The sequence below is a fragment of the Gigantopelta aegis genome, chromosome 10, assembly GCF_016097555.1.
Source record: "Gigantopelta aegis isolate Gae_Host chromosome 10, Gae_host_genome, whole genome shotgun sequence".
In the NCBI taxonomy this organism is placed as follows: Eukaryota; Metazoa; Mollusca; class Gastropoda; order Neomphalida; family Peltospiridae; genus Gigantopelta; species Gigantopelta aegis.
Genome location: NC_054708.1, coordinates 72,008,745 through 72,152,923, shown reverse-complemented (window position 1 = coordinate 72,152,923; position 144,179 = coordinate 72,008,745). Strand labels below are relative to the sequence as shown.

The 144,179-nt window shown below is 38.2% G+C and overlaps 1 protein-coding gene and 1 long non-coding RNA gene across 4 annotated transcripts; one reads left to right on the top strand and one right to left on the bottom strand.

The window, feature by feature from the left end:
• The first annotated feature begins 24,006 nt into the window (after positions 1 to 24,006).
• Positions 24,007 to 114,387, top strand: LOC121384337 (5-hydroxytryptamine receptor 4-like). 3 transcript variants are annotated; one of them, XM_041514686.1, is made up of 3 exons: positions 24,007 to 24,121; positions 28,320 to 28,460; positions 112,065 to 114,387. In XM_041514686.1, the coding sequence occupies exon 3, from the start codon at positions 112,825 to 112,827 to the stop codon at positions 113,869 to 113,871; it is 1,047 nt and encodes a 348-aa protein (XP_041370620.1). In that variant the 5' UTR covers positions 24,007 to 24,121; positions 28,320 to 28,460; positions 112,065 to 112,824; the 3' UTR covers positions 113,872 to 114,387. The 3 variants fall into 3 exon arrangements, with proteins under 3 accessions (XP_041370620.1, XP_041370619.1, XP_041370621.1); XM_041514685.1 differs by having other exon boundaries at positions 24,069 to 24,225; XM_041514687.1 differs by lacking the exons at positions 24,007 to 24,121; positions 28,320 to 28,460 and adding an exon at positions 101,470 to 101,639.
• On the bottom strand, positions 59,754 to 61,158 carry LOC121384339. Its single transcript, XR_005959377.1, has 3 exons — positions 60,806 to 61,158; positions 60,381 to 60,442; positions 59,754 to 59,798 (listed from the first exon to the last, which is right to left on the bottom strand). It is a non-coding gene; the product is annotated as an uncharacterized LOC121384339 (long non-coding RNA).
• Positions 114,388 to 144,179: the final 29,792 nt, after the last annotated feature.

The following is a 144,179-nucleotide window of genomic DNA, read 5'->3' as shown; positions in this document are numbered from 1 at the left end:
TCACTGGCATCCACAGCCAGCTTGAAAGGCATTCGGTAGTCTGGTGCTGTCATCACGGGAGACGAGGAGAGCATCTGCTTAGGACGGTTGAATGACTTCTCGCATTCATCTGACCACTGGGACTTCGTTTCCTTCTTTTTCAGTGTCGCACGTTTTCCAGGTTTTCTCCGATAGGCATGCTGTCGAATCGATGTAGCGTTGGGTTCCAAGCGCACATCCTGGATTAAGGTGTTGGTAACCGTTGGAAGGTCCTGACAAATGGAAACATTGTCTTGTATCAATGTAGTCAACTTTGCTCGCTGGGGGCTCAAGTCTGCTAGAATCTGGCTGTTGGTTAATTTGATCTCTGCAGTCTTGACGTCATCACAGGAAATTGAGTGACTCTCAATTTGGACCGGTAACATTGGAACTATCGGCAGTCTGTCAAAATAACCTTTTAGCAAATTGATGTGACAATACCTACTTTTCCTAACCCTATCAGGAGTGTTTATCACATACCCTGTCTCATTAACCCGTTTGTGCACAACATAGGGCCCGAAATACCTGTTCTGTAATGAACCCCGTTTAATGGGAAGGTACAGCAGCACTTCATCCCCTAGTTTAAATTCCCGACTCCTAGCCTTCCTATCAAACACACCGGCCTCGGTGGCGTCGTGGCAGGCCATCGGTCTACAGGCGGGTAGGTACTGGGTTCGGATCCCAGTCGAGGCATGCGATTTTTAATCCAGATACCGACTCCAAACCCTGAGTGAGTGCTCCGCAAGGCTCAATGGGTAGGTGTAAACCACTTGCACCGACTAGTGATCCATAACTGGTTCAACAAAGGCCATGGTTTGTGCTATCCTGCCTGTGGGAAGCGCAAATAAAAGATCCCTTGCTGCCTGTCGTAAAAAAGAGTAGCCTATGTGGCGACAGCGGGTTTCCTCTAAAAACAGTGTCAGAATGACCATATGTTTGACGTCCAATAGCCGATGATAAGATTAAAAATCAATGTGCTCTAGTGGCGTCGTTAAATAAAACAAACTTTACTTTTCCTATCAAACATTGATTTTCTCATCACTCCCCCGATACCAGTTCAATGAGATAATGTTTAGAATTTTGATGGTATCGGTGTAGTAATATCTTAAATGAGTCCCCATAATCTAAGTTAGAAGAGCAATTAATTAGTCACCTCAATTTGTTTTTCACGGCGACGTCTGGGTACGTATCTTGGGAGCTACATCAGTGACTTTAAATAGAGATTACGTTATTCTATAACAATATAGGAAACAATCGTGTACAATTCATGAAATGTAACCGTCTCTACAAATGATGGAATTAAAGACGCACTGTTTATAAGATGTCACTTTACATTATAGAAAGTTCCAGGCACATTTGTTTTATTAATTCAAATTCAAATTTTTTATTCGCTCAGACCATACACATGGTACATGAGGTAAAACTATAATACAATTATACATTGTGAGCAAGTAAAGCTGGATTAATGTATTATATACCTTTCAAAAAAAGTAGGGGAACTCTAATAAGAATTTACAATTGCCAAAATTGTAAGGTATATTAGCTGTGGGGAATGGTTATATGATAATGGTGAATTATTTGGGCAAACATTACAACTGGTAGTTCAGTATTACAGTAGGTTTTATGACCACCAAAGATCTTGAAGGACGATTCGGGTCATAATTGAAATTTGAAAGTTGACGGGTTTTTTAAATAGTAAATCGCAAATTCAAACAATAAAAATGACTAAAAACAAAACAATAACATCTGTATGATCAACAGAATGAAAAGATTGAAGAAATAATGTTCCACAGTGATTAATGGACCTTCCTGGAAATGATCAAAATCGAGAATGACACCCCACGCACGTGTACGGGGCAACTGCGTGATGCATGTGCAAACTATGCAATGTGTGTCGGTGTGTTGATAAACAGACCTGAACGTTCTTTACTAGGATGTCTGTGGTCAAAATGTATGTTCGGTCTAATAGTTGATATTAATATGAATATTTCAGGTTCCCCTACTTTTTAAAGAGTATATTATGTATATACATGTAAATTCATACACGTTTACGCATTTTTTTCTTCAAACTTTGTCTTATATTCACAAAGTTTTATCAATAAATCTTTATTGTTAAACAATACATTGATTTTTTATTACGGTAGGATTTCTCCAATAGTAGCTAAGTAAATATCGTTTTCTAAGATAATTTAGTGTGTTACATTAAAAAAATGGAATTCGTCGCCAATACAACTTTGGTTGCATAAAATGCATACTTTTTCATATCTTGATATATTTGGCCATCTTCCTGTTCCAATTAGTAGTATGTGATTACATAGTCTAAATATAGTACATATAATTCCGTGTTTCCAAGAAAGAATGTCAAAATATGTCTCATACACATATTCAGTTTTAAATAATCTATAAATAATTGCTTTTGGCGACGTTTCAAGAGAACTGTACCACTCTTGATAACGCATATCACAAAAACATCGTTCAATATTTCTTAATAGCTAATTTCTATTTCTATTACTTTCAAACTGCTGTAATCAAATATTGCTGCAGCTAAGTCTAACAAGTTCTTTACAATACAAATCCATCTAGATGTAAACGTATCATTTTTATACAGGCTAAATACAAACTAAACTGATATATTTTCTTCTTTACTATCAATATTCATTTTCCAATAACTAATAATTCTACTACATGTATATATTTTGTATTTTACTGGAAACCTCCACCAAGTTCACCATATATTGTTTTTATTGACGAGCCGTCATTTTGTCTTGTTGAGATATTCGACCAGAAGTGGACGATTCACCAATCGATGAGTTTGTCTCACATTCTTCTTTTCTATCGCCGTTTAAAAGACCCCCACTTGACAGAAAGCTCGTTTGAGGTCAGACACCTTGATTGGTTTGGCATGTCCTCAGATTGATTAATTTCTTTGTAATTGCCCGATAAGTGGGTACATAACCAATCTCACTGAATGTGATAGCTTTGTAGCCATGGCTCAAACATGGAGCCCGCAAAACCGTTGGAAAAGTTACCAGAAAGTCGGACAAGTGTTACGATTTTAAATGTTAACAGCGTAATCTTTGTCATGTCCACAATTCCGTGCGTTTAAAATAACATATAGCCACATTGACTATAAACAAGACATGACAATTTGTTATGGAATATTTAGAAAATACAGAATCAATGACAAACCGGATTTGGAAAGAACATATTGGATTTACACGTTTGTTGGAATCATTATTTGAAAAAAGTAGTTCACTTGTGTGTGTGTGTGTGTGTATGTGTGTGTGTGTGTGTATGTGTATGTGTGTTGTGTGTATGTGTTGTGTGTATGTGTTGTGTGTGTTTGTGTGTGTGTTTGCGTGTGTGTGTTGTGTGTGTATTTGTGTGTGTGTTGTGTGTTGTGTGTGTGTGTGTTTGTGTGTGTATGTTGTGTGCGAATTGTGCGTGTGTGTGTGTGTGTTGTGTCTGTATTTATGTCGCATGTGTTCATGAGTGTACGTGTCGTATGTGTGTTCGTGTGAATTGTGTGACGGTTTTTGTGTATGTTGCGTGTGCTGTGTGTGATTTCTGTGTAGCATATGTTTTAGTGAGTGTGGCGCGCGTGTGATGTGTGTTTGGCGTTTGCTGTGTGTTTGGCGTGTGTTTGAACTCTCGATTCGGTCTTCTTCTTCACTTTTTAAGTACCTTGTTTTGTTTCCTTTTATAGGACCATAATTGGTGTGACTAAGTTGTGGTGCTTTCCCATTACTTATTGACGGACACATGGCACCTCCCACACTTCCACAACCGCCATCATATCATATCATATCATATCATATATCACATCACATCATATCAGCGTAGTCTGAACGAGACTCCATTGGCACAGCAGACGTCATGTACCAGTCTACTTACACTGTGGGACAACTCGCATTTCTTATAGCTCGACAACACAAACAAGTCCACATAGCGTTGCATGCACTGGACAACTATTGTTACTCTAGCGAAAATAGGATTCACATTAGGCCTAAAACCAAATAATTTTGAGATTGCTAAATTGCGTGCTGCATTATAAGTATAGCTGTGGCAATTTACCTTACAATTAAGACGTCCCTACCCATCACTGCTTTGGGCTAAGACATCTATTAAAATGATTTGCAATAGCAATTTGGTTTACGATAAACCTTAACCCATTTGATAATTACCCATTCGATTTCTGTGATCCTGCTAGTGCCGTCATACCATGCAAACAGAGTATTGTAATAAGAAATCAAGCAAATACCTGACTGAATCGATAGCACTAAGGTTAATAACTGCGTTCATCCTTGTGCACCCTGCATTGTCTATGCTAGTCGATTTTGATAAGACATCTTTTTCACCTTTCGATCGTTAGTGGGAGTTTGCAGCCACTGTCAAATGTTTCAGGATAAGACAAGACACCGCCATTTGGCGTGTCGTTACTTGTTGTAGCAGCTTAATATAGTCCGGTTTAGGTTTATAGTCCAGTTTAAAAATATACTTATCTTGATAAAATAATAATCTGTGGCGTATGGTGCTAAAAATTGTGTGTGGGAGGGGTGGGGTGGGTGGGTAGGGGTGGGGTGTAGGGTCATCTATTAATTCATCTTTAAATGTAATTGTAGTTATCAAAAAATGATCTGTTTTAAACATGTTACAATGGCAGAAATCTCCCTTGGCAGAGATACGATGGGTAACAGGATCGATCGTGTACGGTAAACTCGGATACCTGTACTGGCCGCGTAACTGTGCCAGTGTAAGGTACCTGTGCTGGCCGCGTAATTGTGCCAGTGTAACGTAACTGTGCTGGCCACGTAACTGTGTCAGTGTAAGATACCTGTACTGGCTGTGTAACTGTGTCAGTGGAAGATACCTGTACTGGCCACGTAACTGTGTCAGTGGAAGATACCTGTACTGGCCACGTAACTGTGTCAGTGGAAGATACCTGTACTGGCCACGTAACTGTGCCAGTGTAAGGTACCTGTACTGGCCACGTAACTGTGTCAGTGTAAGATACCTGTTCTGGCCACGTAACTGTGTCAGTGTAAGATACCTGTACTGGCCACGTAACTGTGTCAATATAAGATAGTTGTACTGGCCACGTAACTGTGCCAGTGTAAGATAGTTGTACTGGCCACGTAAATGTGTCAGTGTAAGATACCTGTACTGGCCACGTAACTGTGCCAGTGTAAGATACCTGTACTGGCCACGTAACTCTGTCAGTGTAAGATACCTGTACTGGCCACGTAACTGTGTCAGTGTAATGCCAGGCGCAGACGAGCACTTTTTAACGCATGTGTCTGCGTTAAAAAACGCAGACTCAACGCAGACGGATGCGTCTCGTGTGCGCCTATCTGCGATGGGTTCCTGCGATCCACTGACTATTTCTTTTATTAATTAATTTATTTATACTTTACTCTAGGAAAAATAACAAAGATTAAATGTAATTTATTAATACATTTAAAAACATAATAAACTTTATTTAAAACATTATGTATAATATACTATTACGATATAAATCTTTCTTATTTCACAACTGTTTGTTTTAATTATTATTATTGTTAGGCATAGTACAATGAATGCAATAATTTATATTTTTTAATTTAATCTATTTAGAAATGTAATTAATTACACATGCCTAGTCTTTGTTTCAAAGATGAGCAGTTGGAAATTATTTGTGTTGAAACATTTACATGTTAGTAATTTTTAATGGTCGGGTCTGTTTTCATAGTTCTATTCATCACTGAAACCAATAATTGTTAATTTCGTTATATACCGATATATAGACAGATGATTGGTCACTATAAAAATGTGAACGCAACGCAGACGCAAGTAGGCGCACACGTGCTTTTTTAGACGGATGCGACAGGAGACGGATGCGTTTGTGCGTCTAAAATCAAACATGTTTGATATTTGAAAAATCGACGCAGCGCTAAAAAACGCAACGCAGAGGGGGTCGAACATGATGCGTTTTTACTGCGTTCGTACGGATGCGTTTTTTAACGCAAGACGCATGCGTTAAAAAATGCTCGTCTGCGCCGGGCATAAAATCAAACATGTTTGATATTTGAAAAATCCACGAAGCGCTAAAAAACGCAACGCAGAGGGGGTCGCACACGATGCGTTTTTACTGCGTTCGTACGGATGCGTTTTTTAACGCAAGACACATGCGTTAATAAACGCTCATCTGCGCCGGGCATAAGATATTTGTACTGGCCACGTAACTGTGCCAATGTAAGATATTTGTACTGGCCACGTAATTGTGCCAGTGTAAGATATTTGTACTGGCCACGTAACTGTGCCAGTGTAAGATATTTGTACTGGCCACGTAACTGTGCCAGTGTAAGATAGTTGTACTGGCCACGTAACTGTGCCAGTGTAAGATGTCATTGCCACGTATTCGATTGTATTCTGGAATCATTCGAGTCTGGCAGAATGCATTTCCTCTTGAACCGCGGTGCTTATTAGGTGTATTTAGCTTCCAGCATGACATCCATTAACCCATATTATGTAGACCTTATCTTATAATTATTCAGACAAGAACTTACCTCCGGGTTTTTAAAACCCCCAACAAAAACCCAACATTTGTGTGTGTGGTGTTTTTTTTATTTTTTTTTTTTATTTTTTTATTTTTTTTAAGACGAGAAAACAAGTTAATGTTCATTTTGTACACAGGATGAGCGCTGAAAATGCTGCGTAAAAACGTCATTTAGTATTCATTCCTCTTGGAATTAAAATAAATATCTGAACCAATAGCAGGTGTATGGCGTGCGAATTAGCATGCGTTTAACTAGAAGCAGGTGGCGTGTTTGAGAATCACATACATATTTTAATCACGAGAAGATGTTTTGTGACAGCAGACTGCAGAACTAACACAATTTACATTTCATTAACTGTTATTTGTTTCTCTAATGATGTTCACTGACTAGTTCTGTTTGTAACATAGATATTTTAATTTCAGCTAGCCTTTTTTTATACTGAACGACAAAAGAAACGCCAATATTAACGTTGTTAAAAAACTTATTTACGAATACTCAGATTAAATCCCATTGGTTTTTGTCTTTATTAAATATTATCAATGTCTTGTGAACATATCTGGGCCGTTTGGATAGTGTATTTATCGAATTAATTTTATCAAAATATATATATACTCTTCAAAAAAGATGGGGAACTCTAAGAAGAATTTACAATTGCCAAAATTGTAAGGTATATTAGCTGTAGGGAATGGTTATACGATAATAGTGAATTAATTGGGCAAACATTACAACCGGTAGTTCAGTATTACAGTAGGTTTTATGACCACCAAAGATCTTGAAGAACGATTGGGGTCAGAAGTGAAATTTGAAAGTCGACGTTTTTTATCAGTAAATCGCCAATTCAAACAATAAAAATGACTAAAAATTAAACAATAACAACTGTATGATCAACAGAATGAAAACGAATGACAGGTATATGTTCCACAGTGATTAATCAACCTTCCTGGAAATGGTCAAAATCGATAATGACACCCCATGCACGTGTACGGGGCAACTGCGTAATGCACATGCAAACTATGGAATGTGTTTCGGTGTGTTGATAAACAGACCTGAACGTTCTTTACTAAGATGTCTGTGGTCAAAACGTATGTTCGGTCTAATAGTTGATATTAACATTAATATTTCAGGTTCCCCAACTTTTTTGGAAGAGTATATATATATATACTGATGTCCAAAAGAAACTATACCAAGAAAAAATTATTTAAATTCCTTTATAATTTAGATAAATAAAATAAAATGGTAGTTAAATATGTTTGTGCTTTTATGGAATGATATTCTGTTCACAAGATGCCACAAAGACCATTCCCATGAATATATATATTTTAAACAAGCAACATATTTTGTATTTTCTTCAGTAATATCTCAGAGTCTTGGTATAGTTCCTTTTGGACGTCAGTATATATGTCACTCTTTGTTGTGCTTGTGGTTAAATATTTCATATCATTTACGGACTAGAATATCTTCCACAGTTAACCAGACAGTGTAATGGTTCTATTTTTGTTTAATCTTGCAACCGTTATATAGAAACATACAAACACTTTTAAATAGTATTCTCTGCATATCAGTGTGCGCTTTCAGACGCCTGTTTGTTTATATATATACTACTCAAAAGAATTTAAGGGTCAGACGATATTTTCGACATTATTTTCTGAATGTCAATTATATTAGCTAGACCATAATGTCACGCATGGTATTGTTCCATTTTGACGAAAGTGGGTCTAAGCAACCCATACATGAATTAAAATCCACTGTCATTGACACTGTCGACTAGTTCTAATGGCGAAAACATGCTTACATTTGCACGTAAATTAGGGCGAAAGCGAAAGGTCTGCTAAGTGCCCATAACTTGCTTTTTCACAAAGCGCTTCATTTGCACGCCTTGCATGTGTATTCCATGTTCCCAATGCTGAATTTCCGTATAATTGGAGCTTGCGTTCGTGTACGGTGCACACTCCAAATTCGACAATGGTACGACGTCAAATGCCTATCGAAGATCGAGGAAGGGCTATTGCTTGGCTTCAGGATGGCAATACGCAAAGAAATGTTGCTCTGAGACTTGGTGTCAGTCAGTGTCGTTGGCCGACTGTGGCAACGGTACCAAGCAACGAATTCTGTTCGAAATCGTCCACGTTCGGGAAGACCCCGAAGCACTACAAATAGAGAGGACCGCTACATCACCAATATGGCTCTACGTCAACGCACAACCACTGCACGCCGATTACGTGACAATCTGCGGATTGCGACTGGAACTCGAGTGTCTGATCAAACCATACGCAATCGTCTGAGAGCCACTAATCTACGCTGCCATCGCCAGGCTGTTCGACCACCACTCCTACCACGTCACAGAACGGCCAGACGTCACTGGTGCACACTTCATCTGCGGTGGCAACGTGTTCAGTGGGATCGAGTGATGTTCACTGATGAGTCCAGGTTTAGTCTCCAGTTCAACGACGGTCGGGTTCGTGTCTACATACGTCCTGGGGAGCGCTTCGCTGACGTTAACGTTAGACAACGTCACCGGTTCGGTGGTGGCAGCGTCATGGTGTGGTGCGGCATCTCTATCCACCACAGGACCCCCCTTTATGTGGTGGATGGCAATCTGAATGGAATCCGCTATCTGAATGAGATTATCCGGCCGATGGTTCTCCCAGGCCTTCAGCAGATTGGCGGCGGGGCAGTTCTGCAGGATGACAATGCCAGACCCCACCGCGCCAGGGTGGTAACGGACTTTCTCAGACAACAAGGTATCGCCAGGATGGATTGGCCAGCATATTCGCCTGACTTGGCCCCAATAGAGAACGCCTGGGACGAATTAGGCAGGAGAGTTCGGGATAACCATGCCCCTCCGGCCAACCTTCATGATCTGGGTCAACTTCTTATGGCAGAGTGGCAGGCCATTCCCCAAGAGTTCTTCAGACGTCTGATCAACAACATGAGGCAACGATGTGTCGAGTGTATACGCGCCAGGGGTGGATTCACACACTATTAAACGAATGTTCTAATGTGTAAAATCCATGTTTGACAACCTTCAACTTTGACAGCATGTCATGTGACTTTCTTGTATACAGTGACGTTTATTTGTTTTTTTTTTGTAAATATGGAACAATAAATTAAATTTTTGGTGTAGTTTACATCATCAATCTAATACACTCTGAAACTTATTTGGTTATAAATTTTTGACCCTTAAATTCTTTTGAGTAGTATATATATATAGAATCTGTAGAAAGGTATTTGTCGCCTGTAATAGTGCGTTATAAAATTGCAGTCCTCTTACAAGCGGAGTTGGAACCATATATCATGGTCAAGATCAGCTATCTCTATTCTTTAATGACGTCACCCGCATACAATTGATATGGCGTTGTCATGACGTTAGCATTTCGGACTCTTTAAGTCTAGATTCGAAAAGTTTTATAAACAGCAGGCCAGGTTTTAGAGAGTAAACCCGCTGAATTTTCCCCATTAAAAGCAAGGGGTCTTTTATATGCACCATTCCACAGACAGAACACACGTACTACGATCTTTGATATACCACTCGTGGTGCACTGGCTGAAACGACAAATAGCCCAATGGTCCCACCGACGGGGATCGATCCTAGATAGACCACACATCCGTTGAGCGTTTTACCACTAGACTACGTCTCGCGCCACTCTCTTTGGTATGCAGAGCACCCGACAATGAGACATAGTTACTGTCACGGGGATCCTATAATACCCGTAACTGAATAAAACACGATTATCCAAATCTCTCTCCTAACTGTATATCTATTAGATCTCTCTGTAACAGGCAGTTATACCCGCTGGCTCGTCTATGTTTGATCAGAGATAAGATCTTATATAAAGTATATATAATATAGCACGTATAGTTCACTAGAAAACACAACAAAAACACAATACACTTTGGAATCTGTATTAACCTACGCTGACAAATGTACTGCCGCAGTAGTTAATTAACAACAACAAATAATAACAACCCAGAACTGATCACTTAATTAGTTAATCTCTAGGTGTCTAGTTTACACAATATGCTAATCACTTCACCGTGACACAACACTCACACGTGTGATAATTGAGAAACGCTTCCAGGAGAACTTAATTAATAAAGGAATTACGACTCTATTCTAATCTGGTTAATTTTTAATTAACCCTTAACTACTCATTCAGTAACCTTGTAATACAGACTTAATACTGGTACCTATCACAATAAAGACAATAACCTACAGTTTACCTAGGTCCTCTAGGATGACTGGATAAGCTTTATATATATATATATATATATATATATATATATATATATATATATATATATATAAGAACGGTGAGCCTACAGTATACTGCGTCAGATGACCGGCAGCACCGTCTAAATAATATTGGTATAATACAGTATTAAAATATTTAAAGTCACATCAATCACATCGAGGTTATACACAGAGCAGAAATACCAGTCCGGGCGGACAGCGATCCCCTGGAGCCTTCCTATGTTTCTCCCCGATATCTCTAAAACCCTACCTATTTAGTAAAAAACCAAATATCGCCTGGGGGTACAAGGCGGCACCGAATCCCTACAAGTGCTATTTCCACAGCGACCAAGCGGTATATTTTTCTCAGATCGTCAGACTTAATGACGCCTAGTCGCCAAATCACGGTTGTAAAAACCGCACTCGCGGAGGTATTACGTAACTACTGGCCACCTGGGCTTAAGTGCATATGGAACTGCACACGACCCTCTAAAACAATTAATATCGCCACAGGCGAAAAGAAATTAAGAGCATGTACCGTCACAGTTACATACCTTCACGCCACTACCATAGTTTCGTTTGCAGAGATACAGTATTGAATATACTAATGTCACATTCGTTATCGTCGTACGTGTGTATGTTACTGCATGTAGTACACACTTTCACAATGTATCTATCTGTGGCCAGATGCATATAAAAGATCGTCTGATGACTGCGATTCAGATTTACCAAATGTTTGACATCCAATAGCCGAGGGGCGGGACGTAGCCCCGTGGTAAAGCGTTGGCTTGATGCGCGGTCGGTCCAGGATCGATCCCCGTCGGTAGACCCATTGGGCTATTTCTCGTTCCAGCCAGTGTTCCACAACTGGTGTAACAAAGGCCGTGGTATGTACTATCCTGTCTGTGGGATGGTGCATATAAAAGATCCCTTGCTGCTAATCGAAAAGAATAGCCCATGAAGTGGCGACAAGGGTTTCCTCTCTCAATATCTGTGTGGTCCTTAACCATATGTCTGATGCTATATAACTGTAAATAAAATATGTTTAGTGCGTCGTTAAATAAAACATTTCCTTCCTTCCAATAGCCGATGATTAATTAATCAATGTGCTTTAGTGATGTTGTTTAACAAAACAAACTTCTTTTTTTTTCACAATTCTATCTTTTGTTGGTGTGTTACGTCCTTTTCGAGGGCGAAATACCTTTAAAACTCTAAATACACGGCAACATTTCAACACATACATAAGTGATTAAAAATGTATTTCAGTCACTACAAAGATCGGATTTAAGTTTGAAACATTTTCTATAGTGCAATGTTGTTTTCACTATACTGAGTTAAATACTACATTAGTACTCGGTGATTGTCCCAAAGCGAATGCATTTCCTGTTTTCACGTGAAGCCAATTACTGATAGCAACTGGGCACATTTTTGTAGAGACCAAAGGGTATGGAACTGATAGAGTTATAGAGAGGTTTCGTACCACATGGTTAGTATGGTTACTGTTACAGATAGTGATAGGTCACCACTTTGCATCATAGCAATTTGCTTCCCGCTCGTTACGATTAAAAGGCCTGTTACATGTAATACATTTCGTGGCTAATATATACGTGAAAAATAAACATCTATGAGAATACTGCCATCTTTAAAGGGGGAATAAACTCAAACATGAGCCTTATGTGTTGGAAAGATGCATACCCGGACCACCAACACATACTGACACTTTAACAAATGAAAAACGCGTAATTTTGGAGTTAATAAAAAACCGTGATTTTTCCTGCTAACTGGGGGCAATCATTTTCTTTTGTTTTCAGTACGTCCGGAATTCTAGCTTGGGGCGAAGTGACGTCAGCTCCGACCAACGCTTGTATGCACAGTGTAAACAAAGGCAGTCATTTACGACAAGGCACTTCGCTTTCATCAACCTGACTTGTAAAACAACATACATGACTTGATAATATAATAAACTATTCAACTAAATATATTTAAATTTGCATTAATAGAACGAAATGAGGTTATAGTATTTTTCTCTGTTAATAAATCAAAAGAAAATATGCATATTATTAGGTCTATTAGTAGGGTACGTTTGAGCAAAAACGACCACTCGCGATACCCAAGTGATAATTTTCTTTGCTTTTGGACTACATAATTGGTCAGTTTTGTGATTTTACATGAGAAAGTCTACTTAATCAAGAGTTTTACAGAACAATAAAGCAGGACAGCTGATAATGTCCATTACGATTTTAAGGGTGGCCGCACGGTTATCCCACAATATTCTGTGATCTTAATAAAACAGGCACATATTTGTTGTGTCTAGACACATTGACTAGGGACCGTCTGAATATACATCTGCCAATCAGGAAACACAGGTACAGGCCACGGAAAGAAAAGACCAATTAACTAAGAAAACACTCCGATTATCATTTCAGTACGTGGGTTAATGTATGGACAAAACATAATACAGTTATTTCGACACTTTGACAATGGTGGTTTATTTTGTATTTATAAATAATATAATAATATTGCTGGCTTACTGGGATGGATATCATTACAGAACATTACGATGCATTCGCAAAAATCAGGTACGTTTTGTTTCTTCAGTTCGAAGACTAATTCCTGGCATGCCACATTAAGTAACACGTACACCGGCTCACCAGAGGGCGTATTCACTGGAATAGACCCTGCGCCCGTTATACATAATACCCGTCACATTTGAGCGTTTTATTAATTAACTATAAGATTATATTTGTTGATATTAATCAATACTATGCATTACGATATATATCGTTGAATACCAGTCCAAAAGCCTTGTGATCTGCGAAACTAGCTTTTCGATTAGAACTGCTACCGAATTATATTAATGTGCCGAATTTTCGAAACCTGTTTTTCTTAAACGCAGGTATTTAAGCATTGCAAATGTATGTAGTTACACGTGTGTATTTGTTTTTTTAAACAACACCACTAGAGCACATTAATTTATTAATCATCGGCTACTGGATGTCAAGTATTTGGTATAATCTTAGAGACGAAATCCGCAACATTTTCCCATTAGTAGCAACGGATAGTTTATATGCACTATCCCATAAACAGGATAGCACATACCACGACCTTTAATATACCAGTCGTGGTGCACTTATTTATACGAGAAATAGCCCAATGGGCCCACCGATAGGGTTCGATCCCAGACCGACCACAGCATCAACGAACGCTTTACTACCGGGCTACGTCCCGCCCTTTTCACGTGTGTAAGACATAAACAGGCTTTGTAAATTAGGCCCATTATGGCTATCCGTGACAGCAATGGTTGGCTGCGAAACCTCTATCATAAAATGAACATACACCGGTATTTAGAAAGAACCCAACCAGTCGCTTTAACACTTTAGCCAGGCACTGAAGTTCTGCAGACGGATTTCACTTTCAGTGCTCGAACCTTAATCGGGTATAAACACACACATTTTTTTTTTTAAATGAATTGAAACTAATTCACTTTCAACCATCCTCTTTGGCGTCGTGGTTAAGCCATCGGACATAAGGCTGGTAGGTACTGAGTTCGCAGCTCGGTACTGGCTCCCAGCAAGAGCGAATTTTAAATACTCACTGGGTAGGTGTAAGGCCACTACATCGACTTCTCTTTCACGAACAACTCACAACTAACACACTGCAGACAGCCCAGATAGCTGACGTATGTGCCCAGGACAGCGTGCTCGAACCTTAATTGGATATAAGCACGAAAATACGTTGAAATGAAATGAATGAATTCACTTTCAGATGATCCAAAAGAGAGTTCTCATAATTAGAATATTTCTCAACAAACAAAGAAGCAAAGAAAAAAAAGAAAGATACATATAAGCCAAATATTTAAAACAAAATGTATTTTGGTCTACACTCAGATGCATTACAATATTATCTCCTTTTTTGTTTTTCTTTTGAACATATCTATCAATTTTGAAATATTGTGCAGAAAGACCAACCAAAGATACACTCCGTTCTTGGAATAACAATATTTGTTTAATGGACATTGTGACGGGACATGCTCTTAAATTTGTTTTCGCCTGTGGCGATTTTAATTGTGTTAGAGGGCCGTGTGCAGTTTAATTGCACTTAAGCCCAGATGGGCAACTTGTTACGTAATACTTCTGCGCGACGGTCCTCGATCGGTACGCCTAATACACACCCTTAGCCAGCTGTGGAGGCCATGTGGCGAGTAGTTACGTAATACCTCTGCGAGTGCGGTTTTTACAACCGTGATTTGGCGACGATGGCGTCAGTAAGTCTGATGATCAGAGAGAAATAATACCGCTTGGTCGCGATGGAAATATCAGATGATAGGGGGAGGTACCGCCTTGTACCCCCAGGCAATATTCTGATTATAATAAATAGCTAGGATTTAGAGATATCGAGAAGAACGCAAAAGGAAGCTTCCCGGGAACGTTAGTCCGTTTGGACTTTGGTAAATATCATTTCTGCTCTGTGTATAACCTTGATGTGATTGATGTGACTTTAAATATTTTGATACTGTATTATACCAATATTCTTTAGACAGTGTCTTCGGTCATCTGACGAAGTAAATCGTAGACTTTTTGTTCTAACATTATATGAGTATTTGGTAATATAAAGCTTAGCCAGTCATCCTAGAGGACCTAGGTAAACTGTAGGTTATTGTCTTTATTGTGATAGGTACCAGTATTAATTCTGTGTTACAAGATTATTGAATGAGTAGTTAGGGTTAATTAAAAATTAACCCGTTAGGAATAGAGCTGTAATTCCTTTATTAATTAAGTTCCCCTGGAAGCTTTCCTAAATTATCACACATTATTGAACGAGTAGTAAGGGTTAATTAAAAATTAACCAGTTAGGAATGGTGTTGTAATTCCTTTATAAATTAACTTCTCCTGGAAGCGTTTCTCAATTATTACACGTGTGGGTGTGGTGTAACGGTGAAGTGATTCGCATATTGTGTAACTAGACACCTAGAGATTAACTAATTAAGTGATCAGTTCTGGGTTGTTATTATTGCTGTTATTAATTAACTACTACGGCTGTACATTTGTCAGCGTAGATTAATACAGATTCCAAAGTGTATTGTGTTTTTGTTGTGTTTCTAGAGAACTAACGTGCTATAATAATATATGCTTTATATAAGATCGTATCTCTGATCATACCTAGACGAGCCATACTAGGGTTTAACCGCCTGTTACAGAGAGATCTAATGGATATACAGTTAGGAGAGATATTTTGATAATCGTGTTTTATTCAGTTACGGGTATTATAGAATCCCCGTGACAGACATTAAAACCATTTTCAGTACAGTGCTGCTGCTGAGACTGTGAAGACACAGATCGCGCGATATCACCACACACACTAACGAATGGTTCTGGGCTTAGTACTTGATAGATGGTGTCTTTGCATTTAATATCCGGTATGAGCGACGTTCGTGTGCGTCTACCAAACTTAGAGCGAGTCACAAATTCGTCATGTTGGCGTTCGTTTCCACAGACGAAGGTAAATGGAATTGGATCGCAGGAGGAAGTGATCCGAGGATGATATATCGGCTAGTTATTGCCAGACTTGGGTGTAGACATCGAAACAAACATACAAACAATATTGAACTGAGTGGCTTAAAGGCTTTCTCGGACGGAACATAGTAATATGAATGATTGCAAAACACAAACACAGGTGCTGACAAAATACACTCTTACAACAGAGAGTTTTTAACTTAAAACGTTGAGTTCGCACCGCACACGCTTTAGACTGTGTGACGTTTAACTAGGTCAGGGAAGACTCACTGCACGGGCGTATTGTTCGCGTTTTTACCTGCAGATGGTGACCCATATATACGTTTTTAAATTCGTTCCCTCTGTTTTTGTTTACAATTGTTTGAAACTCAATGACACTCTTTGTTGTCAACTACTACCTTGACGCAAACAAGTTATCAATTTCATATACTGTAAAATAATACAAAATACCTCACATTTCAGTTCATTTCAACCTATTTTCATGTTTATATCCAATTAAGATCCAAGCACACTTTCCTGGCCACAGAGCTTAGCTACGTGGACTGTCTGTCCAGGACAGTGAGTTAATGGTTAGTTGTTAGTGAAAGTGTGAGCAGTAGTCACACACCTACCCACTGAGTGGTTAAACTCTCTCTGTGTGGGACCCGGTATCGGGGGGGGGGGGGGGGGGGGGGGGGGGGGGGGGGGGGGGGGGGTGAACACACTACCTGCCAGCCTTAAGTCCGATGGCTTAACCACTACACCATGAGGCCGGTTACACCTCATATTATTTTTAACGTGTACTACAGATGGTGTTGCGCTGTTTGTGATGTGGTTGTCATTTATATGGACTTCAATGTTGATTTGTATGTTTGTGTACAGCATTTGTCACAATTACCCCCCAAAAAATTAAAAAAACCCCACAAAAAAACCACCCCAACAAAAACAAAAAACCCAACCCAACAAAAATAAGACCCTCCCCCCCCCCAAAAACAACAACAAAGAAAAACAAAAACCCGTGTGTAAATGATTAAATTGTATCATATCATATATCATATCATATCATATGATGTATGTATGTATGTATGTATGTATGTATGTATGTATGTATGTATGTGTGTATGTATACATGTATATGGACCATATTTATTTAATTGATTTTGGAGCGTGTTATGTACTGTTCCTCATCGTGGTGCGGGGCTGACGACAATCTCATGGCTTTCCTCGCGAATGGTGAACACAGCCCAATATTCTGTATCTCGCAATCAGGAACATATTAAAATAATTCTATAGACATCTGTGATGTTTTCAAATATGTTGTGATGCAATATTGCCTTGTTTTCCACAAGCCCTTAGTGTGACCATTACCACCGTTTTCCCATTGGTTTATCTTCTTTGGTTTGTTTGTTTGGGATTTTTTTTATGTATGCTGGGTTTTTTTGTTGTTTTTTTGGTATGGTGTGTTGACATTGTGTCGTTTACGATGTGTATTTTGTGTTAATAATATCACCATTCTTGTTATTTATATTTATTGTCATATAGCCTAACTTTGTTTGACGTGCAATAGCTGATGAGTTTATCATGCTGGGGTGCCATTAAACATTCATTCATCAAACCGTGCCTGGAACTAAATTAATGTTTGTATATATTATAAAAGCAAATTCTTAGGTGGGTACGTAATATCCATTAAAACGTAAATGTATTCATTTAAAGTGTCCGTAGCTTGATCACATTGTAAAAATGTGTTATCACAGACAAGTAAGCATTGCTGTAGATGCGAGAAGATCGGCACAATACTACATGGAGTCCAGTGGTAGCGCGGTCGGTTTGGGATCGATCCCCGTTGGTGGGCCCATTGGGCTCTTTCTCATTCCAGCCAGTGCACCACGACTGGTATATCAAAGGCCGTGGTATGTGCTATCCTGTATGTGGTATGATGCATATAAAAGATCCCTTGTTAACATTGGAAAACGTGTAGAGGATTTTATCGCTAAGACACTATGTGAGAATTTCCAAACGATTGACATCCAATAGCCGATGATGAATGAATCAATGTGCTCCAATGGTGTCAAAACAATTTTTAACTTTTTTAACAGCTACCTTAGAAAGGACACAGTATTTGTATGTTTCTCTGGATCTGGGGTTAGGTGCACTCACTTTCTTTTATTGTATGACACTGAGATAAATTGAACTGTGGAAGTAAATCCCTTGACAGTTGTGTGTCCCACGCGAGGCACAGCAAGGTAAATGTTAGCACTTTGCCGCTTAGATCGATACAACATGGTCTTTATTACCCACCAACAAACTGCCTTGATTAATGGATTATCGGGAACGCATGCCCACAAGGAACTACAGCATTAAATCGGAACTGAATATATTTTCTCAACAGACAGAGTTATAAAATGAAGAATATATTGAACTATATATAGCTTGTATTGTGTTCACCAGCTTATCTTTATGAGTTTTCAATAAAAGTAATATTATGAGAAGCGCACCGACTAATGGCGTCTGTTGTATGTGTAACTCTAGGACTGGTGTAATCTTCATCGCGATAAACAGTGTCACGTGACGCTAGTGCTTCTCAAGACTCAAGAGTTTGTAATCATTTATAATCCTCATTTTGAAAATAAGAGACAAAAATCAAAAACCCAAAACAAAAGAGCAACATAAAAAACCCAAACCCAAAACAACAATAAACAACAACAAAAAAAAGAAGAAAAAGAAAAGATAAAAAAAAAGAAAAGAAAGAAAGATAAGACAAGATAAGACAAAACTAAACCCAAAAAAACAACAACAATGAAACAAAACCAAACCAAACAAAAAGCAAACTAACACAAATACATTCTCTCGACCCATAGCGAGCTATTACACTTTCTGTGCACTTTCTAAAGAATGTAGTTACTGGTTGGATCTCCTTTTTTCTTTTTGTTTAACGACACCACTAGAGCACACTAATGTATTAATCTTCGACTATTGGATGTCAAACATTTGGTAATTCTGACACGTAGTCTTAAAAAAACCACCACTTCATTCGCCCCCCCCCCACACACACTAGCATCAAGTTGTCTTTTATATGCACGTTTCCACAAACAGGACATCACATGCCACAACATTTGATAGCCAATCATAGGGCACTGGTTGGGTTGGCAAAAAACTTAATCAGAAAATGTGTCCAACGAGGGGATTCGATCTTGCGATCAAGGCACGTCAGGCAAGCGCTCTATTGATATATTCAGTCTCCAGTTATATCACGACACCATTCCATCTCTGTAAATACACCCCTCTCCCACTCCTCTCCCGGCATTTCAACCTATTAGGATTTCTTTGTGATGGGCATGCTGTGAAAAACCACCTCACACAATCTGTAGATTAATTCAACCTCGAAATTAGTTCTGTGATAATACACGGCGGAGGATTTAGTGCACTATTTTAACTCCGATGTATGACAATTACCGCTGACGAAAACACGATTTTATGAGCAATTTAGCCCGGTTTGTAATCACTGGGTGCCGAGGCCTTAGTAATCTTGATATTTGACGACCAGCATGAAACAAATCGAGAAATAATGTACTTTAAGATTAAAACCAATATTGCATTTCATTTTCTCAACAAGCCCTCAGTTAAATAAACACCCCGTTCTAAAAACATATATTAATATATACACACAGTAGAATCTGTTTTAACAGTCACTCCAATAGAACAAAGACCTCCCCAACCCCCACCCCCCCAAAAACAAAAAACCCACATAAAAAACTGACTTCCTCAGACACGTATCAAGTTTTTACCATAATTAGATGAACTGTCTTGTCGTAAGGTGTGCGACAATACGATGCTTTCGATAGACAGCAGGCTACGTAATGCAAGTGGCCGCTGTAAACAGTTAATTGCTTATAACACTAAAGAGAGGTGAATATGTAACGGAGGTTACCGATGAAGGCATATTGTTTCTTCAAATAGGTTGTCGTATAAGACAGGTGGATACTTAATATATTATGGCTGGGCGCTTTAGACAGGTTTCTGCTTTACAAATATATAGCTCAAGATATGGCTGCTTAATATATATATTTCGCCGTTTATGACAGTGACTGCTTAAAAGAGTGGCCGCTTTGTAGAGGTGGTTACTAACTAGAGGTGATATCGTAAAATTGCTGTCTACTTAATGCAGGTGGCTGCTATAAACAGCTTAATAAAGGTGGTCGCAAATACCACGCACCTCACACGGCGATGTCCATTCATTGTTAGAGGTCGATTTAGAGATATCTGATTGGCTGACACATGGCGACGACGTCAACTTCAAACAGTCCACTGAAATTAACAGAACCGAAACGGATACTTAAGCTAATTGTCAAAGCACAAGCTAGCATTGTTTACATTTCCTTTAAGCTAAGTTTATTATAATATTAAAGAAACAGAATGCTACACATGTGTCCGTTTGATATAATAGTTTATTACCCATATGGTTAAAACTATCTTGGTTTACAACGTCAACTGTGGTGTAGCACCTCGACTTCATACGATGGTGTCATTGGATTAACGCACCGGAACATCAGTCAAACGAGTTTAGTGATATAAATTAAAATTGGTCATGGGTAATAAATAGATAAATCTCGTGACGATAGAACATTATTTCACTCGGGACATAAACATTACATGAAACTGAAGCTTGTTTAATATTAATTAAATCTTAAAGTATATTCATGTCATTTTCGATCGTTAGATACGTTTTAAAAGAAGCTGATTGAAAGATAAATGATATATAACACCCAGCTATGTAGTATTCTCTATTTGCAAGCAGTTTCACAATTCGTCTCAATTCTTTATTAAACTCAGGCTTTTGCATCTCATCAGTACACATGCGAATATAGGTGGGGTTTTTTTTGTATCTACATCAGTGACTCTTAATTGGTTTCTTTTATCTTACATTTTTTAATCTTCGTCTGTGATGACTAACTGCATTGTTTATTTTTTGTCTTTTTATCTCCTGACACATTTTGTCTCGAGGACGCTTGCACTGTGCGGGTAAAATGTTAAGTATTTTTAATTGTGTGCTATTTTAAGTTCAATAATTTATTCCGTAATAAGATAGAAATGTAGAAATAATGGAATGTTTTAACAGAAACAGAATATAATAGCGTACATAATTATGAACAACAAAACTGTATCTGTGCACAATGCAGAGTGGAATAGGTATTTGCCAAAATAGTGGTTGATTCCTTGAATCTTTATCTAGTGCCTGTTCTATAGGAGGACAGCCACTCCAGAGGAGATCCATTACTGGAGATTGCACCCGTCTTGCACCGCCATAAAGAGGACTGTTATTTAAATATGATGGATCGATGAATTCTATAATATTTCTTTATAAAGCATATACTAATTATAAGACTAATAATTTGAGAAAGGGAAAAGCAATATAGAATGAAATTATTATTTATTCATATTGTAAATAATATTTGTACTAATTTAAACATGGGTGGATGGATTGTACAATATTTCTTAATATACTGAACTCCATTAAAAACGCACCAGCTAGACGTGTAGCTGTACAAAGGATATGAGAAGAAAACTATAAGTTTAACTGATTTTGTATAATTGAATGTGTTCTGGTAAGCAGTAGATAACCCAAATATTGTGTACAAGGTTGAGGGTTATTGTGTGTCTTATACCAGCCTAAAACATTTGATAGCAATAACTATATATACATCTATATCTATCTGTATGTCTGTCTGACTGACTGTCGATCGATCTATGTATGTATGTCTGTATGTCTGTCTGTCTGTCTCTGTCTCTCTGCCTCTCTGTCTCTCTCTCTCTCTCTCTCTCTCTCTCTCTCTCTCTCTCTCTCTCTCTCTCTCTCTCTCTCTCTCTCTATCTCTATATATATATATATATATATATATATATATATATATATATATATATATATATATATATATATATATATATATATATATATATATATATAAGATATTTAAAATGCCAAGTGTCAAATAGCAGGATTTGAACATACTGCATCGATTTGCATGGCATTTAAGACTCTATAATATATTTTTTAAATAAGTAAGATAATATAAAATGAAACTCATCCTCAGTCTAACCTGAATTGCAGAAGAAAAGAAACGAACTATGATGTGGTCACATCCAAAATCAACGGCAAAACTAGTTCTTCATAATCTAATCTTTGTTATGTACTTTTTTCTATACAAAACTGGAACAGGTTTCATTCGTATCATTTAGTGGTTTTTAAATTTAGGAAGCCCGATCATAATTTGCGACTAAATTAGTAAAACAAAATTTCTGTAGAAATGCGCTTTAAAATTTTTAAACTCCCCTTTTGAAATATTTTAGGCCGAGTCATGCCCCTGGCTATCCAGAGACAGGACCAGGGATAGACATGCTCGAAACCTTAGTGGTATATGAACATGATAAAATTATTCACTCCGCTCATTTAGTGTGTATTTCTAAAGGTATGAACATTTTATGGATGTTCATACCTAGAATGCCACTGTGTTATCGGTGATAAAACCATAGAGAGCGTAGTGATTGTTTGGTTTTGTCTTGCCCAGTTATTATGTTTATCACATTTTGATTTAAATCCAGCACGAAATAATAAAATTTCCGTTACATTCATTACCACATAACATCATCCCATTGGTACAAGCGTAGCAACGGGGGTTTGTTCATTTCTTGATGAACGTCAAAAAATTAAGTCGACAGGGAATGTCATATCTAATGACATAATTTTATATGGGTAAGTTGTCTTATTGAGAGAACATCTAGTTTTCAAGATTTTACGGGGAAGCATACCCCGAATCCCCTAGACATTTTGCTTTGCGCGCTCAGGCTTAGTCAGTCCCCTCGTGTGTACTTGCTTCCTCTATATCTGTAGAAACTGTCCATATTCTTTACCTCATACACCACCCCCACAATTTAACAAGTAGTATATCATACTTGTCATATATGTAGAATATTTAACATTTAGAATACTCTTAAAACAAGTCAATATAAAAACCATATTTCACATTCACTGACATACCACCGTTTCTAAAAATACCCCCCCCCCCCCAATTTAAAATTTTATCAAATTAAGACCGAAATTCCATATTGTTTTATATTGATATAATAATTATGTTATACGTTTTTGAAGAATTTCAGCAGTTAACAGATATCACATCTCATCAACTTATAATTAAAATAAAAGAAGACTTATTTCCTTCAGTTAATAATCCCAACAATTATCAATAAACACATTTTCTAAACCATTTACATAAAAATATAATACAAAAACTGTCCATTGTATTAAACCGATATCGGTTGAAATCCACCTATGATAACTCAAGATCCGACAATATATTATTATACTTTTAATAATAATGAACCTTTTATTTCGACTTCTATTAACAAATTCAACAGCCTTTTTTTAATCAATGATGGAACATTAAATCTCCCATTTCTATTTTCGCTGTGGCTAAATATAGACGAAATATTTAATATAATCCTATGTGAAAGCGGCTTTCAAGGTTAGGTCGGCTGCTGTATTTATTGTCAGTTTATACTTACATTTCTGTTCCCTGTACTATATTTTGTGAACGGAGAGTATCTCTGCTGTGTGTTGTGCACTCATCAGTTCGTGCGTGACAAACTATCGAGGCGTAGCAGGAAGACAAGCCGGCGAATCTCCGGTTTCATTGACGAGTGTTTCAGTGAAGTCTTTCCATCGTTACAGTTGGGGCTTTTCTCTCTCATACTGCGGATGACATTCATTCAAACACACTGACCTCATTCACAAATCTAGATGTTACAATACCTATGGGGGTTTTTATCAGTGGAAAATATCCTGGACTTCTGTAAGCATTCTCAGTTCGAATTCTCGTTAATACGCAAGCCATTTGTCTGGAACTAAATTATTGATGTGTGTATGTATATATTATGAGAATACGTTCATTGCTGGGTAAGTAATATCCATTAAAAAGCAAATGTATTAATTTTAAAGTGTACGCGTGTTCATCGCATTGTTAAAACATGTTGTATTTGACAAGCAAGCGGTGCATGGTAACACTATTTAATATTATAATATGATTTTGAATTATGTTTTACAAACAAGATAATGTAATCACTTGTCCATGGCGATATTAATTTGCAAAAAGTTGAAAGAAATATTTAAACATGTTTTAGTTATTAAAAAAGAGTAAATTGTAGATATACAAAACGTAATTAGGTCCTATATACATGTAGGTGTAATTTCTTTAAAATACTCACCAGCCTCGGTGGTGTCGTAGTTAAGCCATCGGGCATAACGCTGGTATGTACTGGGTTTGCAGCCCGGTACCGGTTCTCACCCATAGCGAGTTTTCACGACTCAGTGGGTAGGTGTAAGACCACTACACGTTCACTAACCAATAACAGCTAACAACTAACCCACTGTCCTGGAAGGACAGCCCGGATAGCTGAGGTGTGTGCCCACGACAGCGTGCTTGAACCTTACTTGGATATAAGCAAGAAAATAAATTGAAAAGAAATGAAAATGTATCAAACACTAACAGCCGATTATGTACCAGGGCCCCGTTCCACAAAGCGATCGTAGCGCTAAGATTACCTTAAGTGTATATGTTAGGTGTGCAGTTACGGTGATCTTAGGGCTAAGATCGCTTCGTGGAACGGCTCAGAGCCGTGCGTGTTGTCGCTCATTGAAAGAAATATTTTATTTAACGACGCACTCAACACATTTTATTTACGGTTATATGGCGTCAAACATATGGTTAAGGACCACACAAATATTGAGAGAGGAAACCCGCTGTCGCCACTTCATGAGCTACTCTTTCCGATTAGCAGCAAGGGATCTTTTATATGCACTATCTATTAGACAGGATAGCACATACCACGGCCTTTGATGTACCAGTCGTGGTGGGTCGCTCATTGGTGCAAACACAATTATCTGTAGCTAATATATACTGTTGACTAGTCAGTGACGTATACGGTCAAATACAACAGGCAATTTCTGGCCCGATCAAAGTTAAAGTTTGTTATAATGTTTAACAACACCACTGGAGCACATTGATTTAGTAATCATCGGCTATTTGATGTCAAACATTTGGTAATTCTGATATATAGTCTTAGAGAAGAAACCTACTACATTTTAATGCACCATCCCATAGAATGGATAACATATACCACAACCTTTGATATGCCAGTCGTGGTGCACTAGCTGGGACGAGAACTAGCCCAGTAGGCTCAGCGAAGGGGATCGATCCTAGACAGATCGCGTATCAGGCTAGCGCTTTACCACACATATAAGGTTGCGCTGTCCCGATACGAGAATCAATAACTCCAAGTTAAACCATGTGATGAGAAGAGAGGAAGGAATGTTTTATTTAACGACGTACTCAGCACATTTTAATTACGGTTATATGGCGTCTGAAGGGGGCGGTGGTAAAGCGCTCGCTTGATGCGCGGTCGGTCTAGGATTGATCCCCATCGGTGGGCCCATTGGGCAGTTTCTCGTTCCAGCCAGTGCACCACGACTGGTATATCAAAGGCCGTGGTATGTACTATCCTGTCTTTGGTATGGTGCAAATAAAAAATCCCTTGCTACTAATAGAAAAATGTAGCGGGTTTTCTCTCTAGGACTATATGTCATAATTACCAAATGTTTGACATCCAATAGCCGATCATTAATAAATCAATGTGCTCTAGTGGTGTCGTTAAACAAAACAAGCTTTATGATGTCGGACGTATTGTTAAAGGCCACACAGAGAGATAAAACCGGTTTCCGCCACTACATGGGCTACTCTTTTCGATTAGCAGCAAGGGATCTTTTATATGCAGCATCCCACAGACATGATAGAACATCACACGGCCTTTGTTTCACCAGTTGTGGAGAACTGACTGGAACGACAAATAGCAGAATTGGCCCACTGACGGAGATCGATCAATGAGTTGAGATGTCAAAAATAAATATTCATTTCGTTTATAAGAATACTTTCTTGGCAGATAGAAAGTTGTTTAACACAAATATGTTAATATTGTCACCAGATGGTGTTTGCAAGACGTCAAACGAAGAATGGTGACAGCCATAATAACTTGGTAGAAATGTAAATTGATATAAAAGCAGACATATCTCCAACTAACACAATTAATGTTCCAAAACTGGACACTGGCTTTTTATTCCACACACGTTTTGACCCTCGTCCTGCTTGCCTGTGACAGAAGAACTATCGTTGTTTTTAACTAATACGCTACAACTTGGATATCAAAGGCCACTGTGTGTGTTATTTCTGTCTGCGGAAAGTGTATACAAATGACCTCTAGTTGCTAATCGCTTAGAGTGGTCTATATTACTTCATTCGTTTTAACTTCCATTTTCGTGCTTACGTGCAATTAAGATCCAAGCACGCTGTTTTTGGCACACACACAGATGTACACACCTCGGCTATCTTGCTATCTGTCTAAGATATGGGTTAGTTGTGTTTGTGTGTGTGTGTGTATGTGTGTGTGAGAGAGAGAGAGAGAGAGAGAGAGAGAGAGAGAGAGAGAGAGAGAGAGAGAGAGAGAGAGAGAGAGAGAGAGAGAGAGAGGGAGGGAGGGAGGAAGAGAGAGATAGGGAGGGAAAGGGGGGAGAGAGAGAGAGAGAGAGAGAGAGAGAGAGAGAGAGAGAGAGAGAGAGAGAGATAGAGAGAGAGAATCAATGTAGTTGTCTTACACCCCACTGTGTCTAACCCAGTACCTTCCAGTCACCATGCCAGCGAGGACGGCAGCTATGCCAGCAGGTACTCTCATTCTAACCATTCCTTGGCATGCAGTGGTATACCCATGACGGCGTACCCCAACCTTAGTAAGATGTAAGAAAACAGAACGTTCACCATCATCATCATCATCATCATCGTCATCATTGCCGTTATCTTCATCATTGCCGTTATCTTCATCATTGCTTGCCTTTGTTGGAGTGTCATTAAACATTAATTAATTAATTCATTCATTCATTCATTCATTCAAAAATGCATTCATTCATTCATTCATTCGTGCATTCATTCATTAATTCATTTATCCATTGATTCCTTATACATGTAGATTACTGACTTCGTACATGTGGTTGGCTGTCATTAATTATTAAATTACGTGCAACATACATGTATGTGAAATAATGTGTAAAGACTTCACATCATCTAATCTATATATAATCATGTTCATTTAAAACAAACCCTTCTTTCTCGTCTCTGGGTCGACTGTCCGTTTGACGCCTCCTCCTCTTATAGGCAATCCTGGATCCTCTATAGAAAAGGAACTCTCTCCAGTTTACTGGACAAATACCTGGAGAAAACACCAAGAGAACCATACAGCTGACATGTTTTATCATTGATGAAAAACACACAAGTTTGCGCTTTTAGAGATACATGTGTACACTCTGAAGTGAAATAAGTGTGTCTGTTTTATTTAATGACGCCACTAGAGCACATTGATTTATTAATAATCGACTATTGGATGTCAAACATTTGGTGATTGTGACATATAGTCTTAGAGAAGAAACCTAAGTTACATTTTTCATTTTTCCCATTAGTAGCAGGGTATCTTTTATATGCAAGATAGCACATACCACAGCCTTTGATATCTCAGTCATAAGTAGGTAACACCTATATATACAGGGTCATCCATGTGTATTGGCCTGCATATTGAACTTGTCTGAAACGACCTTTATATTGTTTTATTTTAGGACTGGTTTGAAAATGACTTTTATAAAGTTGTGTATGTTACGTTTTATGACGTGGTATTTGAAGTACGACAGGAGTCGAAATGCTGCCGTCCCGATCATTTTGTTTTGTTTTTTGGTCAACATCACAACGGACCGGGAGATATTTTTTTATATGTCATCCCGTTTATATTCATACACTAGTTTGAGTTTTTTTCCGGCAGGTTTTTATTCGGGTCGGCAGATATTGTAGTTTACCGGACCGAATATTCGTCAGGAAAATATCATCCAATTTCGACCCCTGCAGGATAGACTGTATATTTAGTATTGACGTGGTGTTTTTTCTGTTATTTAATCAACAGAGACAAAGACAAGTTGGATATATACAGCTGCTGGTTGTACAAGCTCTGCGCCGCCGCTCGATACGGAGAGGAGATCTAGCCATGGATCAATGTCTTGGCGCTCACGACGACCCGTACATAGGACGATCATAGCTGGTCGAGGTAATGTAATTAGTTAGTGTTTTGTCTAATCCACTTTATTACATAAGGGAAAGACGTAGATTTCACCTGATGCGCGGTCGGTCTAGGATCGATCCCCATGTGTGGGCCAATTTGGGCTATTTCTCATTCCAGCCAGTGCACTACAACTGGTATATCAAAAGCCGTGGTATGTGCACGTGAACTTTAGGCAATTCAACCTTAGTGAACCCTTTGGTCATCCATGAGTGTTATGTCGTTGAATCAAGTCCGGGGAGGGATGTAGCCTAGTGGTAAAGCGCTTGCTTGATTTTGATTGGAAACATATTTTATTGTATATAATATATATATATATATATATATATATATATATATATATATATATATATATATATATATATATATGATTGCTTAATACGCGGTCAGTCATGGAACGATCCACGCCTGTGGGCCCATTGGTCTATTTCTCGTTCCAGCCAGTACACCACACCTGGTGTATCAAAAGGCATAGTATGTGTTATCTTGTCTTTGAGATGGTGTTATAAAAGATCCCTAGTTACTAACGGAAAAATGTAGCGCCTTTCCTCTTTTAGACTAAATGTCAAAATTACAAATAAATGTGTTAATATATCAGTGTTCTCTAGTCGTGTCGTTAAACCAAAAAACGTTTTATTACATAAGGTGATATATCAGTGTTGTAATGTGTCTTCTCCCTTGTTTACTATGACGGTCACATACATTATAATCGGCTCGCTGTGTACATTATGTTAATTTGAATTATGTCTATGCATATGTCCGAAATAATGTTCATGCATGTGTGCCCTGGGCTCACACTTCAGCTAGTTGAGCCGTCGATATCAGAGCTTAATTAATTGTAGTTATTGAGAAAGAAGTCGATCTAGTGGAACTATGGCTGCTTGGTGCAGCTGTTTTGATTAAGTCAGGTAACTGCTTAATGAAGGTTTCACTTAATATAGGTGGATCCTTCTGCAAATTAAAGAATAAGAAATATTTATCAACTCTGTGCACTGCCGCATTAATATTACTTGTGTCTACACAAATAGACATAGCGGATGTGTTTTAAGACATTTATATTTATTTATACTAATGTTTTCTATCGATTATTGGGGACGTGATAAGAATTCATTTGCTGAAATATATTGTGAATACACCTGGTTACATAGAGGTGTGCGGTTAGAATTGATGACTACTTAACATAGGTGGTTGCTATAGACAGATGGTTGCTTAGTAGAGGTCGCAGAAAACGATGACAATCTCACACAATCAACGAAAACCTAAATGTATGGGCTCTCATTTTTGTAGGGGGTGGGTGGGTGGGGGGGGGGGGGGGAGGGGGTGGGGGGCGCGGCAGGAGGGAGGGGAAGGCTTGTTTTTGCCCGAAGCCTGAATTAAACGAAAATGCCCGAATCTGGATAACAACATTTATTCATATTAGTATTACTACCAAACAGCTACATAAAGTTGCAAACGAATCACTACGCGTTTTTACATGGATTACAACTAATTTGCATGGTAGAATGACGGAAATACATGGTAAAAAGGTCTTAGGTTAGCACATTTTGCCCGAATATCTTTATAAATGTTTTCCCGAATTTAAGATTTTGCTCCTGCCCCGTCCCGTCCCTGTTTCGTACGCTCATGAAATTAACACACTACACTACAGTTAAAAATGTACAGTTATTTTAAATCTGGTTTTCAAGACTATGTAAGTAATCGAATGCCACGCTGTGTTATTTACGTTTTATTTTACAATTCGTTACATTCCTGTAGTATTCTCTGTTTGTGTGCACATCAGTTACACGCTTCCGTAACATTCCTGTAGTATTCTCTGTTTGTTTACACATCAGCTACACGCTTCCGTAACATTCCTGTAGTATTCTCTGTTTGTGTGCACATCAGCTACACGCTTCCGTAACATTCCTGTAGTATTTTCTGTTTGTGTGCACATCAGCTACACGCTTCCGTAACATTCCTGTAGTATTCTCTGTTTGTGCGGACATCAGCTACACGCTTCCGTAACATTCCTGTAGTATTCTCTGATTGTGTGCACATCTGTTACACGCTTCCGTAACATTCCTGTAGTATTCTCTGATTGTGTGCACATCTGTTACACGCTTCCGTAACATTCCTGTAGTATTCTCTGATTGTGTGCACATCTGTTACACGCTTCCGTAACATTTCTGTAGTATTCTCTGTTTGTGTGCACATCAGTTACACGCTTCCGTAACATTCCTGTAGTATTCTCTGTTTGTGTGCACATCAGCTACACGCACATCAGTTACACGCTTCCGTAACATTTCTGTAGTATTCTCTGTTTGTGTGCACATCAGCTACACGCACATCAGTTACACGCTTCCGTAACATTCCTGTAGTATTCTCTGTTTGTGTGCACATCAGCTACACGCACATCAGTTACACGCTTCCGTAACATTTCTGTAGTATTCTCTGTTTGTGTGCACATGAGCCACACGCTTCCGTAACATTCCTGTAGTATTCTCTGTTTGTGTGCACATGAGCCACACGCTTCCGTAACATTCCTGTAGTATTCTCTGTTTGTGTGCACATGAGCCACACGCTTCCGTAACATTCCTGTAGTATTCTCTGTTTGTGTGCACATGAGCCACACGCTTCCGTAACATTCCTGTAGTATTCTCTGTTTGTGTGCACATGAGCCACACGCTTCCGTAACATTCCTGTAGTATTCTCTGTTTGTTTACACATCAGCTACACGCTTCCGTAACATTCCTGTAGTATTCTCTGTTTGTGTGCACATGAGCTACACGCTTCCGTAACATTCCTGTAGTATTCTCTGTTTGTGTGCACATCAGCTACACGCTTCCGTAACATTTCTGTAGTATTCTCTGTTTGTGTGCACATCAGCTACACGCTTCCGTAACATTCCTGTAGTATTCTCTGTTTGTGTGCACATCAGCTACACGCTTCCGTAACATTTCTGTAGTATTCTCTGATTGTGTGCACATCAGCTACACGCTTCCGTAACATTCCTGTAGTATTCTCTGTTTGTGTGCACATCAGCTACACGCTTCCGTAACATTCCTGTAGTATTCTCTGTTTGTGTGCACATGAGCCACACGCTTCCGTAACATTCCTGTAGTATTCTCTGTTTGTGTGCACATGAGCCACACGCTTCCGTAACATTCCTGTAGTATTCTCTGTTTGTGTGCACATGAGCCACACGCTTCCGTAACATTCCTGTAGTATTCTCTGTTTGTTTACACATCAGCTACACGCTTCCGTAACATTCCTGTAGTATTCTCTGTTTGTGTGCACATGAGCTACACGCTTCCGTAACATTCCTGTAGTATTCTCTGTTTGTGTGCACATCAGCTACACGCTTCCGTAACATTTCTGTAGTATTCTCTGTTTGTGTGCACATCAGCTACACGCTTCCGTAACATTCCTGTAGTATTCTCTGTTTGTGTGCACATCAGCTACACGCTTCCGTAACATTTCTGTAGTATTCTCTGATTGTGTGCACATCAGCTACACGCTTCCGTAACATTCCTGTAGTATTCTCTGTTTGTGTGCACATCAGCTACACGCTTCCGTAACATTCCTGTAGTATTCTCTGTTTGTGTGCACATCAGCTACACGCTTCCGTAACATTCCTGTAGTATTCTCTGTTTGTGTGCACATCAGCTACACGCTTCCGTAACATTCCTGTAGTATTCTCTGTTTGTGTGCACATCAGCTACACGCTTCCGTAACATTTCTGTAGTATTCTCTGTTTGTGTGCACATCAGCTACACGCTTCCGTAACATTCCTGTAGTATTCTCTGTTTGTGTGCACATCAGCTACACGCTTCCGTAACATTCCTGTAGTATTCTCTGTTTGTGTGCACATCAGCTACACGCTTCCGTAACATTTCTGTAGTATTCTCTGTTTGTGTGCACATCAGCTACACGCTTCCGTAACATTCCTGTAGTATTCTCTGTTTGTGTGCACATCAGCTACACGCTTCCGTAACATTTCTGTAGTATTCTCTGTTTGTGTGCACATCAGCTACACGCTTCCGTAACATTCCTGTAGTATTCTCTGTTTGTGTGCACATCAGCTACACGCTTCCGTAACATTCCTGTAGTATTCTCTGTTTGTGTGCACATCAGTTACACGTTTCCGTAACATTCCTGGCCTGGGGTGTAGCTCAATGATAGAGTGCTCGTCTGAATTGCGACGGGTAACAGAATCGATCGCCGTCAGTTGACTCGGTTTTTTCCCCGTTCCAACCATGACTGGTACATCAAATACTGTGGTATATGCTGTCATCGTTTACTACTCTGTCGTAAAGAGTAGCATGTATGACGGTACCGGGTTTCCTCTCTTTCTCGCTGTCAACCACATGTCGAAATAACCTTATGTATTAGTCGTAGTTTAAAATATGCTGAGCGGTCGTTAAAGAAATATTCCTTCCTTTCTTCCGCCACATTTCTATTCCGCTGTATCTAAATATAGACGGAATATGAATATTCAGCGCCACTGATGTATCTTATTGTAAATTTACACTCTTTTTTTTCATCCGATATTTTTCTGAACAATGAGTATGTAAGCGTTGCATTGTGCAGCTGTCAGTGACAAGCTGTCGAGGCGTAACATGAAGGCTAGTCGCTTTAAAGGGACATTCCTGGGTTTTCTGCATTGTAAGATGTTTTCTACTAATAAAATACTTCTACGATTAAACTTACATATTATAAATACTTTCTTGTTTAGAATATCAGTGTCTGTATATTCAATGTGTTTCTGGTCATCTTAATATTTGTAAGAAACCCAAACTGGATTTTGTCTTCAAATAATTTCGTACGTACGAAAAAATAATATTTTAGGAAATAAAATGAAATTTAATTTTAACCTAGTACAAATATTAGAACGATCAAAAACACATTCAATATACAGCCACTAATATTTTATGCAGAAAAATATATTTGATATGTAATTACAATCAGCAGCTATTGGATGTCAAACATTTGGTAATTCTGACACGTAGTCAGCAGAGAAAACTCGCCACATTTTTCCTAAAGCAGAAAGGGTTCTTTTATATGAATCTTCTCAGAGACAGGAAAGCACATACTACGGCCTTTGACCAGTTGGAACGAGAAAAAAAAACCCCCAATCAGGTGGATGGATCCATAGAGGTGGTTCGATCCTGCGACGCAAGCACCTCCAGCGAGCACTCAACCAACTTAGCCAAACTCCGCCCCCTACACCAATAAGTGTTCCTAGACGGTCACCCATTAATACACAAACGGAACTCATTGTTGCTTAACTCCGGTATCGGGGAAAACACGGTTCGGCAGTGATACAGCTGTAACTCTATTAATATCCTTCCGCTCTTAAAATAGTCCTGGTAGAATATTGGAATCGACATGTTAGTTTTACTTTAATTTATTTCATTTCCCCCATGCTTCACATCAGGACTACATGAGAAGTATCATCTCTAAAGTTGCATTGCTCAAAAAGCTCATTAATAAATTATGATAATTGCGTTTCCTCTGAATGCAGAAATAATTGCTTTCTGCGGTTATAGGAATTTTGAGTGTTTTCTCACTCATCCTGCTTTTTTTCAGCATTTCTATTTGACAATACGATCTTGTGTAATATTTCAGCCGTAGTCAAACACATTTAAGTTGGCACTTTTTTTAAGCAGCCACCATTTCGAAGAGCTCGCTTAAGGTCATGTCATATGAGTGCCTCGAGTATAGTCAATTGTGACAAGACGAAAAATACGATTTCATCGGTTGCTATGCAATGGGCTAATCTCGTACGAGACACTCGTATTGTGTGGAGATGCCTTTAGCTGACCATTTATGAAAGATGTACGAGTCCATTAAATCCACCCTTTCTTATTATAATTTCTGTGCCGGATCAGGCTCCTGACCTTGCCAGAGACAGGACCCGGGACAGACATGTCTGAAACCTTAGTGGTATAGGGGCTTGTTATAACAGTTCAAGCTCAAGTTCTATTTATTATTAAAACATTTTATAGGAAATACCCAATGAGTTTGGGTTGTTGTTTTTTGGAGACAAGCTAAATAAACAAAAGTCACAATGTTCAATAATGTATATGTTTTCAAAAGAAATGGTAGTGTAAAGGTCACAAGAAGTTAGAGGCCGTTCAAGAAATACGTACTCACCTCTTTTCCCCATGTAACTTCCACCCTCTCTAAAATTAGCTGACGCTCATTAACACACGTTCCGTAATTTAACTTTACCAATATTATTAGAGTTTAAGTTTGTATTTATGTTTGCTTGGTAATATAAAATGATTGGTTAAAGAACCAAATAACAATGACTGCTGCATTTTACTTTACACATGAAAATGAGACCATTGTTTTTAAAATGTTATATCACTCATGACAAACACTTCCTCCCCACACCGTTTTGTATCGTATCGCATGAGCGTTATGTAATTGTTAAACGGCATACGACGTCATATAACCGTAAAATAAAATGTCTTGAGTGCGTCGTTAAATAAAACATTTCCTTCCCTTAGTTGCCCGATTAGTTGTAATGGAAGTCAACGCACACCACAAAAGTCTGGCTGTTACGAAAATCAGTATTACGATTTGTGTGTGGATTTTTTATTCTCTGGGACAATGGACACACACACATTCATTCTGTCCTGGCCCATGCTCAGCCATTGGCCTTGCCAAAGACTGGACGTGGGACAGACGTGCCTGAATCGTGTATGGATAGAGGCACGTTAAAAAAAACCTCAACCTCTACTCGTTCAATAATTTCAATACAATTCCTGTTATTTAACTCATCTGAATGTTGTTTATTGCATCCGTGCATTACTTTTAAAACAAAATGCACAATTTATACAGCTTACTAGGGCCCTTACGTTTTTACATAATTTTATATCGACGACAATGACAAATCTATATTGGTTTATTTTTAATGACATGGACTACCATAAAAAAGAATACCATCAGTATCATATAGAGATTACAATAGAAGCACTTAAGCCTATGATATTTCTGAACAGAACCGTGATCACACTATTTCATGCGCAACAAAGAGATGAATAGCTCAACTCTCACAAGAGCTCCATAAATCTTGTTTGCCATACACACGAGTGTGTTCTTTTATTTATTATTAAAAGGTATATGTTTTATTGCATTTTCGCGAAGGGGTGGGGGGCGCACAAAATTATTTTTATTGTCAAGCAATCATTAATCCCCCCTCCAAATTCCTTTTCAAGAGAGGTTAATAAAACCAGTCTATCTCAGTCTATCACGCCCCCCCCCCCCCACCCCCCACCCCCCGGTATTGTCTTGGACAAAGTCATTCACAAATGCAAGCCACTCTGTTTGATTAGATTTAATTTTACGAGAAATATTTTTGTTAAGATGCTTTTAGCTCAGTAGTTCGCGAAGAATCGCATGGTAGTAGTAGTAGTAGAAGTAGTAGTAGTAGTAGTAGTAGTAGTAGTTTATTTACTTTAAGCCGTGCGGCTCATAAGCATACAGTTATATACAATATTATAAAACATATATAAACAATGATAAACAAGTGGATGTGTATTTGGAGGATAGACAGTTATACATGTTGCGATCTTAAATATAATGCATATTTTAAATATCTTCCATGGTTACAAAGTTGTTTTCTATTCTGAACAGACAGTAATTGTATTAATTTAAAAACAGACGGTCTTAACCAGTAGTATTTTTTTTACATTCAATATGCAAATACAATGGACATATTAAAATAAAATGAAATTTATCTTCAGTGTTATCCCGATTACACATACGACATTTTCTCTGTGATCGTTCAGTTCCACAGTACCTTCCTTGTTCAATGAGTAATTGGTGCGCTGAAACACGAAATTTTGTGATAAGAGATGAATAACAAATAGGTAATGATATCCTCAGATAATATTGTAAACAAAACTATCTGTTAAATGCTTTAAGATATTACATTTTGGTGAATTGTTCCACAATTTGTGTATTTTTTTAATACAGTGAAATGACAGACGCATGTTAATTCTTTTTATAAATATTACATGATTATCAACTTGCTGATTAAACCATACATCTCCAAATCTTAAAGAAAATAATAAATGTTTTACATGGTGTAGCCAGTTAAAAGATTCCTGACTTTTTAACATATCATCATATATTGATTTCAAGATACAATTCTTCGTTTTTAAAAGCTTCAACCAATGTTTAATCATTCTTACTTTACGCACTACATGTAGAGGCAATCTTCCTAATTCTGTTAACACAGTTGCATTCATTGTACCTTTTTTCACATTCAATATTATTTTACAAAAATCCATAAGAACTGTTTCTACATCATGAGCCGAGTCAAAACCCCAAAACGTCACATGGTAATGAGACAGTCCTGAGTTTGCTGCAATTTTTAAGATGTTATCGACTAACAGAGACTTTTTTACGACAGTAATTATATATCAAATATATATTTTCTTGTTTAGAATATCAGTGTCTGTATATTTAACGTGTTTCTGATCGTTCTAGTATTTGTACTAGGTTAAATTTCATTTTATTTCCCACACTATTTCATTTTCGTACGTACTAAATTATTTGAAAACAAAATCCAGTTTGGGTTTCTTACAAATATTAAGACGACCAGAAACACATTGAATATACAGACACTGATATTCTAAACAAGAAAATATATTTAATGCGTATTTTTAGACGTTAAATGATTTTATTAGTCGGAAACATCTTACAATGCAGGAAACTCGGGACAGTCCCTTTAAAATAATCGTCGTGATGTGTAATAATAACGATATATGTAGTTACCGTATCAAATAGATAATTGTTAACCCAGTGAAACCTGGAACGAACATAAATAATTTTCTGTTCAATGAACTATACCTGAATAAAAAAGAAATTAAAAAAACCGTTCAAAATTTTTCAAAACTCAGGATTATTAGAGATGCATCTCTGGAAAATATTTTAAAATATATTGGAAACCGTCATTATCATTTAGAAAAAAATACCTGAACATATTAATTGGCTAACAGGTTAACAAACATGATTGCAATATACTAATCTACGGGTCCGACGAAACACCGAAATGGACCGAAATGGGAGGAAATGGAACGAAACGGACCGATCCATTTCGGTCTATTTCGGTGATTCGTTGGATCACCAATGTACACTTATTAGCCGTCGTTTCTTTTCACTTGGGTTGAATGCCACTCATATACGTTGGTTAACACGTCAACACAATAATAGTTCGGTAGATTCTAAGGGCCGAATTTGCAAATTCAGTTTTTCTTGAACATAGGTGTTTCAGCATTGTATATGTATGTAGTTAAACACACACACACACACACACACACACACACCAAAAAAGAGAGGAGAAGAGCCTTTTTAAAAATTCATCCCTAAACGACTTTGTGACTTATAAAACAAGTTCATGGAGCATTATAAATTTAACACGGTTTTACAGTTTCATTAAAATATTATTTTGGGTGTTGTACATAGGCTATTAAAAAAACATGTTATACCTGGATATGACATGGATAGGTAAATTAATTTTAGTGTATCTGCATTCTTGCCTGTCTCATGACTAGTACATACGTACCTATATACTTATTTGAGGCTTTTCTCGCTTAATTATTTATGCAAACTACGTTAAATATTCATTGCTATGTAAGACTGACTGTGGACTATTTCATCAAACTCATGACGCTGGCTTGTTTGCGGGTCAGTTTTAGATATGTGCCGCGTGTTCAAGGCCGAGCGTTCGCGAACAATTTGCTGGTACCATCGTCTTCTATCATAGCACATAGCACATTCATCTAACGTCACACACACACGAACACACACACACACACACACAAATACACACACACACACACACACACACACACACACACACACACACACACACACACACACATATATATATATATATATATATATATATATATATATATATATATATATATATTTAGACACATTCAGACACACAGACGCACGTACACGCACATATATACAGACACAGACACACAAACACAGACACACACTACAAACACATACACACAGAGACACACACAGACACAAATACACATAATTATATACACAGACACACAAACAGACACATACTACACACAATACACACATACACACACAACACACACACATACATGCATACATACACACACACACACATACACAAAGAGAAACACATACATACACACACGCACTCTCTCGCACACACACACACACACACACACACATACACACACACACTCACTCTCTCACGCACGCTCACTCGAGTGTCGTCTAGTCGATCTTGTTTTAGGATGTCTTGCATAAAAGATCAAAGTGAAATTAGCTCCATTGTAAGGACATTGTTAGCACCATTACCAGTTCCGTTATTTCAGTGTAATCTTTCAATAATACGAATTGATTTTTATGTAACTCACACCATGAAATGACTTCTTCATCCGTATGTTATTGTAGTTCCAGTTACCATTGGCGTTGGAAGGATTTTATACTGGGGTGGGTGGAGGGGCGGGGGCACTTACACTGGATGGGTCATGCACACTATTATATCTATGAGTCGTGATGTGAGGCGACAAGAAAATATAAATAAAAGTAGTGGAAAAAAAGAGGTATGCTTGGGTTCCATGCTACGCCAATGTCAGTTGCCTAAAGGTCGAGTTGTCCGTGGATTTATTTTAACTAGTTCGAGTGTCCCTTTATGTTACTCTTGCTATTTTTGTTATGATCAAGTTCAGTCTTAAGTATGATAGTTGGTTCTGTGTGTATGTCAGCTTACACGCAGAGTAAACTGCAGACTATCATGAACATTCTGTTTTAATCTAAGTCCTCATTTAGAATCTCCACATGCCAGAACCCAATCTTAAACACGCATCTTTCTTAAGAATACGTTGTGGTAGATTTTACGGCGAAAACATACGCATGTGCATCACGTGTATTTTGCGGAATTGAGGTCCACGGATTTTAAAAGCAAATGTTTCTTTCATGATAATTGCATTGCTAAAGAACCTAAAGTAATGACTTATCGGACTTTCTTCTTTCTCCTTGAGAGGGATCTGACGTTGTCACGAGATACTTTGGCCAAAACATACTGACGTGCATGACGTGTGTTTTATGGAATTGAGGTCAGCGGATTTTACAACCAAATGTTTCCTGGTGATATTTTTGCATTGTTAAAGTAATAATCACTTGTCAAAGTTCATCCATAAGAGGGATCCGTCATTGTCACGAGGAAAGACGACGGACCGTGGATACTATAATATACACTCGCACTGCCACGTGATCGAAGTGTTCAATAACGTAAAACATATGACCACGGGACACCTGCACACCGTATAATAAAGGTAGTTAGTCTGAGACCGAGTTCAAAGAGATAGTTGTCATGACAGGTACACCATCAGCTCTAGGCACGTATTTATCTCAGTCTTCTTAGCTTGGCCTTGGAATATTTAAGGCACAGGGTTCGAAGCTCTGTACCGGCTCCCGCCCAGAGAGAGAGAGAGAGAGAGAGAGAGAGAGAGAGAGAGAGAGAGAGAGAGAGAGAGAGAGAGAGAGAGAGAGAGAGAGAGAGAGAGAGAGAGAGAGAGAGAGAGAGAGAGTTTTAACGACTCAGTGGGTAGGTGTAAGACCACTATACCCTCTCCTCTCCATAAACATACGAGACGGGGAGGGAGGGAGGGGGCAGGAGGAGGCAACTGCTCCCCTTAGTCTGGAGCAAAACCTCAAATTCGCACAAAATGTGCAAGTGATCTTTTATATGCACCATAACAGAGACAGGATAGCACATACCATGGCCTTTAATATGCCAGTCGTGGTGAGACGAGAAATAGCCCAATGAGCCACCGACGGGGGTCGATCCTAGACCGACCGCGCATCAAGCGAGCGCTATACCACTGTGCAGTGTCCCGCCCCTCACACTATACGAATGACTCATACGAGAAAAAAGCCAATTACATCGCAACCAATGAAATCGTAATCTGTCTTGCCACTATCAGGTAGTATCGTACGAACCACTCGTATCGTGTGGCGTCGCATTTAGTTGGATAATTATTAATTTTACTTAAACACGAATTAAATACGGAGGTGTGAGACAGTAAATGGATGTCCTCAACCCCCACTACCAACACCACCCGCCCCAGGAGTAAAAACTATAGACAGTGAAAGATATTTAGTTTTCATTTTCATAACGAAAATTGGCGGAACTAACAAGCGAGCTTGAACTCGTTGGAGCTGAAACTGTTACTAAAGTGCATTAAGCAAAACGCAATCGTTTGTGCCTCACAGTTTGCGGCGATTTCATTTTGTTCGAAACCCCGTGAATAACAGACAGTTTTCAAGTGAATATAGGTCACTGTGGGATTCTAGTCTGCAATATAAGGAAGGGAATATTTTATTTAACGACGCACTCAACACATTTTATTTACGGTTATATGGCGTCAGACATATGGTAAAGGACCACACAAATATTGAAAGAGCTACTCTTTTCGATTAGCAGCAAGGGATCTTTTATATGCACCATCCCACAGACAGGGTAGTACATACCACGGCCTTTGATATACCAGTCGTGGTGCACTAACTGGAACGAGAAATAGCCCAATGGGCCCACCGACGGGGATCGATCCCAGACCGACTGCGCATCGAGCGGGCGCTTTACCACTGGGCTACATCCCGCCCACAGTCTGCAATATGTATACTATATTTAAGGAACGTTGCACCACCAAAATAGTGCAGCCTTATGTATAGAGAGTGGGGGTGGGGGTGGGGGTGGGTGGGTCGGTGGCTTTATTCGGATATCCAACCTCCTCCCTGCTTAAGGGAATTTTTTTTTAAACTTTCAGGTGAGTATGACTCGCCTCCCCTAGAAACCTTGCTCGACACTATCTAGATTGTAATTACATATTAAATATATTTTTCTAAATAAAATATTACTGGTTGTATATTAAACGAGTTTCTCGTCCGTCCTAGTGTTTGTATCATTTTATTACCTAATATATATTTTTGATAGTTAATTATTGGGATACCAAACCCAGTTTGGGTTATATAAGGCTCATATAGACTAGATTAGGCGCGTGCGTGCGGTGGAGCTAAAACAAACATCCAAATACATTGGTTTCAATGAGAGCGTCTAGACTGGATGCTTGTGATGCGTTCATCTAAAATCGCATGCGGCCACCCGCAATAAAATAATCGTATATGGCCAAAAAGCAAGCCTCAGACGTAATAACAGTCGGACCGCACGCACGCGCCGCGTCTATTCTGTATGAGCCTTTAGAAATATTAGGACGATCACAAACACCTTTCCAGATAGTAGAAACAAGAAAATATATTTAATATGTATTACTAGTCGTTATGAAATTTTATTGGTCGAAAACATCTTACAAACTCGACACTGGCCTCGGTGGCATCGTGGTTAAGCCATCGGACTACAGGCTGGTGGGTACAGGGTTCGCAGCCCGGTACCGGCTCCAACCCAGAGCGACCATCTTACGGGCTCAGTGGGTAGGTGTAAGGCCACTACACCCTCTTCTTTCTCACTAACCACTAACCAACTAATAACTAACCCACTATCCTGGACAGACAGCCCAGATAGCTGAGGTGTGTTCCCAGGACAACGTGTTTGAACCTTAATTGGATATAAGAACGAAAATAAGTTGAAATGAAATGCACAAACTCGGGATAGTCTGTAGTCACGCAAATATACGAGGAACATATTCTCTTTACACCGGAGGTGAAATTTCGTTAACACCAGTAAGTCAACCTTCACCTTCGTCTTTATGTTTGTGCGGGTTTTTTTCAAATAGTTTTGTTTCTGTAGAGAGAACTCGAAATAGTTCCTTCAGTATGTACTGTTAGTCGAAAAAAAGGCAACACTCCCGAGACAGTTTCTTTACGATAATATGAAGCGAAAGAATACCACACGCCAACAACATTATTATGTATTTTAACAATTACCAGCGGAAGTCTATTCAAATCAGCTAAGCAACCAATACAAACAGAAAATGATAATCGATACGGTTCAGATATATTATACATTACATCTCAAGTAATGTTTGTCATTCCTTTATCCTATAAGAAAGAAAAAAAGAAACATAGTATAATTGGCTTGTGTTCAGTTATTGTTTATTTTCTTGGAAAGAAATGAGTCATAACAGATTTGTGTCAACAGTAATTAAAGGATAGATCAGGTCGACATTGTCGTTAAACAGATCAGTCGCCGACTGACCTTTCTGTGTTAGCCTGCAATTGTCGGTGGACCAATTGGGCTTTTTCTCGTTCCAGCCAGTGCAGCACGACTGGTATATTAAAGGTCGTGGTATGTGCTATTCTGTCTGTGGGATGGTGCATATAAAAAGATACCTTGCTGCTAATGGAAAACAAATGTAACGGGTTCCTCTCTAACACTATATATAAAAATTAACAAATGTTTGACATCCAATAGCCGATTATAAATAAACCAATGTGCTCTAGTGGTGTCATTAAAGAAAGTTAAAGTTTTGTTTTGTTTAACGACACCATTAGAGCACATTGGCGTAACTGACAACCCTCCCCCCCCCGAAAAAAACTCTGGACTTAAAGCTGGCAGCAGGTCAGTCGGTTGAGTGTTCGCCTGACGTGCTTGCGTCGTAGGATCAAACTATCTCAGTGGACCCATTCTCTGATTGGGTTTTCTCCCGTCCTATCGAGCGCCCCACGACTGGTATATCAAAGGCCACTGTCCTGTCTGTGGGAAAGAAGTGCTTATTAAAAAATTCCTTTCTAATACTTGAAAAACAATGTAGTGGGTTTCCTGTAAGATTTTGTGTGTGTGTGTGTGTGGGGGGGGGGGGGGGGGCTAGGTAATTGCCTCCTTTGTGCTGAAACAAATCTTCAAATTCGGGCGCAAAATTATAGAGATATTCGGGGGAAATGTGCTATCCTGAGACCTTTTTACCAAGTATTTTCATCATTCTACCTGCAAAATTAGCTGTAATAAATGTAAAAATGCGTATTGATTGTTAGCAACCATATGTTGGTATTTGTCAGTAATGGTAATGTGAATAGATGTTGTTATCCAGATTCGAGCATTTTCGTTTAATGCAGACAAAAGACAGCCTATCCCCTTACAAAAATGGCAGCCCGTGTGCCTTTGAAATATACAGCAATAAAACTACACAAAGCTACTCATATGGAGTTACAAGAAACATTAAATACGCAGACCCTAGTTTTAACCAGGAAAATTGCACACTATGTTTGGTTAATCTAAAAGCCTATAGCACATTTGGATACAGTCTGTGACTTTGAAACAGAAATATCCTTACAAAACAGACTAGAACTCGAATCAATAACCCTACTTCTCAGACGCACTTTCTTTTTCGAAATAAGAAAAAAAAAGAAAAAAAAAAAGCATTTTGTGATATTAGAAACACCAGGATGACCAGAAACACATCGGTTGTCGGAAATAGAAACATCCATAAACAATAAAATATAAGTAAAGTTTAATTTCAGTGATCATAAATGCCTCTAATAGTGAAAAATATACCGTAGTGTTTAAAAAACTAGGGTCGGTCACTTTAACATGTGTAAGACAAGTACTCGCGTACTCCCACGCCGCCAGTATTATCGGCAAAATGTCGGAAAAAGATACACGGAATAATGTGTATGTTTGTCTGCAGTAACTGCATGAGTAGCATTCGTAGTATGTCAGACATTTTCAAACGAGCACCATCGGCTGGAGATGGTATGTTGCCAATTTGGTGAAAGCATCGCTTTGTTTTCTCCGGAATCTTATAAGATATATATTTTTATTAAGTAGAGATGTCTTACCCTTGTAAACATGTTATGCCTACTAAAATACTTGTATACATGTATACCACTTCATTTTCTGTGCATTTGTGTGTGGCAGCTGCTGTGTAACTCCGCGGCGGGTCCATGGAAGGTGGTTTGTGGTGTCCTGCTAGGAAACATCCATACGAAAACAGTAGCTACTTGGCAGCAGCAATGTTGCTGTGGTAAAGCGCTCGCCAGATGCGCGGTCGATATGTCGATTTGTCGTTGTCAACCAGTGGACCATGACTCGTATGCCAAATGGTCGTGGTATGTGCTATCCTGCCTGTGGGATGGTGCATATAAAAGATCCCTTGCTACAAATGAAAAACCCCCAACAATGTAGCGGGTTTCCTTTCTAAGACTAAATGTCAGTATTACCAAATGTTTGACATCCAATAGTCGATGATTAATAAATCAATGTGCTCCAGTGGTGTCGTTAAACAAAACAAACTTTCACTTTATCTAACTGAAATATGATAATACTGTTCATCACCATCATCATCATCATCATCATCACCATTATCACCATCATCATGATCATGATCATCATCATCATCATCACCATCATCACCATCACCATCACCATCATCATCAGCATCATCATCATCACCATCATCACAGTCATCATCATCATCACCATCATCACCACCACCACCACCATCATCATCATCATCATCATCGCCACCACCACCATCACCACTACCACCACCACCACTATCTTCATCTTCTTTTTTCCTAATCATCATCAACCTTATCATTATCGTCATCTTGTTCTTCTTCGTTGTCGTCAAAATCAGCGTGATATGTTATTATACTCTACTTAATCCTAACCGCTGATCTATAGCGTAGCGGTAATCATACTTATTGGAAAAACCTATTAAGGCTGAGTCTTTATTATACGGCACCACACCGCCATTTCATTTCATTGTGTCGTTACTAGCTGTGGCAGCTTAATTTAGTTCAGGAAATGGGTCTTCATTAAAAAAAGAACAGGTTTTTTTTCTCCCAATGTTTTCTTTGATGATTACATCTAAGCTAGCATTTTTAATATTTAAATAATCCAGTGTTTGAACATTCCTTGCTGTTGTCATAATACGGTATTTATAAGTGTGGTGTGCGGTCACATGGAAATGAATACGTTACCTCACAGCAGAATGAAACGGTGCTTTGGCTTTTTGTGATCAACCTATATTCATCGTTTTCATGCCACAAAAAGTGTTGGTCACTTATTCCTTGTGGTATCGCCCTAAAAAGAAATTCACACAATATATTCTGAGGCAATATTTGCATTGAATTGCAACTTTTGGGCTTCCTTTCTCTGAGAATGGCCAATACAGCACAAAATTGAAGTTTTGAGTAAAATTCAGTATCCGTAAAATTCTGTGATATTTGTGTTTTTGAACAGTTCTTTACACTGTTTTTGTTTAAACCTTGAATTTTTATATTGATGTTGATCATCACTTTATTTATTTGTATTACCATAGTCTGACACCCAATAGCCGATGTATTTTTCGTGCTGGGGTGTCGTTAAACATTCATTCATTCATTCTGATCCCAAGTTCAGCCAACTAACGTTTCGCTAATGTTCGCGAACTATTTGATTGGTTCCCGGCGTGGCCATTTGGTTTACCGTGAAGTACGTAAGCCAGTCTAGCGGACGTTTTTCCTGCTCGGTCTGTCTGAACTCGGGCCTGATCTCGCTCGAACATACTTTGGAGTAACTGAGACGTATACACAAGGACTCCACACACACACACACACAGATCCCAACCCCATTAGCTGACGAGTAACATTAATTGATCCACGAACTACAGCGCATACCTCAATGAGTGTAGCGTTTTCAAAGCGGTTCGGTATAATATACAATTTTGCAGGATATAATTAAAAACCAACACAACCTAATTACCTGTTTATGGGACTTTTTCTAGTTATTTGCTATATTCCAAATCAATACCGTTCTTGGTATTCGTGCTCAAACAAAACTAAACATTACTGATTTGTATATATTTCACTTGTATTATCCATAAACACATATATGATTTTGTATATAAAAAATATCGTGAAATTGAAGGTATACATGTCTTAAAATGTGGCGAACTGATCAAGTGATCCGCAACTCCCAGCGATATGTTACTCAGGTAAAAAGGACGAGTTTGTGATTTAGAAAATGACGTTTACGTGCATATCACATACCACGGCATTTGAAATACCAGTCGCTAGAGAGTATGTTATTATTATTATTATTTAAAATCCCATCGCCCCCTTTACTTTCGCTCCTTTGAATTCCCTCTCATTTCTTCCCGATGTGCCAGCTCCTCCTAGCTTTCAACTGTCCTCTGACTTTCGCTGTCCTCCTCCACATCCCAATCCGTGTTTCTCCAACCGCGACAGTTGCTTGTATCTTGTGGCTATCCATGCCACACACTTGCCATTTCCTAACAACTTAGTCTGACCACTTCGGAGAGAGTTCAATAGTTTCTTCTGGCATTGTTAAGAGGTACTTGTAACCACCTACTATACTTCCCTACTACCGGCGGTCGTTAGTTAGTGCCGTGGGTAAGACCAGCTTCATTAGCGGCAGAGGACGAGGATGTCAGAAAGGTGCAGGAAAGTGCTAGCCAGCCAGTGTTTTAATAATACAGTGCAATACGGCACAACCTGCTGTATTTTAAAAACATATTGTAACTAAAGTTTAAACATAAAATCATGACTCGATACACATTCGTGTGGTGTTCTTTAACAATCCAAATCGTTTCTTTCCTAATTATTTCTGTTTCGGTGGTGGGTGTAATGGAACATCTTCCGAATGCCGTTATCTCAATGTACATCTTAATCAACAAGTGCCAACCTGCCAGCCGTTTCGTCAGATAGATCCATCACCTTATTGTTCACTTATTAGTGTGGATTCAAAAGTTTTGTTTTTTCCTAGTTTCTTCACAAGCGTGAATTCCGGACATTGAACCCGGTGGCAATCAATACGCATATGCCAATCATAACGTAATTGCAGTGGATTCAATACAAGATATTCAGTAATATGACGAGTAAGAAATACACACCAATATGATTTCAAGGTGTAGAAATGTAATACAGAGCAAGTACCAGTAACGTGAACTTTAGGAGATTCAACCTTATTGGACCTTTTAGTCATCCATGACTATTCTGTCACTGAAAAAAACAATCAAGTACGGGTAACGTAGCACAATTGTAAAGCGCCTGCTTGATACGCTGTCGGTCTGGGTTCGATCCCCGTCGGTGGGCACATTGGGCTATTGCTCGTTCTAGCCAGTACACCACGACTGGTAAATCAAATGCCAAGGCATATGTGCTATGCTGTCTGGGATGGTGCATATAAAAGATCCCTTGCTACAAATGGAAACATGTAGCGGGTTTTGTCTCTAAGATTGTATGTCAAAATTACCAAATGTTCAACATCAAATAAATAGCTGATGATTAATAAATGAATATGCTCTAGTGGTGCCGTTAAACACAACACACTTTAACTTACACTCGTCCTCACCTTCTGTCGCGACCTCAGCTATGAGATGAATACCGACAAGCTATCATCCTATCAATTACAGATTCCGGTAATACTCTATCTTATATTGATTTCACTCATTTCTTTATGGTAATAGTTTAATTATTTGTGACGAGTTCGTCGTTTTTTGATCTCATATACATAATCAATCTAATCTTGGCATTTATTAGGTTTCGACGAAAATATCGGTATCCTTTATGTATCATCAAACATATTAAGATGTTGTTCCGAGCGCCATCAAGAAGATGTTTTCCGAAAATCGCTTTCTGATTAATAAGTATAACATCTATAATCTACGTTTGATGGTCAGGGTTGTCGGTACCATACACAATAAAGGCAGTTCGGTTAGAATTAGAATCTATAATGAGGGTCGCTGAACGTCACATTTTACGGCTTATTACTGTTTATCTCAAGCAATTTTGCGAAGACATTGATCTTTTGTCCGCATTTGGCTTTTATCTACATGAGAAGATGGGGAAAACAGATCATTTTATAGCACACGTTGTTAGGTACGATGTGTCGTAGAATCGATCGTCTTCGATGGACTTGAGTTTCAGTCTCTCTCTCTCTCTCTCTCTCTCTCTCTCTCTCTCTCTCTCTCTCTCTCTCTCTCTGTGTGTGTCTCTTTGTCTGTGTCTCCCTCTGCGTGTCTCTCTCCCTCTCCATCTCTGTATGTCTTTCAGTCTTTCTATGTGTCTCTTTCTGTTTGTCTGTCTCTGTCTTTCTCTCTCTCTCTGTCTTTGTCTCTCTGTCTCTGTCTTCCTCTGTGTGTGTCTGTCTCCCTCTCCATCGCTGTATGTCTCTCTAAGTGTCTCTGTCTGTCTGTCTCTGTCTGTGTCTCTGTGTGTGTGTCTCCCTCTGTGTGTGTGTCTCTCTCTCTCTCTCTCTCTCTCTCTCTCTCTCTCTCTCTCTCTCTCTCTCTCTGTATGTGTATCCATCTGTGTGTGTCTCTCTCCCTCTCCATCTCTGTATGTCTATCTATGTGTCTTTGTCTGTCTGTCTCTCTCTCTGTCTGTCTCTCTCTCTGTCTGTCTCTCTCTGTGTCTCTCTGTCTGTCTCCCTATGTGTGTGTGTCTCTCTCTCCCTCTCCATATGTCTCTCTATTTGTCTGTCTGTCTGTCTGTCTGTCTCTCTCTCTCTCTCTCTCTCTCTCTCTCTCTCTCTCTCTCTCTCTCTCTCTCTCTCTCTCTCTCCGTTTCTCCCTCCTCATCCCCTCTCTCTCTTTTTGTCAGAGTATCCAAGTTATGGATGCCACATAGCCGTGGTTTGAGATGTTCTGTTGGTTTGCTAAATATTCCTTTCCTTTTCTCTGTGTGTAACGTGACCACGAGATTAGTCGCTGGTCATTTATAACAAGAACATATTTAATGAATCAATTAGGCGAAACAGAAACCGCATTAAGACAAATGGAAAACAAACTAGCATTGCGATAATTACAAGTAACCACCTGAAAGTTCACTGACCATCTGTAAGTTCAAGTGTACTGTGTTCAGACACCGTCTTCTGCTATCAAAGTAATCCCAATACTTTGTGGTGTGTGGCAAGCATTAGACGCGTAATAAAGTTCTCTTCTAGGTCCTTTGTCAAGGAAACGTATCCCTCTCTATCTCTCCATCTCTGTATGTGCAGGGTATCTTGTTTCTGAATACAGTTTCAAGTCGTAATTATCTTTGGGGTCCAGTAGTCAATGGAGTATGGGGCGGGACGTAGCCCAGTGATAAAGCGTTCGCTTGATGCGATGTCGGTTTGAGATCGATCCCCGTCGGTGGGCCCATTGGCTACTTCTCGCTCTAACCAGTGCACCACGACTGGAACCTCAAAGGCCGTGGTATGTGCTATCCTGTCTATGGGATGGTGCATATAAAAGATCCCTTGCTGCCAATCGTAAAGAATGGCCCATGGGCAGCGGGTTTCCTCCCTCAATATCTGTGTGGTTCTTAACCATATGTCCGACGCCATGTAACAGTAAATAAAATGTGTTGAGTGCGTCGTTAAATAAAACATTTCCTTTCAATGGAGTATCGAAAGACTAATATGCTAAACGGTTCATATTTCTCCTACAATTCGTAGTTTTTTTATGCTCGAACTTTCCAATAAGGCTATTAAGAAACAACAAAAACAAAAAACGATCGCCTCTGGGACTATTTTAGTTATTACTCAACTCCCACGAAATAAAATTAAATAGTCTGCGTCCACCCACTCATACTATGTATTTGAATGTAACTCCCAAGATGCCTGTAAAACGAATCTGTAAATGTCTGGTGGGTGAACGATATGGAAAATCTGCTCTCCAGACATCTTACCTTAGCGCCCACAAAGCAAGAAGATACAGCTAAATAGGGAACGGATACACAATGCAGGGGGAGTTTCACTCAGATTACTACAGTATCTTGTTGCTATTGTACGTTGATGACTATCATAGGTCAGTATATAGTATTATGCGTTGTTCAGGTGTGTTTCATAATAATAGACTTGTGCACTTTGAATAATGCAAACTTTAAAAAAATTTATATTAATTTGGTACTCACTTCATTCATATAGTTACCTTTATTTGACACCGATGTATTTTTTGTGCTACGGTGTCGTTAAACATTCATTCAGTCATTCATTTAAATGTACTCATTTAGGGGCGGGCCCGTAAAGCGCTCGCTTGATGCGCGGTCGGTTTGGGATCGATCCCTATCGGTGGGCCCGTTGGGCTATATTTCGTTCCAGCCTGTGCATCACGACTAAGACTATATGTCAAACTTACCAAGTGTTTGACATCTAATAGCCGATGATTAAGAAATCAGTGTGCTCTAGTGGTGTCGTTAAACAAACATTCATTCGGGACGAGATCTAGCCTAGTGGGATCGGATCACCTCGGTGAATCTACTCTCCGGTTGGTTTGCCCCCGTCCCAACCAGTGTAACACGACTGGATATTAAAGGCCGTGGTGCTGCGGGTTTCCCCCCGTCCCAACCAGTGTAACACGACTGGATATTAAAGGCCGTGGTGCTGCGGGTTTCCCCCCGTCCCAACCATTGTAACACGACTGGATATTAAAGGCCGTGGTGCTGCGGGTTTCCCCCCGTCCCAACCAATGTAACACGACTGGATATTAAAGACCGTGGTGCTGCGGGTTTCCCCCGCCCCAACCAGTGTAACACGACTGGATATTAAAGGCCGTAGTGCTGCGGGTTTCCCCCGCCCCAACCAGTGTAACACGACTGGATATTAAAGGCCGTGGTGCTGCGGGTTTCCCCCCGCCCCAACCAGTGTAACACGACTGGATATTAAAGGCCGTGGTGCTGCGGGTTTCCCCCCGCCCCAACCATTGTAACACGACTGGATATTAAAGGCCGTGGTGCTGCGGGTTTCCCCCCGCCCCAACCAGTGTAACACGACTGGATATTAAAGGCCGTGGTGCTGCGGGTTTCCCCCGCCCCAACCAGTGTAACACGACTGGATATTAAAGACCGTGGTGCTGCGGGTTTCCCCCGCCCCAACCAGTGTAACACGACTGGATATTAAAGGCCGTGGTGCTGCGGGTTTCCCCCCGCCCCAACCAGTGTAACACGACTGGATATTAAAGGCCGTGGTGCTGCTAAGACTAAGAGTAAAAAAAATACAAAATGTTTGACATAATGATGTCATTAAAGCAAGCAAACTTTGCATTCATTCATTCATATATTCATTCAATCTGATGCTCTAGGTATAGCGAAAGGTTAATTAAATATAGACAATGTGATCCACATTAATCAGCTAATTTCTGTCAAGTTAAAAAAAATTACGTATATAACTAGTCCGAAGGTTTAGCTTAGTAACTGGTTTAACGTGTCCATATACCACTAGGGTTTCGAACACGCCTAACCCAAGTCCGGCCTCCGATAGGATCGGGGGTCTGACTCGAGACAGGGAAGTCCGAAAGGGCGTAGAATGTGTGGTTCTTCTACGTCCGAACCTTGTTACATACGTTATATATAGCGATATCCCTGTCCCGAGTCAGATCCCCGATCCTGTCGGAGGCCGGACTCGGGATAGGCGTGTTCGAAACCCTAGTGGTAACCACGTTAAACCAGGTACTAAGCTAAGCTATAATGTAGCTGATATTCCACACTTGTGGCACCATGTTTCAAACGTTTCTTAACCGAAATAGTGCAACAAATGGACACACAAACCAAAAATGTATAACCTATTATACTCCCAAAATCCTGATTGAAGTACTTATGTCATTATTAACAAAATAAATCTTCCAACGACAATCGTCAAAAGTCCCCCGCCATTTTAAATATGCTACATAGAGGGAAGCAACTCGCCGTGCATGTTTAGAAAAGTATTGACATAACGTGTCCCGTGCACTAGTATATAACATGCATCTAACATAACTCATATACTTCATATTTCCAATACCATGGAGCTCATCATTATCTCCAAGGTTTTTTTCAATTTTAGCTTTATTTTGCTAATTAGATATGTTATTAGTTTAGATGTCAATTAAAGCTTAGTTTGCCATTAAATATAAATATAAATCCACTGCTGACAAATGCCAATGACACACATAAATGATTATTAATTTAATTCGGGCACGAGGCTAATTATTGTCAAAATAACTTCCGGGTTTTACTCGTAAGTTGCGTTCGTGGCACTCGAGTGCGAACTACAAATGTTGAAGTGATTGGTTCTTGAAAGAACAGCGTGTGGACACCGGAGTGTTGTTATTAAGGTCCGTGGTCCAGCCAGCACTGACGGGTCGACGTCAGTAATTCCGTGTTATCATTGCGTGGTAAACCGTCGTTCACAGCGACATGTCCATCCCCTTCCGTACAAGCTGGCTATTTGAGGACGTTTTAAAACCGGCTTCTCTCCGTGCATTACTTCAATGTGATTGATCTGTGGTTTGTCGTCGCCTTCTGTCATCAAGTGTGTTACGGTCATAAGTTCACCAGGTTTTTTGGGGGGGTTTTCTTGGTTTTTTTCTTGGTTTTTTTCTTGGTTTTTTAAAAATATTGTCATCCTGAACATTTAGGATCTAAGGCCGCGAACAGTCCCAAGTTCAACCAGCTAACATTTCGCTAACGTTCGCGAACTATTTAACCAGTTCACGACGTAGCCATTTGGTTTACCGTGAAGCGTATAAACCAGTCTAGTAGTTTTCTGCTCCATCAGCCCAGCCCCAAGTTTAGCCAGCAAATGTTTCGCTAACGTTCGCGAACTATTTGATTGGTTCCCGGCGTGACCATTTGGCACACACCAGTCTAGCGGACGTATTCTGCTTGGTCTGGCTCAACTCAACCCTGGTTATTCGGTGGGTTTTGTTTTTGTTTTTGTTTTTGCATCTGCACTCGCTTCCGCAAACATTGTCCGTTGTCTGTCAAATTCGATTGTGTTGAAATCAGTAGGTTCGCCCCCGCTTCGGCACATTCACACCCATCTGTAATGCAATCAAATTCAGCGGACGACGGATAACGACGGAAGCAGGTGCGCATGAGGAAAGAAAAATCAAAGCGGATTAATCTGACTGGAGCTTAAGCGTACGTTTTTCTACAAAACGAAGAACGTAAGAAATTGATGCTAAAACAATAATTGTTGCCTTGATGAATATAGATATATGGTTGGACACACGGGCTTAACTCTTGTGATATAGTCACTGTTGATTATGCTAGGTTAAGACTACCAACTGCCAGCACAAAGTTGGCCAACTTTCTGCTCTCACGACTTTACGACTGTCCAGTTGAGTCTGAGCGCTCTTACAACTCATTTCTCATCGTATAACCCATTAGCTGTTAGTTTTAGTCTGAGCGAACCCGTCGTAAGTCGAGAGTTGGGCAAATTGCAACGCAACCGTCGAGTTGGCCAACTTCGTCATAATCATTGACAGTCTGATCCTAGCAAAAGACGCCTATTGTTGTTGCTTTGATGGATTTAGATGCATGACTGGATGCACGCACGTGTAGACTCATGTGAATAATTCACTCTTTATATTGTACGATTCTGAAAACGTTTAGTTGAGGAATAATATTTTAGTGATTTTGTTTCTCTGAGTATTTTTGATATTTGATGACCACATTATTAGACGCAATCTTTAAACTACGACAAACAAACACTTTGACAAAATCAAGAAAACATCGTAAATTGACATTTACAATTGGTGGCCGTATGTTTACAACAGTTTGGTATCTATTTCACGCAGAACGTTACATAACTTTATGGAAAATGTATGGTCTTTAGACGAAAGAAGACTATTTATGTGTATTTCGAGTTAGGCCTGTTCCATAATCTTCGATTTATTAGCCAAATTTTACACAAAAACGGAAATTTACGACATAAAACATATTATTATAATTACAAATGGTACGCACAATAGTTCGAAATATACATACATACATAAATATACACTTTGTTCTGTTCTTACCCTGTTGAGTGCTCGCTTGAGATGCTTGCGTCACAAGATCGAACCACCTCTATGGATCCATCCAACTGACTTGTTTTTTTTTTCTCGTTCCAACCAGTGTACCATAACTGGTCAAAGGCCGTGGTATGTGGTTTCCTGTCTGTGGAATAGTGCATACAAAAGATCCCTTGCTGCATTAGGAGACATGTAGCGGGTTTTCTCTGATGACTACGTGTCAGAATGACCAAATGTTTGACATACACTAGCCGATGATTAATTAATCAAGGGGTCTTTAAACAAAAACTTTAACTTACCCTGACAATACTAATGTCTCAAATATGGTATACTGAACTCAATTAATAACGCATCATTCAATGTCTATTTGTTATTGCTATCGCATGTACGAGGTTGCTGTAACCCTAACCCTTTTATACAAAACGTTTGTTTGAAGGTTTGTTTTTGTTTAACGACACAACTAGAGCACACTGATTTATTAATCATCAGCTATTGGATGTCAAATATTTAATAATTTTGACATATAGTCTTGGAAAGGAAACCCGCTACATTTTCCTACTTGTAGCAAGGGATCTTTTGACTCTTGCAAAGTTACTAATCTGAATGCTCTTCAGTATCGCGCGGATGGTAGGAAATTGAGGGCTGACGTCAGCCAGACCGAGCAGAAAAGCGTCCGCTAGACTGGTTTATGCGCTTCACTGTAAACCGAATGAAATAGTTCGCGAACGTTAGCGGAACATTCGCTAGCTGAACTTGGGGGAAATCTGTTGATGTACTCCAATCTTGATTATGGTACGAAAACGTCCCCAGTGCTGGTTGCTGAGATCGTCTCCAATGCACAGTGTTCCTCTTAGCAAATGAAGAGTCTTTCCCTTCTTCAAGTCGGGCTTCAGGAAGGGTTCGTTGGTGTCGGGTTAACTATAACACTTTTAGCGCCAATGAAACTACACTGAGTTGATAGGTACCGTCGTCTGTGGATTCGGGCAGATCAACTTCGTCTTCTTTTTGTTTTAATTGATTTTCAGCCTTATATCCAAACAGGTTAGAAACAAGCTGTCCTGGGTAAAGTTTCAACTATCTTGGAATATTGCCCAATACAGAAGTTTATTAATTTATCCGTGTGGGGTTAGGGAAAGCCAATTTGGCGTTGTAGCCTTACACCTAACTATTGAGCTTTTAAACTTCAATCTGGTTTGGAAACAGTACTCGGGGAAGCAAACCAACAACGTTACCTAACACAATTATATTCCAGGTTGCCACAGTTAATATGGTATTTAACTGGTGTTTTCAGTCTAGCAATTTGATAAAAGACTATACAAAAAACTCACAAAATCAAAACCCAACAAAATAAAACAAACAAAAAACAACAGAGTTAATATACCATGATGTTTTTGTAACTATTTTTTTCTGTCACTTTTTCCCTGACATTTTATTTCGAGTGACCTCTTTAAGAAATTGACAAGCAGCACGAAAGACAGAAACAAACAAACAAAATAATACGAGGTTGAAAGGTTAACGAATAGCTAAATAAGGTGATAAAGAGATGGATATCCATTAATACCAATATTACGAAGGGCAACGAACTCTCTTTGGTCTCGGGAAAAGAAGGAAATTACTACTAACAAGATCTCTTTTTCTGCTGTACACAGAAGAAATTTTGCGCTTTTAACAATCCATAGCCGAACTGAACGCAGTGTCGATTCCGGTCTTCGAGACATGAGTGATCCTCGCTAATTATATACTTTGATAATATTCGATATAAACGAGTAAAGCAGTTGGGATTGTTACTACTACTACTACTACTACTACTACTACTACTACTACTACTACTACTACTACTACTACTACTGTTAATAATATATTATAAATTATGTGACACGGTATAAATATGACATGACATGGTATGGTATGGTATAGTATAGTATAGTATAGTGTAGTGTAGTGTAGTGTAGTGTAGTGTAGTGTAGTGTAGTATAGTGTGGTGTGGTGTGATGTGGTATATGATTTGATACTCTATAATTAATGTTACGAAATGTGATATAAAATGATAAACACATAAATTAATTAATTAAAATAAATAAATAAAACAATAAAGATTCTGTCTCCTTGGATTGAATTTTAGAAAGGCAAATACAAAGTTGATTAACAAATATATGTACAATTATTATAGTATATTATGATAATTACAACTTTAAAACGTCCGACGGTCTTTAAGTCTCCGTTTCAAATAGTCGTAATATATATATATATATATATATATATATATATATATATATATTATTAACTTTATTGAAACCTTGCAATGATATGTTGAATGGTGAATATAAAATACCACTTGCTATTAATGGAAAAATGTAGAGGGTTTCCTCTCTAAGACTATATGTCAAAATTACCAAACGTTTGAAATCCAATACCCGATGATTAACAAATCAATATTCTCCAGTGGTGTCGTTAAACTAATGCAATGATGTCAAAATGATGACAAAGGACAACAAATTACTCTTAAAAAATAAATATCCAAGAAACAAGCACCGACTTATGGATTGAAAACAATAATTATCAGTTGTCCTTTCAAACGTAGGTTGCAGGGAATTCACGTCTCATTTTGTGAATGGAGATTGACGCGAAACGATATTTAGAAAAATTTGCAGTAATTTCCAGAGAAGTTATGATGCCTTTTAAGCTGGAAACGTTATGAAAATACAGATAATATATCCCCTTATTGTTACGCAACTGTTTAGTGCCACTGAAAATACAGATAATATATCCCCTTATTGTTACGCAAGTGTTTAGTGCCATTGAAAATACAGATAATATATCCCCTTATTGTTACGCAAGTGTTTGGTGCCACTGAAAGTACAGATAATATATCCCCTTATTGATACGCAAGAGGTTAGTGCCACTGAAAATACAGGGCGGCTTTTGTCTAAGTTTAGATCACTGTTTCCGTTCTTGTGAAATCCCGCATGCTTTGGCGAGAACGCATACCCCATTAAGAAAAGTATTTGACGGTAAATGTGTATTGTCAGAAGCCAACTTGGTCGCCGTTTTCAGCCAGAAAGTTCTGAGAGTCGCTGTAGAAAGCTCTGTGATTTGGTTTTAAGATTTCAGTGATAAAGTATCGCTCATTTTGATACTCCGGTGATCATCAAGTAGGTATTTGTGTTGTGTATTTGTGGTAGCATGTTAAATTGCATGCATGTTGTATGCTAATCTATATAAATTAGGGAACACGTTGTTTTTACAGTATTTCTTATTTTTTTCCCAGCTGAGTTAAACGCCGACTATGAATATAGTTAGCTCTCTAGCAGTTCAAATTGGTTTAAATGTTGCTAACAAGTTAGTTCTGTAGTAGTTCAAATCGGTGTAACTGTTACAAACAACAACAATAATGAATATCGTTAGTGTTTAAATGTTACAACAAACGACGGTAATGAATATAGTCAGGTCTCTAGCAGTTCAAATTGGCTTAACTGTTGCAACCAACGACGGTAATGAATATAGTCAGGTCTCTAGCAGTTCAAATTGGTTTAACTGCTGCAACCAACGACGGTAATGAATATAGTCAGGTCTCTGGCAGTTCAAATTGGTTTAACTGTTGCAACCAACAAAAGATATATATATGAATATAGTTACTGAAGTAACTCGTGTCCGTTTACATGACATATTTGCCCACAGTGGTATTATTGCCTACGGGGTAACAAGAGTTCCCCCTTTCAAGACTTAGGGCTAGTGATACCCCAGGGGTAAAAGCGTTTACATGACAACAATTACCTCCTAGTACTTTTGCACCATATAATAAAGTTGTCCCAGGGGTAAATATGTTCATGTAAACAGGGCTCTACAAGTATTCCGTGGTGTTAAATGTGTTTAACAGTGATAAGACAAAGGTTACGTAGTTTAAAACTTTAAATTTTAAAACAATTATTTCTCAGAATGAAACTCAACTTAAATCTTTAAGTAGCAAATTAGTCCATCTTTACATGTATAATTATCAGTTTTGTTATTGTCTTTACTATGAAATTAACATAATGTAACAAAGTCATCTACAAATGACTTTGAATTGTTGACACGAAGTAATATATGTAACACCTACCATTGAGATACAAACAAGACTTTAATCACGGCAAGCCCAGCCTAGCACGGACTGTTGATGTGTGGAATCTGATATTCAGTTTCAAGTAAAACTCATTGCCCTTCAAAACAGCTTAGCCCGATTTCTCAGATATGGTTGTCCGATTTCACGACATCGCGGGGTTATTGTTGAACTTATCATATACTCTTCAAAAGAAGAAACGCAAAACCACATTGTCGTAACATTTGGAGAATTGATTTAATTATTGAATGGTAAGTCCGATAATTACCAAATGTTGCAGGATTGTTCACAATTCACTCTAGTCCATTGTGAGTAAGTGATAGGACACACCACCAAGGACACACCACCAAGGTCAAGGTCATCTGGAGTCAATACCGGGTGTGGCCTCCGCGTGTGTTGACAACTGCCTGGCACCGCCTGCCCATTGAAGCAACCAGAGTACGGATGACGTCCCGGGGGATGGTGGCCCACTCGGCCTGCAAGGCTGCTGCCAGCTCGGGCAGGGTCTGGGGCTGTGGTTGTCGCTGTCGGAGGCGTCGGTCCAACTCGTCCCATAGATGCTCAATTGGGTTCAAATCCGGTGATATCGATGGCCAAGGAAGGACATTAATGTTGTTGTTCTGTAGGAAAGCCGTTGTGAGACGTGCTGTGTGAGGCCTGGCGTTGTCATGTTGGAACACTGCGTTGGCGTTGGCCATAACTGGAACGATGTGTGGCCGGAGGATCTGGTCAATGTAGCCCTGTGCATTCAGGTTGCCCTGCACGTGGACCAGGTCAGTTCTGCCAGTGTGTGAGATGGCTGCCCACACCATGACACTACCCCCGCCGAATCTGTCCACTTCCTGCACGCAGTTTGCCGCATAACGTTCACCACGACGCCTATACACGCGACATCTTCCATCATGACGTCGGAGCAGAAATCGGGACTCGTCACTGAACCACACCTGTCTCCATCGCAGTTGAGGCCATTGTCGATGAATCTGGCACCACTGCAGTCGGAGTCGACGGTGTTGTGGTGTTAAGATGACACCTCGAACTGGACGTCTGGCACGAATTCCTACCTCACGTAGGCGGTTCCGTACGGTCTGGTCGGATATCCTGCGCAAACCTGGTATTGCTGCGGCTGTGGAGGTGGCAGTAGTCAATCGTTCCCGAAGGTAGCGTACCCGGATGTAGCGTTCCTGCCCGGGGGTAGTGACCCGTGGTCGACCGGATCTAGGGAGGTCACGTGTTGATCCATGTTGCTGGTAACGGTCCCACAGTCTGGAGATGGTGCTTGGGGACATATGGAATGCCCTGGCAACGGCCGTTCTGGATTCGCCTGCGTCTAGTCGGCCGATGGCATTGTTTCTCTGCGGTTCACTGAGACGTGGCATGTCCTGGATTGTCAACTGTCGGCCAGATACAGAGGCCAGGCAAGCGAATGTAGCCTACTGGAAAGTATTCCCCCAAAAGAAACACAACAAGGCTGGGAAGGGTTCGAGGGTTTATTCTCTCGATCACACCATACGCGTGGTTCTGTAAAAATAATTACAAACGATAAATACACTGATAAAACAAATAATTAACAACCTCGACTTAATCATAAAAATAAATTACAAATGTCATTACATAGCAATATATATACTCATTTAAACCATTATCACACAATTATGCCAAGTTACTGGCATAATACTTTCCTTCAAAAATATACATATACGTTTCGGCGACGTTAGTGCCAAAAACAATCAAAAATAAGTACATGCATTTAAGATAATTAAATGCGGTTATACAAACAAAAAAATACCACAAAGCAGTAAAGACTTGGCAACATTATTGCCAACGTTACTCGATTACAAAATAAACAACTTCCCCATTTCAAATGCTGTCAATATAAAACAATAACGTTCGGCTTTGTATGACAAACATTAAAATAAAGACCATTACAGAATACAAACTGGAACAATCGATTTAAAAAACAATAATATATATATACATAAAATACTCGGTTACAGCACAGGTGAAACAAGTCACGTACGTTGGTCAAGACGCACGTGAAACACCTTCGCTGCAAGAATTGCATGTAATAAAGAAATAGACAATACTACTACTACTACACACCTTCGCTGTGGGCGATGAACCGTATAGGATGATAACACTATTACATGTACGTGGGCTTCATCCTGTGAATAAATGGATAAAATATAAGCTACCACTCAAATGGATAATAAAACTACAGCAATTAGACATCTCATCCAACGCTAATCACTAATTCTGTTTATACAATTAACTTGCGCCTCTATCTATATTTATACGTTTAATAGTATATATCCAACACCTTTACTTTATTACTGTTTATAAAGTTAACTCGTCCATATATATATTTATTCGTTTAGTGTGTTTTAGTGAATTCAATATTTAAAAGGTATTTACCTAGCATTAATTATGGACGTTTAAACACTTTTCCACATTATGTATTACATTTACATATATCTAAAATAATGAGATAAACATTATAACAATTAATACATGCATATTAGTCAAACCTGTAAGTGCCAAAAGGAAGTCTGAAGATAACGAAAGGCTCAGGAAAAGGAAAAGGCAACTGCAAGTCGTAAGTATATAACGTGTTGTGTCACTGTCTACACTCAGCGCTGCACGGACCTGACTCACGACCACGTGACACCAAATACACATAACCATTGGATAGTATCAACCAATGGCTCGTCCCCAGCCAGTATGGCGAGAAACAACCATAAAAGGCTTTGTCTAATGCACCAATACGATATTCTCAATGCAGATTGAGAATATCCTATAATAAAATAAATTGAATCCTAAAATAAATATTAATAGTAATAGATAAAATATGTTATTTATATACAAACGGCCAAATATTTAGTCCCCGTTACACGAACACCCTGCACTTTTATACTGTCGGTGTTCATGTTGCACGTGCAGACAACGCACGTGCAGTGGTGACATGGTTTGCACGTGGCTGCGTTTTTGCGAATATTCACATTTTGGAACTTTATTGTACAGTAGCTGCGTTTTATCGAATGTAACCGTGGGAATGTGTTTGGGACATGCAATGACCTTATATTCACAAAGCATGAACCGGTAGGAAACATAAAATCGGAGTTATAACCCATTTGTACCCTTTTGCGTTTCTTTTTTTGAAGAGTATATATCTATCTATCTGCACTTTACTGCTGATATCTTATAGACTGTGTGGTATGTGCTACCCTGTCGTTTCTCTCCTGGACAGGGGTTTGAACGATGATGAAGGTTTTCCTCATAACACCGTTTACCTATTTTGTAAACGGAAAACAGACGTAGCTGATTTGTGTGCCCAGAGTAGCATGCTTGAGCGTTAGCAGACGATGATAAATGATTACGATTGTCATAGTTAAAATACATCATCATTAAACGGCAAGAACACTAACTGTATGTTAGCGGGAAATATTAGCATCACGATCATATAGAAGATCAGGAAATATTAATATTACGTTCATATAGAAGATCAGGAAATATTAATATTACGTTCAAATAGAAGAGCAGGAAATATTAACATTACGTTCATATAGAAGATCAGGAAATATTAACATTACGATCATCTAGAAGATCAGGAAATATTAATATTACGTTCATATAGAAGATCAGGAAATATTAATATTACGTTCAAATAGAAGAGCAGGAAATATTAACATTACGTTCATATAGAAGATCAGGAAATATTAACATTACGATCGTCTAGAAGATCAGGAAATATTAATATTACGTTCATATAGAAGATCAGAAAATATTAATATTATGTTCAAATAGAAGAGCAGGAAATATTAACATTACGTTCATATAGAAGAGCAGGCAATGTTAACATCACGTCCATATAGATGATCAAGAAACATTAACATTACGTTCATACAGAAGAGCAGGAAATATTAATATTACGTTCATGCAGAACAGCTGGAAATATAATACTGATTCATGCAGAACAACACAGGAAGATAATTGTTGCGTACTTTATTTACCCCACTAAACGTGGCGACTTTGTACACTTGGTATGCGTTTTCTGCGGTTGTGTTTCGATAAGATAAGTTATTAGATGAGAGTTTGGCAATAAAACACGCTCCACGTGCGTCTGTTTACTGTAATCACTACCCGGTGGCTCCTGCCTTACACCTGTGCTGCTTCAGTGTTTCTTGGAATGCCATGGCAGCCTAATTGCGATTATGGATGTGGGGGAGTTCCAAACTTCTAAAACTCTCTACTGGCGCAAAAAGCAAACACAATCTTGACAGATGAAAGCATTAACGCGCTGCTACATGCGGACATCTTCGACGTGTGGGCACGTGTCTCGTCAGTTTATATACACCCTCTCTTTATGGCGAGCACGCGTAGTTTACACGGTAACACAATCCTACACCGTTTACTCCTCAGGGACATATGGAAGGCTGAAAGATGGCCATGTCGATTACATATTATTGCGAAAATGCGACAATTCCTACACCGTTTACTCAGGGACATATGGAAGGCTGAAAGGTGGCCATGTTGATTACATATTATTGTGAAAATGCGACAAATCGTTGTTGTTTTCTCACGTCGCATTGCTCTTTCGCATAGATCTGCGTGTAGTTTCATCGCAGACGTTTTGTCACATCTTCCTTATGTCGTCTTTATTGCGTTATTTAGGGGTTAACTATGTTGTATTTGATCATTTGCGAACGTTAATGCTGTTTTTACTGTTGCAAATTGCGTTTTACCGCCGACGCGTAGCGAAGACGGTAAAATTGATATTTGCGACTGTGTTGATATTTGCGACTGTGTTCCCCGAATTTCCGACACGTTAATGCTGCTTTTACTGCCTCAAATTTCGCGTTATTTGCAAAATGAATTAGAATTTAGTTTTTACTTGGCACAAATGAGCTACCATGATATGCAACCACGTGAATATAATTAAACAGATTAACAGTAATGGCTTTATAATAAAGCACTGTAACTATTTAAACGTAGAAAAACATAAAAACGTTACGTAATTATTAGCTACAGTGAGTTATAGCAGGCATGTCCGGTTCACAGGAGTGTTTTCTACAATTTACAGTAGCTATGACTTATTGTAACTTAATTAAGCTAAGACAAATAAAATACAAGAGAATGAATGAATGAATGAATGAATGGTTAACGACACCCCAGCACGAAAAATACATCGGCTATTGGGTGTCAAACTATGGTAATGCAAATAAATAAAGTGATGATCAACATCAATATAAAAATTCAAGGTTTAAACAAAAACAGTGTAAAGAACTGTGCAAAAATACAAATACAAATATCACAGAAATTTACGGACACCGAATTTTACTCTAAACTTCATTTTGTGCTGTATTGGCCATTCTCAAAGAGAATGTTACACCCCTGCACCACGGTGAGGTTACAACACACGCAGGGGCAAAAAATACAAGAGAGAGAGAGAGAGAGAGAGAGAGAGAGAGAGAGAGAGAGAGAGAGAGAGAGAGAGAGAGAGAGAGAGAGAGACACAGAGAGAGAGAGAGAGAGAGGGAGACACACCCACACAGAGAGAGAGAGAGAGAGAGAGAGAGAGAGAGAGAGAGAGAGAGAGAGAGAGAGAGAGAGAGAGAGAGAGAGCCCAAGCACTACTGAACCACGGCTACCAAAAAAAAAAATATCCCAACAAAACCCCCCCACCCCCCAAACAAAATTAAAAATAAAAATAAAATAATAATAATAATAATAATAATAATAATAATAATGAAACAATAAAATAATAATAATAATATAAAACATAATAATAAATAATCCAACAACTACAACAAAAAACACAACCTCTTGGCGTGTTTCCAATAACTCGACAACGTTTATTATATTTTACCTTCTTTTTTCTTTTTTATACCAAACACTGAATTACAGCTCGGTATTTTCTGGATCCACACGTATCATTAATAACATAAAGTAAAGAAGAGTAAGGTAGAGTAAAGTAGACTAGAGTAAAGTACAGTACAGTAGACTAGAGTAAAGTAAAGTAGACTAGAGTAAAGTACAGTAGACTAGAGTAAAGTAAAGAAAGTAGAGTAAAGTAGAGTAAAGTAGAGTAAAAATAATGTAAAGTGGTGTTGTGCGATGCGGTGCGGTGCGGTGCTGTGCGGTGTGGCGTGGCCTGATCATAGCACAACACAACGTAACATAGCATAATATTATGTACTGTAATATACGGTACTGTGTTGTACTGTAGCGTACCGTACCATAGTCCATACCATACAGTACCGTAACGTACCATACCATCCTGTACTGTACTGTACTATAGTGTAGTGTAGTGTAGTGTAGTGTACTGTAGTGTAGTGTAGTGTAGTGGTGTAGTGTAATGTAGTGTAGTGTAGTGTAGTGTTGTGGTACTATACTAAATATATTACTACTCAAAAGAATTTAAGGGTCAGACGATATTTTCGACATTATTTTCTCAATGTCAATTATATTAGCTAGACTATAATGTCACGCATGGTATTGTTCCATTTTGACGAAAGTGGGTCTAAGCAACCCATAAATGAATTAAAATCCACTGTCATTGACACTGTCGACTAGTTCTAATGGCGAAAACATGCTTACATTTGCACGTAAATTAGGGCGAAAGCGAAAGGTCTGCTAAGTGCCCATAACTTGCTTTTTCACAAAGCGCTTCATTTGCACGCTTTGCATGTGTATTCCATGTTCCCAATGCTGAATTTCCGTATAATTGGAGCTTGCGTTCGTGTACGGTGCACGCTCCAAATTCGACAATGGTACGTAGTCAACTGACTATCGAAGATCGAGGAAGGGCTATTGCTTGGCTTCAGGATGGCAATACGCAAAGAAATGTTGCTCTGAGACTTGGTGTCAGTCAGAGTGTCGTTGACCGACTGTGGCAACGGTACCAAGCAACGAATTCTGTTCGAAATCGTCCACGTTCTGGAAGACCTCGAAGCACTACAAATAGAGAGGACCGCTACATCACCAATATGGCTCTACGTCAACGCACAACCACTGCACGCCGATTACGTGACAATCTGCGGACTGCTACTGGAACTCGAGTGTCTGATCAAACCATACGCAATCGTCTGAGAGCCAATAATCTACGCTGCCGTCGCCAGGCTGTTCGACCACCACTCCTACCACATCACAGAACGGCCAGACGTCACTGGTGCACACTTCATCTGCGGTGGCAACGTGTTCAGTGGGGTCGAGTGATGTTCACTGATGAGTCCAGGTTTAGTCTCCAGTTCAACGACGGTCGGGTTCGTGTCTACAGACGTCCTGGGGAGCGCTTCGCTGACGTTAACGTTAGACAACGTCACCGGTTCGGTGGTGGCAGCGTCATGGTGTGGGGCAGCATCTCTATCCACCACAGGACCCCCCTCTATGTGGTGGATGGCAATCTGAATGGAATCCGCTATCTGAATGAGATTATCCGGCCGTTGGTTCTCCCAGGCCTTCAGCAGATTGGCGGCGGGGCAGTTCTGCAGGATGACAATGCCAGACCCCACCGCGCCAGGGTGGTAACGGACTTTCTCAGACAACAAGGTATCGCCAGGATGGATTGGCCAGCATATTCGCCTGACTTGGCCCCAACAGAGCGCCTGGGACGAATTAGGCAGGAGAGTTCGGGATAACCATGCCCCTCCGGCCAACCTTCATGATCTGGGTCAACTTCTTATGGCAGAGTGGGAGGCCATTCCCCAAGAGTTCTTCAGACGTCTGATCAACAGCATGAGGCAACGATGTGTCGAGTGTATTCGCGCCAGGGGTGGATTCACACACTATTAAACGAATGTTCTAATGTGTAAAATCCATGTTTGACAACCTTCAACTTTGACAGCATGTCATGTGACTTTCTTGTATACAGTGACGTTTATTTGTGTTTTTTTGTAAATATGGAACAATAAATTAAATTTTTGGTGTAGTTTACATCATCAATCTAATACACTCTGAAACTTATTTGGTTATAAATTTTTGACCCTTAAATTCTTTTGAGTAGTATATATATAACAATCTGTTCCGGTTTAAATCTCGGATCATAACAATAGTTATATTATAGATCACTGTCCATGTTCATCTGTATGCATGAATTGAACTTCACCCTGAATCAGTTTCTATTAGTTTTTGTTATTTTTAACACAGTTTGTTGCTGCTTAAATCATGGATACAAATGTAAAGCAGTGAGTCGGGGCTCCCAAACCCGACACTGCTATATGATCTGGGACAATAAATATGTATTAAAAAAAAAAAAAAAAAAAAAAAAAATATATATATATATAACAATCGAATACGATACGGTACAATACAGCACAGCACAATACGATATCATACGAAACTTAACATTTATTTTTATTTTATTATTTTTGTTTGTTTAACGACACCATTAGAGCACATTGATTTATTAATGATTGGCCACTGGATGTATCACGGCCTTTGATATACCAGTCGTGGTGCACTGCCTGAAACGAGAAATAGCCCATTGGGCCCACCGACGTGGATGGATCCCAGACCGACCGCGCATCAGGCGAGCTCTTTACCACTGGGCTACGCCCCCCCCCCCCCCCATACTTTACCATACAAACTACTAATGATATTTCCCACATCCCATTCTTCCACGTATCTTCGTTTCAGAATCAACCCTTACAAATGCCTTGTATTATGTTAGTAAGAGACAGATAGGGTTGAGTCTCGTCTTGAGGGATCACATGATATCTGCCTGGCCACGTGGTCAGGATTCATGTGGTTCTAGACAGATTTGATTGTAATAAAAAAAGTTTTAGAATGGCACCAGCTGTGTTTTGTGTAGCCGCTACACAGATCGTGTTGGTGGACATTCTTTGCCATTGTGTTGTGTGGAATATAGGTTATATAGATTTCTCATGGACAATGTAACAAAACCAATTTGTCAAAAGTGAATGTCAGTGGAATTCGTGTGGTAAGATCTCTATCAGAATCCATATGCTGTAACACAGACATTAATGTGGTCTGCTTTTATGTCCAGCGACAATGGAAATGTTCTTATTCAACACATAACCTTGACAGTTGCACAGACTTACAGAACTGGACCCCGTTTCACGAAGCGATCTTAGCCCTAAGATTACCTTAAGCGCATAGCTACCCTATGTACTTCGTTGATCTTAGGGATAAGATCGCTTCGTGGAACGGGGCCCTGGGCCCCATTCCTCGATGCGATCTTAGCGCTAAGATCAACTTGAGTGCATAAAGTAGGTATACTTCGAGCCTTGTTCGCTCTGGCGGTGTGAATATTAGATGTATGATTATTTTGACAGTACAGCTGTTTATACATTTGGAAGTTAAAGACTAAGAAACTAATAATTAATCCGGAAATTGCTTTTATTTTTCACATATAGAACGTATCTTATGTTAATCGTGTTTAGTAATCCATTCACCGGTTGCGTAAATATAATTCACATAGCCAAGCATTCGTAACCTACGTAAATATCACGTGGACCAATTTCTAGTTTTTAAATATTGTCCCTTGCTAATTGGGAAAGATTTACGCCTCTTACCCCCACCCCCATTATATTGATGTATAAAGAGGGAACCTCACCTAACCCAAAAACTAACCCTAACTCTAACTCTAATATTACGGGGTTAATGATCGGATATTTCATCACTAATTGTTAAGAGACGGACCCTAGGTTTTAAACACTATAGGCATATTATTCACTATTAGAGTCGTTTATGATCACTGAAATCAAACTTTACTTATATTTTATTGTTTAGATTATCCATTTCCGTACAACTGAAGGTTTTCTAGTCATTCTGGTGTTTCTAATACCACAAAATGCATTTTTTATATTTAAAAAAACGCACGTGCGTCTGAGAAGTAACAGTTATGGAGTCGAGTTTTAGTCTATTTTTAACAATATTTCACCGTTTTAACCTTAAAGATTCTCGATTCATTCTATTGTAACGTTATCCAAATGTGTTACAGGTTTGTTATTTAACCAAACTCAGTGATCCATAACTGGTTCAACAAAGGCCATGGTTTGTGCTATCCTGCCTGTGGGAAGCGCAAATAAAAGATCCCTTGCTGCCTGTCGTAAAAGAGTAGCCTATGTGGCGACAGCGGGTTTCCTCTAAAAAACAGTGTCAGAATGACCATATGTTTGACGTCCAATAGCGATGATAAGATAAAAAATCAATGTGCTCTAGTGACGGCGTCAAATAAAACAAACTTTACTTTTTTTCTTTTTTTTTATATCATGAAGCATTTTACCACTAGCGTAACGTAGACTGCTGACTTCGTCGTTACCTGTCTGTAATCTGCATTTTGTCATATTCGTCTGTACTGGTTTGAGTCAGATTGATCTTCACCCTTTCCTTTTGTCCCCAAGGTTGCTCATGGGACAATGTCTTCAACAGTTATATGATAAACACGAATTCGCCATTTATAATAGTCGGTATTATAGATAATGTCAACCTCACACGAACTCCACGCAAAACCGGACATGCATATAATGAAGTTTGGGATTGATACTTAATGCAAAATAACTGTTATGCAGTTTGCAGAATTATCGATTCCCTGTCACAAATAAGCGACATGACAATATGACAAGTATTCACTGTATTATCGATGGCTGCTACCGTAGACTCAGGGCCAATTTCGCTTCAGGCAGTTACTGTCCATAAATCTACATACAATCATACAACACATCTCTCTCTCTACATGTACACACCAGGACCCATATTCACAAAAAAGTGTAAATTTACGTCTACGACTAGCACTTACGTGTGCCGTAGATTTACGTTTACGTGCAAGAAGCACCTTATTCTCAAAGATGGTCATAAATGTAAACGTAACTTAGTTGGACGTAAATCTACGATTTAACATTCTCACTGGAGTAATTAATAAAAACACATTAGAAACGATGGCTACCGGGTAAATAACAAATGCGCAAAACGCAATTTTGTTTGTCGTCTGCTAACAATAACATTGCGAACAGTGAACCATGGCAGTTTGGTATTGGTGGGGATCCGCGTTTTGGTACGAACTTGAGGACATTTCTTAAAAAGGAAAAGATAACTCAGGAGAAATTGGCCAAGTCGAAAACATCCGTTCGATCATGAACAAAAATATGTTCAATCCGTGGGCGTTCGCCATAGCAAACTGTTTCATTTATTGGAAATGCTGCTAGTTTCCGTAAATAATAGTAAATAACGGCGATCGTGCTTGATTTATTATATGTACACAACTTACGTGCAGCGTTAGTTGCAACCTGAGGCACTCTTATATTTACGTCCAACTTTACACGTAACTTACGTTTTCGTGGTTTCGTGAATAGCTCTTCAGTCGTAGATTTACGTTTACGTGTAAAACTAGGCTTACGATATTTTGTGAATATGGGTCCAGTTGTTTATTTGAAAAAGTTTTATCATATTCTCTCTCTCCCTCTCTCCCACTCTCTCCCTCTCCCTCTCCCTCTCCCTCCCTCTCTCTCTCTCTCTCTCTCTCTCTCTCTCTCTCTCTCTCTCTCTCTCTCTCTCTCTCTCTCTCTCTCTCTCTCTAGCTGGGGGGGGGGGGGTGGGGCTCAAGTGGACGGGGCAGTCTGTAGTGAAGGGGGAGGCTAGGGTGGGTGTGGGTGGCACAAGTCATAATTTATCATTATTTATATAGAGTAGGACAAACAATGTACATTTTTGCCCTCATGTGGGAAGTACATCCCCCACCCCCACCCCCCATTCACAAGGGCCTGTCAACCTATGTATTAGTTTCATCTGCTAATGTCAGACTGATTTAAAATCAACAAAAAAGAAGAAGAAAAGAACATCATTAGCGTATGAGACAGGCGGGTCTAGAGTGTCAACCCCCCCCCCCCCCCCCCGCCCCCCAAATACTGGAGCAATTCTTCGAATTCCGTCAAAAAAGGTGGCGACATTCGAGCAAAATTACCTGGCCTGAAACTTTTTCGCCATGTATTTCAATCATTATACTCACATTATTATAAAAAAAAAATGCATGTAAACAAATGCACAGTGATTCGGGAATTTTAATTTAAATTTGGATAAAAATGGGAGACCGTTCGCCTATGTATGAACATTTCTCGAATTAGTTTGTTAATTTGTTATTGTCTCATATATTAATAATAAAATTAGGAAAGAAGCAAGTACGATATCCATCTGTAGTATATCTGGGTTACGAGGTTACCGCAAACGTTATTTTTTATAGATCGCTTACTTCCACACACAAAATCCTATAAAAAGGCGTGTGACAAAGCAAAAAGAGAGAGAGAGAGAGAAAAAAAGAGTTCAAATTGATTTATTTTAAATTCTTCGAGAACAGCGACTATGTTTATAGAGACAAGTCACGCAATGCCAGTAGAGTAACATGTAAACCTCGAATCCATTATTTCTGAATGGACGTGCGATTTCTCATTTCCAGCCAGTGCTTTACGACTGGTGTATCAAAGAACAGAGCTCTGCCCGTTACGTGGCAAGGTGTCTATAAGGTATCTAGTTGAGGATCGAATTGGGTAGCCTATGTGGCGAACTGTACATTATGAATCAAAACTGTCATAATATTACTTATTTTCAAAACTTGTAGCGACTGGTTTTTATTTTCATGATCAGTGGCAGTAGCAATAGCAGTAGTAGTAGTAGTAGTACTGTAGTAGTAGTAGTAGTAGTAGTAGTAGTAGTAGTAGTAGTAGTTTTGGTGGTGGTGGTAGTGGTGGTGGTAGTGGTGGTAGTAGTGGTATTAGTAGTAGTAGTAGTAGTGATAGTAGTGGTAGCCCTACTTTTATAAACCCGGTTTAAAATATGGCTTTTGCCCCCCCCACCCCCACCCCCACCAACTAGACTGTCCGTCCACTACAGGTTGTGTCCCCACCACTCCAGATATCGTTCCTACGGGCCTCATTCAAATGTTTTTTAGTACCTTAGCTAAAATTTCATATGTATCATTTAATTTTATTCCAAATACCGAACAGAATTTGAAATAACTGGGTGAAAAGAAATCCCGACACGAATCCTGAATGTGTTTATAAGTATAATGCTTTATAAATATTCAAATCATGTTAAATACGATAAATATCTACATACATACATACACACACGTGCGCACATATTAATATTATTTCAGCACATATCCGATATTTATTGTGTACGGATCCGAACCGATGGTTTCTCGGGCGTTAACAACAAAATATTTTTTATTTCGTGATAAGCAATAATTCACAAATGTCTCCAATTTAAATACGATATATATATGCATACATACACGCGCGCACATTAAAGGGACATTCCTGAGTTTGCTGCAATTTTTAAAATTTTATCGACTAACAGAGACTTTTTAACGACTGTAATTACATATCAAATATATTTTTCTGCATAAAATATTAGTGGCTGTATTTTAAACGTGTTTCTGATCATTCTACTATTTGTACTAGGTTAAATTTCATTTTATTTTCTAAATGGGTTTTTTCGTACGTACGAAATTATTTGAAGAAAAATCCAGTTTGGGCTTCTTATTAATATTAAGATGACCAGAAACACGTTGAATATACAGACACTGATATTCTAAAGAAGAAAATATATTTAATATGTAAGTTTAATCGTAGAAGTATTTTATTAGTGGGAAACATCTTACAATGCAGCAAACTCAGGAATGTCCCTTTAATATTATTTCAGCCCATATCCGATATTTGTTGTGTACGGATCCAAACCGATGGTTTCTCGGTAACAACAAAATATTTTTTATTTCATGATAAGCAATAATTCACAAATGTCTCCAATAAGTCTTTGTTGGAATTTTCAGGTTCCCTACTGATAGAATATTTAATCTTGGAGATATTCACATTCCTACTGCTTGGCCTTCCATTGTCTAACACCCCCCCCCCCCCCCCCTAACTTGTACACAGGGCTGTTTTTGCGAGATCTCGCGTGAGTTCACGGTTAGCGTTCACGAGTTTCACCGCTACATGGACATGCGCAGTGGAATGTGAAAGAGGTCTATTCCATAATATTGTAAACATGTCAACGAAGAATAACCAAGTGATGATACTATTGGGAAAATCAATATGGCCGCTTCGACTAAGCAAAGTGCGGTCCACCTAAACGCCACATTGTTAATGTCGTTTGCCAATGTATTTCTCATCCCCAGCATCGACTCAAAGCTGTCGATAAATTATAGGATTCACTCGAGATCGAAGACTTACAAATACTTCTAATCGTTTATGCCACCATATTTCACAAACAGTGCCAAAACAAACAAGGAAGCGGAAGAAAGCCTTTTGTTGCAGTGGCTACTTCGTCGGTCTAATGCTGTATCAATCCGCGATCTTAAGTGGCAGGAAGTTGTGCTTTAGCCTTCTAGGGTGAGGTCCACACTAGAATGAAAAAACAAAGGAGACAAAAAGAAGAGAAAATTAAGACGGCATAATATGTAAAATCAAACGTCAATAAATGTATGTTTAGCGACGCATGAAGACATGTTAAATAATTTTTAAAAGCCGTTGTTCGCATATACAAGGTGGTACCTTGGTACAAGACGGAGTGCATTGACTATGTATGGGTAGTACTAAACCAAATAACATCCGGCTGGGTCAAAGTTCGAGGTGCATCTAACGTTTGTTAGAGTAGTTAATATCACAAGTCCTGTGGATACATGTGAGTGTGTTTGTTGTAATACAAAAAAAAAAATAGTTTCATCTGGGCAAAACATGTATGCAATTTTATATCATCTAGTATCACTGTGTCAAGTAGCCTTGTGCTCGAAACAAGTATGGGGTACCTGTAAACAAAATTACTCACAAAGTTTATGCGGAACCAGGGTAGTCATAGACGCTACCCGTTATCTCTGAAATGAGCAACTAAACCTCCATTTTCTTCCAGATTCACTTTAAGGGTGAGGGTGGTAGTATTTATATCCGTGGTGTGTATATCGATTGATACGCTGCAGGTACGAGTTTTAGCCACATATGTTACTATTGTCGTCTATGAGATTTGATTTGGTGGTATACGCCATTATACAAAGACGTGACAGTGGAAACAGTTAAAAGTTAAAATTCGTTTTGTTTTTTAACGACACCACTGGAGCACATTGATATATTAATAATCGGCTATTGGATGTCAAACATTTGGTAATTTTGACATATAGTCTTAGAGAGGAAACTCACTAATTTTTTCCATTAGTAGCGAGGGATATTTTATACGCACCATCCCACCGAGAAAGATAGCACACACCACGGCCTTTGATATACCAATCGTGATGCACTGACTGTAACGAGAAATAGCCCAATAGGCCCACCGAAGGGGATCCGTTCCAAACCGACCGCGCATTAAGCGAGCGCTTTACCACTGGGCTAGGCACCACCCTTGGCAGTGGACACACAATAGATGTTCACTTGGCAGTGGACACACAATAAATGTTCACTTGGCAGTGGACACACAATAGATGTTCACTTGGCAGTGGACACACAATAGATGTTCACTTGGCAGTGGACACACAATAGATGTTCACTTGGCAGTGGACACACAATAGATGTTCACTTGGCAGTGGACACACAATAGATGTTCACTTGGCAGTGGACACACAATAGATGTTCACTTGGCAGTGGACACACAATAGATGTTCACTTGGCAAGCAACGTAACACGGCACTACATACGGGTATCGGTTATAATAACACAATGGACCGTAACACAAAATCAGGCTATGTTCCACCTAGTCTGGTGCGTGGTCGGTCTAGGATCGATCCCCGTCAGTGGTCCCATTGGGCTATTTCTCGTTTCAGCCGATGATTAATAAATCATTGTACTCTAGTGGTGTCGTTAAACAAAACAAACTTTAAAAACGTTCCTCCATCTCCCCTTAAATACGTTTTGATATGTATTTTGAATGCAAACCTAACACATTCCATATAACCACCTCCAGCGCTCCCTGTGAACAACCGCAAATACCGGTATGAATGCTGGGGATCGGTTTTAGGAACAGTAGTTTGATAACTGTGACTCATGGTCTAGAGTGGAGAAAATAATAATAATAATAATCATAATAATAATCATAATAATCATAATAAAAACTCCAACAACAAACAAAACAAACAAACAAATAAACAAAACACACACACACACCCTCCATAACTCCCCCAATAAATAAAAAAAACCTCACATATAAAAAGCCCCCCCCCCCCCCCCCCCGCGCCAAAACAACAAGAACACTCCAAACCAACCAACCAACCAACAAACAAACCCCAACATATAATATATATTTTAAAACAATTTTATCAGACCCACAAAGCAGTATCCTAATGTATTGGATTTAAATAAATAAATAAATAAATAAATATATATCTATATCTTTAGACAAAGGTTACAAAATTCCTAAACAAGATATATCATTGTCAAATTTAACAAGTAGCCTTAAACACAATGTCTGGCATGGTCTGATGATGTATCGCATTTCAGTTTCTTCACCTTTACTTCGGTCACATTACAAATTAAACACACAAGAACAGAAAACCCCAACATATTCTGTTCCGACCACAAGTCCAGATTTCTCTTTGACAGGTCAGCCACGATTCGTAGTTCAAATTTGGTTTGAGGTAGGAACAATTGAAGTTTGCTTTTCACATTAATGATCCAGTTCTGATCCCCACTCAGGATCGATCTGGAATATTTTGTACGTGAAACCGTTTGACAAGAGGTTCCTAGCTTTGTAACAGTCATTATTGTAGTAGTAGTAGTTATAATAATAATAATAATAATAATAATAATAATACATTTAATTTTAAATCAGTGACCGATAGAATATACATAATTACACATCACATATAAAACTGATTACACAGTATACAGTAGCTTATGCCAGCGATTTAGACGTACGTATTTGACGTACACACTTGTACACCGCAGGTGAGCAAGTAGGTCGTTTGAGGTTGCTTCGAGTCTACTTTTCAACGAATAAGCTGTTGAGCGAAGTAAAAAGAATTAAAGTTTTTTACCTCGATGACTGACAAACATCTTGCTGGCACTGTAAGGTCGTCGTTGTCCGATCATCTATCGGTATGCATTGTTATCCTGCATAAATTTCACCCATAATACACCCGCGTACAAATTACTACAATAACTCACAACTAATTCTGATTCTGAACATTTTGCAAATCTCTGCAACAACATGTTTGCGCGTACACAAAGGGCTCTATACTGTCGTTTAATGTTTTTATCATCTTTCATGTTTTTGCATATATAATATGACCTAGATATTTAAAGTTGTCTAGAATTTTCAGTACATCACCACACAAATATATCGAAGACACATTGATCAACTGCAAAGTTTCTGGTTCAATACACATACAAACAGTTTTCATTGTATTATTTATAATATCATAATCTTCTGCAAATTTCTCGTAAATCGTCTTTTTAAATGCAGAAATAGATGGGCAAAGAAGTGACATATCATCAGCAAAACTGAAGTTATTTGGAAACACCCCACCAACATTGCACCCTACTGCACATTTCGATTGTAACGCCAATCACTATTGTTATGGTCCCCACTGCGCCCATTAGTAGAACCCGTTAACAATAATCGTCGCAGCTGCAACCAATATTAAAGGTTACTTTAATAAATCTGGGAAATTACGAACAGCAGTTTGCGAAACTCATAAAGCTGTTATAGTCATTACTGAAATACTGAAATATATGTTTATGATTGACGCTTAGGTGTATATCTTTGAGCAAACAGCACAACAGAAACACCCGTATCAGATTTTGCCTGAAAATAATTTCATACCTACAAACAAATATATATATATATATATATATATATATATATATATATATATATATATATATATATATATATATATATATATATATATATATATATATACACACACACATGTATACGAATAGAAAATCCTGTGTTGCTGGAACCTCTCCTCTAAAGTATCAAAGGGGTTCAAGATAAAAAAAAAGGGAAAGTCAGAAGCCTCCTTTAAACATTAAAGAATTAAAGAGGGCTATATGACTTTTAAAGGAGGCTTCTGACTTTTTCTTTTTAATATATATATATATATATATATATATATATATATATATATATATATATATATATATATATATGTGTGTGTATATATGTATATGCATATGCATATGTATATATATATACATATACATATACGTATGCGTATGCGTATGCGTATGCGTATGCGTATGCGTATACGTATACGTATACGTATATGTATATGTATATGCATATGTATATATACGAAGTAAAGGGAAAACTGACTACTAAAAACATTGCATATACAGACATTGGTATTCCAAACAAAAATATGTATTTAATATGTTTGTGGGGGGTTTTGTCGCCAAAAAGACTGTGTAAGTCGGAAACAACTTACAATGGCTGCAAATTCTAGTTAGGTCAAACAAAGGCAGACCACGTCACGATGGTCAGGTCACAATAATCAGGTCACGAAGGTCAGGTCAGGTCAAGTCGGGTCAGTATTTAAAATTATAATTAGAACACTTAATAAACAAAATTATTAAAAAAAAAATATCTTCGTAAGGAAGAGAATTTAAATGTTAAACGTCATACAGTGTCATAGAACATTGAATTATTATATTCGTAATGATGATTGAGCGAGAGTGACCTTTTAGTCTAATTCGTGCCCACACGATCTAAAAGCATTAAATCGTTGTTTGTGTCCGTTTAGAACTGACGAGAAGTAAGCAGGTGATTTATCGAAAAAGCCGTGTGTTTCCTACTTGCCACTAATTTAGCAGATTATAGGCATGTCTGTCACCCGTAAGTCATATGGTGCTCAGTAGCAAATTGAAATAAATGTGCGTTTAATGAACATGGAGCACTGTCTAACTTATGGTCCGTCACGTCTGACAAAAGTGGTGACACGTAAACAAGAACACCATGAAGAGAAAACCAGGTCACGGCCATTGCTAAGACCTTTTGTTAGGTGGGTTAAAAAACAAAAGTTGTTAAACACGTTTTGTCATTATTATGCGTGTGTGTTATTCGTTCTTGATAATCATATTATGCTAAATGCGATTCTTGTGGTAGAAAGTGAAAACCGTAACTCGTTGTCGCTACACCACTCTTTCAGACAAAACAGCACATAACCATGTTTTTTTTTTATATACACCACTTGTAAAATACTGGTTGGAACATGAAATAACCCAGTGGGGTGGGTCGGCCCGCCTGTCCATATCAGGACACATACTGATAGTGTAGCCTATCTTTAATGACGTCACATCCATACAACTTGTATGGCGTTTCCATGACGTTGTGGTCTCAGATCCCTTGCTGCATTAGGGAATATGTAGCGGGTTTCCTCTGACGACTACGTGTCATAATTACCAAATGTTTGACATCCAATAGTCGATGATTAATTAATCAATGTGCGCCAGTTCAACAAAACAGACTACTATTACACGCACAATGTATTTTCTTGTTTGGAGTATAGTGGTATATAAGCATGTAAATAATTATTGGTAATGGAGTATCGGTGTCTCTATATCCAATGTGTTTCTGATTGATCTAATCTTTGCAATAAATTATCCAAACTAGATTTTATCTCATAATTATTTTATATGGATGAAACAAAAAATATATATTAGAAAATAAAAAGACGTTTAAGCTGCTAAACATTAGGACGATTAGAAACACACCGGATATAGCGACAAATGTTATATACTCGATAAAAAGGCCTTATTATTCTAAAACATCTTACAATACAAAGACAGCAAGCAGGGCGACAGTTCCTTTGACGACGCACTCAACACATTTTTATTAACGGTTATAATAAGATGGCGTCAGACAGGAACACAAATGAGACCCCCGCCCCCCCAACCCCCCCCCCCCCCCCAAAAAAAAAAAACAACCCCAAAAACCAACAAAACAACAACAACAACAACCCCAGACAAAAACAACAACACGTTTCCGCCACGCCATGAGCAAGGGATTTATAATACGCACCATCCAACAAACACGGCAGTACATACCACGACCTTAGGTATACGAGTTGTGGAGTACTGGCTGGAGCGAGAAATAGCCCAGTGTGTCCACCAACGGGGATCGTGTCTAAGTCGATCGCGCATCAGGCGAGCAGTTTATCACTGGGCTACGTCCCCCACCTAAACTAGACAAAGATATCACTCATAACTAAAATGCTACATCTAGTGGGATGGGGTGGTGGGTGGTGGGTGGAGCGTGGGGGCGCATCTTGCCTTCTTGCCCCCTCCCCATCCCCACAATCGTTAGTCAAGGACCTGTTCACACATACATATGTCAGCTGGTGTTATTGCATAGTGCAGTGTTATATTAAAGGGACATTCCTGAGTTTGCTGCAAGTTTAAAGATGTTATCGAATAACAGATACTTTTTAACGATTATAATTACATATCAAATGTATTTTTCTGCATAAAATATTAGTGGCTGTATATTAAACGTGTTTCTGATCGTTCTAATATTTGTACTATGTTAAATTTCATTTTATTTCTTAAAATATATATTTTCGTACGTACGAAATTATTTGAAGACCAAATCCAATTTGGGCTTCTTACTAATATTAAGACGACCAGAGAAACATTGAATATACAGACACTGATATTATAAGCAAGAAAAATACTTAATATGCAAGTTTAATCGTAGAAATATGTTATTAGTCGGAAACTTCTTACAATGCAGTAAACTCAGAAATGTCCCTTTAAAGCATGTCTTAAAATATTCCATGTCTTTCGCGGAATTTTCTTTTCGTTTTGTTTTTAGAATATACCATTTTATGCTTGTAATACAACACACAGAAATACGCACACAGAAATAGTACAGCTCATACATCTATACGTATACACATATACACATTTGGCCAAACACGAATGTGATTTTTTATTATTTAAAAAAAATCGTCTAAAACAATGCTAGATTGCAAACAAACCTGGTCGTCTATATTTAGCACATTCCAGAGAAAGAAAGAAAAGCAAAAAAGCTAAAAGCAATTGTGTTAAAAGATTTTTGCCAAGATAGAGAAACGGAATGCTTATCTGAGATCAACGCAAATTGTAAACTTGTCTCTCAGATTCTAAACTTAAAATAATAAAAAACCCGTCACCAAAATCATCTGTATTGAATGACTGCCTTCTACCAGTGTTTGGGATCGATCCCCATCAGTGGGCCCATTGGGCTATTTCTTGCTCCAGCCAGTGCACCACGATTGGTACACCAAAGGCCGTGGTATGTGCTATCCTGTCTGTGGGATGGTGCATATAAAAGATCTCATGCTGCTAATCGAAAAGAGTAACCCATGAAGTGGCGACAGCGGGTTTCCTCCCTCAATATCTGTGTGGTCCTTAACCATATGTCCGACGCCATATAACCGTAAATAAAATGTATTGAGTGCGTCGTTAAATAAAACATTTCCATCCTTCCTTCTATCCGTGTTTAGTTGTTACATCTGTACACGTGTACTCATGTCTCAGTAAACACGCTGTCTGGTCATACTTTGTAACTCATGATGTAAATCAAGGTTCAAAGTCAAATTCTTTATTACTTTAAGTTTTTACAACTTATACAAACATAAACATAAAATGAATAAATAATGTACACGATAACGGTGGAGAGTGATTTACCTTATTGAATACATAATACATACATACATACATGTACACACACACACGCACACACGCACACACACACACATATACACATATATATATATATATATATATATATATATATATATATATATATATATATATATATATATATATATATATATATATATCTAATTCAACGTATCAGTTTTACTAATTAATATATTAGTTGGCTATATGTCAATATTGAGTATATACCAGAGGTAAAGTATACTTTTGTGCTACCCGGTGCAGGTTCTGTATTGTACAGCATTAAACAATTCATTCCAATAATTTATTTCTTACATTATTTGCTTGTACTAAATAATTCCCGAAGTTATTAAGTTATTTAATATTAACAGTACTTAGAAGTTGAATAAGTTTAAAAACGCTTGGATGTCTTTGGTAATAATGTTTTATAAATTTGGTTCTTATATTATTGAATCTAGGACATTGGAGAATAAAGTGATACTCGTCTTCTATTTCATTTTTATCACAAAGTGTACATATTCTTTGAGATATTTCAGTGTTTTTGTATGTACCCAATTCTATATTTAACTTATGGGCACACATTCTAACTTTAGCCATTTCTTTTAAATGACAAATGTCTAATGTTTTTTAAAGATAAGTCTGTAAGCTAAATTCATTTACCAAATATTGATATAAATTTCCTTTTGGCGTTGCCATCATTCTGCTATAACATTGCTGCTTAAACACATGACATAGCCTTTTTTTACGTACATTATAAATACTGTCATCAACATGTGTTAAGTTCCATATTATATATGTTAGACCAAGTGCATTAAGTTATTTTTTAACGTTCATCAACCAATTATTTCCATATTGCTCCATTTTCTCATATATAGCTGTTAATGTAGAGTTCAGTTATTTAGACAATGGTAAATGTCGTTTATTCCTTTATTTAATTACTCCATAAAATATTGGTACTTTCAAAGTAAATGATTGATGTGATATAGTGTGACTGATGTATGATATAATTTAACTATTCTTAAATGAAATAAATAAATAGTTGTTTTTAATTAATCTATTTATGTATTTTCACCTATAGATTTTGTGTGTATGTTGTTAATGTATTGCCAGTTTTATATAATTATTGTGTTTGTATCCTGTACTCAGTCGATGTAAGACTACAAAATTCCATCATATACGGGCATGTGGGATTAAAAAAAACCCAACCCCCAACAGTATATCCGAGGTGGTCAAAATGTTCACCACCGCATATGATGGAGTCTTTATCTCTCATCCATTCGGTAAATAAACTGTTATTTTACACTAACAGACAAGGTCGAAATTTCCACCACATCCGGTATACTTTTTCTATCCCATATAAGTGTTATAATATTGTATTGTTGTAAGTTATAACAACTTTAATTCACAGTGTCCATGATTCTACTCCAATGTGGAACTGGGGGTTTAGGCTGGAACATTCGTAGAGTTGAATTAATATATATTCGGTGATTATTCGGTTGTTAGTAGGATGTAACATTATGCTAAATGCATCATATGTTTAAAGAATCAGAGAATAAACCCCATGTCACCTCATAATTAGGATTATTGACAATAAATCCATGATAAGCATCAAAGGATTTTTAAATATGTAATCTCCCCTCTGTAGATGACAACACATGCGACGGCATTCGATATATCAGTCGTGGAGCAGAAATCGTTCTGTCGTACGACCCGGACTAGGTTACCTTTACCTAAGAATCTTGGTGAAGAATAAATCAATCAAATCCTTAGAATAAATCTTTTAGGTCATCTATATCGGAAATAACTAGCTCAAGTTGAAGCCAACATCTTTCCAACATCAAAGGTCGCTAGCAGGAACTCAATCAATTATCTACACAATGTCGGAGATGATGGTATGTGTGTCTTTGTAGGTTGATGAAGTCTAGACTCTTCTTTTTAAAACCACGTCTCAAGTGTTGGAGACTAGGCTAACTAATTCCCTTGGAAGACTCAGTGCTACTAATAACTGACCTGCGTCCAGTTCACGTCAGGTGGTGCGAATAACTGACCTGCGTTCAGTTCACGTCATGTGGGACGAATAACTGACCTGTGTCCAGTTCACGTCAGTTGGGGCAAATAACTGACCTGGATTCAGTTCACGTCATGTGGTGCGAATAACTGACCTGTGTCCAGTTCACGTCAGTTGGGGCAAATAACTGACCTGCATTCAGTTCACGTCATATGGGGCGACTAACTGACCTGTGTTCAGTTCACGTTCTGTGGGACGAATAACTGACCTGCGTTCAGTTCACGTCAGGTGGGGAAAATAACTGATCTACGTCCAGTTCACGTCATTTGGGGCGAATAACTGACCTGCATTCAGTTCACGTCAGGTGGGAAAAATAACTGACCTGCATTCAGTCCACGTCAGATGGGGCGAATAACTGACCTGTGTTCAGTTCACGTTCTTTGGGACGAATAACTAACCTGCATTCAGTTCACGTCAGGTGGGGAAAATAACTGACCTGCATTCAGTTAACGTCAGGTGGGGGAAATAACTGGCCTGCATTCAGTTAACGTCAGGTGGGGGAAATAACTGGCCTGCATTCAGTTCACGTCAGGTGGGGGAAATAACTGGCCTGCATTCAGTTCACGTCAGGTGGGGGAAATAACTGGCCTGCATTCAGTTCACGTCAGGTGGGGAAAATAACCGGCCTGCATTCAGTTCACGTCAGGTGGGGGAAATAACTGGCCTGCATTCAGTTCACGTCAGGTGGGGGAAATAACTGGCCTGCATTCAGTTAACGTCAGGTGGGGAAAATAACTGACCTGCATTCAGTTAACGTCAGGTGGGGGAAATAACTGACCTGCATTCAGTTAACGTCAGATTGGGAAAATAACTGACCTGGCCTGCGTGCAGTTCACGTCAGGTAGGGCGAATAACTAACCTGCGTTCAGTTCACGTCAGTTGGGGAGAATAACTGACCTGCGTTCAGTTCACGTCAGTTGGGGAGAATAACTGGCCTGCGTCACGCCAGTTGGGGAGAATAACTGACCTGCGTCCAGTTCACGTCAGTTGGGGAGAATAACTGACCTGCGTCCAGTTCACGTCAGTTGGGGCGAATAACTGACCTGGGTCCAGTTCACGTCAGTTGGGGCGAATAACTGACCTGCGTTCAGTTCACGTCAGTTGGGGAGAATAACTGACCTGCGTTCAGTTCACGTCAGTTGGGGAGAATAACTGGCCTGCGTTCAGTTCACGTCAGTTGGGGAGAATAACTGACCTGCGTTCAGTTCACGTCAGTTGGGGAGAATAACTGACCTGCGTTCAGTTCACGTCAGTTGGGGAGAATAACTGGCCTGCGTCACGCCAGTTGGGGAGAATAACTGACCTGCGTCCAGTTCACGTCAGTTGGGGAGAATAACTGACCTGCGTCCAGTTCACGTCAGTTGGGGCGAATAATTGACCTGCGTCCAGTTCACGTCAGTTGGGGCGAATAACTGACCTGCATTCAGTTCACGTCAGGTGGGGCGGAACATAGCCCAGTGGTAAAGTGCTCGCCTTTTACGCGATCAGTTGGGATCGATCCCCGTCATTGGGTCCATTGGGCTGTAACTATTTCTCGTCCCAGCCATGCACCACGATTGGTATTACCAAATGTTTGACATCAATAGCCGATTAATAAATCAATGTGCTCTAGTGGTGTCGCTACAAAACAACAACTTTACTTCACGTCAGCACAAAACGCTTCTCGGACTCGTGTCTGTAGCTCGAGTGTCCTTTAGCCCTGCTCTGTTTATACAGCTATTTGGAGCGAAGTGTCAACTGAATATACCGGAGCTGGAGCCAGTCAAATCGCTGATGAGTGCTCGCCTAACAACGTTTGATACTGAACACAGTTCTGGTATAAACCTTACATGACCATGGTAGTTCATGTTGTGAAAGCCAGATGCAGTCACCACTCACCAAACTCTCCAGTGATCATAACATAAAAAAATAACACCAGAATACGAAGGACTGGAAAACAAGTAGAGCTGCCGGGAGGGGGAGTTGAGGTGTGTGTGTGTGTGTGTGTGTGTGTGTGTGTGTGTGTGTGTGTGTGTGTGTGTGTGTGTGTGTGTGTGTGTGTGTGTGTGTGCCATTAGAGAGGCAGTAACAAAACTCAGTTGTACTAGGCTGATACCCAGCTTGATGTTAATAAATTAGTGTTGCAAATGAAGGGAGGAAGGAATGTTTTTTTTTTTTTAACAACACACTCAACACGGTTATATTATGGTCCCCAGACATATGGTTAAAGACCACACAGATAATGGGAGAGAAAACCCGCTGCCGCCACACAATGGGCTATTCCTTCCTATTGGCAGCAGGGGATGTTATATATGCACCATCCCACATACAGGGGGCGAGATGTAGCCCAGTGGTAAAGCGCTCGCTTGATGCGCGGTCGGTTTGGGATCGATCCCCGTCAGTGGGCCCATTGGGCTATTTCTCGTTCCAGCCAGTACTGGTACATCAAAGGCCGTGGTATGTGCTATCCTGTCTATGGGATGGTGCATATAAAAGATACCTTGCTGCTAATCGAAAAGAGTAGCCCATGAAGTTGTTTTCCTCTTCAATATCTGTGTGGTCCTTAACCATATGTCTGATGTCATATAACCATAAATAAAACGTGTTGAGTGCGTCGTTAACTAAAACATTTCCTTCCTTCCCACAGACAGGATAGTACATACCGCGGACGTTGTAATACCAGTTGTGGACTAGCTGGAACGAAAAATAGCCCAATGTGCCCACCGATGGGGATCGATCCTAGACCGACAGCGCATCAGGCGAGCGCAAAATCCCGTCCTCTATTACTATTAAAGGTTTGTCTCTACCCTCAGTCCCAAAATTCCAAAATGTTTAACTTCCAATAGCCGATGATGCTCTGGTGATGTTAAACAAAACAAACTTTTCTACTTATTTCCTTTACGCCATTGACTGTCGAGGAAAGATAACCCACATGTACTGGAGTAGCCTTAGCATACAGTACTGATTCACGGCGTAGAGTTGCATCTCTGTAATATCTGCAACACTCAGAGGTGGCTCTGGGACTTGAGCCATCGTGTTCCATAATTATCTGTCTACCACAACATTCCTTACCCAATTTGAGGCACTCTTTATTGCCGCGTGCAAGCCATGCGTGTCAGATTGTCAAGGCACATTCGTCATGCAGACGGCGTCAGGTGCGCGTACGCTTTGGATGTCGTGCATGTCCCAACTGGCACGTGCTCGCATAGCCAACAACGTGATGTATATTGCATGCTAATGGCGAACTAAAAATAACCGCAATCCTTGTAATGTATGTTCCTTTTTATATCCCACAACAATGTCAGCGATGTGTTCGGCATTACCAAACTGGTTCTTTCACCAGCAATGTGGAAGACGTTTGTAAGTCACAAAAGAATAATTGATATTAGTTTCAGAGGAATCCGGGGTGAAAATAACGTTGGGATAAAAAGAACTCGGAGAGTGAAAAATGGCTAATATATGTACTCCTCACCATTTATAAAGTAAAATAGGATAATTTAGCATTATTTATATTATATATGTTTCACAGAACCTCGTCCCTGAAAAGGAGAGACTCAAAGTTTCGATATTAACACATTTACCGCCATTTCCATAATGATAGATATATTTCTTTGTTTTAAAGATTCAATGGCCATGTTTTACATAAATATGTAAGGTAGCCTCAACCCATATAAGGAGAGTGTCCTTGACATAAATATCTAAACATTTGAAACTTACACATTTACCGCCATTTCCATATGAGGACCTTTATTTATTTTACAAGATTTAACAGCCAATGAATGCTTTATATACATGCAATGCAGAACTAGAATGAAATTGATTAAAAGCATATTGTCACAGACCACTGACCTATTTAATGGTCTAACAAAGTATTACCTGAACAAAAATAATTTGATTTGTTCCTAAATGTACTTTATTCAACCATCTTCATAACCACCATACTCCATTTATTAATGACATTTTGTAAAAATAATTGAATTATGACAATGGTCCATAATTCAAAAACTAAAATTACCGAGAGGTATGACATGGATTTCACTCCATTATGGTTCAGTTAAGTTGATGCGATAGCTAGATTAGGCTTCCAACAATTAATGTAATTTTTATTTATTATCCATTTTTAGAGAAATAAGGTCCATAAATTCGTGACAATATGCCTTTAAAATCATACAAATAATAGTCTCGGGTTTGCAAGTGCATTCTGCTCCATATCCAGGGCCGTAGCTAGCGGTGGGTGGGTGGGGGAAGGGGCAAGAGGGGTAGATGCCCCCCCGAAAAAAATCCGTAAAGCATTATAGAAACTTAACTTAACGAAAATTCTCTTCTTAACCGTTTATGGAGTTTTAGACTATTAACTACTCAGTCCGCCCAAGCGCCCCCACCCCTCCCCGCGAACCCTGTACCTGCCAGCCTTGTGTCCGATGGCTTAACCACAAAACAACCGAGGGCGGTTACTTCTCACTGACAGCAAGGTATCTTTTCTATGCGTTTCTTTTACAGACAAAACGCTATATACCACGGTATCTTGTAAAACGTGCAGTTTTGTATTAATAGAAACAAATATATATACAGTGTAATGCATATTTGTACAAGATAAGTTTTCTGGAATATTAAAACAATAAAATTTATTTAAAAAAACTATGAATAGATATGAAAATACACAGAGAATGTCAAATTGCTTTTCGTTTCGTAATTTGTATGGTTAAAATATTTATAACGTACTTCTTCCATGAGATGTACTTCTAAAATAAATACTTTTTCATTCAAGTTTTCATATTGTATTAAACAGCACTCAGACAAATTACAGTATGTAACAAGAGGACATTTTCAAATACATAATTAACATACATGACAAGAACAGGCGTCAACATAGAAGTATCTATAATTAACAGAACACAAGATATGCAAACAAAATAGCTAAACTGTGCGGAGAAACGTCAGTTCACAAGGCTAGATAATCTTTTAATAAATATAGCTAGGTTTTTTTTTTAATAATGGTGCATTACATACCTTTCATTTTAAAAACGCTAGGGTTAATTCTATAATATCGTTTTATATATTTTCTTCTAATGTTTTCAATATTAACATTTTTACAATTGAATAAATAATGGTGTTAATCTCCAATATCGGTATTACAAAGTGTGCATATTCTATGTTCTCTAGGAATGTTAAACCATTTGCCAGTTTCGATTGGTTATCGTAAATTTGACGAACGCAATTTAGTTATCCAGCATCTATTTTGGTATGATAATCTCGACAAATAGGTTTCGAAATAAAATTCTGTTTTAAATAATGTATAAAATTTACCCCTAGAAGAGTTTGTAATGTCCGAGAACCACTGTTGTATAAATTGATCGCAAAGGTTTTGTTTTAATTCTTGTTTATATGATTTGAAATCATTATGTTGATTGGTATAGATGTACCCCATTCCTGTGTTATCGAAAATACTTTTTATGAATTTCAACCATTTAAATTGATTTCTTTCACCACTGTTTAAAGAAAACATTAATTTATATAAATACTACTAAGTTTTATTTTCGTCGTTAACCAGTTTACTGATTAGAAAGATAAACTACTTTAGTTTCCCCATTTTAATAATTTGTTTTTGCACTTTATTCACACTACAAATCTATTTTGCTTAATATTCTATGTATTAACTTTGTTCTGAATATTTATTGTAGTCTTTCTTCCGGTTTCACTTTATCTGTACTGTTAATTTGTCTCGCTTGATGTTTTGTGTATTTACTTAGTTTCAGATATTTGTAGTAATAGTAGTCGTCTATAATGTTATAATATTTGTAATTAGGAGAGGGTCTCGTAAGTTGAAAACGTATGCCCAATCCTTTTGTATATTATTATATGCAATAAAATATGTTTCAAACAAACCAGTTTACTCTAAAATGACACCATTCGTAACTTTACTTTTATTTAATTCTACTTTTTTTTCACCTTCAAAATGCGTTTGCAAAATTGGAGATGATTTTTTTTCTATTATTTGTAAATTTTCATAACCCAAAATTTCTGCTTTTTGAGCTTGGTTTACTTCAAGGTGCTGCTTTGCATTAGAAAAATTCCCATAGTATTTAAAACAAATTCCTAAATAACAGTAATAATCAATAACTTCCAATCGTTCATCTTGCAACATAAATTCAACATTTGACCTCGACTTTCTCTTCTTCGAAATCATCTTCAAACATGGAAAGGTTTGCCTCCCGGCATATTGACGCGTGGCGTCCAGATTTGCCGTGTTAATACCTGGAAGGATTAACCTCCCCCGTGTCATCAGTGTTCACTCGCTTCATCCTGCAGGAAAACGTATATTAATGAATTCACTGTTGATGACGAAATAAAGTACAATACATTCAGAATGTTTCCTTTAGAATATTTGTTTTTTGTTGTTGTAAATCTGACAACACCAACTTTAGACGTAGGCCATGATTAACCAGTATATCGATCATTTTACACTGGAGTAGCCAGGGAGTATCCATGGGGTGGGCAGGCGAACCGTCCCCTTTAATCACACTTCTTTTTTCCCACCACTATATATATTTGTCTTTTGACTCATGATTCATGTAACGTGTTGGTTCCCCCTCCCTAATGTGGATGGCTTTCGTAATATAAAAATCCTGTCTACGCTTGTGGTCATCAGTAAAGAATGAAGGCAGGAATGTAGAAAGAAATGGTTTATTTAACGACTTAACGCTTTTTAATTACGGTTATATGGCGTCGGATGTATGGCTAAGGAACACGCAGCTAATGAACGAGTACAACCGCTGTAAATGTCCCTCCAAGTTAGATGGTGGAATTGTATAAATGCGCTGGGGTTGGAGTTTGTTTCCTTACAAGAAAACAGTTTAAATAGATATTAAAGGACAAATTAGCTGTTTGTATGGTCTAGACTAGATGTATGACGCTTATAATTCTAATCCTTCTTAACTTAAAGGGACATTCCCGAGTTTCCTGCATTGTAAGATGTTTCCGACTAATAAAATATTTCTACGATTAAACTTGCATATTAAATATATTTTTTTTGTTTAGAATATCAGTGTATGTATATTCATTGTATTTCTGGTCGTCTAAATATTTGTAAGAAGCCCAAACTGAATTTTGTCTTCAAATAATTTCATACGTACGAAAAAGTCTTGTTTAGGAAATAAAATGAAATTTAACTTAGTACAAATATTAGAACGATCAGAAACACGTTTAATATACAGCCACTAATATTTTATGCAGAACAATATATTTGATATGTAATTACAGTCGTCAAAAAGTCTCTGTTAGTCGATAACATCTTTAAAATTGCAGCAAACTCAGGAATATCCCTTTAATGTCATTCTATCTGACTGTGTACTCGAAAGGCGAAACCGATTATGACTGATATTCGATGGTGCAATTCTAAAAGATTCCCAACACTAGTGACAACATTATACACCTTCTCTTGCGGATATTACGCCGCGTCACACCATAAAACACACTGATGGCGAAATAGCTGCATTGTCTAACGATAGTAATCAGTCTACTAAATAGTAATTATTTGTTTATAATCCATGCTATATGTAAATGTGCGAACGCTAGGCTCAGACTGTCAGCTGTCAAGACAAGTTGGCCAACTCGACGGTTGCGTTGTAATTTCTCCAATTTCTCGATTTACGACGGGTGTGCACAGATTAATAACTAACAGGTTATACGACGAGAATCGAGTTGTTAGAGTGCTCAGATTAACAACTAATAGATTATACGACGAGAATCGAGTTGTTAGAGCGCTCAGATTAACAACTAATAGATTATACAACGAGAATCGAGTTGTTAGAGCGCCCAGACTAGCAACTGGACAGTTGTAAAGTCTTGAGAGCAGAAAGTTGGCCATCTTTGTGCTGACAGTTGGTAGTCTGAGACTAGCATAATATTAACAAACCATGTACAAAAGAATTCGAGTAATTTCATTCATGTAGTTTTTTTATCCCATCCTCGAGAAATGACAATAACACAAATTTATTACCCGGATATGTTGTTTGTATCACAGGGTAAATAATTATGTCGAGTATTTCCGTGTCAAAAACGTTACGTCGAGTATTTCCGTGTCATATTGTGCTCACTGGGTTATTTCTGTTACAATAAAGGGCAATAGTTTGTGCTGTTCTGTCTTGAAAAAAAAAAAAAGCCTTGAAAAGATCTTTTGTTGTCGTTCGAAAATGGATGCTGTAGATATTTTGTACACTGTTAATAAACCACGTGTCATGCTGGAGAGTCGTTACAAAAATAACAGATGTATTTAAGATTTGTTTATAGTACTTTAATGACACTGATTTTTTTGTTGCCTAAATGTCATTGTTTTCTTTGTTTTGCTTTGTTTTTTTATTTTTGAGTAGGGGTGGGGGGTGGGGGTGGTGTCCTACTGGGGAATCCGCCACCAGTATATAGGAAGAGGCAAATAGTCTTTTACTGGTATATTACATATTAAAGCGGCAGTATCGGAATATTTTTATTATTTAAGCATATAGTACAGAAAATCCAATTACGTTTGGTGCATATATGACGCCGCACTCCGCATTGGTTTCACTACGCTGGCTTATCCAGGTAAAAAACAAAGCCAGTATTTTGAAAGTAGGACACTTTTGACGGTCTCGTACTGATCTCGGTTTTCATTGGCTTATCACAAGTATAGAATTCCCCAACAAGAGATCACGTGAGATTTCGCAATTTTTGAACAAATTTAACTGTCTTGATTGAGGGGTCGTCTCATATCTCCAAAACATATTTATATCCATAGAGGTATGGTCCAACGTCTTTCCAGGGGTCGGTGGGTGGGGTATTTGCCTTGACATTTTGACAGTGGCCAGCTGTTGGTATACGCGTTACATGTAAGGGGGTGTTACTAATTACGTAACGCTCTAGGGGTAGAGGAAGAGGGTACTGTGTTCGATTTACGTAAAACAAATTCCAGACTATGTTATTTTTATTAATTACTTAGACCTAAAAAGGTGTTTTTTTGGAAATGCGCGGTCAGTCTAGGATCGATCCCATTGGCGGGTATATTAAAGACCATGGTATGTGATATCCTGTCTGTGGGATGGTACATATAAACGATCCCTTGCTAAAAACAAAATGTAGCGGGTTTTCAAGGCGCGTGTGCAGGGATTTCAGCGGGGTTGGGGTCATGCTCCCCCAAAAAATACATTTCAATGTTTTTAAAGCTTGGGCAAGTAAGGGTTTTGACCTCCAATACCCTCCCCCTACACATGCACCCGATTCCTCTCTAAGATTATATGTCAAAATTACCAAATGTTAGACATCCAACAGCAGATGGAAGGAAGGATAGGATATGTTTTATTTAACGACGCACTCAACTCATTTTATTTACGGTTGTATGGGGTCGGATGATTATTAAATCAATATGCTTTATCTTTGACGTCGTTAAACCCCCCCTCCCCCCAACTTTACCCTTTCCAAACGAAATAATATTTATTTGAATTTGTCGATTTTAACACGTAAAATTAAGAAGTGTAAACGTTCATTGTCTACTTTAGTATATTTTATTAAAAAAATATATACATGATTAATGTGTTACTAGTATACAAACTAAACTTTGAAAGTTCTACTAACACTTTATAAAATATCAATTCTGAAATTCGATAATACGTTGTCAAGATCAAACCGGTTTTAACTAAAGACTCTAGTACCGTATCCTCAACCGAACGTTCTTCGTACAGCGCAAGATTTCTCTTTTAATTTTCTGAGACGCACCCTACAATTTGAAATCGGCAAACGCAGGTGTTAACTGAAACTGACAACAAGCTGTCGTTTGTGCTTTGCCGAGCTATGGCGGCACAGGCGACGAATCAAGCGTATACGTTTGACGATATCCGTTCATAGCGAACACACACGAGTTTTTTAAAAGTGCATTTGAGCTTGTATTATACATCTGTACATGATGTTATAATATGGTAACCAAATAATGTAACTTGAGCTTGTTTTTCACATCTGTACATGATGTTATAATATGGTAACCAGAGAATGTAACTTGAGCTTGTTTTTCATATCTGTACATGATGTTATAATATGGTAACCATATAATCTAACTTGAGCTTGTATTTCACATCTGTACATGATGTTATAATATGGTAACCAGATAATGTAACTTGAGCTTGTATTTCACATCTGTACATGATGTTATAATATGGTAACCAGAGAATGTAACTTGAGCTTGTATTTCACATCTGTACACGATGTTATAATATGGTAACCAGATAATGTAACTTGAGCTTGTATTTCACATCTGTACACGATGTTATAATATGGTAACCAGATAATGTAACTTGAGCTTGTATTTCACATCTGTACACGATGTTATAATATGGTAACCAGATAATGTAACTTTAACGGCGGGGTGTAGCTCAGTGGTAAAGCGTTCGCCTGATGCGCGGTCCGTCTAAGGTCGATCCAAGTCGGTGGCCCATTGAGCTATTTCTCGTTCAAGCCAGTGCACCATGACTGGCATATCAAAGGACATGGTATGTGTTATCCTGCGTGTGTGGGATGGTGCATATAAAAGATTCCTTGCTATTAATGAAAACATATAGGGGGTTTTCTCTCTAAGACTTTATGTGAAAATTACCAAATGTTTGACATCCAATAACCGATGATTAATAAATTAATGTGCTCTAGTGGTGTCGTTAAACAAAACACACTTTAACTTCATATTATATATTATTACATATATTATATTTACTAGTATGATATATTTTGTCAACCCCCCGACCCCTAAAAAACCCCAACCCAGGCAGCGCGGTGTTTGATATTCAAGTCCTTGAACGCATAAGCCCACATTAACATCGCAGCAGTTGATGGTCATATGCCGATGGAACAGCGCAAATTGTTTGGTCGATGTTGTTGTGATCTAGTTATTATGTGTGTGATCGATGTTGTGATTGCATTACCGCGTTACCGTTTCGTTCTGAGCGGCGATTTCTCCCATTGTTATTGAGACGTTAATCTTTTTACGCTGACAGACACAAAGACGGCAGTCACACTTCACTGCCATTTATATCAGCGCAAGTCATCGCAAAAACAAAATTACTTACACCGTAATAAAGTTTTAAACATCTTTAAGCTGAACAGGAACGGCCTAACCTTGAGGCTTGTAAAACACATTTACTAGAACTATAAACTATTAATAGAAAACAATTATGCGTCGTTTAACATTAACCCCCATCACATTGTGAAAAAACCCAACCCCCAAAACAAATCCGGCTACTCGGTGTTTATGGCATATAATATATATATATATATATATATATCGTTAAAAAGTGTATGTTTTTCTCTACATGACAGGCTTGTTTCGTGAGAGAGTTGAATTATTGCTCTCACTCATCAGATGTAGATTTAATTACACCGTCAACGGAAAGCTGATGACGTAATGGACTCTGTGACGTCGAGGTTACGTCACTATGCAGGTCTATAATAGGTGATGTGTGGTATGCGCACAGAAGGTATTTGCGTCTGTGTCGACATGCTGATACGAGTTCATTCTTGGAGTTTAGTGTGCTGGTTTCAGGTTTATACATTATGAACAGTTTTTCCTTCAGGCAGAGGTTACATCTTTTGCTCGCTGGAGAGTATGATTTTGCTTTGGATAAAATTTTCCACTTAATGGTGTATGGGGTGAATCTATCCTTCAGTGTCCAAATGTACTGACTTAGCGCTGTTGCGTTCTTCTGTGTTGCGTTTTTGAAAACTGCTCGTGTGCGCAGTATATCTCGTCTTAAATGTGTTCTCGGTCAAACCAACGTATGTTTCTTGCTTGTTGTTATCGAGTGTATTAACGGTAGCTTGATATATTACTCCTTTCTGCAAGCATTTGCCCTCAAGTGGACATTCAGCTCTTCGTCTACAGTTGCATTCTCTGGGGGGAACTGCGTCTTTGTCTCTGTGTTGTTGAAGTAGAGTTTTGTTATGCGCTGAAATTATTTTCCCAACATTAGGCATGCAGCTATAGCTAATTTTAACGGTGTTTCGATTTATAATTTTGTGGAGAGGGTTGCTTTTGGGAAAGCACTCCTCGAGTAATCTGAGGAACTGGTGACCTACGTTGGTTTTCACGTTGGAGCTATATGGTGGGTTGTACCAGGTGATGTTTCTATTGCGGTTGTTTCTGCGTCTGTTGTTTTTTTCTGCTGTTGGGGTGTATTTGAGGTTATAGTTATATCCGCTCTTGAGTAAGGCTTCCTTATATGGGCGTTTCGCTTCTTCAAAGATGCACTCATTCGAAGATATATCAGAAAGCCTTTTATTTATTGTTTTTGGTATGCTGCGGATGATATTTGGAGGGTGGTTGCTCTTGTTGTGGATGTATAAAGGTGTGTTGTTTGGTTTCATATAGGGTTTGACTGAGCTCTTTTCAAGGTCTAGAGTTACGTCTAAGTAATCTACAGATTTTTTGTTGGCGACTATGGTGATCTTGAGTTTATGGTTTGCAAATATTCTGCAAATATCTTTTTTGATTATCTCTATGGTTCTCGGTGACTCATTGAATGCAGCTAGGCCATCGTCGCGATATAGTCCTATATTGTTGCCGTATTTGGCTTGTAGTTCTGAAAGAAGAAAGAGCCCGACTATTTCGCAAATTTCTGCTCCATCGTAACTACCCATAGTTACATCAAACCGTGATTGTTTGCCTCTTTTGCACCATGCCTTGCTGTTGTTTAAATAGCAGTGAATTTCTTGCTTGTAATATTATTTCCATCTCATCGCTAGAAATATCATCGAATTTGGATGCGAACTGTAGGGCTTGTTTCACGAGATTTTCTGTTATGGACGGATAAAAATCGCATATGTCGAAACATATGAAAGAATAGTTGGATTTATTGGATATTGCTTTAAACCACTTAATCACGTCTGACGTGTTCCTCCACTGGTTTGTTCTGGTTGTGTTCAGAATCTTTCTGTTGATTCTCTCTAAGATTTTTTTGCTTATTATGCCAATTTCCGGTTTAGATGGGTTTATTAGTCTACAGGTGGGTTTATTGGAGAAGTTTGGTTTGTGGTCTTTTAACGTAATAAATGCTTCACTTTTTGCTGTTGTATCTATGCGGTCTGCTAGATTTAGTTTTTCTGCAATGTGTTTGTCTTTAGTGGTTATCTCTTGTTCTGAGTTCTGTGGCGCTGTTTTATATGCTTTGGTTGTGTTGCTATCTAGTAGTCTGTTGTAAGTGGTGGTGTCTAGCTTGTAAAAGTTTGTGGTTTTATCGGCAGGTACGAGTAGTTTCTTGTCATGTTTTATAGTGTTTATGTCCTTAGCGAGTTTTCGCTGTAGTTGGTTGCTTGATGTGTTGTTAAATTGTAGATTTTTAGCTAGTCTTACCATTTTTTCTTCGAAGTTCTTGAGTTCTGGTATAGAAGGAGGGGATTTGGTGGTGTTAAATCCGTATGTTTCTTTCTGTTGTGTTGCAACTTCGGGATTGAGGAAGAAGAAAGATCTCCATCTTAATCTCCTTAGGAATGACTCGGTCTTTTCTAAGAAGCATTTTCTGTAGTCATCAGGTTTCGCGATCGGTATATTTTTGGTAGAGTATCCAAAGTTTACACATTCCATGGCGGCTTTCAGAGTGCTCAACAATATAAGGAGCTTTGTAATAGTAGTCGTACTATATATATATAGTATGTTATAGGGTGTATACTACACTGTCTGAGGAAGGACACACAAACATGACTGTACCTGTATGAAGTAATGACTTAATGTCCTGAACATTAGTGTTGAGAGGAAATCCTGTATGCTGGGTGTGGGTGTCTTCAAGTTACCAGGTGTGGGAATTTAAAATCCATCGGCCATGCTGATTTTCATAATGAACCATCAAAACTATTGGCAGCCACCAATATTCCTGACTATATTTTATTTATAGCCTACTGTAGTTGGAGGTTATAATAGTTGTGATATCTGGAATAATCATGCAGCTTTAACACATTTATTTTTGATTAATTACTGAAAAAAACTATTTTTAAATGACAAAATTACCCGAACATCTATTTTCTTGCATTATTTTCTAATCCGGATGAATACAATATGTACATTAGATGTATTCCTACAATCTGTAATCCAGTATTTTATTTAGCTAGTAACATTAGGTAATACAGCGTTAACAATAAACTAAATTATCAACTTAATCCAAGGCAGATAATCAAATCTGAAAAAATTGGTTCTGAATCTAGTATAAACTCAAAATGCTTTTCATGAGAGCTAACTAAGTGATTATTAAGAAAAAAATAATTATATGGAGATCTAAGTATATGTTTAACAACCTTATTGTTATGTACAAATAAGAACAAAAGGCACAATAGTGACAACAAATTTAATTATGTTTTTGGTAAAGGTTTTCTTCAAATTTACTTTAAATTTTGCATAAAACTACAAATTTGTCTAAAATATAACTTAGCACCCTATAAATATGTCAAAATGACAATTAAAATCAACTTCTTTACAAATTTGAATTTTCAGAATTTCATACATAAAAAATTAACAATGTTAATGGAAACTAAAGACATTAACCCACTATTGGCACATGCTATTTTTAATATAAAAAGAAATTGCTATTAAAATCTTAGTTCAGGTTGCCTATATATAATACCATATTTAAGAGCAGCTGTATATGGCAAGTCAAATACCATGTAAAAAGAAATTATTGAAATCTTTACAGTATGAATTATAGGCCAAAACCAACTTTTCTTCAGTGCTAACTTTGATTCAAACTCCATTCAGAGCCATGTACAGAGATTATTGTCACGGTCAAGGTCATTGTGAACTTGCATGATCGAGTGATGGCTAATTAATCAACCAGTATAGTTTAATTAAATAAAATGACAAAATCATAATATTTTTTATTATGCACTGAATATGTGCTATAGTGTGTATACTACCAAATCAAATCCCATAGACGACAATAGTAACATATGTGGCTAAAACTCCTACCTGCAACGTATCAACCGACATAAACACCACGGATATACTACCACCCCTTACACTTAAAGTGAATCAGAAAAAAATGGGGGTCAAGCTGCTCGTTTCTGAGATAACGGGTAGCGTCTATGACTACCCTACTTTCGCACAAAATTCGAGTACTTTTTTTTTACAGGTACAAGGCTACTTGACACATTAGTACTAGATGAAATAAAATTGCAAATTTTTTTTTACCCAGATGAAACTATTATTTTTTACAACCAACACACTCACATTTATAACCAATCACAGGACTTGTGATGTTCACTTCTCTATCAAAAGTTGGGTGCACCTCGAACTTTGACCCAGCCGGAACTTATTTGGTTTAGTACTACCTATACAGGCGCATGTGCAAAAGATATTGCAAGGGTGGGGTGGGGGCCTAGACTGTGGCGAACGAAATGTTTAGTTGGGTAGTCGGATCATGCACCTAGAGACAGGACAACACATACCACGGCTTTTGATATACCAGTTGCGGTCACTGGTTAGGATGGGGACAATAAAAACTTGTGAATTAGATCTGAATCCTCACTAAGCGTTGCTTCATTTTGTAAGGCTTCTTCCTCGTAATGCTGTTGACACTTCTGTAAATGATATGTGATGATACGTGCGTATTGGGATACGAGATATAGCCATATCGCCATACATCGCGCGACTCGACAACAGTTATTCGCATCTATAATACTCGGCCTATCCCCCACATTGTTCGCGGTCAGTAAACACATTTAAAGAAAGTCGTATGCAATGGCATGTCACACGCGGTCTATCAGTTGACTTATTGTCAAACAGGGGCGGGATTTAGCTCAGTCGGTTGAGTGCTCGCTTGAGGTGCTTGAGTCGCAGGATCGAACCACCTCTGTGGATCCATTCAACTGATTAGGTTTTTTCTCGTTACAACCAGTGCACCACAACTGGACAAAGGCCGTGGTATGTGCTTTCCTGTCTGTGGGAAAGTACATATAAAAGATCCCTTGTTGCATTAGAAAAGAAAATGTAGCGGGTTTCCTCTGACGACTACGGGTGAGAATTACCAAATGTTTGACATCCAATAGCCGATGATTAAGTATTTTTTGTTTATTGTATTATTAATATTATTTAAAAAAAAATAATTAGTTACAGATATAAATGAGTTTTGTATTATTTCGGTGTTCTAGTAAATTACGCATTTTTAACTTCTGGCTTGAAAGCATGAGAAAAGAACAAGATTTCTGCAGAATAAACGCAAAAGAACCACCTTAAATTAGTGGGGGGTTTTGACAAATCTCTGTCGTTTCTTAGCATTAGGAGTTTGTAAAAACTGTTTTTATATGAATTTTATTTTTATTCATTATCAAAATTATGAATTATTGGTTCCCTTTTAACACAAAGGGACTATAGAAGTTTGGTAGTAACGCTAATACAAATGAACTTTGTTATCCAAATTCGAACATCTTCGTTTAATACGGGCAAACATCAGCCTGCCCCCCCCCCCCCCCATCCCCCCGAATGGGAGTCCGTGCGCCTATGTAAAATGATGAACTTCCTTTGTGGAAACCCAATCATCCTGAACTCAATCTGACCGTGCTCAGTGTTAAGTGTTTTCAATATATTGGTTACACGTGTTCCAGTTTGCGACGGATATGCTGCGGTTTACTTGCAATTGTGTGTTTGGTCTTTGTAGAGGTTAAAGGTCATTCGCCTCGCCATACCAAAGCATTGAGTCCGTTTAACAAGCGTGATTCCACGACAGATCAACGTCCTCTACAGAAAACATATTTGTCCAGTATCACGTCGTGATTCGCTATATGCAAGTTTCTGAGATCGCTTCGGACGTTTTAAAACTGATTAGCAATTGTTGCTAATCCACATTTTGAAAACAAAATTACTTTTTCCAAAATAAATAAATAATACTAATAACAGCAACAATATTTTTTTTAAAATGACAATAAATTTAAAATGTACCACCCTATAAATAATCTGAACCTCGATTTACTACATGAGTTACAAAGTATGACCAGACTGTTTATTGAAACTAGAGTGCACGTGTACCGATGTAACTAGTAAACACGGGTAGAAAGAAAGAAAGACATGTTTTATTTAACGACGCACTCAACACATTTTATTTACGGTTATATGGCGTCAGACATGGTTAAGGACCACAAAGATATTGAGAGAAGAAACCCACTGTCGCCACTTCATGGCTACTCTTTTCGATTAGCAGCAACGGATCTTTTATATCCACCATCCCACAGACAGGATAACACATACCACGGCCTTTGATATACCAGTCGTGGTGCACTGGCTGGAGCGAGAAATAGCCCAATGGGCCCACCGACGGGGGTCGATCCCAGACCGACGGCGCATCGAGCGAGCGCTTTACCACTGGGCTACGTCCCGCCCGCCATAAATTTAAAAATCAGTTTCATCCTTATATTTATTTCTTTTTCTCTCACGTCAAGTTTTACTTGAAACGTGTAAAAATGGCCCTTGTACGTCGAGGCATGCCACTTACAAGGCGCGGGGTGTAGCTCAGTCAGTAGAGCGCTCGCCTGAGGTGCAGCGGGTCATAGGATCGATCCTCCTCTGTGATCTCGCACCCCCGTCCCAAGCAGTCGTCCACGACTCCTATATCAAATACCGTGGTATGTACTGTTCTGTCTAGGGCAATGTGCATCTAAAGTGTGCTGGACCGGCCTCGGTGGCGTCGTGGTAGGCCATCGGTCTACAGGCTGGTAGGTACTGGGTTCGGATCCCAGTCGAGGCATGGGATTTTTAATCCAGATACCGACTCCAAATCCTGAGTGAGTGCTCCGCAAGGCTCAATGGGTAGGTGTAAACCACTTGCACCGACCAGTGATCCATAACTGGTTCAACAAAGGCCATGGTTTGTGCTATCCTGCCTGTGGGAAGCGCAAATAAAAGATCTCTTGCTGCTAATCGGAAGAGTAGCCCATGAAGTGGCGACAGCGGGTTTCCTCTCAAAATTTGTGTGGTCCTTAACCATATGTCTGACGCCATATAACCGTAAATAAAATGTGTTGAGTGCGTCGTTAAATAAAACATTTCTTTCTTTCTAAAGTGTGCTGCGGTGTCGTTAAGCAACCATTCCTTTCCGACTGTACAATATTAGTTTGATTTTCTGGGTTTAATGTTTTTTTTTCATTTCGTTTCGTTTCGTTTCGTCTATTTGTCTGACTATAGTTTCTGTCCCGTCTATTTGTCTGACTATAGTTTCTGTCCCGTCTATTTGTCTTGACTATAGTTTGTGTCCCGTCTATTTGTCTGACTATAGTTTCTGTCCGCAATTTTTTTTTTTTTTTTTATGAGTCTTTTCATTTGTTTGGTTTTCTTGTACCTCCCCCCCCCACCTCCTATCTTATAAACATTATTACCCTTCCATCTGCCATTCCATACTACTATCATAAACATATTTTAGTATGTGAGATTAAACTCTTTTTCTATTGTATGTACATGTGTATGTGTTTAAATAACGTTTTGAGACGCCTCAGTATTATAGACTTTACACTGTTGGTTATTTGCAAAACCGTGTATTTTTAGACGGTAATAAATTCGTTTAACCTAAATGACATTTGAAATTGAATCACGCTGAGAGTTAAAAGAAAATATGTTTGGATTTATGCAATATTTATTACTCTCGTGTAGAATAAGCGCTTTTAGGATTGGCCAACAGGCAAAACATTCACAAATACAATTAGATGTTTTTAATATATACAATATAAAAAAATGCTTTTAAATTATTCCAACGTTCTATCAAGTTAAAACTGCTTCTGGTGTTACTTCATGCTTTTATTTCACCGAAAGAGTGAGTGATGTACGTTTTTTGTTATCTGTGTGCTTGCCGTGCGTGTTTCCATTGTTTTTAGTGCGTGGTTTCCATTGTTTTAGTGTGTAGGAAAACTGCAAACAATTTAAGCTGGATGTTTTGTATTGGAGTGGTGCGGAATGTAATCCAGTGGCAAAGCGCTCGCCGGATGCGTAGTCGATTTGGGTTCGACTCCCCGTCGGTGGGCCCATTGGGTTATTTCTCGTTTTGTCCAGTGCATCACGGCTGGTATATCAAAGGCAGTGGTAAGTGCTATCTTGTTTGTGGTATGATGCATATAAAATATCCCTTGCTAAAAATGGGAAAAAAATGTAGTAGGTTTCCTCTGTAAGACTGTATGTCGGAATGACCAAATGTCTGTCATCCAATAGCTGGTGATTAATAAATCAGTGTGCTCTAGTGGTGTTGTTAAACAGAAACAAAACCCCACAAAAGCAACCAAAAAAACAACAAACAAACAAATGAGTGATGTACGTTTTTTGTTATCTTTGATCATAGCCGTGCGTGGTTTCCATTATTTTAGTGTGTTGTTTCCATTGTTTTCAGTGTGTAGGCAAGCCACACGCAATTTAAGCTGGAGGTTTTGTTTCGTAGTCGGTTGTATTTATTATTCTCAGTCTCTAACCATTCGCTTGACCGCGCTCAGTTGGGTTTTCCAGTAGTGTTCGCCCAACGGCCGATTGTGCATTGATTAGCCACCAATGGGATTGGGAAGCGACGCTGTCGTAACGGACACACACAGACATGCACGCGCACACTGTCATATGATTGTTTTGTTAATCGGGTAAATGTCATTCACAAGTTGGTCGGTCTCCCGTGGGCTTCTACCTGTCAATCAACGGATGCAGTGGGCTGTTACTGTGAGGTATGACCGGTTGTGGACGTCAAGTCATGTATACAGGTAAGGTCTGAACGTCTTATCTATCCATGCTTGTAAGACAGGCTAACGTTTAATCGAAATATTCGTAGATTATTGTTTATTCAGATCACTGGTAGTATATGAGCTCATCGGTACTTTTAATTTCTTATTGTAGTTCATTTTTAATCGATAACCGTTTGATATAATATGGATCCTAAACTACATAAACGAACAACATATTCACACACAAAACAAGCACGCGACAAATATACGCACATGTTACATACCATACACATACATACACAATGGTGTTGGTGCATATGCAAAGGACTCTTCAAGGTGGGGGGGGGAGGGGGGGGAGGGGGGGGGGGAGGGTCGAGCGTACGAGATGGACCCGAGTTGTGAGAAGTTTTGAAAATTAGACATCCTAAAATTTAATGTTCTACATTCTACAAGTAAAATTTCTCACGACAGATTCTAGTAAATAAAACACTTTTTAAATGCATTTTTTTTAACGATGTACATAATTTGTGTTATTCTTTTTGACGCTGATTATATATTATATGTATGCACTCGTCACCCCCATATTTCGGAATGTTTTCAAATTATTTTCAAATCACTGGCATGATTCTGCAAGTAAGGTTTTGATTGGTGAACATGAGCTCCAACTGGCTGCTGTTAGATCCACATGTAATAGTGGAGCTAATTTTAATTAGATTGAAGTGAACAAAGCAAGAATGCCGTAGCTGAGAACATTGCGTCACCCCTCCACCATCACCACCACCGCCTATTCCAAGATGACTACAATAATTTTAAATTACTTTTATAGAACGTGCGCTTTTCAGTGATCAAGAAACTGAAGTAGAAACGTTGTGTGCAGTCACTTAGAGCACTGATTATGAAATGTCTGTATATATGGAGTTACGTTTCCTTTACTATAGTAACAAAACACTTTCAGATGTTTAGAACAGATGTGTCTCACCTTCTTTCTCTCTATGTGTGTGTTAGAGAGAGAGAGTGAGTGAGAGAGAGAGAGAGAGAGAGAGAGAGAGAGAGAGAGAGAGAGAGAGAGAGAGAGAGAGAGAGAGAGCGACAGATAGAGACACAGAGAGAGAGAGACAGAGACACAGAGAGACAGACCGATACACAGAGAGACAGAGAGACAGAGACAGATACACAGAGACAGATACAGAGAGAGAGACAGATAGAGACAGACAGAGAGACAGACAGATACACAGAGACAGATATATATATATATATAGAGAGAGAGAGAGATGGAGGGAGGGGGAGAGAGAGACAGAGACAGAGACACATAGAGACATAGAGAGAGAGACAGAGACAGATACACACACACACAGAGAGAGAGAGAGAGAGAGAGAGAGAGAGAGAGAGAGAGAGAGAGAGAGAGAGAGAGAGAGAGAGAGAGAGAGAGAGAGAGAGAGAGAGAGAGAGAGAGAGAGGGGTGGGGAGAGATATACTTATATTCTGTTCGTTATATAAATAATAATTTTGCCTGTGTACTGATATTACTGACTTGGCATCTGGATTATTAATAAAACCGACTGACATGGACACGGAATATAACTCCTGAATTAGGCGGCGCCATTTTCTTAACTAACCGATGTGTGATATCAACATTATCATAATCAATGACGACTATGGGAACACGAGAATAGAGAGGCACCAAGTTAACAACAGTAATATTTATTTATATTTTTCTTACGACTTAACTCTTAACTAACCACGACTAGAACATCAAAGCCGGTGATTGAGATATATGAGAAAATGCATATATTTATATCATGCAATCACTCTATATAGTCAAGATATGGCGACTAGATCAGTTTCTATATTTTCGCTCACTGACTACGTATGTGTGTTAATAAGTATGTGTTACCAAAAATAACGAATGATGTTCTCACCAACGGGTGTGTAAGAAATCATTTCTATTTCTAATGTAAATAAACATATTCATGTACTTACTTTGACACCCAATAGCCGATGTGTATGTTTGTGCTGGGGTGTCGTTAAACATTCATTCATTCATTCATTCATTCATTCATTCATCTATTCCAATAGCCATTGATTAATAAATCAATGTTCTAGTGCTGTTGTTAAAGATAACAAACCAGTGCCCCATTTTACGAAACGATCTCAAGGTAGTTATGCGCTTTCACGGTGATATTAGCGCTAAAATCGTACCCTCCGGGGCAGGGGGGACAGTTGCCCGCCTGAGAATCTCAAATTTTTTTTAACTCCAGAAAATAGTACACACATCTCAGGGTTTAATTTGTATAGTGTTTCATTTGTTAATAAAAAAAGTAGTGCCCCCCCTTAGGATTTTGATCAGGGTACGGCCCTGGTTCCCTTATCCAATGTTGCAGTTACCATTATATTAGACATCTAAGGCGCAAGTTCCATGTGTCCATACTCCGTATCTGTATACGTATACGTAATTCACAAACATAGTGTTCGGATAGACGAAGAACGCATACATGGAAATTACTGAACACATTGGCACAGGAAGTGATTGATGCGGATTGCACATTACAAGTTACGTTTACGTATACGCATGCGGTTTGCGACCACTTGGAATTTGCGTCTTAGACACTGTGGATTGCGTATACGTATATGTACGTATAGGCAGACGGTTACAAACGAATGGAATTTGAGCCTTAAGCACTGTGTATTGCGTATACGTATACTTACGTATAGGCAAACGGATTACAAACGAATGGAATTTGCTCCTGAATGCCGGCCCGGCGTGTTATCAATTAAACATCTTTCTTTGTCTCTTTGGGCTTAGTCTCTTTGGACTAATACATCCTGCATCGCCCAAGTTTCTAAGGAATTGACAAGACAGGACATTACATACCAGAGCCTTTGATGTTCTTTGTTACGAAGTATGATAGTGATTCGAGATAAACAGATATTCTGAGTTGACGAAAAAACGGGCCGAGACTGATGTTTGTATGTGTATATCGCGACACCTTTTGCACTAATATATCATCAATATCCGTGCTAACGATTCTTCCCATACGCCGTGGAAGACCTTCAGTAGCTCTTTACTCGACATATTAAAACCTGACACGCATAACCATGGAGGTATTTGTATGCCAACATCCGTAACGTATCGACCAGCTTAGATAAATGGGTAGTTTCGATATAAATAGAGGTCTACTCTATAAACTGCTTAGTATACATTAATATTTTATGAGGAACATTGAACTAGAACGACACTTCTCTTATATAAATAATAAACAGTTATTTATATACACCGGGAATGTCAGCATTGAGTACAAAGAAAATTTGTTTTATCGGGAAAAGCCGACCGTAAAACGTATATTAATAGACCCTTGGGACTTGTACTTCATCACGCGAAAAATCATACACATGTTAATAGTAATGTTATTTTTTTTTTCTGTATTAGGGACAAAAAAGTAGACGGTTGTAGAAAGTTAAATTTAAAATTTGTTTTGTTTAACGACACTACTACAGCACATTCATTTATTAACATCGGCTATTGGATGTCAAACATTTGGTAATTCTGGCATTTAGTCATAGAGAGAAAACCCGCTACATTTGTGTTTCATTAGCAGCAAAGGATTTTTTATTTGATCTATAGAGATTATAAATATACTTTCAAACTTTGAAAATACGTTGTTGTGAATGTGAAGGAATTTAAATACCTTGGGGTCACTTTTAGCAAATTAAATAATTTTAAAACGACCAAGGCTCAATTAAAACATCAAGCAACTAAAGCTATTGTCACGGGGATCCTATAATACCCGTAACTGAATGAAACACGATTGTCCAAATATCTCTCCTAACTGTATATCTATTAGATCTCTCTGTAACAGGCAGTTATACCCGCTGGCTCGTCTAGGTATGATCAGAGATAAGATCTTATATAAAGTATATATTATTAAGCACGTTTAGTTCACTAGAAAACACAACAAAAACACAATGCACTTTGGAATCTGTATTAACCTACGCTGACAAATGTACTGCCGCAGTAGTTAATTAACAACAACAAATAATAACAACCCAGAACTGATCACTTAATTAGTTAATCTCTAGGTGTCTAGTTTACACAATATGCTAATCACTTCACCGTGACACAACACCCACACGTGTGATAATTGAGAAACGCTTCCAGGAGAACTTAATTAATAAAGGAATTACAACTCTATTCCTAACTGGTTAATTTTTAATTAACCCTTACTACTCGTTCAGTAACGTGTGATAATTGAGAAACGCTTCCAGGAGAACTTAATTAATAAAGGAATTACAACTCTATTCCTAACTGGTTAATTTTTAATTAACCCATACTACTCGTTCAATAACCTTGTAACACAGAATTAATACTGGTACCTATCACAATAAAGACAATAACCTACATTTTACCTAGGTCCTCTAGGATGACTGGCTAAGCTTTATATATTTATTTAGACAGTGAGCCTACAGTTTACTGCGTCAGATGACCGGCAGCACCGTCTAAATAATATTGGTATAATACAGTATTAAAATATTTAAAGTCACATCAGTCATATCAAGGTTATACACAGAGCAGAAAATATATGATTACCAGTCCGGACGGACTAACGTTCCCCTGGAGCCTTCCTTTTGTTTCTCCCCGACATCTCTAAAACCCTAGCTATTTATCATAATCCCGAATATCGCCTGGGGGTACATCGCGGTACCTCACGTATCATGAGATATTTCCCCAACTCCCAGAGACGCATTTTTCTCTTAGAAGATCAGACTGGCTGACGCCTAGTCGCCAAAATCACGGTCGTCGAAACCGCACTCGCAGAGGTATTACGTAACTACTGGCCACATGGCCTCCACACCTAGACTAAGTGCATATTGGGATGCACGGTCGCGCGAAGGTATTACGTAACAAAGTGCCCACCTGGGCTAAGTGCATATTGGAACTGCACACGGCCCTCTAAAACAATTAATATCGCCATAGGCGAAAACAAATTTAAGAGCATGTACCGTCACAACTATGTATTTTGTATTGGCGAAATCTAAAGACAATAATCTATCGATTGAGTGTAAACTTAAAATGTTTGAATCAATGGTTCTCCCAATCTTGTTATACGGTTGCGAAGTTTGGGGATATGGAAAAAACGATATATGCGATTCTGTTCAAATATATTTCTTCCGACACATCTTGCCAACAAAAAAATCCACCCCATTATTTATGTTATACGGAGAATTGGGGAAAGTGCCCGTGGAATTAAATATTCAAAGAAGAATGGTTTGTTACTGGGCACGCATTATTTCAGGGAAACAATCAAAATTATCATTTCTTCTATACAGATTTATGTTGACAGATCATGTTACAAATAGAATAAATTATAATTGGCTCACTAGTATTAAACATACTTTGGAGCATTTAGGAATAAGCGATGTTTGGATATCACACACCTTTTTATCGTTAACTTGGCTCTCACAACAAATTAAAATTAGGCAAAATGATCAATATTTACAAATATGGAATAATAGCATATCAATGTCATCAAGAGGCAAAACCTATCAACTTTTTAAAGAAGAACTCATTTTTGAAAAATATTTAAATATAATTCCCGAAAAGTTGTGGAGATTAATTATAAAATTTAGAACGTCAAATCACTATTTACCTGTCGAAACTGGAAGGTGGAATAACATATTATTTGAAGACAGATTGTGTACTTTATGTGATGAAAGTGACATTGGTGATGAATTCCATTATTTATTTGTATGTATATTTTTTCATAATTTCCGAGTAAGATTTTTACATCCCTATTATTATACTAGACCAAGCACCTACAAATTCAAAGAACTAATGAGCAGTAAGAAAATAAGTGTATTAAAGAAGTTGGCGAAATTTATAAATGTAATTGGCCAGGTTTTTAAACGTCCTGGTAACTGAATAACTCATGTCACAATCAAAACTGTTTCCTAGCTATATTACAATTATTATTATTACTATTATTATTACTATTATTATTATTATTACTGTACCATGTACTACCATTACTATTACTACTACAGCTACTATTATTATACTACTACGACTACCATTACTGCTACCACCATTATTATTATTACTACTACTACTACTAATACTAATACTACTACTGTTACAGTTATTATCAATTAATATCATATACAAGTAAATGTATTATGTATTATCATATGTTATTATTTCATCCTCCTGTAAACCATCTTGTCACGTTTATACTATTTATTATGTATGTTCCTCTAACGCCGTTGTGGAACGGCCTGAGTGTAATAAAGTTCAGTTCTGTTCTGTTCTGTTCTGATATACAAGTCGCGGTGGTAAAGAGTTTTAACAACGGAATAAAGGTAACGTTTTCCAAGAAAGTACCTTTGCGTGCTTGTTTATTTGTTTATTTACTTAAATATTTATTTATAATTTATACATTTATTTATTGTTTGTCACCAGTGTCGTAATTACACTGAGGGAGGGAGGGGTGGTATTTAGCTCAGTCGGTTGAGTGCTTGCTTGAGGTGCTTGCGTCGCAGGATCGAACCACATCGATGGATCCGTTCAGCTGACTGGGTTTTTCTCGTTCCAGTCAGTGCACCACAACTGGTCAAAGGCCGTGGTATGTGCTCTCCTCCTGCCTGTGGGAAAGTGCATATAAAAGATCCCTTGCTACATTAAGAAAAATGTAGCGGGTTTTCTCTGATGACTACGAGTCAGAAATGCCAAATGTTTGACATCCAATAACCGATGATTAATTAATCAATGTGCTCTAGTGGTGTCGTTAAACAAAACAAACTTTAACCAATTTCTTTTTAATTACACTGGTTACGACTTAATAATGGTTACTGGTGTTATTATTAGATAATCATTATGTTGATAATATGATTTATCAGTAGGCATTTCATTTTAGAATCTAGGCTAATCTAAACTTATTAAACCTAGGCGTGGCACTATTGTGTTGGTAACGTGGGTGATATGTCATTGATTTTCACTACACAATGCTCTGGTCGATATGGATAACGATTTAAACGTTTCGATTGCACGGATGATGAATTCCGAGTATCCCTCGAGTGATCTTTCTAATCAATTAGTGGGTTTTTTCATGTTCCATTTATTTTCACGCTGTTAAGAACTTCAAATTCAAGCACGTTGTCTCATATATATATATATACATATATATATAGAAAGTGTTTTTTGGTATCTATCTATCTATCTATCTATCTATCTATCTATATATATATATACACACACACCGACACCGACACAGAGAGAGAGAGAGTGAGTGAGTGAGTGAGTGAGTGAGTGAGTGAGTGTGTGTGGTACACACTATAGTAAGAAAACGACGTTTCCTGATGGGAAGGACTGTATTCACTGGTCCCATAACTGGTTCAACAAAGGCCATGGTTTGTGCTATCCTGCCTGTGGGAAACGCAAATAAAAGATCCCTTGCTGCCTGTCGTAAAAAGAGTAGCCTATGTGGCGACAGCGGGTTTCTTCTGAAAATAGTGTCAGAATGACCATGTGTTTGACGTCCAATAGCCGATGATAAGATAAAAAATCAATGTGCTCTAGTGACGTCGTTAAATAAAACAAACTTTATTTTTTTTTTCGTATTCACTGGTCGGATACCATAATATTTTTTAAAAACTTTCAAGTTCACTCCGTCTACGCAACAATCTTATCTCCAGCATCACACATTCCTGTATGTAGACTATATAGTGCTTCTGGTTGAACATTAATCTCATTTGCAACGTCTTCTTCACTGCACTTATGTATGGTGTCTTAAAAATAATATGTCATTAAATGGAGAGAAATCCAAAATTATACATTTCTAAACCCATCTATATCTAGATCTAGTTATTGATATAAATGTAGCGATGTGGTTTTAAACACTGTAGATAAATATCCTTATTTTGGAATTCTACTAGACGAGACTTTAGATTTTAATGTTACTGTTAAAGCGGTTGCACGGCCTGCAAGGTTGCCAGCGCCCTGGGCAAGGCAAGTATTGCGCCCCCTACCCAGTGGACCGTTAGCACACCTCGAGTCCCTTCCACCAGTCCAGAATTTTGCGCCCAGGGCTACCGCCCCTGTGGCCCCGCCCACGCTATGCCACTGAGTAGAGCGTTGGGGCTTTTTATGGCCAAAAGTAATGGTAGAAATGCGATATAACGTTTACAGTAAGTTATACTATTCACTCGTGTTATCCATTATTACTTAGGGAGTTGGTATATGGGGTACCACGGAATACAAGGAATAGTTATTAACAGAGTTGACCTTGTAGCTTTTTTTCTTGGCCTTGGGAAATATAGCGGGTTAGCGATACTTTCCTACATGTGATAACCGATGTGTTGAGGATGAAATTCATGGGTTTTTTAATATAAACTGTCCGTTATATGACGATCTTCGTGTTAATTTGTACCAACATGCTCGATTACGTTGTAAATATTTTATGTTCTTACCTGATTTTGAAAAGTTATGTGTTATGTGTCAGAGCCTAACCCTGCATCATACAGACTTTTTATACTAATAATTAATAGTGTTATCAGTATTATTTTAATTGTACCCAAGTGTAATTATTTAACTACACTGTCTCTCATAATTCCACAAGGAATGGATCCTTTCGATTCCATCCAGAACTTTTATTACAATTTCTTCGAGATACTGACTTTTATTGTAAATTTTAATTTGATTTATCTGTGATATTTGTATTTTTGCTCAGTTCTTTACACTGTGTTTTAATTTAACTGTTAAATTTTTATATTGATGTTGATTATCAAATTTGTTTTGCTTTTACCATAGTTTGACACCCAATAGCCGATGTATTTTTCGTGCTGGGGTGTCGTTAAACATTCATTCATTCATTCATTCATTCATTCATTCATTCATTCCACAAGGAATGGCTTATGTACTTTCATGTTTGTTTTATTTTGTAAATGTATGATGTACATACGGTGAGACGTTAATAAATTATCTGAACGTCTGTCTGTCAGTCCGTCAGTCTGTCTGTAACCTTCTACTTAAGCTGTTAAGAACCACGGAGGTGTATCCGGTACGTGTATACGAACCCAGCGCCTACCATCATTGAGAACTGGCGGAAGAACCACTACGCCCACCGGTGTTTGATATATTCCGTTTGTGTTGTTGTATCCTGACTAAAACAGTAATTGAGTGTGTGTTGTGTGGGGTGGGGATTAGAACTCGGTATGGCAACAGACTTTGACCACGCACCGGGCCACGCCCACTCGCTAGCTTGATTTCTTACTGAATGTGAACCGGCCTCGATGGTGTCGTGGTTAAGCCATTGGACATAAGGCTGGTAGGTACAGGGTTCGCAGCCCGGTACCGACTCCCACTCAGAGCGAGTTTTAACGACTCAATGGGTAGGTGTAAGACCACTATACCCTCTTCTCTCTCACTAACCACTAACACTTATCAACTAACCCTCTCTGTGCTGGATAGCTGATGTGTGTGCCCAGGACAGCATGCTTGAACCGTAACTGGATATAAGCACGAAAATAAGTTGAAATGAAAAAACTGAATGCTCGTTTTAGAATTGAGGCAGGATGTAGCCCAGTGGTAAAGCGCTCGCTTGATGCGCTGTCGGTTTGGGATCGATCTCCGTCGGTGAGAAAACTGGGCTATTTCTCGTCACAGCAAGTGCACCACGACTGGTATATCAAAGGCCATGGTATGTGCTATCCTGTCTGTGGGATTGTGCATATAAAATATCCCTTGCTACTGATCAAAAAATTTAGCTGGTTTCAAAATGACCAAATGTTTGACATCAAATAGCCGATGATTAATAAATCAATGTACTCTAGTGTTGTCGTTAAACAAAACTAACTTTTGTTTTTAGAATAACTGGTTTTGTTTAACTATTTAGTTAAAGTTTGTTTAAACGACACCACTAGAGCACATTGATCATCGGCTTTTTAGATGTCAAACATGATTTGGTAATTTTTACATATAATCTTAGAGAGGATACCCGCAATATTTCCGCACAGCCTTTGATATACCAGTTGTGGTACACTGGCTGGAACGAGAAATAGCCCATAGACCGACCGCACAAATAGACCGACCGCACATCAAGCTAACGCTGGATCATTTACTGTTCCACGACTGTCAAAATCCTAGCTAGATCATATAATATGTTCAAAGTTTCAAGTTTAAATGTATATCTGTAGTTGATTAAGTATGAAATGTGGCGTCCCGAGACAAGTTTCTGTTTCAGCATACAAATTCGATTACTACAAAGCACACTGAGAAGACTTAATTCGTTTACCCTCAAACAGACAGCCGTCTCGGACTACGATGGGACACGGGAGATGAATAAAAATCGTAACCCTGCGATCCATATAGTCCGATGTTAATTCGCCCTAAAACCCATTGATTTATCTCACATTCACCATGATTACGCATCGTGTAACTAATTCCACGATTGTTTTCTGTTTTTGTATTTTCAGCCCAGACGTGGACAATGGTGATTCCAAGAGTGCCAGCGAAGCATTTGGTACGCACACGCGGTTACTGTGCAGTTGTTGAGGACAAGAAAGGAAGCCGAGTGGAAATCGTTCTCGGGTACACGTGAACATTGATTGTGGATCTCAGAAACGAAATACATTTAATTCTTTCCCACCGTATTGGATTCTGGATTTAGTTTTTTTTCCCCTTGTGTGCCATTAATGTACTGCATTTATCCATCGTTATTGGAAAGTGTTGGAGGAAACGAGGTTAAATCTGTCGTAGCTTTTTAGAAAAGATAAATGCATACATCTGATATACCAGTGTGTTCCACAGTCTGTGAGAAATATCAGAATAAAATTGTGGGGTTGTTTTTATATATTATATCAACATTTGGAGTAGTACGTCTCAACTGCTGGATGACCGCATATTCCGTTTCGTTTAAATTCGAAGGTCAGGGACTGTGACCGCTGGCCGACAGAGAGGATTTACAACAGTTTATATACAGAGTCTGACACGAGAGGATAAACAGGTGGTGAAATCAAAACATTCGGCACAGTTCTTTAAAACTGGAACAAATATATCTACAGGATTCCATGTGTGACTCGACAAACCTCGCTATTCAGATGGACAGCGACGCGTAGTTCGGCTATCTAGTTCTGTTCCATTCGGTAGTGACGAGTGATTCGGCTATCTAGTTCTGTTCCATTCGGTAGTGGGACTCGAAGTGTGTAGTGGAGTTCGGCCGTGTTAAAGAAGACTATGTCCAACACCACACTAAATTGTGACGACATTCTTGCGGACAAACCAGGCCCTCCACCTCTGTACAGCACCGGCACCCGGTACGGCATAGCAGCCGTGCTGACCTGTTTCCCAATCCTGTGCCTGGTGGGCAACACGGTGGTCATCCTGTCAGTCGCCACTCACCGCCGATTGAGAACCATCACCAATGCTTTCGTCGTGTCCCTAGCTGTGGCGGACATGAGCGTCTCCGTGTTGGTGATGCCCTTCTCCATCTACTCGCAGCTCAACAACAAGCAGTGGATGCTCGGGGAGACCCTGTGTCTCGTGGGGATCAGTTTTGACGTGATGCTCTGCACCATCTCGATATTCCACCTCTCCTGCCTCGCCATAGACCGCTACCTGGCCATCTGCCAGCCGTTCGTGCACGAGAGGATGACGTCACAGATCGTTGTCATGATGCTGACGTGCTGCTGGGTGATCCCCATCTTCATCTCGTTTGTTCCGGTGATGAACAAGTGGAACACGATCGGTATCGAGGATTTCATCGAGTGCGCCGCGCCTCCAGGCTCTAACACGTGCGTATTCCTCGTCAATGTGACTTTCTCTTTGATATGCTCAGCAGTCGCCTTTTACATTCCTGTAGTTTTCATGGGAGTCTGCAACTGGAAAATTTACCTGTGCGCCCGCAGACAAGCCATGCAGATTCGTAGCTTAGATAATGCAGTGCATCACCAACATAGCTTGAAAGGAAAAGGAAAATTTAAGCAAGAAGCCAAAGCTGCAAAGACTCTTGGCATCATTATGGGATGTTTTAGCGTGTGTTGGTTTCCCTTCTTTATTTTCAACATATTCGACCCTTTGATCGGGTACAAAATTCCCTACATACCCTGGTCTGTTGCCTTATGGCTCGGATATATAAACTCAGTGATGAATCCATTTCTGTACTACTACTTCAATAGGAACTTTAAATTTGCCTTTCGCAGACTCCTCAAGTGCAAAGTGTGCCGCGGCATCAGTGAATACGAGGAAGACCCGATCACGGGAACGACGCACCTGTCCGAATGACAGGAGGCCTCCCACCTGCGAACACGAGAGAACTCGCTAGATACCTGCATCGACGACAGCCACGTCAGCCGATCCGCCACAGTGACCTTTCAGCTGCCAGACGTCAAGGCCGATGGCGGAGAAAGTGCTTCAATAGCGCTCAGCAACAACGAACACCGCGCCTCCTAGCGTGAATCGTGGTCGTGTCTCGATGCTTCAAGGAAACGGTCATTCTAAAAGTAGCCTTCGCGGCGTAGAGTTGTCGGCGCAGCCCTGTCGGCGACGCTTGCTGTCGGGCTTGGCGCAATGGCAACGGAACCGTGGAGAGCTGACCGTTTTAACGTTGTGTGTATCTACGAGAGGAACTGTTAACTCTCGGTAACCTCGCAGCTGGGAATATAATTATTCAATGACAATACCTCGTGGATGGGCCTAGTTGGCTTCCCCCTGCTAGACAGTGCTCAAGACATTGGTGTACTTGTTTGGTTGGATTAAAAAAAGTTCTACATATCATAATAAAGTGCTACTATTAGAGAATGTAACTTTGGTCTTAGTTTGAATTTTACCTGATCTTCGTTTTTAAGGAAAGCTAAATAATTTATCGTATTCACAGCAAGTAAATACGTGAACTTTGTGATCTTTAAACCTGTTAAAACTTTCATTCTGACATATTTGTGTTTTGTCAATAAATATATAAGAGGGGATCATGACAGGACATGGCCATTAAAATGTTAAACGAAAGCCAGATATATAATACCAGGCAAGGTAACGTTTTACGTTATTAACAGTGTGAATAAGACACTATTGAATATCATAAAACAAGCAATGCAACTATAATACCACAGTTTTATGATGAATATAGGGTTCAGCTGTTTAGAAGACAAAAGTAGATTACTATCACTAAAAGTGACATACGTTCGTGAAATCATAGCGATCACGTTATTATTCAGTCTTATGGACATAGATGCTCGACTTATTCAATGCTCTGCCCACCTTTCTTTGCCTGTTGCTCAAAACCACACCTTCGTTAAGAAAGACGACGTGCAATATTATGTAATGTATTGACTTAAACCTACCTTTTGATGAACAAAATGTTGCTCAATATGTATATATGTATTTCTACTGTTCTGTTGATACGCCAGTAACCGAACTAAATTAGTTACTCCAGAAATAGTCGCATGAAGGATGAGGCAATGTCTAACAAACTGTTTAATAAATAATTTGTAGTTGTTCATAAAATGTTCGTATGAAATATAGTATCTTTCGTCTGTTAAAATGATTAGTTTAAAGTACACACACACACACACACGCATGCATGAGAGAGAGAGAGAGAGAGAGAGAGAGAGAGAGAGAGAGAGAGAGAGAGAGAGAGAGAGAGAGAGAGAGAGAGAGAGAGAGAGAGAGAGAGAGAGAGGAGAGAGGAGAGAGAGAGAGAGAGAGAGAGGGAGAGAGAGAGAGAGAGAGAGAGAGGGAGAGAGGGAGAGAGGGAGAGAGAGAGAGAGTATGAGAGAGAGACAGAGAGGGAGACGCTACACACACACACACACACACACACACACACACACATATATATATATATATATATATATATATATATATATATATATATATATCCTTATGACATAATTGAATTAACATCACTGTTCGCTCATTTTGGAACATCCTTACTTTACTTGCTATAGACAAATGCAAATGTACCCAGAACTCCAATCACACCCGCTGACAGTTATATACTGTATTACCTCCTCCTGAGAATGGCATTATGCTGAAATGAGTTGAACCAGTCATTTTGCTCAAGTTTCATTATCCAGTAGACTAGTATATGACGTTTGGGGTTGCAGCAAGAACGAACCATCTATAAACCTGACTTAAAGACGAACCAAGACGCCAAATGAGAGTTCTGGTACTATTGTCTTCGAGTAATAAGATTAATATTATTGTAAGCAGATGAAGTCTTAGTGTCTTACAAGCTTGATAATGTACATCTACTTTATTACGTTAATAAACCCTGTTTTTAGAAATTTTAAAATTGTACTCTACATACTTAAAATAATTCTTTCTTTTTTTTAAGTCTGAGATTTAGGTTTACTTGTAAAACTAGCCTTATGCCGGTTAGTGAAATTGGTCTCTGAACATCAAATGCCATCACGGTCTTAGAAATCAAACAAACCATATTATTATGTGCAGTTGTGTGTGTGATTGATGTATAAATATATGCCAGGGTGAATATGTACTGTTTTTAAAGCGATGTTACTGTGGTTCGATTCTGTTTTTACTGACCCTTATATTCCGTTTGTGTTGAAAGGGAACCGGTTAATTGTCATATGACTCTGTAAATTGGATATCGTCAAAACTGACATGACATCAAAACATATTACTATGTTTTAAATCCATACCAACTCGCAAATTGTTTTTTGATGAAAATAAAACTCGGTGTAAAAAAGACAAAGAATTAAGAAAAGAAAAAAATTATATTACCATTAATTTGTATAGGTTAAATGTCCTTTTTTCATACAGGGATGAAGGCAAATTGATGGAACATCCAATGTGAAGCACCCGCCATTTTATCTTTAATCTATTTGTATTGAATTATCGATCACTGCAGGTAAAACTACATGCCTTGGCTATTCTGTCAGTTTGTCCTCACCCCTGTGTTAGAAAATGAGCTTTAATCTATAAAATTTCATGGTACATGTAATTAGTTCTAAAACTTTTTTGTGTGTGTGAAAACAAAATTTGAGAGTTCGATTGGGTTTAAACTAAATGTTTAATATGAATTTTAGCGTTATACAGTACATAGTTATATGCCAAGTCTGTCGGTTTACTCTTGCCGCATTGCTATCCTGTCTTTAGGATAGTGCATATGAACAGATGTAGCGGGTATTCTCTCTAAGAATATATATATCAAATTGACTAAATATTTTACATCCAATAGTCGATGTTTAATACATCAATTTACTCTGGTGGTGTTGTTAAACAATATAATATTTAACTTTTGCTGCAAACGGACTATAGTTGGTTCAGGCCAGATACGTCCTGTTGACCACGTCCATATGATCATTTCTGGTTTCGACCGTAACATCTGTCTAAAAGTCCAGGCTATTTTCGAATTCCGCTAACGAGCAAGTACCGAGTGTTGCACAAATACCAACATTGATACGATATTGGTGCTACGAGAAAGTGTCGTTCACTAAACATGAGACCTATAATCCGTCCGTCTCTCAATCCATCCACACATCGGAAAACGTGAAATGTTGTCATTGTTTTGTAGCTCAGTCATACTTACTCTGCTACACTAATTTGAATTTTGTCTTCATTATGAATAGTCGGGTCCCATTTCTCAGATGCCCAACATACGTTTTTGGATTCAGCATCCTCAAATTAGGTTAGAAAATAAATTATGTATGATATAATCGTAAAGAAATGCTCGTACTTCGATAAATAAGCGCTATTTGGGAAATGGGACCCGACTAGAATATATATATATATATATATATATATATATATATATATATATATATATATATATATATATAATGTATATGTTTATGTATAATGCTTTAGAATTAAAATATTACTTACAAAGGTGGACATTAAATGAAGTTATGCTATTAGGAATCAAAAATACCATGTTACAATGTGCAACTGAATATGTGATTGTTGAGCTCTTTTTCCAAAAACGCTATAAATCCATTTTTACTACCTGAGATAAATGACATCTGTCTGCCCAGGTAGAGTAATGTGAACAGACTTCTCTATTTTCAAATCAAACAGCTGTTTTTGGACTAAATGTGACTTTAAATATTCTCTTTTTTAATTGTTATAAATCCATGATATTAAATTGTTCACCGTTGAAACTTGTCGGCTATAGAGCATGCAGTGCAGAGGCAAATCCTGGAGATGGGGGCTAGGGGCCTCTCCCCCTATAGATATTCAAGTGCCCCCTTTTTCCTCTTGTAATTTGTCCGTTTGATATGCCCTTTTGACAAGTTGACCAACATGCCCTTTTCCCGTTAGTCCCCACCCACCCACCCACACACACACACACACACACACACACACGCAAGATATTTCCTGAATCCGCCCCTGCCATAAGCAAGATTTTATATATCGCACTGAAATATGATCACCTCTCTGATTAGACCATTGGTACCTTCTTGTATAAATAACACTTCTCCAAGATAGCGAAATGTCTTAATGTTTTGTTTATCCTTGTTCAACCGATACTCCGTATCATCGGACACAATAATTACACGTTCATAGCAACCATCAAAAATGGTGTTGTTTTTTGTGTGTGTGTTTTTTTTATTGTATTTTTTGCTGTATGGATATCTCCATAAATTAGACAAAAAGCTAAATCGGAGGTATTTCTAATGTGGATTAGTTACCGGTGCTTATTGGTCGAGGGGAGATAACGCGGTCCGCTAGTTAGTGCATTTTGGAACTGGGGTACATATGGACCGAGTAGATAATAGGTTACATAATGTGGTTTGACAAAATAAAAAAAGGAGTGTCGTTTGGAATCTCGTGGGATATTTTTTGTTGTTGTTGTTGTTGTTGTTATTATTAAAACAAATTCATTTGGCGCTTTATCGCGTTTTGGAATTAGAGCTCTTTACAGATAATATGTCCGAGTGTAAATATGTTGGTGTTTGCAAAACTATGGGCCAACTTTACAAATCCTGTTTATGTCTTACACGCGTGTAACTACATACATTTACCATGCTTAAACACCTGTTTATGTCTTACACGCGTGTAACTACATACATTTACAATGCTTAAACGCTTGTTTAAGTCTTACACGCGTGTAACTACATACATTTACCATGCTTAAACACCTGTTTATGTCTTACACGCGTGTAACTACATACATTTACCATGCTTAAACACCTGTTTATGTCTTACACGCGTGTAACTACATACATTTACCATGCTTAAACACCTGTTTATGTCTTACACGCGTGTAACTACATACATTTACAATGCTTAAACACCTGTTTATGTCTTACACGCGTGTAACTACATACATTTACCATGCTTAAACACCTGCGTTTAATAAAAACAAGCTTCGTAAATTCGGCTCAATATGTTTATGTTATACACACTATGTGAGAATAATATCCTCGTTTGTTGGTTATATTACCTTGTCCGTGATAAACAGTCATGCACATCATGCTATTCATTGTTATCAATATCAACAGTACTACGTAAACATGAGACCAATAGTCATTGTACCCTCTGTTAAAAGCATTAGTGAATTAGTGTTGGAGCTGGCAGCAAACTGTTTTAATGCACACAGCCCACAGATACAATTTAATAATTGGCAACTACCCGTACAACTGAATGTGCTGTAACATACATGAACAAAAACTCCCTACTTCTTATTGGCTATACGTAAAGTACTGGAAAGTCATGTAGATTCTGGGTAGAACTCTCTCATCCGAGAAGCAAACAGCTCACGGAATTAATGAATGTTTTACAGTCCACGGATACAAGTTTATAATTAGCTTTCGACTGATCCGTCAAAGGCCGTGTACTGTCCGGGGAAGTGAATGCTAATATGAAACGGATCTATTAGAGTGACGGCCCCTAGTTTTTTTTAACACTATAGCATATTTTTCAACATTAGAGCCATTTTTGACTGTAATCAGACATTAGCAGGGTTTCTGCCAGAGGGTAAAACATGGTGCCATACCCAAAACTTTTTTCAGATTTTTTGTTTTAAGTAAACCTTTGACAAATTAATTACTCTTATTATTACTGTATGATTTTCTTAACCCTAACCCCTTGAACTTAACCCATTTTCTTTCTTAGGGAGAACTTCCATACCCAAAACTTTCTTTCTGGCAGAAACACTGATTAGGTAGATTGTATTTTTAGAGTATCCATTTCCACACATTCAAAGTGTTTTTGGTCATCCTGGTGTTTCTAAAACAACGAAATAAATTTTTCATATTTTTTAAAACGCGCGTACCTCTGAGAAGTAACGGTAAATGATACGAGATCTAGTCTATATTTTAAGGGTTTTCCCCGTTTCAAAGTTTGTAGATTAACCAAACTTGGTGTCCATTTTCACGGGCTGAAATTAGGGTCTGCGACTTTAACATTGTGCGGCGGGATCTAGCTTGCCAGAGATGCATTGGTCGCAGGACCGAATCCCATCAGTTGACTCATTTCTGGTATATCAAATGCCGTTGTATGTGCTGTCTTTATGTGGGAAAGTGCACATAAAATATCCTGTGCTATTAATGGGGAAATGTAACGGGTTTTCTCTCTAATACTGGATGTCAAATTACCAAATGTGCGCTAGTGGTGTCGTTGAACAAAACAAACTTTACCTTTAGGCAAGTCCACTAGGGCTTTAACTGGATATAAATACCAAGTTATAATGGAGTTATACAGCACAAGTCACATTTGAAAATGACAGGAGCGAGTCTCCACAACAGTATAACAATAGTAAAGTGCCGAGATGTAGCTCAGTAATACAGCGCTCACGTGAAATGCGATAGGTCATAGGATCAACTCCCCTCGACGAACCCAGTGTGTTCGCTGTGGTATATGATTTTCTATCTATGGTAGAACGCACAATAACATTATTTACTGATATAAGGTAGAAGTAATCTTTCGTGGCGGTGGGTCTTCTGTTTTATGAATATTATTCTCTATAACAATATTCATTACAACCGTTTGATATCCAATAGCCGATGAATAATATATTAATGCCCTCTAGTGGTGTCGTTAAACGAAACCAACTTTGACTGTCATAACAAGCGTATTTTAAACGCCTAACAGACGTAATTTGAAACATGCTGGTTGTGTCGGTGAACACATATTTAGGGCAGGACGTAGCCCTGTGGTACAGCGCTCGCTTGATGCGCGGTAGGAACATCGGATCGATCCTCATCAGTGACCCAATAGGCTATTTTTCGTTCGAGCCAGTGCTTCACGACTGAAATATCAAAGGCCGTGGCATATGCTATCCTGTCTGTGTGATGGCGCATATAAAAGATACCTTGCTACTAATGGAAAATATATCGGGTTTCCTCTCTGAGATTATTTGTCAAAATTACCAAACGTTTGACATCCAATAGCCGGTGATTAATAAATCGATGTGCTCTAGTGGTGTCGTGAAACAAAACAAACCTTAACTTTAAACAGATATACATTTCCATTATGTTAGAAACAAGAACAAGAAAATCCTCGACGTAATTTTAGTTTTATGTGCGTGCTGTTGCTTTCCCGTGGATGGCCCATTATATTCAAACCTTCACGTCCAAGTTGTGACGGGTTAGATGGGCATAACTGTTGATACAAATCGAGTTGTTTAAAATACTGAAGTAGTCGGTAACAATATATAAACATATTTACTGATGGGGTCTTTGGTGCAGCAAATATGTTCTTGCAGAGTAGCGTAATAGAGGGGACCATATTTATTTTACAAAATGGAGAAAGGCTGGTACATGTTCTGAAATACTAAATATAATTTTGAACAATGGATCCATAATCTATCCTATCCGGAGCAGTATGTTAGTATGGTGTAATCTTTCGCCAGAATAGGACCAGTCCTAAAGTCGTCTCTTAACTAAGCAAGTATTCAGCAAAAATAAATAACTTTTGAAACAAAGCTTGTTCAAAAGTGGCCGTAATAGATTGATCTGATGGCGGACTGCTCGCGTGTGAGAAATATATACTGATGGAAAAAAAACAAAAAACACATGGAATTGTAAACCAAATTTAATCCACTACTACCGTATTAATGCCTGTGTTCCGTACAAAGTTGTACTGTGGGATTGAGGCCAGTAGCTTCAAATTGACTGCCAATAACCCAGTCAATGTGTGTAATACCTTATTTCTTTCCATCACTATATTAACTGAAATGAACTTTAGGAGCTGCCTGTTTTCTCGACGTTTTTGACGGTACATACATTAGTAGCAATAACATACGCAACGCTTCATATGTAATTATAACTTTTAACGCTACATATGTAGTTATACCTTTCAACGCTAACTATGTAATTATAACTTTTAGCGCTACGTATGTAATTATAACTTTTAACGCTACATACGTAATTATAACTTTTAACGCTACATACGTAATTATAACTTTTAGCGCTACATACGTAATTATAACTTTCAACGCTACATAATAATGTAAGTGTAACTTTTAACGCTACGTATGTAATTTTAACTTTTAGCGCTACGTATGTAATTATAACTTTTAACGCTACATACGTAATTATAACTTTTAACGCTACATACGTAATTATAACTTTTAACGCTATATACGTAATTATAACTTTTAGCGCTACATACGTAATTATAACTTTCAACGCTACATAATAATGTAACTTTTAACGCTACATATGAAATTATAACTTTTAACACTAGATATGTAATTATAAATTTTAACGCTACATATGAAATTATAACTTTTAAAGCTACATATGTAATTATAAATTTTAACGCTGCATATGTAATTATAACTTTTAACGCTACATGTGTAATTATAACTTTTAACGCTACATGTGTAATTATCAGTAGCTTTAGAGTGCGCAGCTCTTTTTTTATACAGAACTAGTGAAAATGGAGGCGATGAAGATTATTTTATCGTTGCTGAAACAGTATTACTGCTTAAGGAATCAGTCGACTCACATAGATGCCAGCAGACAAACAATCGGATTATGGTAGCTCTCTGGAAACTTTGCGATCAAATATAGAATTTCTATCGCGTGTCTCCATTTCCGTGCCGCACTTAATTCCGCCATTAGATTCCATCTCGTATCCTGAGTGTTAAAATTTCACACTTCCAGATTTCTGTATTTTTCTGTCTTTGTGTTGATAACAAAAGAAATCATTGAACGAGAGTGATAATACGTTTCTTGATGAAAACTAAACAAGCAGTATACCTAAACGACCTAAAAAAAAATCATCAACGCACTGATTTATCTTGTCTCAAAAAACAGATTAAAAAGAAAGAAGCTTTATGGTTTATGTTGTCTCAAAAATCGATTAAAAAAAAAATGCTTTCAGTGAAATCACGACCTAAACCGCGGATATACAACGGTGGGCGAAACGTGGTCTCGGTAAATTCCAACGCTTGTTTTCACAATACCAATACTAAATATAAAACTCATTTTCTTCAAATAATTATGTTAACATCTGTATTCGTACTGTCCGTGTTTGTTAGATGTTTTACTTATTAATAGACTAAGTTAGGCCTGTCGCTGAGCATAAATATAACAATCTTCAAATAATTATGTTAACATCTGTATTCGTACTGTCCGTGTTTGTTAGATGTTTTACTTATTAATAGACTAAGTTAGGCCTGTCGCTGAGCATAAATATAACAATCTTCAAATAATTATGTTAACATCTGTATTCGTACTGTCCGTGTTTGTTAGATGTTTTCCTTATTAATAGACTAAGTTAGGCCTGTCGCTGAGCATAAATATAACAATCTTCAAATAATTATGTTAACATCTGTATTCGTACTGTCCGTGTTTGTTAGATGTTTTACTTATTAATAGACTAAGTTAGGCCTGTCGCTGAGCATAAATATAACAATCTTCAAATAATTATGTTAACATCTGTATTCGTACTGTCCGTGTTTGTTAGATGTTTTACTTATTAATAGACTAAGTTAGGCCTGTCGCTGAGCATAAATATAACAATCTTCAAATAATTATGTTAACATCTGTATTCGTACTGTCCGTGTTTGTTAGATGTTTTACTTATTAATAGACTAAGTTAGGCCTGTCGCTGAGCATAAATATAACAATCTTCAAATAATTATGTTAACATCTGTATTCGCACTGTCCGTGTTTGTTAGATGTTTTACTTATTAATAGACTAAGTTAGGCCTGTCGCTGAGCATAAATATAACAATCTTCAAATGATTATGTTAACATCTGTATTCGTACTGTCCGTGTTTGTTAGATGTTTTACTTATTAATAGACTAAGTTAGGCCTGTCGCTGAGCATAAATATAACAATCTTCAAATGATTATGTTAACATCTGTATTCGCACTGTCCGTGTTTGTTAGATGTTTTACTTATTAATAGACTAAGTTAGGCCTGTCGCTGAGCATAAATATAACAATCTTCAAATAATTATGTTAACATCTGTATTCGGACTGTCCGTGTTTGTTAGATGTTTTACTTATTAATAGACTAAGTTAGGCCTGTCGCTGAGCATAAATATAACAATCTTCAAATAATTATGTTAACATCTGTATTCGCACTGTCCGTGTTTGTTAGATGTTTTACTTATTAATAGACTAAGTTAGGCTAAGTTAGGATGTCGCTGAGCATAAATATAACAATCTTCAAATAATTATGTTAACATCTGTATTCGCACTGTCCGTGTTTGTTAGATGTTTTACTTATTAATAGACTAAGTTAGGCCTGTCGCTGAGCATAAATATAACAATCTTCAAATAATTATGTTAACATCTGTATTCGCACTGTCCGTGTTTGTTAGATGTTTTACTTATTAATAGACTAAGTTAGGCCTGTCGCTGAGCATAAATATAACAATCTTCAAATAATTATGTTAACATCTGTATTCGCACTGTCCGTGTTTGTTAGATGTTTTACTTATTAATAGACTAAGTTAGGCCTGTCGCTGAGCATAAATATAACAATCTTCAAATAATTATGTTAACATCTGTATTCGCACTGTCCGTGTTTGTTAGATGTTTTACTTATTAATAGACTAAGTTAGGCCTGTCGCTGAGCATAAATATAACAATCTTCAAATAATTATGTTAACATCTGTATTCGCACTGTCCGTGTTTGTTAGATGTTTTACTTATTAATAGACTAAGTTAGGCCTGTCGCTGAGCATAAATATAACAATCTTCAAATAATTATGTTAACATCTGTATTCGCACTGTCCGTGTTTGTTAGATGTTTTACTTATTAATAGACTAAGTTAGGCCTGTCGCTGAGCATAAATATAACAATCTTCAAATAATTATGTTAACATCTGTATTCGCACTGTCCGTGTTTGTTAGATGTTTTACTTATTAATAGACTAAGTTAGGCCTGTCGCTGAGCATAAATATAACAATCTTCAAATAATTATGTTAACATCTGTATTCGCACTGTCCGTGTTTGTTAGATGTTTTACTTATTAATAGACTAAGTTAGGCCTGTCGCTGAGCATAAATATAACAATCTTCAAATAATTATGTTAACATCTGTATTCGCACTGTCCGTGTTTGTTAGATGTTTTACTTATTAATAGACTAAGTTAGGCCTGTCGCTGAGCATAAATATAACAATCTTCAAATAATTATGTTAACATCTGTATTCGCACTGTCCGTGTTTGTTAGATGTTTTACTTATTAATAGACTAAGTTAGGCCTGTCGCTGAGCATAAATATAACAATCTTCAAATAATTATGTTAACATCTGTATTCGCACTGTCCGTGTTTGTTAGATGTTTTACTTATTAATAGACTAAGTTAGGCCTGTCGCTGAGCATAAATATAACAATCTTCAAATAATTATGTTAACATCTGTATTCGTACTGTCCGTGTTTGTTAGATGTTTTACTTATTAATAGACTAAGTTAGGCCTGTCGCTGAGCATAAATATAACAATCTTCAAATAATTATGTTAACATCTGTATTCGCACTGTCCGTGTTTGTTAGATGTTTTACTTATTAATAGACTAAGTTAGGCCTGTCGCTGTGTAATAAATATAACAATCTTCAAATAATTATGTTAACATCTGTATTCGCACTGTCCGTGTTTGTTAGATGTTTTACTTATTAATAGACTAAGTTAGGCCTGTCGCTGAGCATAAATATAACAATCTTCAAATAATTATGTTAACATCTGTATTCGCACTGTCCGTGTTTGTTAGATGTTTTACTTATTAATAGACTAAGTTAGGCCTGTCGCTGAGCATAAATATAACAATCTTCAAATAATTATGTTAACATCTGTATTCGCACTGTCCGTGTTTGTTAGATGTTTTACTTATTAATAGACTAAGTTAGGCCTGTCGCTGAGCATAAATATAACAATCTTCAAATAATTATGTTAACATCGTGTTTGTTAGATGTTTTACTTATTAATAGACTAAGTTAGGCCTGTCGCTGAGCATAAATATAAAAATCTTCAAATAATTATGTTAACATCTGTATTCGCACTGTCCGTGTTTGTTAGATGTTTTACTTATTAATAGACTAAGTTAGGCCTGTCGCTGAGCATAAATATAACAATCTTCAAATAATTATGTTAACATCTGTATTCGCACTGTCCGTGTTTGTTAGATGTTTTACTTATTAATAGACTAAGTTAGGCCTGTCGCTGAGCATAAATATAACAATCTTCAAATAATTATGTTAACATCTGTATTCGCACTGTCCGTGTTTGTTAGATGTTTTACTTATTAATAGACTAAGTTAGGCCTGTCGCTGAGCATAAATATAACAATCTTCAAATGAGCATATCCATTTTTTAAAATGGAGAATTCAAAAGTCGATACATTAAAATAAATGTTTGCTAAACGTTTTTGTTTGAGTATATTTAGGCGCTGAGTGAAACCCGGATTTGACGAATAAAAAAATAGAAAAAAGAAAGAAAGACGTTTCGGACCACACAGGTAATGAGAGAGGAAACCCGATATTGCCATGATAGGCTATACTTTTCGATTAGTAACAAGGGATTTTTATATCATGTATAATTTCATAGGCAGGATAGTACGTACCACGGCCTTTGTTACACCAGGGCCCGTGCTTATAAAACGTTTAGAGTCCGCACTCAATCTCTAATGACGTCACATGCATGCATTTTGTATGGTGTTGTCATGACATTAGTGTCTCAAACTCTATTAGTCTTTAGTCTAGACTCTAAATGTTTTATAAGCACCAGGCCTGTTGTGCAACTTTGGCTGGGACGAAAAATAGCCCAATGCGCTCACCGACGGGGACCGATCCTACCAACGGGCTTCATTCTGCTACGCAATCGCATAAATGTATGGATTCAAAAGATATTGGCCCGCTTCATACTTTCTAATTGGAATACAAAATACAGTATACTAAAAATAAAAGTAAAATGAAAAAAACATTTGCGATTCAACGACCAAAAACATTGTTTATATGGTTGTACTGAAATTTACTTCTGAACATGACGTAACTACAATGGCTTGGTGGGGAGGGTCAATTGCTTCCCCGCCCAGAATATACAAAACACGAAAAAGTGGCCTTTCTACTTTAAAAATTGTATGTTTTGTTTAACGACACCACTAAATCACGTTGATTTATAAATCATCGGCTACTGAATGTCAAGCATTTGATAATTTTGACAGATATTCTACATTTGATAATTTTGACAGATATTCTACATTTGATAATTTTGACAGATATTCTACATTTGATAATTTTGACATATATTCTACATTTGTATTTTTCATTAGTAACAAGGGATCTTTTATATACAACATCCCACAGACAGGATAGCACATACCACGGCCTTTGATATATCAGTCGTGGTGCACTTGCTGGAACAAGATATAGCCCAATGGGCCAACCGACGAGGATCGATCCCGGATCGACAACGCATCAAGCGCTTTACCACTGGGCTACGTCTCGCCTCCTACTTTAAAAGTATCTCTTCATTCTGATTACAGAATACGCTACATATTCCCCGCCCTTTCACTCATTATTTTATAATAGGTATCTCTTCATTCTGATTACAGAATACGCTACATATTCCCCGCCCTTTCACTTATTATTTTATAATAGGTATCTCTTCATTCTGATTACAGAATACGCTACATATTCCCCGCCCTTTCACTCATTATTTTATAATAGGTACGACCTTATGGAAAGAAACTTTTAATGTATTCAAAATACTTTTAATTTCTAATAAAACACTAAGGACACAAGGACATTAACATTAACGAAATCTTCAGTACAATAACACTATGAATGTGATGTATTTTTTAATTGTGTCGTTTCAGACCTGAATCAGTGAAAGATATATACATATAATTATAATAAAATGCTGAATCAGTGAAAGATCTATACATATAATTATAATAAAATGCTGAATCAGTGAAAGAAATATACATATAATTATAATAAAATGCTTAAACTATACAGTAGTGTGAAAAACAGAACTACTCTGGAATTTTACACTACGTTAAAGGTCCTATGTCAATGTTGAAACTACAATATTTCATTATTTTTTTTGTCACTTATTTGCAAAGAATTATTGGTACACTTAAGTGTGTTGATTGTGTACACATAAAGCAGTGACGTCACTAGTTAATGTGTGTGACACACTCTCAAGATCCCCCTAAAACGTTCTACTAGTAAATGGAATTATTTGGTTGTAATTAATTTTGGCGGGAACCGCCATTATTACAACTTTGACATAGCACCTTTAACAGTTCATTGTACTTGTGATATCCACCAAGTTGTTGTGGGCGTATGCACCTGTACATTATTTGATACATCTAAGTTTTTGTATGTTTCGTATATGTGTTGCCGCCAGCCTTGTTTAAGCACTGATGCCCTTTGGATATTCCGCAAAATATATTGTCACTAACAACGTTGCATATAATTAATATGAAATGAACTATATTATAATAATATAGGTATATAAATGTGTGTTACCTTTTCATACTCAATGTACATAATCTGAAATTTGTGGATGGTTATAGTTTTAAACTAACGTATTTAATAAACTCTGCATTCCACATTCGTTTGTGCATGCATACTTATGCTTAAAATACATATTTGAGAAAAAAAAGCAGATATATTTAATGATGTATAATTTTATTTCATTGTAACAGGCAAACAGAAAACTAACTTTTCTGATTTCTGTAGATTTATTTATTGCATAATGTATACATAATATATATATACACGTGCATACACACGTGCAGTGTGTAACGTGTCTGTATTGATCCAGAGCAACATCAGCACATGTGTATAACTAACATTTCTGAATTTAATGTTAAATACAACACCAGTAAAATGTCTTGTTTTTGTGTTTTTTATTTGTATTAGGAAGTTCAAATATTTATTAGTATGATCTCAACACATGTTGACAAACGATCACGTAAGTTTACGTGCGACTATAAACCAGTTTTGTGACAATGATTTTGATAGCATCAGCACCGCCATCTTTGAAAAAAGGCCATTTTGAATTTGGGTCTCTCTGGATGTTCACAAATATAAACGCAGGAGGCAGTTGCCCCACCCCCAGTCCTTCAACAAATTCTTAAATTCGGGCCAAAAAAAGAGAAGAGATGGGAGCCCGTACGCCTATGTTCAGAAAGCGTGTACGCTAAACCAGCGTTGTGCCAAAATTCAGGAAATTATCCGGCAAATAACAATGGATGACGTAGGGAACCCAACTAACGACCAACGATTCGGCAAATGGACATACACACATACATACACACACACACACACACACACACACACACACACACACATACACACATACATACATATGTACATAGTGTACCCCCACCCCATATGGGTACCCCCTAATAGAAAATCCTGGCCAGTGGTTACGTCAGTGAATGTAATGCACATTTAAAATATTTTCAGATATTTTACCGATTGTAATTGTATTAATTTGAAAACAGATAGTCTTAACCAATAGTATGTTTTAACAGACAATAAGCGAATATGTAAATACAGTGGATATATTAAAATAAACTCAAATTAATCTTCAATGTCATCCCGATTACACGTACGACATTTTCTTTGTGATCTCTCAATTCCATAACATCTTCCTTGTTCAGTGAGTAGTTGGTGGGATAAAACTCTTAAATGACAAGAGATGAATAATAAATAGGTAACGATATCCTCAGATAGTATTGTAAACAAAACGTATTGACTGAATTTATAAAGCCTGTTTATGTCTAATACACGCGTGTAACTACATACATATACAATACTTACACCTGTTTATGTCTAATACACGCGTGTAACTACATACATATACAATACTTACACCTGTTTATGTCTAATACACGCGTGTAACTACATACATATACAATACTTACACCTGTTTATGTCTAATACACGCGTGTAACTACATACATATACAATACTTAACACCTGTTTATGTCTAATACACGCGTGAAACTACATACATATACAATACTTACACCTGTTTATTTCTAATACACGTGTGTAACTACATGCATATACAATACTTAACACCTGTTTATGTCTAATACACGCGTGTAACTACATACATATACAATACTTAACACCTGTTTTTTATGTCTAATACACGCGTGTAACTACATACATATACAATACTTACACCTGTTTATGTCTAATACACGCGTGTAACTACATACATATACAATACTTAACACCTGTTTATGTCTAATACACGCGTGTAACTACATACATATACAATACTTACACCTGTTTATTTCTAATACACGTGTGTAACTACATACATATACATTACTTAACACATGTTTATGTCTAATACACGCGTGTAACTACATACATATACAATACTTAACACCTGTTTATGTCTAATACACGCGTGTAACTACATACATATACAATACTTAACACCTGTTTATGTCTAATACACGCGTGTAACTACATACACATACAATACTTACACCTGTTTATTTCTAATACACGTGTGTAACTACATACATATACATTACTTAACACATGTTTATGTCTAATACACGCGTGTAACTACATACATATACAATACTTACACCTGTTTATGTCTAATACACGCGTGTAACTACATACATATACAATACTTAACACCTGTTTATGTCTAATACACGCGTGAAACTACATACATATACAATACTTACACCTGTTTATTTCTAATACACGTGTGTAACTACATACATATACAATACTTAACACCTGTTTATGTCTAATACACGCGTGTAACTACATACATATACAATACTTAACACCTGTTTTTTATGTCTAATACACGCGTGTAACTACATACATATACAATACTTACACCTGTTTATGTCTAATACACGCGTGTAACTACATACATATACAATACTTAACACCTGTTTATGTCTAATACACGCGTGTAACTACATACATATACAATACTTACACCTGTTTATTTCTAATACACGTGTGTAACTACATACATATACATTACTTAACACATGTTTATGTCTAATACACGCGTGTAACTACATACATATACAATACTTAACACCTGTTTATGTCTAATACACGCGTGTAACTACATACATATACAATACTTAACACCTGTTTATGTCTAATACACGCGTGTAACTACATACATATACAATACTTACACCTGTTTATTTCTAATACACGTGTGTAACTACATACATATACATTACTTAACACATGTTTATGTCTAATACACGCGTGTAACTACATACATATACAATACTTACACCTGTTTATGTCTAATACACGCGTGTAACTACATACATATACAATACTTAACACCTGTTTATGTCTAATACACGCGTGTAACTACATACATATACAATACTTACACCTGTTTATTTCTAATACACGTGTGTAACTACATACATATACATTACTTAACACATGTTTATGTCTAATACACGCGTGTAACTACATACATATACAATACTTAACACCTATTTTTTATGTCTAATACACGCGTGTAACTACATACATATACAATACATAACACCTGTTTATGTCTAATACACGCGTGTAACTACATACATATACAATACTTAACACCTGCATTAAAAAAAAAAAAAAACAGCTTCGGAAATTCAGTCATATATGTTTAAAGGTACGTGTCCTGTCTTTTACACATCTCGATATGGATTCGGTGGGCGTGTCAGTGATGCGCGGTCGGTTTGGGATCAATCCCCGTCGATGAGCCCATTGGGCTATTTCTCGTTCCAGCCAGTACACCACGACTAGCATATCAAAGGCCGTGGTATGTGCTATCGTGTCTTGGGATGGTGCATATAAAAGATCCCTTGCTACTAATGGAAAAATGCAACGGGTTTCCTCTCTATGATTGTGTCAAAATTGACCATGTTTGACATCCAACAACCGATGATTAATAAATCAATGTGCTCTAGTGGTGTCGTTAAACAAAACAACCTTTACGGTGGGCGTGTCTAAGTCAGACGTGCCAGGGCCCAGTTTCACAAAACATCGTAAGCATAGTTTTGCACGTAAACGTAAATCTACGACTAAACCTCAGTTCTTATTACTGTTACAAGAAAATGTCCTGAAAATGCTCCATCTTGCATAAGCGTGTAAATTTTGTGTGTGAAATAGATGCTAAACGCATGTAAACGCTTGACCTGTATAATTGCTATTCTCAGACGTAAACTTACGATGATTTGTGAAATTGGCCCATGAACGTTTGGTGGATGTGAGTACGTGTGTAATTTGTACATGCATGCTAACACTGTTTTCTCCACAAGTATGGACGAAAGAAAAGAAAGAAATTTTTTATTTAACGACGCACTCAACACATTTTATTTACGGTTATATGGCGTCAGACATAATATGGTTAAGGACCACACAGATTTTGAGAGGAAACCCGCTGCCGCCAATACATGGGCTACTCTTCCGATTAGCAGCAAGGGATCTTTTATTTGCGCTTCCCACATGCAGGATAGCACAAACCATGGCCTTTGTTGAACCAGTTATGGATCACTGGTCGGTGCAAGTGGTTTACACCTACCCATTGAGCCTTGCGGAGCACTCACTCAGGGTTTGGAGTCGGTATCTGGATTAAAAATCCCATGCCTCGACTGGGATCCGAACCCAGTACGTACCAGCCTGTAGACCGATGGCCTACCACGACGCCACCAAGGCCGTAAAAAGTATGGACGATGTTATCCAGTAAATGTCTGGACGAGTGACTAAAAGCAAAAGCGATAATTCATCACAGAATGGCGTTATTACTTAGCTGATACACGGCCAGAATTCGACAAATCCGCTAGACCGACGTCCTGGGCTAGTGCCTTTTAACACCGGGCTAATGGCAAATGTAAATCAAGAAGCCCGATGGGCTAGTGGGTTTAAAAAAACCCCAAAAAACCCCAAAAACCAAGAAAAAGAACGCTGCTAGTTCACGGTAAATGTTTTCCTCCACTGAAGTTTGTTTGATAAATGTTAACCAGACATTGGTCATATAATAATACTATTCCATTTGAACTAGCTGTCTACAAAATGCAGAAACAAGTCATCTTTACATCGTCATTAACAACAATTACATATAATACACACGTTACAGACATTGACAGGGAAAAAAAAGCATAACAAAATGCGTTTTTTGATTGGTTATACAAGTCACGTGGTAGTAAAATGTCGCACATGTAAACATTTTAGTTGGGAATGGCCAGTCGGGAAATTAATTAACAGGCTAGTAGTATAACATGTTAAGTAACAGTCTTCTAATCACATTCCAAAAGATGAATGAATGAATGAATGAATGAATGAATGAATGAATGAATGTGTGTTTAACGACACCCCAGAGCAAAGAAACATGGGCGTATGGGGACTCTTTGATTTAGGGGGGGCTGGAGGGGCTTATTTGCCCGAAATTTTACCCAGATAAAAATTGCCCGAATTTTTCCCACTGTTTTCCCACTGTTTTGCCCGAATTTGGGGGGGGGGGGGGGGGGGGGGGCAATTGCCCCCCCGGCTCGTACGCCCATGCAAAGAAAGGTAAGCACATCAAAATAACCAAAAGATGATGTTAGCTAACAGAAAATATTTAACCAACATACAGGTCTTACCCTTCTTGCATGTACTTCATGAAGATAAACAGCACAAGTTAAAAAACACCCACCACCACCCCCAAAAAATAATTTAAAAAACCCCCACACAAAAACACACACACACACACACACACACACACACACATACCGAAAACCCCACAACAAAAACAGGAGTTCAGACAACACTTCTGTTTGTTGATTAACAAATAGTTTCAATTTGCTGACATTTGTTGGATAGGTTCGAATATTTAACACCTTTTCTTCTCCACCCCAATCAACTTGTTTTTACCGACTTGTTTGCTTCACCTTCAGGCGAAGCCGTTCGAAAAGCGGGTGTGAATTTATTGACTGATGAACTGAGATGAACACCCGATGTCGCTTGTGGACAGACAACATCCTTAGGCTTCATGTTTGACCTAGCGGTCAGTTTGGTGTGTCAATCGTCACACAAGTCAATACTTCATTGCCATTGCAAAAGCGTTCGCTTGATGCGCAGTCGGTAGGTCAGTTGGGCTATTTCTCTTCCCAGCCAGTGCACCACGATTGGTATACCAAATACCGTAGTAGTGCTGTTCTGTCTGTGGTATGGTGCCTACTAATGGAAAAGAAGGTAGCGGGTTTCCTCTCTAAGACTATATGTCTAATTAAAATTAGCTCCACTGGTTAATTACTATTACCTGTGGATCTAACAGCACCTCATTGGAGCTCATGTCCAGTTAACCTTTCATTTGACCAATCAAAACCTTACTTGCAAAATCATACCAGTGATTTGAATGTGAGTGCGAGTGCTCATATACCACTAGAGTTTCGAGCATGGCCGTCCCGGGGCCTGTCTCTGGGTAGCCAGGGGCTTGTCCCGGGACAGAAAAAAATTAAGCAGACAATTTTGAAATTTACATTCAAAAATTAAATAGTGGGCCTTTAAAAGTTTGATGCGCATCTCTAATTAATATAATTAATAAAGAAAATTCTACTCATTAAATTTGGTCGCTAGATTAGATCGGGTGGTCAAAAAGAAATTAAATAAGATCGGTGGCCTGACTCGGGATGGAGGGGGGGGGGGGGGGGGGGTAGAGTTGAAAATGGGCAGAATTTTGAAAATAATTAGTAAAATAGTTAATAGAATTTAAAAAAAGAAGAAAAAATTACAAGCTCGGTCGAATATATATATAATTTGGAGCATTTTAGAAGATTTAAAAAAAAGAAAGAAGTAATTTCAACATAAACTTTTGAACGAAGGTCTAAAAGTTTAAAAGTCCGATCTATATGTCCACATGACTGGCCTCGTTATGTCCGTTAGGGTGCACAGCTTGTAGGGACGAGATGGATTGCATCCCGTCAAGAAAACCCCTAGATTGACAGTCAATAGACGTTGAAGGTATAGTGTTGTGCTGAAATACAGAGCTTGAGAAGCCGGATCCGTCTGAACGAAAGAGAGGGAATCAGACTAGTGTATAGTCCAGTCGTCATGGGTTGGTATAGTGGTGCGGATGGGCCCGACTCCGGAGGATACGAGATGGTATCACAATAAAACAAAGTAAAGTCTAGAAAAGAGTAGTAGGGGCCGATCCCGCTTCCTATTTCTTCTTAGAATGGGGCGGTCAATTTTCCAGTGCTGTTGGGACAGACTCGGACCTGTAAAGACTAAACGCGAACAACCGTGGCGTTCTGCAAAATGGCCGTCATACGAGTCACTAAAAAAACCCAAGTCAACATAGTCAGACGGAGAAATGACGTGGAGGCAAGGAATCTCGCTAAAACGAATCCAACCTGGTGGTGCGTTCCATCAGTTCCAATGGCCGCATACATCCCAGTAGAAAACTTCACTTCGCTGACAAAAGCAACGAAGTGAAGGATCCCCAAGTCGAGCCGCGGAAGCGCGTGCAGTGTGCACAAGCGAAACAAACACATCTTACCGCGTCGAGCTCCAGACTGGGAATGCAGTGATTTGAAAATAATTTGAAAAATTTGGGATTATGCCGATGGTATACGAAATGATTCGGGTGAATTACGAAGTATGCCTGAAACTAATTTCAATATTATATAGCCATAAAATCTGTTTATACTAGTATACAATCCAGAGTTTATAACTGCACTTTTCCCCTATTTTTTAATATTGAACTAGACCAACAAGTTCGCCTATTGCATAAATAGTCTCGTCCGATATTTTTTGAATGTGTATGCTCCCAAATAACGCTATAAAAGGCGAAGTGTAATTGGTCGATATTTAAATTGTTATTTATAGATGAAATGTCACCTGGACATGGGAGTCCACGCAATGCTGTTACATCTACTGGTAGACCCAGTACAGCTAATTTTAGTCAGATTGTCCAATAGCCGATGATTAATAAATAAATGTGCTCTAGTGGTGTCGTTAAACAAAAGACACTTTAACTTCATATTATATATTATTACATATATTATATTTACTAGTATAATGTATTTTGTCAAAAAGACAGGGTAGCGCGGTGTTTGATATTCAAGTCGTTGAACGCATAAGCCCACATTAACACAGCAGCAGACGATGGTCATATGCCGATAGAACAGCGCAAATTGTTTGGTCGATGTTGCTACTAATGGAAAAAAGGTACCGGGTTTCCTCTCTAAGACTATATGTTAAAATTACCAAATGTTTGACATCCAATAGCCGATGATTAATAAATCAATGTGCTCTAGTGGTGCCAAACAAACTTTTTGACCCAGTGAAAATTATCGGCAATCATCGTTATCTTCCGCAGTAACTGACCTCACTAACTGAATCATCGGCAGTCGTCGTTGTTGTCCGGAGTCCATGACCTTTAATGGCAGGTACGGAAATGAATTAGAACCAGTGTTCTTGACGGCTGTTAACAGCTTCTGTCTTGACCATTTCCTCTGTGTGCCGACAGTTCGATAGATTATGATGAAACCCTTAGTGCTAAATTACCTTTGTTGTTTTACATATCGTTCCGTCCAAAGTTTGTTTTGTTTAACGACACCACTAGAGCACACTGATTTATTAATCATCGGCTATTGGATGTCAAACATATGGTCATTTGTGACAGTCATAGAGAGGAAACCCGCTACATTTTTTTCCATTAGTAGCAAGGGATCTTTTATATGCACCATCCCACAGACAAGATAGCACATCCCACGGCCTTTGATATACCAGTCGTGGTGCACTGGCTGTGACGAGAAATAGCCTAATGGGCTCACCGACGGGGATCAATCCCAAACCGACCGCTCATCAAGCGAGCGCTTTACCACTGGGCTACGTCCTGCCCCATCGTTCCGTCCAATATTGTTTTTAATATGGGAAATAAAATATCAACTGAGTCTATTAATTGGTATTTTCCGCGACTATTGATTACTCAACGATCTATCTATCTATCTATCTATCTATCTATATATCTATATGTAATGCGTGCCAGTAAGATCTATGTAAATGTAGCTACACATGACAAGGGAAATAACTTTGGTTTGCATACAACTGTACAGAGTTGTGCCACAATATTAATTTAGAATGGAAAACAAGAAGAAAGGCATGTGTGGGTGTGACGGAGACAGCCGTCTACACATTAACTTTTGACCCATGTCTGAAACAACTGGAGTAGCACTTTAATGATCGAAAGCCATTGCATGGAGTAATTAACCCCAAAAGGTTCCCCTTATTAGTTAGATGGTATCTGTATTGTTGTTAGTTTGCCATTATTTTGCCACTCATCCATAAATGCAGGCGCGGATCCAGGATTATTTTTAATATAGGGTGCCCAAAAACCCGTTGTTGTTTTTGAAAATAGAATTTAAAGGTCCTTGACTGGTGGACGGGATACGTTTGCATTCTTTGTGTATTCTGTAATACCTAATGATTGATCCAAAAATAAGGGGTCCCGGGGCTGAATCCGCGCCTAAAATGGCAGAACTGCCAAAGATGAGGGACTCATCTGCCAAAAACCAAAAGAGGGGATATAAGCTGGGAGTCTGTATATAGACATGGGTGACAACCACGTACAGGGAGGAGGTGGAAAATGCTGTCAGCTGGGCGAACTATATTAGTCCTCTTGATATAGGTAACTATATTTTACTGCTCTGTTGTAACTGAAAGGTATTTTGTGGTAGCATTCAAGTAGTATATTTATGTGTATTTGTGTTATGTTTAGTATGGGTAGGACAGCTGGTAATCTAAGTCAGACCAACTAAAGTAAACTGTAGGCGTCGCTTACACAAACTTAATGGATATCTATAACGGGTAATCCTAGTCTCACGACTTGGTAACTGTAGGTTATTCGAATATTATATGCGTGGTAATGACAGCTGGTAATCTAAAGTCAGAACGACTAAAGTAAACTAAGGCGTCGCTCACCCAGAAGTTAGGAATAGTTATAATAGCTATAACTGGTAATCCTAGTATCATGACCTGGCAAACTGTAGGTTATTTGAATATTGTATGTAGGGAAGACAAAGGATAATAATTAATTATTCTAATAGTCAGGTCCCATTTTCAAGAAAAGTGCTTATTTATCGATATACGAATTTTGTTTTTGATTATATCAAACAATTTTTTTAAACCTAATTTAGGGGTGCTGAATCCAAAAACATATGTTGACCATCTAAGAAATTTCGTTTAGAGGGTCAAAATGACAAAAACAAAATATTTTATATATATGCTGAATCCAAAAACGTGTTGAAAAATAATGCTTGTTTTTAAAATAACGAAAACAAAAACACGTTTTTATATTTGGATACAACGTATTTTTGACACAATAATAATTTTGTAGACGCGCATATTATGATCCCCCTAAATTTATTATTTCACATGGACAACATAGTTATTTGTATTCAGCAAACCTGTATTAGAATAGAATATTTAATGCTTACACTGTTACAGGCATCGAATCTAGGCGACCGTCTAAACGGAATTTTGGAGGAATGATGTTACGATATCGAAGAGGAATTTGTATATTTTATAATGTATTTTAAATAGTTAAAACAAAAATATGTGCAATGAAAAGAGGATAAAGGCCCTATTCTTAGGTTGTATTCAACTTAAAACTCACTAACATGACAGAATTGTCGCCATAGTATCGACTAACTACAAGTCATATAATACCACTTAAGCGTAACACTTGCGAAACACAGTTAGGTCTCACACCATGGAATTAATCGCAATGATATGTTTATGACATTCTACCGCGCTAGAAAAAGTTCACCATCCATAACGCGTAGTTGGCTTCGATTCACGAGTAGATCTTCGCGGGGACACAGAAGTTTCGATTCCACAGCTTGGTTCATCAGTTTGTAAGGTTTCTGTAGAAGCATTAGCAGTAGTGTCAGCCTCAGTAGTGGTGTCAGTTGCCGTTCTGAGATCTGGTGAAGCAGAGTCGTCAGGTCAAGGAGCCAAATCTCCGAGTGAGACGGTTGATTCACGACCATCTGGATGTCGTGCATATGTCATATTAGCATCTGTAGGGCGTAGGCGGTTTCGGCCGTAGGAGGAGTTGGGTTTGTCCGGGGCCTACCTCCCTCCCCCACAGCCGGATTTTGCCCCCCCCCCCCCCCCCCCCCCCCCGCTTCAGTCACACTTAAGTTCCCAATATGATAGATGCCCCTTATTCATTTCTCTCCCATTTACTAAATAAACTTCCTGTGGCGGGTGATCAAAATCCTAGTGAAAGAAAGACATGTTTTATTTAACGACGCACTCAACACATTTTTATTTACCGTTATATGGCGTCAGACATATGGTTAAAGACCACACAGATTTTGAGAGGAAACCCGCTGTCGCCACTACATGGGCTACTCTTTCCGATTAGCAGCAAGGGATCTTTTATTTGCGCTTCCCACAGGCAGGATAGCACAAACCATGGCCTTTGTTGAACCAGTTATAGATCACTGGTCGGTGCAAGTGGTTTACACCTACCCATTGAGCCTTGCGGAGCACTCACTCAGGGTTTGGAGTCGGTATCTGGATTAAAAATCCCATGCCTCGACTGGGATCCTAACCCAGTACCTACCAGCCTGTAGACCGATGGCCTAACCACTACGCCACCGAGGCCGGTCAAAATCCTAGTGAAGAACCTCCCTTCCAAAACCTAGGGCTAATTATCAAAGTTTCTGTATTAGTTTTTATTGTTTAGAACCGCCCGACTTAAAATGCGTCAAATTTGTAGTGAAATTACTCATTGTCTTTATTTTTCCTTTTTGGAAATGCGCAAATACATTATAAAGTCCCCTTTCTTTGTTTTGATTAAAGTCAAAATTGTCCTGATTAAATTCTGGCTTCCAGGGACCGAACCCTGAGGCGGACATGCTCGAAACCTAAGTGGTATATGAGCATGTGAAAGCCTTACGCACGCACTCAATCACCAAACCTTAATATTAACATAAAAAGTGTCTTTAAACACAAATTATTAAATTTTCATACCAAAAATACTGTCGTTTTAGTCAGTCATTTTAACTGTCTGACAACCAATTATCTGACAGTATTATAAACAGTTTTGATGAACTTATTGACTCCATAAACATCAATTGTGACACTAAGATTACATTTCTAAGTGTTGTAGTTCTAAAGAAATAAAATTTTGTTGATGGACTGTCGGCCATTTTGAATATATACATATATGAATGAATGAATGAATGAATGAATGAATGTTTAACGACACCCCAGCACGAAAAATAGATCGGCTATTGGAAATATTTCACAATGGATGCAAACTCAACCCAGTCCCTTTAAATAAATTCAGAATGATACAATGAAATGTTTAATATGTGCATGGGTTTAGGATTAATTAACAATACTAACACAGATTCATTCTTGCGCACGTGAATAAAATAACTGCGTGATCTGCCTATGACTTCATATAAGTTGAAGAGGAGGCGACTGCAAACGACCTTATTTTACACCAGTTAACGGTGTGCTAGTTAATGGCCAAGCGCGCCGAAGAAGTACTTAAAGGGACATTCCTGAGTTTGTCGTCATAATATTCGTAAGAAGCCCAAAGTGGATTTTGTCTTCAAATAATTTCGTACGTACGAAAAAAACCCAAATTTAGGAAATAAAATGAAATTTAACCTAGTACAAATATTAGAACGATCAGAAACACGTTTAATATACAGCCACTAATATTTTATGCAGAAAATATATTTGATATGTAATTACAGTTGTTAAAAAGTCTCTGTTAGTCGATAACATCTTAAAAATAGCAGCAAACTCAGGAATGTCCCTTTAAAACAGAAATTTCAATTTCAATTTATTTTCGTGTTAGTATCCAATTAAGGTTCAAGCACGCTGTCCTGGGAACACACCTCAGCTATCTGGGCTGTCTATCCAGGACAGTGGGTTAGTTGTTACTTGGTTAGTGGTTAGTGAGAGAGAAGAGGGTGTAGTGGCCTTACCCATTGAGTCCTTAAGAACTGGCTCTGGGCTGGAGCCGTTATCGGGCTGCGAACACTGAACCTACCAACCTGTAGTCCGATGGCTTAACGACGACGCCACCGAGGCCGGTTTTAACTTTCAGTGGATGTCAACACGTATCAAAAAGTGGCTTGATCGATTGTTTGACTACACCCAAAGGAAGCAATTTAATCGTACACAGCTGGACACATTGTTCATCAATGGATTCAAGGATATTCTATTTAAATCATTTAACTGCAACAGCTGTCAGTAACAATGTCGCTGCGTTAACAAGAGCATTGATTACCAGAGGTTCAGTCGTGTAATAAACGACCCGTTTTCTAATAAGTACCCATTTTGTATTTTTTAAAAACCCGACCCACTCTGTAATAAACACAGCTGTCCATTCTGTAATAAAAAACCCCGACCCATTTTGTAAGAAAAAGTAGTAAATGTAATAAATGTTGGAATATGTCACAGGTATTAAATATATATTGACGGAAATAAATAAAGGACCACACAGATAGCAACAAAAACTACTGACTGCATAAAAATCAATTCATATTGTCCGAAGTTGACTGGGAACATATAGGCAGCACATTCAACACTACAGACATTCAATCCCACATTACAACTTGGTATGAAATACAGACATTGCTACGCTAGTTGTGAATTAAAGTTGGTCTACAATTTGACATGTTCCCTTATTTCTTTCCATCAGTATATATATTCGATGAGAGAGGGTCCACCTTGGGTGCGAAGAGTCTCAATTGGGTCCCTAAGTAGATGAAGTAAATGTCCTCTTTCCAGCTAGTGCTCCACGACCGATATATCAAAAACTAAGTATGTACTTTTACTAGTGACAAAGACTTGCTGCGTATCAAAACGAGTAGCCTATGTGGATGCAGCAAATTTCGTCAGTAGCCTTTGAATAAAAAATATCGTAGCAACTGATTAAATACACTGACGTAGGAATCGGGGGTGGGGCAATGTGTTTAATACGTATAAAATAAACACATTTTCCAATATCGGACACCAGAAATTTATAATTTGATCATATTTGAGTTCACCCATGGCACGAACCGTATATATTGCATTGGTGATCAGTATGAACTATACAGTAAGAAACCCGAAAGCCGTATTCGAACAGATCTGGATGTCGGGTTTTTTCTTGTAGCGTTTAAATTGTCATCGAAAAGTAACTTTCATGTATGAGTGAATTCAAATATGTCCAAACTAAAGTTCTGTGGTGTCAGATTTAGGAAGCATTTTACAAACAGTACCTACAAATACAGAATGTTTACGCTATTCTCATAGATAAGCAGTTCTTAAAGTGTGTGTTTTTCGTTTGTTTTGTGTGTGTGTGTGTGTGTGTGTGTGTCCGTCTCTCTTTGTTTTTTTTATCTCTATGTCTTTGTCTCTCTGTCTCTCCCTCTGTGTCTCTCTTTCTGTATATCCCTCCCTGTCTCTTTCTACGTCTATCGGTGTCGGTGGCGTCGTGGTTAGGCCATCGGTCTACAGGCTGGTAGGTACTGGGTTCGGATCCCAGTCGAGAAATGGGATTTTTAATCCAGATACCGACTCCAAACCCTGAGTGAGTGCTCCGCAAGTCTCAATGGGTAGGTGTAAACCACTTGCACCAACCAGTGATCCATAACTGGTTCAACAAAGGCTATGGCTTGTGCTTTCCTGACTGTGGGAAGCGCAAATAAAAGATCCCTTGCTGCCTGTCGTATGTTCAGAAAAGGAAAAGTTTAGACAGGGCAGCAAATAAAGCCAAAAAGCAGTACACTCGCGAAACAATGCTAGAATTAGAAACTACGTGTGATGAAGGGAATAAGGAATTTTGTAAGAAAATCAAAACACTCGGTGTTGGAAACGACAGACTGAAAACTATCCCAATGGAAGTGCGGTTGGCGAATGGTAGTATTAGTAGGGACCGGGACTATTGGTATTGGATACGTGGAAGGAGAAGTACGAAAACCTTCTTAATAGCAATACATCTGACGATGGGCAATACGATGTAACTCCCGAAATTGCAGACTTAGATGAAGGGTCGGTATTAGATATGAACAAACATGCTGTGTATGCGGAGGTGTGTGACGCTATACTCGAAACAAGGAAAGTCACATGGATGTGACACAATTCCGGTAGATGTGCTGAAAAATGAAAACTGTGCTTTATTTTGACAAACACTCTTTAATAAGTGTTTCTTGTATGGAAGAATCTCCACGGATTGGTCGAAGGGTATCATCAACCCAATCCCTAAATCACCTACTGTAGATAAACACGATCCGTTGACGTAACGAGGTATTACGTTAACTAACTCTACCTACATGCTATATTGTGCTATTCTGAATAGACGACTCAACAAACATGATGAAAGCAGAGAACTGCTTTGTGATTAACAAAATGGTTTTTGGAAGGCTCGCTCTACACAGGAGCAGCTCTTGGCTGTAACTTCAATCAATGAGTCAAGGAAACTTTTACGGAAATCCACTTTTACCGCTTTTATTGACTTCCATAAAGCCTATGATGGAATAGATCGAACTCGATTGTGGAATAAACTTTCAGATTTTAGCATATGTGGGCGAATCTTTAACGCATTAACGTCTCTGTACAAGAATGTTAAATGTTGTGTTAGATTAAACGGAAACTTCACACAGTGGTTCAATGTATACGGCGGTCTAAAACAGGGTTGTTTATTGTCCCCTCTGTTGTTTAAGATGTACATTAATGATCTGTTTAATACCATCAAGCAACTTGCTTTAGGAGTGGAAGTTAATGACGAAAAAGTGTGTATTTTAGCCTATGCCGACGACATAGTACTCATCTCAGAAAACGAAGCTGATTTGAACTGCATGCTTGAATATTTACATATGGTGGCGTCTCAGGAATAAGATGAAGGTAAACACAGACTTAACAAAAGTAGTCCATTTTAGAAATATATGTATGCCTGTATCAAAGACCCAGTTCAGTTACTAGTATTCAGTTATAAATATCTAGGTCTACCTTTGACAGAACACTTGGATTACACACGTATGGGAAAGGCCGTTGCTATTTCGGCTAGTAGAGCCCTAGGACAATAGAGTATGGTTCAGCAATATGGGGAACATATACCATATCAGCTATAAACACTGTTCAGAACAGAGCTATGAGATTCCATATGAACCTTAGGAAGTTTGCTGCCAATAGTGCTGTAATTGGTGATAT

What these genes read in the sequence shown, in the direction of transcription:
- LOC121384337 (XM_041514686.1), top strand. Translation starts at nt 112,825, where the DNA reads ATGTCCAACACCACACTAAATTGTGACGACATTCTTGCGGACAAACCA.